Source organism: Drosophila grimshawi, unplaced genomic scaffold, assembly GCF_018153295.1.
Source record: "Drosophila grimshawi isolate 15287-2541.00 unplaced genomic scaffold, ASM1815329v1 contig_1377, whole genome shotgun sequence".
Classification (NCBI taxonomy): Eukaryota; Metazoa; Arthropoda; class Insecta; order Diptera; family Drosophilidae; genus Drosophila; species Drosophila grimshawi.
Genome location: NW_025062900.1, coordinates 10,926,289 through 11,061,109, shown reverse-complemented (window position 1 = coordinate 11,061,109; position 134,821 = coordinate 10,926,289). Strand labels below are relative to the sequence as shown.

Here is a 134,821-nt window from a genome sequence, read left to right as displayed (position 1 = left end):
AGTTTCTTAACTGAACAAATTTTCACACGTTTCGTTTTGTAGCTTAAAATTAAATAACCAAGACTTTAAAATAGCCAGACCAAATTTTATATATATATATATTTATTACATATATATATCTAGGATCTATATATATATCTAGGATACCTTCTCTTCGGGCACTCTCGACTTAGATCCTGCACTTCTTTTAGGGTTTTTGGTGGACATCTAGAAATCGCCCGTATCGAAGCATTTTATCTCAAGCAAAGGATTTCCTAAAAGCGCAAATAAATAATCAGCAACAGTTGCCAAATAGATCAACACTTATTCGCACACACACATACAAGTAGGGGGTGTTGTGGGCGTGTTGGAGGGGTTGTGTGTGTGTTAGTTACAATTTGGTAGTTTGTCAGTGTGGTAAATCCGTTCGGTTTTTGGCATTTAAGACATTGCTGCTGCTTTTTTTCGCAACTAATAAATTGCCATAGATTATTGTCCACAGCTTTCAATGTGTCAAAGTGAGCAACCCTCGCATTTGTTATTGTCCTCGTTATTATTATCCGGGCACATAACTGTAATCTATATTGGCCGGAATGCGCACTCGAACGTTGAACATGAAACATGGAACATTGAAGATTGAAGCAGATGTAAATCGTCACAATTCGGTTAAATCGCGTGTACGCAAAACCCACAAAATGTGCCAACTAATAATGTCCAATAGTCAACAACTTGGCGATATCAGTGGGCGAACACACCCACACACACTCGAACACACACGAATACACCACAATTCGATATGGGTTCTTGCGTGTGTGTTTTTGGTTTCTATGGCTTTGCCGGGTTTGAGTTAATTGCAAATGGCAGAAAACCCACAAAGCTGCCTCAGTTTCAGTTTCAGTTTCGGCTTCGGCTTCAGCTTCAGCTTCAGTTAATTGAATGAATGGCATACAACGATAAGTGGTCCAACAAATAACAAATGAAAAAAATCAATTTTGTTCGATATAATTGGCATGGAGAATAAAAGAAAATTAAATTGCACGTATTTTGTGAGTTTCATGGCTATTAACTTATTTGTTGTTTTTCAATTAAGAATATAAAACAAATAACAATTGGGTGTTTCAACACACTTTGAGTGTATTCAAATTGGCAGTGATAAGCGCTTCAAAAAGTAGCATATTAAAACTAGTAGGAATACGCTTGTTGGACGAGCCCGACTAGGCGATATCCTGTAAACAGCAATAACAAATATTCGTAGGTGGAACTTTTTTTTAGGAATTTGGGAGCTATTAACTAGCCTACGCCTCTTATATATTTAAAGAAAATCACTGAAAAACTTTATCTTGGCTTTTATTTCTATCGGTAATCGATTCGGTCGATATTCAATATTATAAATAAATTAGATCTAGCTCTAATAGTCTCTGAGATCGGTGGGTTCTTACAAACAGACGGACTTGGGACTGTTAAAACCGATCAAAAATACATAAACATTACATACTCTTGCATAACCTTATTACACAATTTATTAAATATTTTGATAATATAAAAAATCAATAATTAAAGTTTTTACCCATTTTTATGTTCGATAGAGCGTGCCAAGAAACAGAAAAAAGCTCAAAATGTATTTCAGTGTGGCAAATTAATGCATAATGTCCCAATTAAAATTAAAAATAATATTATATAATTATTTCTTTTGTCTTTCTCATATTTAACATGCATTTGCATTATTTAATTGCACTTTTTTTTATTTATCAGCCAGAATATTGAAAGTAATTATTGCCGTAAACCTTTTTAGCAATCAACAGATCAGTCAAGCTTCAATTATGTACACATTTTCCATGTTGAACCATTTTCAAACCTATTTTTTTTTTTTTTTGTATATCGAAAAATAGCCACAAGCATTTTCCGCTTGCTGCTCTTAAGTAGATTTCCTTGTGTTTTGTGCACTGTTTGCTATAAGCTTTAACCGACAGACAGTCGGAGAGCGGGCGAGAGTTTGGCAGGGGGAGATTGGTGGATAGGGGGAGATTGATGGAGGGACGCATCGAATACTGCCACTGGCCATTGAATTTTCAATATTGCTGCACATGACACGAACCCTTGCAGCGCAGCAACTTTTAATTGCTGCCACGGATTTGGCTGAGGAAACTACAGCAGCAGCATTAGTCCCTCGTCCTTGTCAGCCAGTTACACTTGGAAAAAACTAGGTACGTCTTTTACATTTCTATTTTTGTTATGTTTAGAAGAAATTAATTTCTAAAAGCAGAAATGCTGAATTTTCAGCATATTTATATTTTCATGAATTTTAAATGCTTTGAAAGTGTTTCTGAAAAGTTGAATAAATATGTTGGTTTTCAGACTTTCTATAAATGCATATCTACTTTTCAGAAATTATCAGTTTATAAAACAAATATTGTTGATGGGAATTTAAAGCTTTTTTAACTTCCGGAGCGATATTCAAAATGCCATGTAATAAACGTTTTTTCTGAGTGTAACCATGTCCAATCCAATGGACAAGCATTGAACTGACGCAGCAGCAGACATAACTGCAGCAACTTTTGGTTTGCAGGACGCATAGACAAAACAACTAAATGTCAAAAGTGTCAAAATTTCCTAGAATTATGTCTTAAGAACATCAAAAGTTGTCCAGCGAAGCTTTTGCAGTTCAGTTCTCTGCGGTTGCCACTTGCCAGTTATTCTCTTGCCAGTATTCAGTTGCCAGTTTTTCAGTTACCAGTTGCCATTTGCCAGTTGCTTCCATCTTTTTGTTGTCTGTTGGCTTCATTTTGCTTTTAGTTTCGTTCCGTTTGGATCGGTTTAGTCTTCTTTTGCAGTTAGCTTGTGGCATAGGGAAACGACTTTGGTGATAAAAATATGTTTAACAATTAGGATTTTTTTCTATGTTTCATGGGAAGGAAATGTCAAAATGGATGAATCAAATAAATATTTTGGTTTTGTGCTTTATGTTTATTCAAAATATATTTAACAAACTCTTACTTGACGATGATTGATTTGTATTTTCAAATAAGAAATTTATTTAAATTCCATCGTATTAATTATATTATATACTCACAACAGAAATCTATAATTTTTTTATATAATAGCGATCCTTCAAGAAGTAAGTTTTTATATTAAAAACAAACTCATCACAAGAATTCTCATGTTTTACAATATTTTGCTTTATTTTATCATAAAGCATCCATTTCAAATTTCAAAAATTAATCTTCTGTTTGTTTACAAACTCAATACCAAATCGTACATTTGATATATGTGTAAAATATGTCTTCCAGAGTATTGAATTTTCTCTACTTCAAACTAAGCAAAATGTTTACTTTTGGGTTTTGTTCGTCTTGTGTTGAATAAATGAACAACCAAGAACTGTAAGCACACCTCAGTCTTGGGCTTGTATCTGTGTGTATGAAGTGTGTGTGTGTGTGTGTTTGTTTGAGATAGTTGGGCATGCGATATGTGAAATTGAGAACAGTAATGACGTTGTCACTGAAACTGACAGAAACGCCAAGAAGTAGCAACAGCAGCAACAGCAACAGCAACAGCAGCAACAGCAGCAGCAGCAGAAGCTCATCTGAGTCACGTACTGCAACGGCAACATTTACTGCAGCAAGCTGCAAATGGCAAAGTCAACGATAAGTTTTTGTCTGCTTTATTATTATTGAATTCTTTTTTTCTTTCCTTTTTAAATGGAATATTGTTTGAAGTTAATACAATAAATTGAATAGCAAGAAGTTGCAGTTGACGACAACAGTTTCAAGTTTGTTGCCAGCAACATGTTGCGCCACACAAATGTTGATATAGTGGGTGCGATGCAACATTGGCAACATTCATCTTGGCCACAGGCAAAAGCCAACTAAATGAGACACCTACAATTACAAGTGGGGAGCCGCGGGCTGTGCGGGTGCTGTGCGTTGCGGACAAGGGATATGTGAGCCTGAATAGAGTGCTAAGCCAAAGCCCACAATATGTGGCCAAGAGCAAAAAAGAAAAGCATAGAAAGAAAACAGGCTAACACAGGCGAAAAAAGTAAAGCAAACAGAAGAAAGAAAAAGAAGCAGGCAAAACACATGAAGCCGAAGCAGAGCAAAGCAGCCATTGAAAGCGAAGACTTGAAACACCAGCATATGCGGGTGCACAGAGAGACAGAGACAGAGAGAGAGAGAGAGAGAGAGAGCTGATTGAGGGGGTAGAGGTGGTGGACAGTGGGGGATGGGGAGGTATGTGCTGCAAGCCAAAACTGGGTGCGTCTTGCAACATGAAGCAAAAACCTGTTTCTCTCTCTCTCTCCCATTCCCCAAAATGCTTGATGATGACCATGGCTCAAAGCAGCAACAGCAACAGCAACAGCAACATGAAGTCGAGTCTTGGCATGACTTTTTTAGTGACGACACAAACCGGCTTTACAGCTTGCCAACTGAGTGAGGCGAAGGGATGGGGTGGGGTCAGAGGCAAGGGGAAGGGTGTATTGGAGGGTGTAGCTTGTCTAGAGGCGGCAAACGAAGACGACTGCAAAAGTAAACTTCACATTTGCCGTCTACTTATTGTTATGTTTTATAATATTTTTAGAGACAAAAGACAGAGACACACACACACACACATACAGGCACACATACAGACACACATACAGACACACACTTGTGGCAGACAGTATTGCCGAGGCGACACTTTAGTTATTTTCCACTTCTTCTCCACTTGCACTTCACGATTTCAAAGGCGCATTAAAATGCATGATGATAAAAACGCCAGGATGCGAATGGGATTGGGAATGAGAATGAGATGAGAGCGATGCCTTGAGGCGCAAATGTTGCAACTGGTTGGCAACTGTGGCATGTGCCGTGTGCCGTGTGGCATACACCCATGCTTGTGCGTCTAAATGGGCTGGCTTCGCTTTCAAATACCTACTCACGTAGCGAGAGAGTCAAATAAAGTTAGCAACATTTAACTGAGAATACAGCTGCAAATATAGGAAAAAATATATAAATCTGAATTTGTATGTGTTTTTTAAAAATAAAATTATAATTAAAATATTAAATAATTTTTTTTAATAGTCTTTTCGCAAACATTATCCAAATTAAAAATATATTAAAATAAATATGTGCAATGGCAACAGGATATCTGTCGGTTGTGCATACTCTTTCAGCTTGGTTTGGATAAAGTTTTTTTTTCTTTTTTGGATGGGAGGATGCTAGCGATTGTAGGCCCAGGAGTATGATACATTTTAAATTTGCACATTTAACATATGAACGAAGCACTCGCCTCAGCACACCTTGTGGGCGTTGACAACTATGGGTGTGGTTGTGGGAGTGGGTGTAGTGGTGTAGTAGTGGGTGGGTAGTGGCATAAGGAAAGGGAAAAGTGGAGGTTACTGGTTGCTCTTGGCGCTTTTAGCGTTGGCGGGGTTAATGTCAGTTGTCTGCGGTTCTCTCTGGGCTCAGCCGCAGATCTACGACGACTATCTCTGGCCATACATCTGGCAGTCTTTCTGTAAGCTATTGACTGCTTGCCTTGTGCCTTGTGCCTTGTGCCTTGTGCAGATGGCAAAAGGTTAAGTAGTTGATGCCAGACTCGGCTCTTAGCCTTGAATCCGCATGGCTACACGGCTCAAGTTGCCCTCGGGCTCGTTGCGGAGACAGACAGAGAGAAAGAGAGCTCAAACTATTTGATTTCGTATAATTATAATGCATTTAATCAAACTGAACTGAACGGACTCGTTGTCGCTTTTTGCCCGCTGGCTGCTCCAATACGAAATTCATTCTTATTGGCATGCGTTACGTCCAATTGGAAATGGTATCACGCAGCACATCAAACAAAGCGAAAAGCAATGAGCACCAACTATACATATATGCAACTTGCCCCTTGGCCATCAGAAATGATTGGGCATTCTCTTTATGCCACACACTTGGCAAAACTAAGCACAGGAATTTCGAATATCAAACTGAAAACCAATTGAGCTTCTACATCTTTTTCAAAAGTACAATCTACAATCAAATATATTTATTCTTCAGAAAAATATTCCTTAAAGTGCTGAAATACTTTTTTGACTTTCCGCAGAAACATTGGAACAATCCAATCCAGTTATTCTAAGTTTATTATCTAAAAATGAGAACAATTTGAAAAATGGATTTTATAACTTTTTATTATTTTAGATTACCACAAACTTTTGCTTTTCGAGAGTTTGCCGCATATATTTTTTCTGAGTGCAGCTAGTTTTATATGCAACTTGAGCGTTGGTCGTCAAAATGATTTGACCTTTTTTTTATTGTAGTAACACAAGCAACAATAACGACGCAACTGTAGCACACATTTGGACAAAAACGTCGCCGTTCAAGCACATAAAAAAAGAAAAACGAAAAGGAAAAGGAAAAGCGCCCGAAAGAAATAAAAGAAAAAGGCAGCCAAAGCCAGTCAAGCCAAGCAAATCAAAAGCAAGAGCAAAGCAAGGCAATTGAATTCGAATTTGTGTATCTGTATCTAATCTAGCGTGGAGCCAGCCAAACAAACGGCCAACAAACGTCGCGTTTCCCAGGAGCCTGTTGAAGCTAGGCGTTAGTGGAGGAGCGGGCAATTGCGGTGGGGATCGGGATGGGATGGAGATGGGGTAAAGGTGGAGACGAGTCGTGAAAGATGCACGTAGTGGCAGAAAAGGAGAGTAAACGCAGAAAACACAGTAAATAAATAAAATGAAAGCAAATTAACAATTGCGATTCAACGACGATTAAATGCCCTAACAAATTTATAGAATTTGAAGACTGATCGTATATACATTTTTGAAAGCATTGTTTGAATGGGAAAATTACAATTTCAGAAATGATTAGTTATAAATAAATAACATGAAAATATATTTACATTTGCAGTAAGAAACTTATGGAAATAATACACAAATTGTAGTTCTACTTTTAAAGAAATATAAGAATAATATAAGTTCAAAAATAATTATTTTTAAATAGAATAAATAAATTATCTGAAATAATTTTAGTTAAATTAGTTAGTTAATTAGTTACATTGTTAAAGTATGGTTTTTATGGGAAAACTACAAATTCGAAAATAATTATAATTAGTTGATAGAGTAGAAGTTTTCATGTTCAAAAATCAAAAATAAAATTTCAACCAAATCAATATTTATTACTGATTACGAATATAAATATGCCTACTCAAAGTTGGTTTCTTTTATTACACATTCAATGACAAAATTACAACAGGCTCCGGCAGGGTAAAAAATAAGAGATGGATGCTGCTTTTGTTGCTTTTGTTGGTGTTTTTGCTTTGGCTGCTTTTGCTGCCACACTTGAAATTCGTTTCAGCTAGCTTTAGTTGCTGTTGCTGTTGCTTTATTCTGATACTATTATTTTTTTTTGTTTCGTTTTTCGTTTTCTGTTTCTTTTTATTTCGCTGCTTTTCGGTTTAAGCATTGACCGTTTTTCAAAAGGAGAAGCTGAAAGAAAAACGTGAGTCGCAGCCAGCAAGCAAACAAGCAAACGAAAATAAAAACAAAAACAAAAGCTACAGATACACGTACAAACACAGATGCAGCCAGCAGATACAAATGTAAACAGTTCAGCACGAACACATGCACACACACACAAGTACACATACAGGCTTGCATGTGTGCACCCGTATGGGTGAGTAAGTCAAAAGCGCGCGCAAAGAGCATTCAGCCAACCTAAAGCCAACCAAAAACGAAAGAAACAACAGGTACAAAAGGTACAGTCCACGATGAGAGCAGCGCTTTAACAGCGAAATGTTAAATGCTACCAATTTGTCAAGTCACAGTGAGAGAGTCAAATAGAGAGAGCGAGAGCGAGCGAGTGCGATCACTTGAGATGAACTGAGATATGAAACAGTGTGTTAGGAGAGCGACTGCTTGAGAGAGCAACTTTATGTTAATACAGCAGCACTGATCTGTATTTGTTGCACAGAGCTTGACTCTGGCATACATGTTGCTAAGCACCTCGCTCTGTTAACATATCAAATGTTATCGTATTGAGTAGGCAATGATCGCTCGACATTTGCTAAGAGCAACATGTTGATATTCACCATGTATCAGCAACATGCTGCCCAACTTGATTACCAGCAGCAACTTGTTGCTTATGCTTAATATGAATCTGCAAAAGTTTTTAAGCATACTGAGGGTTAACAATTTGCATTAGTTACGCACTTGAGCTGCTTGTTAACTGCCAGAAAAGAACTGTGCAAGTGCCATGAAGTAAATCAGTAAGTAAAACCCTTCCCTGCCCCACACCGTCTGCCGACCAGCCAAACTTAATCCCCAACGCCCGTAACCTTTGGCTACAAAAGAAACTTTTACCAAACATACGCTAAAAATAGCTGACATTGTTGTCCTGCAGGACCTACCACAACAAAAAATAAAAATAAAAGTAAAAAAAAAAAACTAATGTTGCAGGCGACAACTTTTTGGGTAGAACTTTCTGCCCAGTTTCAGTTGCTGTTGTTTTAGCTTCTTTTCCGCACAGTGGAAAACCCAATTTTGCCATTTGCCATTTAGTATTCCCCATGCCAAGAACGGTCACCAGGCCAAGCACACACACACACACTCACACACACACACACACAATTGGCTGAGGTTTCACAACTTTTTATACACAAACTCCCTTTCTCGTACATAAATCTCAATTTGTTGCCAAGCTCGGAGTGCGAATAGTTTGGCGAATACTGCGCCATACTCATATCGTATATGTGAATGGTTCACTCACACACTTACACACACTCACACACACTCACACACACACACACACACACATACACACACACACAATCATAAGTATGAGTGCCTTGGCCTGGCGTGCGACGCATTTGAATTTGTGCTCGACTCGAGTCCCAATTGGAGCCACCCAACCGCAACATGTTGCACGCCGCACGTTGCACATTACAGCCACTGCTGCGTCAGCGTCATCAGCACTAACTATGCCCAAAACTCAGATATCACATCTCATAATATGTACTCCATACACCCTGTCCTTCTATCTCAACTAGAATGTAAGCATTGAAGATATTTGAGAGTTAGTTTTATATGGATTCTTTCTTTCCAACCAAAATGAACCAATTCAAATGCGGAAAATGAACCGAAACTCAAATTTGACATTCAAACCGGAACCGGAACCGAAACCGTTAAATAAAGTTAACCAATTGAAAACTCAGAAAGTTCATTCGATTTGATTCTCTGGTTTTTATGTTTCAAAATTTATGTTTTAAAAAAATACTAAAAATCTTTCTTCGATATCTTATCATGCAGTAAATAATATATTTTATTTTTAAATTAGTTTCTTCTAGCTTATAATAGTCCATACATATTTCAGCCATATCAACTTAAAACTAGCCAACTATTTTTTTTTAATAGTATTCCTTTTCATACTTCCAAATTAAAGTATTTTCATTTAAATTAGTTTTTTAAAATATTTTCACTTGATTAGTTTTATACTACAATTAATTATGATGTCAGCTAATAAATAAAAAATAAATAATATTTGCCCAAAGGCAAATCAAAGCAACCCTTTTGCTTCTCCATAAAATTCGATGGTATTTGCTGAGTTGCATTCAATAGTCGATTGACTCACATTTCTTTGCACTTTTTATATATATTTTTTATTCTGCTCATGTGTCGCTTATAAATGACGTTTTGGCCGAGTTAAAGGCGTATGAGAGCCACGCCCACACAGTTCGCTTAGTCGCTTTTAGCCAGAATAAAGCCAGTCTCGACAGCTGGACTTAAGGCAAAAAGAAAAAGAAAAAAAATGTGTTCGATGTGATGCTTTGTTGCTGACGTTGCTAGTTACATTTCTAACAGCAACAAAGCCATGTTAAAAATGCTTTAAAGCAAACTTGCCACAGGCAATTGCTACACCCACCCACAGCAGCAGCAGCAACAACAACAAGGAGCAAATTCTAATTACAAGCGGAGTTTAATCTGCTGCCAACACAGGCCCACGAGCGAAAACTCTGTAGGGAGTCTGAGTCTGAGGGGGGCTTCAGGGGAGGGTGCATTGGGCTGGTAAATAAGTGAGAACGTGCGACCAACGAGTCAAATGTGTGTAAAGCTGCAACACCTAACTCGCCCCAACACCAACCTCCCCACTGCACCCTCCATTGTTGTTTAGAAAATAAATATATATTATAACAAAAAAAAAAAGAATAACGAATGCAGATTCATTGTTTTACACAATATGTGCGTCGTCCCTAACTTTCCCCTCCAAAGCCACGCTCCCACCATACTCCTTCTTGCCCAACAGCATCTAGTCTACACTAAAAAAAATGTTTACCTAGAATGTAAGCCAGCAAACCAGCAGTGAAATATTTTTAATTTTTTAAGAACAAAACCAAAGAAACAAATATTAAAAAATTCAGACTAACTTTCCATGAAATTATTAACTATTAAGTAATTTATACAAACTCTACTTAAAATTAAGTCAAACATAATTAATCTATCTTGGAATTAGTAATGATAATTTTGGTTTTTATAAGTCTATTTTAGAAATTCATTTGCCATAAACTAAAGTTTCTCCTCGTTTGTTTTTTCCTTTTTTTTTGAGTGTAGCAGTGGCAACATAAATCTGAAACTGAACTGTAACTCAATTGCAATGCACAATTGTAACCCCTTCCATGAACTACCCCTCCAACCTACTGCCACGCCCATTCACTTCAGCCTTGGCTGCTGTCAGGGGGTGGGGGAAGGGGGGTAAATTTGCATGTTTTGGTAACTTGTAAAATACTCGCTTCTGGTACTTACTTTGCTAGCTTCTAGGCGATTTTCATTTCATTACATTGCAGGTTATTGTTTTCACTCTGCCACCTACTCACCTCCCTCCACCATCCTAAGCACACACAGATACACACACACACACAGACAGTCTCTGCCTGGCACTCACGCTCCTCGTATTTGTGTATTTGAAAAACGTTATGGAAATGACTTGCAATGAAATTATAATGAGTTTGACTTGGTCTTTTCGGTTGGGCGTTGACATTCCCTGTGGCTTTTGGTGGGTGTTTGAGGGGGCGTGGCATGATTGGATGCCACATTTGGTTTAGCATAAAATGCATATGACACAGCACTTCTTTTATATTGTGCGTTGGTTGTTGCATTCAGCATCCAGCAAGCAGACAGAAAGTAGTTGAGAAAATAACAGCCGAAGATGAAACTGATTTTTACTGCCAGTCGGTTTCAAGTTTATAATATTCTACTCATAACTGAAGATAAAAATAAAATGGCGAAAATGTGTGTACAAAAATATGAAAATATTTTCATCCCAGATGGAGAATTTAATTTCGAAAACAAGCCATTACCATGAATATGTAGACTATAAATTTTCTAAACTTCTAACATCGAGTTGTCTATACAAATATATATTTATGTATATATTATATGTATTACAAATCTATTATGTCTTCGTATTTTTTTAGAATTCACAATAAAATATAAAATGAATGCTTTAAACTAATTAAGTAAAACAATATTTGTACATATAATGCAAAATAAATTTACATGTAGAAATTGTAATAGTTTTTGCGCAGCCAGAAACACATGTCTTATTTAGCAGTTGCTTTAATGCTCAAAAAGCAAGTGCCGCAAATCCAAAGGGACATTATATTGCCAAGTTGAGTGTAGAAATGGAAATGGAAATAGAAATAGAAATAGAAACACTTGCAAATTACAATAAATGTAACAGTTACAGTTACAGCCAGCAGTATGTTCCCTGTGCCAGTTTGCCAGCACTGTTTGCCGCCGGTTTGTGCACACATCAGACATTGTTTTTCTATATTTGTATATATATATATATACTCATATATATATATGCAATTGGCTGCTCTGCCTCATCATAGTCTGGCAACTAGCAGCGGTTTCTCTTCTCATACTCGCCTACAGCTTTTGCTCCTGCTGCTGCTGCTGCTCCTGCTCCTGCTGCTGCTCCTGCTACTACTCCTGCTGCTGCTGCTGCTGTTTATGCTACTATTTTCCTTGCCAAGTGCTCATCCTGTCGCCAGACGACTGGCTGCTGCTGCTACTATTGCTTCTGTTGCAGCTTTAACCACACACACTAAATTGAGTTGCAACATCACACTCAGAAAAATATGTAGACAACAAAAGCTGTCTAGGTTAATATAATTAGTCCGACCTTCAATGTTTTATTATATTTACAACGTTTTTGGCTACTTTAATCCCAAATTTATGTACCGCAGCATAGAATTTTAATTCCAGAATATTTTGTATATTTGATGTATGAGTAAGTCTTAGTCTTAGACATACTAGAAGTAAGTCAACTTAGAGCTGAATTAACATATTGTGGATGACAAAGTTGTTAGGGAGATAGTAAATAGACTGCTTATTGCTGGGCAATCTTCCAGAATGTATTCTCAATAGAGACTCAACACTCTCTAGAGGTAGGCTCCAGAAAAGAAAACTTCGGTGGTAAAAAGCCCCCGTCGATACAATCCACTTTATTACCAACAATTTAAAATGATTTAAATCATTAAATAGAATTGAATTCTATAACATATTTTTTGCTGAGTGTAGCAGGCAGAGGTGCAAGCGAGCAGTGTGTCCAGTAGATGGCAGTGCGTTGCCAACGCTTGTTAGTTTTGCCTGCTTGCTTGCCGCTTTTCCGGCTATTTTTCCGGACGCTTTATACGCTCCTCCTGCCACACTCCCCATCGACCGTTCACATCCCTTTGCACATTACGTATAATCATCATTTTCTGCTGGCAATAAACACATGCTGCCTGTTCTCAACTAGCCAGAGCCGTCTCTCTCCCCACTCTTGCCTAACGTGTTCAACAAGCGGTTGCAAGTGCAACTGGACTGCATTTTGCTGCGACGCCTTCGCCCTAGTAACGAGGCTGTAAGTCACTCAAAACAACACCCGCTGTTGCAAACCGCTCGCACATTTCCATAGCAGCCATATTCTAGCACCTCCCCTCTTCTTCTCTCCCTCTCTCTCTCTCTATTTTTTCTCTCTCTATTTGCCTGACTGGTCATAACATGAATTTACAATTTCCAGTGCAGTGCACAGCACTCTCCTCGTCGCATTCCTTATATGCATATATCTATCTATCTGTGTATGTAGTTGCATGCGATAGTTTTCTTGTATGCAAAATGCACATCCATCCACAACAACAACAACAATAAGTATAAAAAACAGCAAGTTCAACAAATTATTAACCCATAGTCAGCGACTAACTGAATGCTCTGCAATTAATTAGTCTTATCATCTATCTCTTTTTATTAACTATAATATTATTTGTATTTAAATATTTTATAGTTAATATCAATAAATATTTAAATAGTTTAACCAAAGGCAAACAATTTGTAAGCTTACCCTACCCAAAAAATCATATAAAAGCTCTATTCAATTATAAAAGAAAGTACTATTATATATCTGAATGTCAAATCGAATCGTTCCGGTTCCGGGTAAAGTTAAGTATTATAAACTTATAGATTCCTTTCAACCTGTCAGTTCTGATTTCTCTGTCTCTCTCCCTTTTTAGCTATATATCTGGACTAATAGTTTTCGGCATTCGATTCATTTATGATGCTGTATTCATATTAATATCGGTTCCTGTTAGCTTAGTTATGGTTCCAGTTCAGTCTTGACACCCTTACAGACCGAAGCTCATTAAACAAAGTAAATAATACTAAAATATAAGAAAACACTTTGAAAAATCTTTATTCTAAACAGAAGATAAGCAAAAGTTATAAAATAAGGATTGTAAGAAGATAAGGCGAAGAGTAAAGTGATCCAAGGAATCAAAGGAGCTATGAGGCTTATGAGGCAGCTCTCCTATTATATCATATAAAATTTAAAATAAAACAATTTTAGCTTATTTCTTTTAGACAAATATAAATTTGACTTTATTGTAAGATGCTACTTTCTTCAAACTCAAAGTTAGACTTTAGAAACAATCAACACTGATAAAAGTGCCTCCAAATATATGCCACGTTGCACGTAGTCTGCCATATACCCAGCATTCGCTTTGAGTGTGGAGCATTTATATTCGTCAATGGATTCATTTTCGGTTTTAAAATATGCAAAAATATGGCCAAAAGGGCATTCAAAGCGAGCGATTGCTAAAAAAATAGAAGCTTTGATTAAATTTAAAAGCTTGGTAATGTTATTCGTCACGTGCTGCAAGCTGACAGCTGCAAGCTGCAAGCAGCAAGTTGCGAATTGCCAGTTGCAATTTTGTCGCTGTTGGTTAGACAAAAAATGAATCTGCTGTGTGCCACAATAAATATCGGTGGCGCCACCACGTTCGCAATGCCAACGCCACCTACCCACTGAGAGACCTTGCCTCATGCATATATGCATATATTTCGATTGCAGTTCATAATTGATTTAGGTGTATTTGTTTTGGCCGGGTGTGTGTTTGTTTCTGGGTGTGTGTGTACTGGGGGAGGGGTGGGGGATGGGTGTGTGTGTGTGTGTGTGCTCCATTTGTGTAGCGGCTAATCATGTAGGTCAGTCACAGCAGTGAGAACAAATCGCGATTTGCTTTTACCGATGGAGTCACACAGCGGGTGGCGCAACCGTCTGCTGTCAGCTGAGCCACTGTTCAACACACTGAGGCAAGTGGCAAACAAAAGCCAGAGATTATCAAGCGACATATATGTGGACACAAAAGCGGCTGTAAACCAACAAACCAACAAACAAACAAACTAACAAACAACAACAACAACAAGAAAACACGCTGAATGGCAATGCACAAGAGACAAACAAATCCAAATCAAATTGACAATAGATGCCACAGCCTGCCAATGCAGCGCACTGTATCTTAAATCAGAATTAACAAATTTTTCAAATTTATTCTGAAATTCTGAGTTTTCTATTAAGTTGATAATTGTGAAATTGTCGTAAATAATGCATTTCAAATTAAATATTGCAGAAAGACTATTTCGTTATAGCTGTAAAAATTCTATTATTAATATATGGCTATATATTATAAATAATATATTATTTTAACGTATAAAAAGTATCTTTTTAGTCTGTAGTACGAGGCAGATGCCCCTGACTGTTAAAGTGGAACACGGCCTGCCAGCAACAAGCGCCCGCAACATTCGCTTCAAGCTTGGCAACTCACACAAAATGTTGCTAGCTTGGTGCGCATGTTGCTAACGCAAACAAACAAAATGTTGTTAACGACGCTGCTGCTGGCTGTGTGTTTGTTAAATGCGAGTGTGTGTGTGTGTGTATGCGCTGCATATGTGTGCGTTGCGCTGCGCTGCCTGCATATGTGTGCAATCGACGTTCGCTCATCGTCTGTGTGTGTGTGTGTGTGTCGATGTTGCTGCTGCCGCTGCGTGGCTGTTTTGTACGTTTGGCAACTTCATAGGCAGAGATACACGCCTCAGTCTGTTGGTAACTGTTGCATTCAACGCTTCGCTTCGCTCTCCAACCGAAAATATATTAGATTGTAAATTGTACACGACCATCGAGCGCTCGTTGTTTCATTCCCGTTTCATTCGTACGTTCGTGCGTTCGGTTCGTTTGCTCGTTCGTTCGTTCGTTCGCTCGTTCGCTCGTTCGACTTCGGTTCGCTTGTGTTTTTTTCCGTCAATCTTTTGCGCCCACACGCTGCTCGTGTGTGTTTTATTGCCGGTCTAAAGCCGAACGTCATCGTCATCAAATCCATAACGTCATTTCGGTTCTGAGCTGCGTCTGCTCCTGTGCGTGTGTATCTTGTAGCTGTGCCTGCCACACTCTAACTGTAACTGCAACTGTAACTGTAACTGTAGCTGCATCCGTATCAGTGCATCCCCCATACCACCCCACCATAGATAGAACCGCAAGTCAGCCGGACTTGCGTCTTTCGCGTTGCTTTTCGGCGCGCAAAGTTCAAACAGCAGCTATATTAAACCCTAAATAAATATAATAATAATAAAAAATAATAATAATAAAAATATACTGTGCAAATATTTCACTTTTTGGGAGTCGAGGAAACCCGCTTCAAATATTTTTTGTCGTCATCAAGTGTGTTGACAGTGCGCGCTAAAAGTAAACACACACACACACACTCACTCACACACACATATACATAAAATACAAGCACAAGCACAAGCACATTCCTTGCACACACACACACACACACAGTGAAATTTTTCAACGGCCGTAAAGTGTTCAGTGCTGCGCTCCCCCTCCTCAGCCCCCCTTATTTCTCACTTCAACTAAAGCGACACATTTTATGCTTGAAAAGCCAAAGCACAACAGCAACAACAACAACAACAACAGCAGTGAGAAAAATCACTAAGCTCTCTGCCAAGCAAAAATATAAAAAAATAATAATAAAAAAAGCGCCTTTTGCCCTGTGGCAAAAGTAACATAAAATACTTATTAAAGGTGCGCCACATATAAGGATTAAAGGAGCAACAACCGCAAGCCAACAACAACAACAACAATAACAACAACAAGTCTACAAAATGTCACGGATCGTTTTTGTATTTCTAGCAGCCATTTTAGCAGGTGAGCAGACCAAAAATACCTACATTTCTTGAGAGAGATGATATCACGAGTCGATGTTTATTTTAAGCGCTGATTGATACCCGATAACTGCCAACTGCTTTTTATAGAAAAACTTGTTCTCATCATCACTACCGACTAGAGTATGGAAATTTTGTTGTTCCCATATTATATACTGATTATAGGCTATTGTATATGTGGTACAATATATATAGTGGCTTTGATTGATGGACTATCAAAGTAAAGGTGTTTTTGTATAGCATTTTGTTAGCAGTTGGCAGTTTGGCGGCTTTTTCTCAATATTGTTTTTGTTTCTTTCTACTGCGCATGCTTGTAGGCTCCATCGTAGCCGAAGGGTCTTTGTTAAAATCACGAAATGCGACTCGAGTGCTCTGTGACCTTTATTGTGGCAAACAACTTGAGCTCGTCCGGCTCGTCTTCGATTTGAGCCAGAAAGGTCAAATGTGCCCAAGTAACTCGGCTTTCAGTGTGGCGATTGTGCTGCAATTTTATTGGCTATTTAGCTCTTGGGCAATTGTTGCTAAAAGCACTCTGTTGTGTGGAGTTTTATAAACATTTAAGAATATCATTAGTGTATATATTTATATTGAAAATATGTTATTTAATTATAAAAGTATCTCTCTTATAGAAATATAAATATATATTTAAAAAAGTAAGCTTGTATGAGTATATTTGAAGTATATTATTAAGATTATATCTAGCAAATTCTTGTGTTAAAGTCATTATCTTAATTTCTGTTATATTCTTTAAATGTAATTCTTTCTCTGTATTATTGCCAGACTTGAAGTATACTTTAAATAAATCTTCTGGGTAACAAGCTTCAAAAGTAGCTTTTCCACTCATGCCAAATGTCATTCAACACAATCCTCAATATTCGCTGGCTTAATGAAATAGCTCAAGAGTTATGTGACAATAAAGGTGCGCATGATACATCTCAGCAATTAAAGGACTACGTTATATATATATATATAAATATACATTTAAGCATATATACATATATACATACACATATATGGTCCAAAGTGCCGCCCTTTACAGCAGAGAGCCGAGCACTCCTTTCGTTAAATTTACAACTTGCCCCATCGCCTGGCAGCCTATTTAATTAAAATCCTTCAATGTGTTTTCACATTTTCTTCTTTTTTTTTTCTTTTTGTATTTTGGTTTTTTGTTGGGGCGCCCGGCATTCTCATTAGCTGAAAAGAAGCTGGTGATGCTATTTATGCTGCCTGCTGATGCTGCTTTCAGCCTAACAACATTAACAGCCAAGCCATATGAAACAGCAGCTGTCTACTTACAAACAGCACCTAAACCACCATTCCCTCCCCACGAAAATACCCTCCCCTTTTTTCCAAGCAACCATCGCATACGAAACACGAACATGACGTGACTTTAAGACAGGCACTTTTTTGTGGTTGCCGTTGTTGTTGTTGTTGCATGCCCGTCGTGGCTAAGCCTTAGAGCAACAGCCTCAGCAGGCGAAAAACCTTTCAAAACGGCGCCCAGCGTGTGATGCTCCCCTCTCCCCTTCCTCCCACCAGGCCCCAAGCTGTAGCCAAAATATATGCAAAGCAAAAAAGAATCCACAGAAAAGCAGCAACGACTGAAAATAAAATGCAGCTTCAAATCCAACTATAGATTCGGATGCGGATGCAGATGCAGATGCAGATTCACATGCAGATTTCGAATGTATCAGCTGATGCTGATGCTGATGCTGATGCGAATACGGATGACTGATGCATTTGCCCGATGCAACCTGAGGCCCCTGTATGCTGTGTGCTCAGCTCATTGCTCCCAGACACTTTACACTGCATACTTTCAACTTTTTTAATGCACTGCTCTCAAAATGGAAACGAGTATAAGCGAGTGCATATGAATTCACACTCGCATTTCAGTCACAGTTAAGCTTGAGAGTGCTTAACTTTTTCAACTTACCAAGCTTATTTTCCACTTATTTTCAACGGGTTTTTTTTTTACAAGAGAGTATTAAGTCCTCGGTGAGATTCCTACCTGTTAATATTTGTTTATGTGCTGTTTTTTATGGCCAAACAAACTCATGTCTGATGTTCAGTTTGTAATTATAAATGTTTAATGGGCTCCTGGACGCGCAGCACTCCTTTAGAGTCCTTTAGCCACAGATAGACAGAGAGAGAGAAAGACCTAGACAGAGAGAGAGAGGTACATAGCAGGATAGTTGAACCTGCAGCATTTCTTTCATTCTTCGTATCTTTTTGTGGCATATGCTGCTGCACACGCGGCGTATTAGTAAAGTCACACAAAATACCAAATGTCAAATGCAAAACTGCTTACAGCTTATGCATTTTAATGGTCACAAATTGAGGCTACACATGTCTCTGCATGACTATGCAAGACTGCATCTCTGTCTCTCTTTCCCTCTCTCTCTATCTCTCTTAGTGTATCTCTGTCTATAATAAATAAAATGCCAAACAAAAAGCATGCATTGAAATAAATATTTCATGCTTGCCTCCGTCTGCATTTGCTCCGCCACTGATTTTGGCAGCCAGCATTTATATAAAACTCTTTGTATGTAAACAAAATTTAGAAAATAGTTGTTTGCCATTTTTGCGTGTGTGTGTGTGTAATTTGGTAATTGTTATTGATAGCTTGAGAGCAGTGAGTAGTTGTATAAGTTATGCTGTATTTGCAAAGTTAAAAGTTAATAAAAAATGTACAAATATTTCCAGAAATTATCAAATATGCACAAGTTCAGGGAAATATTTATTGCAAGCAAAATAAATATGAATTATACGTTTCAGTTCGCAGTCAAATATATTAAAAATACTTTCCAATTTTAAAATAAAGCCAAATTCAGTAGCCAAATAATCTTGAAATTAATTAGAGATTTATGAAAATATGCTGCCAATTTATTAGGATTCGTTAAATACATTATAAAAATATTTGAAATAAATACTCAAAGCCTTTATATCATTTTTAATATATAAATACATAAAGATCCTACCAAAAATCTATGCTTCATTTTTAATATTTAAATATAAATTTATATATAAAAATTCTTCCTCAAATATATGAATTGTTTAGAAGGTGATTCCGTATTCTTTCAGTGTTTCGTCGTATGGTAATTGCATGTGCTGGCTGCTGCATGCAGCACATAGCAAGAGACACACGAAGAGGACGCTGAAAAACTGGGGGTCTGCAAGAATTCTCATTCTCATTCATATTCATAACATCGTCGTTACAAACGAGTCGTTTTTTTTTCCATAGCTTGGACTTGGAATTGGGTTTGGGTGGCGGGAGGGGCTCTGGGGTTTGACCAGTTTTTCAGTTTAAGTTTGAGGCACGCAAAAATGTTTTGTAAGTGAAACTGAAACTGGGCAGCAGAATTCGCCGGCAGCTGTTCGCAGGTGAATGGGCTTGAGACAAAGGCGTTAACACGCCCCCAGCAACGGAACGCTTCTTAGCTTTATTTTTATTTTTTGTCTCTTTTCTTATTCGGCTGCTGCTGTTACTTTATTCAATTTCCGCTTTTTAATTGCTTGCCTCTGTTTCTTCTTTGCTTTTGGTTTTGACGTCTTCAAATTCGCAGCTCATTTTGTCAGTTGGCCTGTTTTTTTTTTGTTTTATTTTTGTTCTGGCTCGTTATTGATTTTCCGTTCAATTTTCGCATGTAAATTGCGGATTAGGGGGCTAAAATGTTTGTTATGGTATTTGCTGTTGGCTTTCATTTTGGGCGCATTAACGGCTGTTCAAATATTTCAGTGGTTGGGCATATCAAATAAACAACTTCAACTAATTTGCTGAAAAATGACTGAACAATTTCAGCCAAAAACAACAACAGCCAGAACAACAACAAAAGCAACAACAACAATGTCGGCAACAATAACGAAATACAACAAGTTTTTGCATGCATAAAATGCAACTTATTGCTATGTTTTATATGTCACTGTGTCGATGTGTCTTTGTGTCTTTGTGTGTGTGCACATTTGTATATGCACAGGAAGTTGGCAACGCTTCGGGCCATGTTGGAATTTTGGCCAAAAGGCACACACATACACAGATCGTTGACTAACAGATAGGAAGGAAACAAAGAGGGACAATGAGCGTGACAGGGAAAATGGGAACATGGTGCGATATTGACAAAGCGTATGCCAGGCAAATTAAATATACCAGCACTCACAACTCCCCTCCCTCCCCTCCCCCTCACACGCCCCACGCACAGAGAGAAAGAGACAATAAGGAAAAGTTACCAGCTTACTTAGAAGTTTTTCCAGGGCGTCTTTCGTAAGCAATGCGCAACAGAGTTTTCACTTGCCACACACAGTTCTAAACTTTTGATCGATTTGTACGCATTGTCTTCATGCACACAGACAATAAGTACTAGTTCTTCTTCTTCTCCTTCTTCTTCTTCTTCTTCTTCTTATTTTCATTTTCAATAAGGAAAGTTACTTTTAAGTATATCAAATGGGGCTGTAGTTGTTTTCTTTATGTTGACAACACGTGTATCTCTAACATCCAATTAAGAGCAGTTCTAGCAAAACGTGACTCATACTCAGCTTAGTCTTTGGGGTTGAATTTCATTCATGAATAAGTCTAATACGTAGCTGTGAATAATGCGTTGAATGATTATAAAACAGTTTGACGAATCTGATAACCAATGTGCGAAGCCGATGAGAACTTTATTGTATACTGAAAGTGACTCACTCATATTACTCACTTATTTGCTATCAGTATTCAACTTAATTTTAGTTAGAATACATCTGAATACATCAGCCACTGCAATCCATCAACTTATTTGACCTAATTACATTATTTATTATACAATAGCTTTCAAATACTATAAAAACATATGAAAATTGTTCTGCAGTAAAAGCAGTACTCAGAATTATACACTCATATCATTTGTTAATTTGCTGCGAGTATCCATCTGAAGTCGCCTCCTTCAATCTATCAACTCAGTTGACCTCATTATGGCATTGCTTTTCCACCTTTCCTCGATGTTAGACATTTTCTCGTTGCTCTGCCATTTTCATATACATCTTTAAAATACAATAATTGCAATTATCGCTTGTCTATTTGTGTGTATATAGTTGTACTTAATGCTAAAGCATGATTCATTAGCTCATTTTCGATTCTTTGTTCAAGTCTCCACTCGTAATTAGTCACGCAGAGAAAAGCTGTTTGAGTTGAGTTGAGAATGGAAATAGATGTATTAAATCTCATGAAGCATTTCACTTGCCATGTTTGCTTTTCTTGTTATTACTATTATTGTTGTTCTTGTTTTTTGTCCAGTTCAGCGTTAGTCATTGTTTGTATTGTTTGCCTTCACAAATCACACAAATGCCACAATTGATCCGTGCCTCAGTATTTTTTTTATTTTTATGTTATTTGTTTGTGCTATTTTCCGTGTGGCTTTGATTTGGGGTCAACCACGTTTTTACCTGATAACGAAATGTGCACCTGTGCCCCATTGTGCTGCAGTTTATAATTTACATTATGTTGTTGAATGCATCTCTCTCCCTCTCTCTCCCTCTCTCTCCCTCTCTCTCCCTCTCTCTCTCTCTATCGTTTTTGGGGCACACAGATACATATTTAACACATATTTGTATGCGTGCATTGATATTGTGTGTTGGGGCATTGGGCAAATGCGATTAGATAAGCTTTCTGCCAGTGGAAATCTTATCAATATCAACAATTTGTATAACAGACAAGCACACACACACACACTTGCACAATGGCATGAAATGCTGTTGCAGATAAGCATATTGTGTCATATACACTTAAAAAAAAGAACTCAAATATTCATAATTAATATATAATGTATTGTAAATCGTATGTAAATTGATGATATAAATTTCTTAAAAGTAAAACAAATTTATAAATGAATCGACTTATTTGGACTCTATGAAAGCACACATTTTTTTTTGCAAGTGTTCCTGATATTTTCCTTAAAGCAAGCATTATTTGTATGTGGCCAAGGCCCCAAGGCATAAACTAGTTGTCGACTAATCGAACTGTTTTGTGGCATTAGCATTTGCCTTTACAACGAGGGCAGAAATTTGGCTAATTAGTTATGCAAATAATTTGGTAGTTTGCCTGACTAAAATCTCATTTGGGTCAACTGCTCAAAAATGTAATTAAATTTTAATAACCAGCATACCACAAAAACAAAATCAAGGTTTGTTTAGCTACCAATTTCTGTCATTTCCATTTGATTCCATTGTAAAATGTCAAATTGATTATTTAGTGGCTGGCAATTTATACGTACAATATGCAGCATAATTAAATGCGCAATTTTAATTAAACTTACATGACCACATGCAGCAGCTTCTATGCCATGATTATGAATATATACCTATTAGAGGTACTCCCCCCTTCTCCCTCTCTCTCTCTACTTGCAGCGACAACCAAATTGATGGAAATAATAGGAAATATTGCACGTTCAGCGCACGGCAACATAATTAATAATTATTTGAATTCGATATGCATTTTTCCAAAACAATAAATGGCAGTGTTTGCAAAAATATTGCAGTTGTGTAAATAGACGAACATAATTCATAAATATGAATAATTTTTAATAAACACAATCAAATTAAAAAGTGTGTAAGAAATGAAAAGGCGGCAAATGTGTTTTGTACACAATTAAAGTCAACTAAAATGAAAAAGACTAATGAAAATAATTTCGATTCTGACTCTCAAAACATACTGTAAAATAATAATAAATAATAATTATGAATTTATAATTTTGAACTTTTTTCTACAGCTGAGCGATAATTGCATAAAAAGCTATAAATTAACATGCCACATTTTCAATGAGTTTCGGTACAAGTATTAGTTGTAATGTTTTAATTAATAATAATCACCGAAACAATGAATTTCTCCGAACTCCAACTCTTAGTCAAGTAACTCATTCAATTCCCAAGTCTCTTTTACATATATAGCATATATTTATGAACATTTATATATATATATATCATATCTCACACCTTAACTTACAAGTCGCTTCTACTTGCTGCCTGTTGCTAGGTTGCCGGTTAGCAGCAACAACAGCAGCAGCAGCCGTAGCTCAGATCGCCCAGCTCAAAGTTCAAAGACTCTCTGCAACTGTGCCCCACTGCTACCCCCTTCACCCGCACCTCATTATGGAGTTATGGCATTTATCGAGCTTGTTCTTCTGCGTCTCCGTCTTCTTTAACTTGTGCTTTTACATTTTATATTTTTTCAGCCTCACCCAAAGCACATGTTTACAACTTGTACATGGAAAGCAAAGTCCCACAAAGCGCAGCTGCTATCTCTCATATCTAAATGCTAAACTTCTGTGAAGCTTATAGATACACACACACACACACAATCACACACGCACACATACACACACATACAGTAAGAGTTGAGTGCCAGGTTGTTGCTCACGAACCGGTTCCTCAATTCTTCTCGACTAGTTTCCATTTTTGTTCGCTGTAAGTTGGCGCTTGTGTGTTATTTCTTCTTCTTATTATTCTTCTGTTTCTGCCTCTGCTTCTTGTCGTTATTTCTCAACGTTTCTGTGTGGTTTTTTCTACATTTATTTATATAAATTTGTTCTTTTTTTTTCTGCTGTTGCTTTTGTTATTTGCCACAAAATGTTATTAGACCTATATAAGTCGAGTAATTTTTAGTTTGTGTTTCGGCTCCGTTTGTTGCTCTCGTTGAAGCGTAAAAGGCAATGAACAAAAAGCACGCACACATGCGCAATGATTGCCACACTAACTGCGTGCGTGTGTGTGTGTGTGCGTGTGTGTGTTATTATATTTAACAGTTAACAGTTATTACTATGACTGTTTTGTTGTTCTATATTATTTTTCGTATATTTGTTACTCACATTTTTCGTCATGTTTATTCAATGGGTGTTGCCCAAGAGAGTGAGAGAGAGGCAGAGCGAGCGAGAGTGTGAGTGAGCGAGAGAGAGAGAGAGAGAGAGAGTGAGAAAGAGAGCAAGTGGGAATTGTTAAAAGTTAATTATTTGTATTTGTATTTCGTATTTGTATTGCCAGCACGTTGGTATTTGTATAACTTATTGTTGCTGCTGCTGTTTCTGTGTTCTGCTTTGGCTTTTTAGTTGTTGTGTGTGACTTTTGAAAACTAATGAGAAAAAAATAACAACAACAGCAACAAAATACAAGTGGGAAAGAAAGAAGCAGAAAAAGCCATCAGGGAGTCAATTTCAGTGCTTCGACAGCCCGCACTTGCCTTTATTATTATTATTATTTTTGGTGCTTTTATATTTTTTTGTGTGTGTTTCTGACACACATATACATACAAACACACATGCATGCATGTGTAAACATGTATGTGTGTGTGTGTCTGTTTTTCTGACGCTTATCCAGTTTTTGTAGCCTGAAAAACGAACCAAACGCATCCACATAATTAAAACCTTAATAAAGGCTCCCAAACTGACATAATTGCTAATGAAAACAAGGACACAAGAACTCCAATCGTATGTGATCCACGTATACCCTGGACACAACGCTAGATTCCTCGTTACTTATCAATATATTCTCTTGAATATTCCAGGTGCTCTTTATGATTTAATATATATCTCAACGAGCATGTATAAATATATTTGTATGTATTGACTGTGCTATTTACCTTTGTTATTTTAAACATTTTGTAATGGGTATGAATGGACTTGAGCAGCGGTTTTCGCCGACGTGGCACGGCTAATGTCTAAATTGTTGGCCATTGCTGTTTGTCCTGCAATTAAAGCGACAGTGACAATTTTGTATGACATGACGGCAGCTCGTTAAGCCTGAATTGTAAGCGAGCAACACACAGAAAAATTGACAATTTAGCAACAACAGCGGCAGTTAAGTGACAATTGAGGGGGTAAGTGGGGGGTAGCAGGCCAAGGGTTGACCGTTTGTCGGCCGCAAAAACATGACACGTCCTGCCACTGCTTCTGCAATCACGCTGCAATCTCAGCTCTAACTCGGACACTTCGAGACAAAGTGAGAGAGAGAGAGCGAGAGTCACAGAGAGAGAGAGAGAGATATGGTGTGGGGACTGGGCCAATGTTTAATTTGATAAATTGTGTCAGGTTCGTGCGACAACACAGTTGTCAGCTGTGGCTGTTGCTTTTCTTGTCGCTACTGTAACTTTGACAATTGTAGATACACTGCAAAAAACAACTTATGCTCATTTTATATTTTATTAGTCTAGTCTATTAAAGTAATAGTCTATTAAAGTAATATGTTTGTTTTTGGAAGAAAGCAACTAAAAGTTATAATTTTCATCAATTTATAAATTATTTCGAAAAAAAAAGGTTTTTTTTGGGCTTTCTCAATTCAGTTTTGGACTTATGCCGATTTTCTAAAATCATGTGCATATTTTTGCTCAGTGTACCGTCTACTGCTCTCGTTACTTTGCTTTACTGCTGTGTTGCACTTAGTCATTTGTTGGCCACAGACAACAGGGGAGGGAGGGTCGCCTCAGTTGTTCATTAGCCATATGTCTGGCTGAATAAGCCAAAGGACTTCACACCTCCCCCTCGCCAACCGCTTGCCCACTCAATTCTCTCATCAAGCTGCCTTCCCGATTAGGATTGATGTGAACATATTAACGTTCCTGGACACTTTGCACTTTGGCACTTTGCATTTGAATTTGAAGTGTGTGAAAACAAGGAATCGAAACGTTGAGCAAGAGAAGTGGCAAAGTAGAACCGACCAAGTCTAATGACGTCAATTAGAAATTGCTTGACTCATGATTTGACCACGGCAGCAGCGAACAAACTCGAATTGAAATTGATGCAAACAAGAAGCAACATGAAGCACGAAGAACTGTTGCATTCCAAGATCTTTGAAAATCAAAATTTAAGCAGGTTAAATAACAGAAAAAGTTCTTCACTGTACTTGTAAAACTTGTAGACAAAACACTATATTCTGGAAAGGGAAAAGAAATGAGTTCGACAGGGGGAGCGTTCTGTATACCACTGTCACCATTTTAATTTCAATTACTCTTTCCTTCGCATCGATATAAAACAGCCATTAGCAAAGAAGAAAAAAAACCCCTTTTAGCTGCTTGCCCAAACTTAAACCATAACCAATGCTTTTACGCCTACCAACTCCACAAAACCCAATCCAATCAAATTACATTTAACGATAATTCGTTTTTCTTTGCGTGACTAACCGAACACAATCCGAATCCAAATGCCAAAAACTGACCCACTGTTAGCCCATTTGTAACCAGCCAGAGTCTATAAGCTCAGCAAGTGGCTGCATTAAGTAAGAGTGAAAAGGTGGTTGTCGTAAAACAAAAATAAAAGTTCTTTCCTAAACGGGCAAACTTACAACAAAAAAAGTAAAGAAAGAAAGAAAAAGTAAAGTGTACATAGAATTAAAATTAAATTTAAATAAATTTCACGACGCACGCACATCGAGTGTGAGAGAGTTTTCTCTGGAACCATGAAAGTATTATTTTCTTGTATAATTTACCCCACTTGCAGCTGCAGTATTTTTTATGTAATTACTTTCGAAATGGACGAGTGCGTGAGCCAGGCAAGAAAGTTTTTCATTTTCATTTTCGTTTTCGTTATATATATATATATATATATATGTTTGTTTTATGTTTAGTTTTTTTTTTTTTTTGCATTTTTAGTATTGCCAGCTTTTCTAGCCCTGACTTGCGCAACAGCGCTCTTAACTTATCGCTGAGTGAATAATTTTTTTTATTTTTAAGGCCAGACAAGTATTTGCGTTGGCTGATAGCACAAGTTTATCAGTCAGCGACCAGTTTTGCTACTAACTAAAAAAAAACGCTACAACCAAATGTGAGACTGCGAAAACAGATAACTGAAAATGCTACAACTCTTTCTTTAAGTCCCCGTTTGATAGATTAGCATGGCGTCATTAATAAAAAGCGAAAGAAAAATATGTGTATCACATGGAATGTTTGAAACTGATACCATTTTATACGCTGACATTGAAATGAATTTGTTTTACTTAACAAACTTCTTCGTATGTAATTATTTACATTTTTTATTTATTTTTTAATTTATTTTACAAATTACTTTATAAGTCCCCAACGAACCCTAACAACTCTCATTATTCCAAATTTGTCACTTAACTTTCAGGGTTGCCACCTTTAATGGCCTGATAAAAGTTGGAATATCTCATTTCATTTTCATTTGTTACGCACACTTTCACTCCACAGAATCGCAGACACAATTACTTTTTCTATTCTCATATTCAGCTTAGCCGACTCAAGTTAACAGCAGGGGTTATCATCCGTTTAATTTCCGCTTTTAATTAAGCAACTAAATGCATAAAATTAACATGCATATAACAAAAAAAAAAAAGAAGAGCTTAAAAAAATAAAGAGCTCTTTCAACTGCTAACAACAATCAAAATAAAAAACACAGAAAAACTTTCACCTTGGCATAAGAGACAAACAAACGCACACACACACACACACACACATAGATACACACAGTTACAGATACAGCTGCAGATACGGATACAGATACTTTTACAGTGACATCGAGAAGTTTTTGTGGTGAGAGTTTTTTATTTTGGGTGTTTGCTGGCGCTGTTAAAATTACATAAAATTATTAAATAATAAAAGCGTAAACAAAAAGTGACAATGTGTTGAAAACTGACTGCAATAACGAACATTCAGCAAGTACATAAGCCGACAGTTAAGCAACGTAAATATTTACAACAATTTGCACGGGGAGATGTAAATAAAAGTAATTAAAATGTTTACAAATGAAATACATTATATGAAAATTAAGTGCAGCTTAAGCGCTTTTTTCTTTTTTTTTTTTCTTCTGTTTTTATTATTTTATTTGCACATTTTGTACCAATTTGTACGACTGCAAATTGCATATTGTTCGCACAGATAGCAAATATGGCAATTAATTTTTTTAACATCTAAATTATGACATTTAATTGGATTTTGATTTTCATTGTGCTTTCATTATTTAATATTGCTCTTCTCCTTTTTGTGTGCGCAGAAAAAGCGCATACAATAATAATAATAATATGCTAATCAATAGAAATTATCCTGTCAAATGTGCCAAAAATAATTGAAAAATGATTTTAAAATCAAATTATGAAAATTATTTAATGCTATTTGTAATGCACATATTGTTTTAACCTCCAAAATGTATTTTAATTTGCGCAATGCACAAATTATTTCAATAATGCCCCAAAATACGATGTAAATTTGCATTGTTCGCATTTAAACACCATTTAGAATGTGGTTGCACTCAATTGAGGAATAAATGAACTCACGTTGTCGAATATTGAGAAATTAGCATAAATACCAATGATTGAGTTACATAATAATAATAAAGATAAATCTTTGATTGATATGTGCAATACTTTTATTTCCCCTGCGATTTGATCACGTTCTGTTTGATAAGATACAAAATGAGTTATGAACGATACACTTGTATTGTAGCTAAAAGTTTATTTACTTATTTATTTCTTAAGGCAACTCTCCCTTTTGAGTTTGTTCGAATGCCGTACTGCGTTTTATGTGGCAACCTCCCGCGCCAGTGCTGCAAAATGTGCACTCCACAAGTCAAGACAGCAACTCGAATAACAACTGCAACAAGCAAACAAACAAACAAACAAAGCAACATGCAACGATGACTCGCAAATGGCTTACAACTTTGCCGCTTAACTAACTTAAAATCGCATAAAGTGAGAGGCGACTTCTCGCTTGTGGTGTTGGTAAGGGGAGGTCGGGAAGGACGGGGAGTAGATTAGTGTGTTTGTGCTAAGAGTCTCTTGGCAAATGTTGCTAAGTATCTAAATTCGATTTGGTTGCACTTAAGCGCGATCCACTGTAACGCTTACGGTTAAGCAGCAAACACAACAGCAGCAGCAACAACGAACACTGCAACTGCTGACCCACTTTTGGCCTACTTGAGTGGGTCAAGTAAAACCTTCTTTGTCAGCGCAGAGTGGAAAAAAAAATAGTAAAAAAAAAATAACAACAGTCAGCCAGCAAGTCCAATTAAACGGCTGCCATTGCCCATAAAGCGACTTACTTGAGAATGAGACTCTCAACGACTTCTGGCAACGAGTTCTGCAAGTAGTTCTATGTTTTTTTTTTGGCGGTTTTCTTGGTTTTCTTGGTTTTCTTAGCTTCCCTCCCACTTGGCTTTCAATTCTCCAGCTCATGTACTTGAACAACAAAAAAAGTATGCCCGAGAATTTATAGGGTTTTTTTAGTTTAGCCAGAAAAAAAGAGTTTACAAATCTCTGAAGCGATAGTTTCGCATTTTTAGTTGTCAAAATACAAAAATTTAATTTAATTGCCACTCTATGCAAATTGCTCAATAAACTGCCCAAAACAACCGACAAAAACTACAACCCTAAAAGCATTTCAGCAATATATATATATATATTTGAAATAGGATGGATATGCAGATATTTTCAATTGAAAACTCGCTCGGTTTTCGCTGACATTGAATATGCGTGTGTGTGTTTTTAGTGTGTTTCTCTGTCATTCTTATGAATGAAACGAATAGTCGAGCATGTTTTTAGTGTGACTCACACAAAACACTCATCGCTTAATGAGCGGGCCACAATTCGTAATGGATGAATACGTGCATGAATATGTGCTAAGGTTCGGTTGGGGAGACGGGGGGCGTTGGGCGGTGGGGCATCGGTTCAATTGCACTAATTGAACATGATTCAGTGGCATTCCTCTCACACAACACTCTCCTCTCCTCTGTCAAGCGAATGTCTCTAATTAAACTGAATATTCAAATGAGCCAGTTTTGAAGTGTTTGGTTAACGTTGCCAATTCCGTTGTCCGTTTTCCGTTTTTCATTTGCCGTTGCTCGCTTCGCAGTAGTGCATAAAATTTGTGGTACGTTTAAGCCGAGCATTTTGGCCCAAAATGCGCCATAAATAACCCAACAAAGTTATTCGAGCTAGCTGCTGTGCGTGCCTCAGTGTGTGTGAGTGTATCAAGTGTGAAAATGTCCATCTATCTCTCTCTCTCGCTCTCCAGCTACCAGTGTTTTCGGGCCATAAATGAGTTGGTAACACACGACTTTTGTAGTGTGTTAATGACATCCATGAATATGGCTGGCGCATAGTATTGAATAGGTTGTTGAAATGTGAGCATAATTTGCGGCAATATATTACGATATGTGAAAGAAAAGCGGAGAACGACTAGATCTAAGAAAATAGTGTGATGGCTCAGCACAGATTTAAGAAAACAAGAATGCTTGTATCGAGAGGAGAATTTGGACTGAAAATCACATATCTAAATTGAAATGCAGTATTTAATTGATTATCAAACTATGAACTAAAATATATATTTTATGGTGCGATGATAAACACTTAGTCAACTTATAATGGTTATAAAATGCGTCCGACTATAAGTTTCATTTTTGAGGGATTCTTTTCACAACAGGCTACAGAATAACCGCTCTACTCTTATCGAGCCAATACCATTTATTTTCCATTTCAAAAGAAAAGCAATTGCTCAACTAATTAATGTCGTTTCTCGTTTGTGTCTTTTCAGGTAAACAATCCAAAAATATGTCGCACACCGAATGAACTTTCAAGGCTCACGTAAGCAGACGCGGATTCTAGACAATTTATTACTTATTTGAGCCGATGGTCGCCAGCCAAGCGAAAGTTGGCTGGCCCACAAATCTTTGGGAATGTGCTGGGCCCGGGAGGGCATTTCTATGCCAGGCACGCCTCGCTCGGGCAGCCAATAAATGTCACTTGTCTGGTGCGCTACCGGAAAACTATTAAAAAAGAATTATCACCTGTGTATATATATATATGGGGAACAGCAGAGCAGCAGGGGCGAAGTGTGCCGCCTGAGATGCCGACAAAGTTACAGCAATTACGAGGTGCCACGCACTCGAAAAAAGAAAGTCGAGGAGGGCGGCAACAATTTGTCATTGGCCTTTTGTTAAACAAAAACAAAAATACGTAAACAAAATGCAGACAAACAATTTTTTTTGTTGTTTTTTTTTTTTTTTTTTTTTGACACTTGCACACGCTTAAACGGAAGCAAATTTGTAAACAATAGCGAGAACGAAAGAAGGGAAAACCAAAAAATTAAACAAAACAGAAAAAGAAAAGAAAAGTTTACGCTACGAATTTTGAGTTGAAATTTTGATTGTTGTTTAAGTTGATGGCGTTGACAGCTTCAAATGTTTGGCCTGTTGACAGCAGCTGATGCTGCTGCTGCTGCTGCTGCTGTTGCTGCTGCTGCTGCTGTTGCTGCTGCTGCTGCTGCTGTTGCTGCTATTGCTGCTGTGGCTGCTGTTGTTGCTGCTGCTGCCTCTGGGATGGAACGTTTTGGCAATGGAACAGTCTCACGTGCGTGCGCAACATAATGTTTGTTTACATTTGCAGCGAGCGGGGGAAAAAACGCTGACGAACGTGCAACGTAAACAATGTGTAGGTGCCGTGAAAAGGGAAAGAAAATGAGGAGCCGGGGCCGGGGCAGGGGCAGTGGCAGTGGCAGTTGCCGGGGATTGAATGAATAACAAAAACAATTGCACGTCCATAATTGAAGCAAAACAAAGGAGGAAAATGCCAAGAAAATGCTGCGGCTATTAAAAAGGATGTTCAAAGTCAAAGCAGAGCAGAGCAGATCAGAGCAGAGCTCAGCGAACTGATGCCAAATAGTAAACACCTTGAAATTGTTCATTAACAGGAAACCCCGTCGGCAATTAACACCCAACCCGCCGGAGCAATTTTCAAGAACTATCCGGCTAAAAATAGAAAATAGAATGGAATGGAGTTTGATTCTAAAACTGAAATGCCATTTCAGCTGGTTTTACGTTTTACGGCACACCGTTGATTCCAGCACCAGCAACAACTGCAGCTACAACAGCAACAGCAACAGCAACAGCAGCAACGACAAGTGCAAGGCAATCGCAATCCGATTACAATCAACTGCAATCAATGGCAACAAAAGCAATTGCAGCAAACACAGTCACACACAAATGTCATTGGCCTCACTTGAACCTAATGTGTGTGTGCGAGTGTGTGTGTGTGTGTGTTGTGTGTGTGTGTGTGTGTGTCTGTCAGTCTGTCTGTGTTTCACTGCCTGATTCGGTGCCTTGTCGAGCCGTCAAATTGTTTTCCGGCTTTGGTTTTTTGATTGTTTTTGCTTGCGGTTTTGTGAGTTTTGCTTTGAAATGGTAAAGTTCGCTTTAATACCCTTTGCAGTCGAGTTTTCGCATTTTTTACCAACTCGAAAGTCACTCAAAAATCTATCAAATTGGATACACTCCTCTTCTCAAACTGACTACTCTATCACTCAAGAGCAATCAGTCATTTATATATTTCTATATGCGCCCTTTGGCAAGGGTATCTCAATCGTCGTCCAGTTGCAGTTGTCTTTTGATTCTTGCTGGGTTCGGCTTTGATAAGGCCAAACCGTTTTTGGCTTAAGGTATTTTGGGCCAACTGTATGCCATAGATTGCCATGGCAAAGCACAGGTGGGCGTGTCTCGACTGCAGTTTTCGGCAACCTACTTGTTAGGCAAGTGGAGAAATGCAATTAAATGCCAGGCACGGGTACTTTAAAAACGAATCGAGTCTATCAATCGAATGAGCGGACAAAAACCATAATCAAAACTCAACTAATTGAATTTGTGGCGTGATGATAGAGTCGAGGAGGAAGATGAAGGGGGAGCAGTGAAAATCAAAAACCTGCATCGGAAAACAAACGAAAAAGAAGTCAAATAAAATCAAATGTTTTGTGGCTTGAAATCAAATCCGAAAAAGTGTGATTATTTTTTTTTTATATAAAGCCACATGTGACACACAACTAACAACGACAATAACAACAACGCAGATTTAGAATTGCCAATGTTTTCGTATGGTTTAAGTCCTTGTCCAACTGATTGCTTTCAGCCAGAAAGGGAGAGAGAGAGACGGAGAGAGAGAGAGAATGAGAGACGCGGAGAGGGGGAGCGGATGCTGACCGCAATCTGTTGCACACATGATTTCATTTTTATTTCCTATTAAAAACACATAAAAATCTAACACAAATACTCGTGTTGCTGAAATATGTTAGTAAATGGAAATCGAAATGGAAATTGATTCTTGATTCGCAATTTTTGTTATAAATCCCAAAATTCGATATGTTTTTACTGCCCGCCCCACTCCCCCAAAATTCGATTTGTGGCACGTGTTGTTCGTATAATTGGTATATGTGATTTCCAATTAATACAAATGCAAATAGAATTGTTTTGGTTGTTATGGCCTATTTGTGTGGTCTGCATTCTGGTAAATATCGACCACAATTGATTGAGTCGAGTTTGTAATAGAAATGTGTCCTTTTTTGTTTTTGTGACATTTTTGTTTCGTTGTAAATTAAATATTTGGCTTTAAGGAGTTTATAAATATTTTATTGGTAGTAGCGGGTGGCTTAATTGAGTGGATAAAAAAGAAAATTAAATCAATGTATAATAAAAGCGCTTGTAAACTATAAATTTCAGAAAGTTGAATTCTTTATATAATTAAATTTTAAATTTCAATTTGATTGTAAACTTAATTATATTTAACCTATATAACATTTTTTGTGTGCTCCATTGGAAAAAAGAAATCGAAATTATTTCGAAATTAATTGCTATTTATGAGAGCAATATTTTAAGTCAAAGAATCGGTGAAGAGCCCATCTCACTGGCAACACTTTTTATTGATTTTTCTATTGTCTGTTATTTCTGTTCAACACTTTGGCCAGTGATAATCCCTTTAGCTTGACGGCGTATGTTTCCATGCGGTGTGCTCTAAAAATATACATATAAAATGAGCTCCAGCCCCAAGCAACCAATTCAATCGAAAGCATCTTGAAGTGAAGCATTTGCTTTGCTGCTGTGAAGCTTCCAAGTATAAACACTACAGACTCTCGACGCCCGACTCTCGATGCCCGAATAAAGACACCCAACTCCCAAGTTTACAGGCAAAGAGGCAGCTTCCATATGGCTGGCATTCAATTTATTTTTTGCCCCGCCTGCGCTGGAATTATTGGAGCCCTTTGTGTTCATTATTCTTCATTATTTGTATTTTGATTGTGATTCTTTTTTTGTTTTGTGCTTTCCTCATTGGGGCTTGGCTGTTTAATTTCAAGAGAAATGTGTATCGATTGAAAGACGGAGTAAAGCACACCTAACGGCAACAGTAAAGTGCATGTTGAATTACATTTTTGTTGCATGCCACTTGCCTCTAAAGAGGCACAAGAATGGAGTTGGGTGTGGGCTAGGTTGCCAGCCCACTTGAGTGCAGATGCGAACATGCACGTGCCATTCAGCTACTATGTGCAACAATGCAAAGGTATCTACATGCACAAAAAATATGATCTTGAACTTAAAAAATTGGCATGGTTAAATTTCATTTAGTTCCAATTTCATTATCTAGAAATTGGGGTATCACTTGGAAATTAAAAAAAAAAAATGGTATAGCTAAATTGTCAGCACATTTTTTATTGTCCCAATATTAAGACTTGATTTATAATTAACGATTAATAAATGTCTAAAACATTTTCGTTTCAAATTTTCATAGGTTTTTCCAAAACTATTATTTCTGTCGAATTTTAAACTTGAGTTTCTCAATTCTAACGCATTGTTTTATGCAAGTGTAGACTGACATTTAAGATATTGTCGAAATATATATTTATTAAGCCCTAATTAGTCATGATGCTCCAGCTTTGCTCAAAGGAGCTGGGGGAAGTGATAGGGAAAAGGAGGGAGCCATTGCATAAATCTCCCAGCCAGTTTGTATGGAAAGGGGGGCGTTTACGGGTGACAATTGTAGCTGTGACTTGTGTCTCCCATATATAGCTATAAATATATGTGTGTGTGGCATGTACATACACGCCCCGGTGCAGCTTATCAGTGGCAACGTCAGTCTGGGGAGTGCTCGAGCGTCATTCTCAGTTAACAGTTCCGTTCGGGGAGCTGCCGGAATCGTTTGCCTGCTCGACAGACTCCGATTCCGATTGAGGCTCTGGTATGTTTCATTTGTTTCACAAGTGGCTCGCTTCAAGTGGTGCACAGTTGTTGCTCTTGTTGTTATTATTATTGTTGTTATTTTTTGTTGCATTTTGTTTATTCATCTTTGTCGACTGTCGTTGCATAGTTGCGTTCGCTTGCTATTGTTTACCCATCAATGACGACTGACATGAAACATGCAACGACAACGCCCACAACAAAGACAGTTTTTGTTGTAATTATTCTGCTTCGTGTTGTTATTTGACTTGCTTTTGTTTTTAGCTTTGCTGGCTGCTCAATTTAATTTCCTCTAATATGAATTCCTCTCGCAGTTCGCTGCTCGCATTGTGGCTTTTCAATAGTTTTTTGTTCCCCCTTCTTTTTTATGAATATGTTTATAAAATATTTCCGTTTTGATTCGACATGTCGCTGATTGAAATGGGTTAAAGCATTCATTAGTCGATTGTCATTATTCAGAAATCAATTAATTTTTATGCGCTTAATCAACAAAAGTTTTTCGTTTGGCAGCTGCAACAGCTCCCTGAGAATGGAAGGTTTTATGGAAGTGTTGAAAAGTAGAAGAGAGAATAAAGTGAGTGGGTGATTTTTATGCAGCTCTCAAATAAAATTAGATGAGAGAATTAAGTGTGTGGGAGATTTTCAAAATGCTTTCAAATACCAAATTAAAATCAACATTGCCACAAATTAAGCCAAAAGAAAAGAAATCTGTAATTAGAGCCTTTTTTAAATAGCAATAACCCAAACTGGCATACAAAACCTTCTGCGGATAGATGACTAATGAATTTTTGTGGTTAAAAAGAAACAAACTTGCTTTGTCAGGTTTACGGAAAACAGAAATTTACAGTTATTATAGGCCAAAATTTCCGGTATAAATGAGTTCAAGTTCTCAGTTTACGGCTTCCCAAGCTGCGTTCCAAAAATAAAACAACAAAGGCAACGATTGTGTAAGGTTTTAACTTTTCGTATGATTTCAATATTTGCTTTCAATAATTTTGGAACAAGTTACAAGCTAACAAAAAGGTTAAGGGTCCACTCTAGACAAAGCAACAGCAACTTTTGCGGAAAAACAAAGTAAATTGTTTTGGGAAGTAGACAACAACAAAAAGCAGCTCCATCCATAGAGAGTAAAAGCAACAATAAAGCATGGCAAAAAGGTTGAAAACAAAAAAAAAAACCGAAAAAAACAGAAAAAAACGCTGCATAATAATTATGGGAAAACATAAAAAGTAACTAAAAAGTTGAATTAATTATGAGGAAATGGAGAAAAACACGTTGAAGAAACGCACACACAAAACGTGTCAAGAAAATGTTGAACTGCCGACAAGAAAAATAACACACGAACTGAACACATTTGTGTTTTTAGTGAGTCTGAGATCATAATATTATACAGTTATTGGCATTGATCAAGTGTCAGCTGGAGTCCAATTAGCAGCTGCCCAAAAATTGAAATAGCAAATTGAGTCACCCACATAAAAGAGTTGTTGCCTAATCTCTCGCTGTCTCTCCTGCTGTCTCTTTTGAGTGGCTTAAATTGTCGCTGGGGCGCAACTTGACAACTTGATAACCTCATTTGGCCTTAAGGCACTCACTGTTCAGACAGTTTAAACATGCCCCAAAATGTTACCTTTTTGGGGGCCATTTTGTTATTTTAGATTTAAAATAACATGTTTAGTGCTTTGTCCATGTAAAAATATATGTAAATATTGCTTTAGACACAAAGAAAACAATCACAGAGTTTATCTATTTTATGGAAAAGTGTATTACAAATTCGACAATCGTCTGTTGTCAATTGTTTATTTTATTGTGTAGGTTTTTTGCACCGAAGCTCTCATCTATTAAGCACGTATTCAAGGTGGAACCGTCTCAGATAATTTTCTGAATTTGTTTTTTTTTTTTTTTTTGTTTTTCGATCTCTTAACAATTTCCTGTAATTTGCTGTGCTTAGCTCAAACAAGAGTTTCGTCGCACTTGGCAAATCAAGCTGAAGCGTGAAGCTCTTTTTCCAGCTAATTTTTTCGTATTTTCTTTTTCGTGTACAAAAAATTGTTTCAAGCACATTTATTTGTATTGGTCTGTTAGAAATTTGTAAATACGACAAAACAATTAGAATTTAACTAGAGTGTGGAGGCAGCTTATAAGCGTGCAGAGTAGGTGAGGAGGTGAAGAGGAGAGATGTGACTGTGTTTGGGGCACAAGACATGTGCACAATTCTCATGAGCCAGCTAAAAATTTGCTGTTCGTTTGCACAACGATTTTTATTTTTGCTGCTGCTTTTTTTGTATTTTTGTTTTCTGTTCGCATTTGCTTTTCTGAGTGTGTGTGTGTGTGTTGCTTTTGTAATTGCAACATAATTTGCTATTACACGCTATTTGTTGTTGTTGTTGTTATTGTTGCTATTGTTCAGCTTAGTTTTGTAGGTCTCTGGGTCTCGCAGCTGTCAGAGTGAGAGAGCGAGAGGGAGAGACAGATGGAGTGAGCAATGGAGAGAGAGAGACTGAGAGAGAGGTATAAGAGCAGATGAAGACAATTACAAGCAATTAGAAATGAATTGCTTGAAAATGGCAACTTTAGAAACAATGCAAACAAAACTAAAGTTTCGCCAGAGTTGCCCTCTCTCTCTCTCTGTCTTTATCTGTGTGTTTTTATTATTTTTCCAAAACTTTTGTGCAGACAAAGCGAAGAGCTTTACTTTAACTGAGTTTTCGCCTAGTTGAATGCGAGTCAACATTTACTAGAAAGCAGAAGGTCAATATGATTTAGAAATTTATTAGCATTGGGTCGCAAAGGATGGGCAGCAAATAATCAATTTCCTTCTGAAAATGTAATTACTATTTTGTGTTTTATACCCACTAACAACAAAAAGAGATATTTACCATTCTTAACCATTTGTTTTCACATAATTATATTATATTTTTATATTTGAAAACTTTTAATTACCACGAGCAAAAGAAAATTGTATCAATTATTAGTTCATTTAAAATTGAGTGAAAAATTCTTTTAAATATTTGCAAATTATCATGCCAAACAAATTATTTATTTATTATTTATCATTTATCATCATGGTCTACTAACAGCTTTAATTGATTTTATCATAATTAAATACTTATCGCTATATCTGCAGTAGTCAAAGCCCGAACAGCAATTAAAGACACAACGTACAAAGGAAACCACAGCAGAGGGAGAACCACAAGACATACAAGATATAAGAGTGTACTGCTATACTCTTTGGTCTGTTTCATTTCCTTTTTTTATTTGTATTTTTGTGTAAAAAGATAAGCTGCAATTAGTTGCAAATTTTGTGGCACACATTGGACGTGCCCCTCCTGCACGCCACTGCTGGTCAGCTGGTCAGCTGTGCTGCTGTTCCTGCTCCCTGTGGTCATGTTTTGTGCAACTGCATCTGAAGTGAGTATTATGTGGCCGTGTCTGCTGCAACTATTGTGGACCCAACTGGACCGGACTGGACTTAACTGAAGCGAAGCGTTGCGCTGTTGCCTGCAGCAGCAACAGCAACAGCAACAACAACAACAACAACTTCCACAGATTCTGATACATTTACAGATGCAGGCACAGATAGAATTGTGAATGCAAACACCGACAACAAAAGGCAGCACAAAAAATGAGCAACCAGTTAAATGGCGATGCGTGTTACATACGTGTTTGTTGCTTGCTGCTTGCAGATCCTCGTTGCATTTACAATGCACGCCAACATGTTGTTGTTGTTGTTGTTGTTGTTGCTGTTGTTGCTGCAGTGACAGCAGCTACAAAGGCGATGCACATTTTACATTTTTGCCACGCTATTTTTGAGCATTTTCAACAGTTTTTACATTTTAAAAACTTGACAAGCGTGTGCGCACTTTTTGCAGCAACTGTAGTTACCACAATTGTTGCTCTTGTTGTTATTGTAACTATAGCAATTCTTGCTGTTGTTGTTCTTATTGTGGTCGTTGTGTATGAAAATGTAATTAACAACATTTTCCAGAAGTTTATTTTTTTTTTATTTTATTTCAGTTTTTCTCAACTCACGAGGGTGATGTGCTCTAGCATAATGAGGGGGTCAGGGCGAAAGGGAGTGGAGGGCTAGCCGCATGCCAACACAAAATGGCATAACTTATGGCCTCCTTTGTAGATTGTTCTGGTTATTATTGTTGTTGTTGTTGTTGTTGTTGTTCCACTGCCAGCAATTAAGTCACTTAAAATGCTTTGGCTCTCTGGACTTTTTTTTAATGATTAAGTTGTTGTTGCTGCTTCTTATTGTTTTTTTTTTTGCATATATATATAGAGAACTCAATTGGACTGGACTGTGCCTATTTTTGTGAGGGGAAAACTCTGATTGCACATCAAATTAATATAATTAATAAAAACAAAGACGAGACCCCATCAGAACCAATTATTGGCGGTGCCCCAACTTGAGTTCAGCAATAATAATAAAAAGAATATAAAAAAAAACAACATTTACGAATGGCAAAATGAGAAATAAAAATGAACACAATTTCAATGCTCAATTGGTAAAGTTCAAGCCCAGCTACTTAAAGGGAACTCGCCACTTGACTCGCAGCGGCAGCCAACAAATTAATCTGCATACAACTCCAAATTGGACTACGACTCATACATATGTATGTGCCCCTCTACTCAGGGTGGGTCAAGATGTGCACGCTCCACATACCTAGCAAAATGAGTAATCAGCCAGAGATCAGAATAGGTCCCTGCGAGTGCGTATGTAAATTGGATGAGGTTTAGAGAACAGTCTCTTGTTGCCTACAAACCTTAATTTGTACAATGTTTATTATTGTTTTAGAGAATTTTCTTATGAGCTTTGCGATCTGTCTTATAGGCATAGATTTTTTGAGGCAGCAGCATAATTAATTTGGGAATTTCTAGTCATATAAACTCTCACATGAAAACTGAACTTTAATTAGCAGTCAGCAACTTTTCACTCCCGCAAAAATCTTATGAGAGTTCTCCAGTCGCTTTGGAGACTCTCAGTTTTCTTGTGCTGCCTTTAGCTATATGTAGATTTTTACTAATCTCTTCGTTTTGCTATCTTTTGCTCCCCATTTTTTCATCACTTTCATATCTAGTTACTCATTGCTCGTAAATTCCTTAGCTTTATTGCCAGTCTCTACTGAAAACTGAAATTGCTTTGTGCTCGCTCACTATTCACTTCTCTCTCCATTTTTCTTCTTCGCTCTACTCTCTACTTCTGTCTGATCGTTTATCTGCCTCCTGTTGTTTTTGTTTTTTTTTGTCGTCGTTGTTCCGTGGCACGCTTTGCTGGCAGCGCAGTCAGCTTTGCCTCTGCTCACGCTTCACATGGCGTATGCGTAATTGTCTCAATTACTCACCCAAAATGAGCCGCCCAGTGTGTGTGTGTGTCTGAGTGTGTGTGTTTGTGTATGTTTTGTGTGTGTTTGCAACTGATTTCATATGCGCCTTGTCTGCAGCAATTTCACCCGCTCTCTCCCATATGCCCCCTTTGCTTCAACTTGCTGCTGTTTGCATTTGGAGCGCTGAGCACAAATTACATTTGTATGCGTTTTGTGCACCACGCATTGCAATTGCAATCGCTGCATATAAATTGCACCGCAAATGCAAAGCCACAACAATTGGTTGGTCCGCCCCCTCCACCCTCCATCCGTCCCCTGCCACTGCCCCCGCACGTCTACACACCCTCTCCGACTGGGCTGTGAGTCATTAATGCGCTCGCCTTGTTGATGACTATCTTTGCTTATGCATGTTGCTTGACTGCCTCGATGCCAAATAGCCCAGGCACTAGTCACAAACAGACCCAAAGTAATCGGCATTCATAGGTGCCTTGGGCGCCGTAGGAGCTGAGCTACAATCGTTGCTGGTCGGAGTCGAAGACAGTCATTTAGCCTGACAGTCTGACTAACCCATTTGACATGTCTCAGACGTTGTCATCGGTTGAAGTTTGCTCGATTTATTAGCGTCTGTGCTTTACATTATAGTTCACCAATGATTGCAAATCTACACTTGAACAAAAAAATGTGCACCAGAAACAGAAATAATAATAACGAAATACACATTTTAAAAGTAAAAATACCATAATAAATAATATGATTTTTTATAATAATTCACTTTCTAAAAATTGTTTGACAATCGTTCTCCTTTTTCTGAGTGTTTCGATTATACTATTCATGTAGGCACATGCACATATCTATGCATATATGTAAGATACGATTTTGTTGGATTGGCAATTTGTTGCATGCAATGCCAGCTTGTGGCCAACAGCTGTTGGGCCGTAATTAGTGCCACCAATAGGAAGTAGCTTGGTCAAAATCATAACTAAACCGATTTCCAGATCTGGTTCTGATTTGAGCGGCGTTCGAGTTGATTGTTACGGCTTTGATTAGCTGTGGCCTCCATGTGCCCATGCCCCCGAGTCCCTTAGCTTCAATATATTACTTTGTCTGTGTGGCAATTTATGCATTTTGTACAGTTTCCGTTTTTTGATGTTGGTGTAAGCACTAATTGAGATTTTGGGACAATGCAGGAAATGGCCGATAGTGTTATACAAAATTATAGTAGTACAAGAATAAGATAACAGATAAAGATAATTTTCTTCTGTGGGCAGCATATATACAATTATAGCCAATAAATCAATGGTTGCAGGCACTTTGTGGTTTTCATTATTGTTGAGCTGCTGTGTTGGTTTCAAATTTTAGGTAATTTAAACTGAAGAATAAAACCAACGAAATCTTAAATAGTTTTAAATATGCCAGAATAATGTGAGTAATAAAACATTTGATAGAAAATCTACACTCCCCGAAGATAATTAATCCATTGAACCGTGGACAGCAAATTGTCAATTCATTAGTTTGAGTAAATACCTGTTTTAAAATGCCTCATGTGAAAATTAAATTTTCTTCAATTCATTACACTTATCAAAAAGTCAATCAACATCGATACTCAATTGCTCAACACATTTCTAGTGCATTGACTGTTAATTGAATTTGTTGAAGTGAAAAATAAACTTGCTTTAAATCCACATTGTACATTTTCATTGCCAGCGATTTGACCCAAGGACTGCAATAAATAAATAGCAAAACATTGTATAAAAAATGTATGAAAATAAATGTAATTAAAGCCCAATTAAATGCCGCCTATAAAGACAGCCCAGCAAAACCTGTCAGCTGTCTGACTGACAGTGTGAAGTGTTCAAAACTTTCACAAGACAGATTGAAAACGTCGGGGCAATAATTAATTTTAAAAATGAAATTATTACGCGCACTTTTTATGCGTTTTTCTATAATTTGTGCAGTTTGCAGCTGGTGGAAAAGCAAAGCAAGGAAACGCGAGTGTCAACAACAAAGCGAAAATTACTTTCGCCAGGTATTATGCATAAATGGGCGCATCATCAACGCGTTTGCCACGCCCCCAGCAATTTGCATACTGTGCGCGGCATACTGTGCCAGCTGCTAGATGCCATCGGAGCAATCCATCTAATTACTGTCAATTTTGTACAAACGACGCAACAGACGACGTTGATCAAATCTACGACAAGACCGGCAAGACTACACTCGGAAAAACTCTGATCAGGAATTTTACAAAAATTAAAAGTTTGTGTTTTTTATCAGTAAATCAATTAAGATGTTTAGCTTTCTTAAGTCCTTTCACTTTTAATTAATACGATTTTTTTCTTAAAACTAAATACATAAAAAAAAGAAAACGAGACAAACAAGTTATTTTTCTATTCTGAGTGTAGAAGAAAGTAAGGCGCGCGCACTTCAATTAGTCTGCCCATGCAACGGCCACGGCCACGCCCACCGTCGCTGTAAAATAGGCGTTTAGCTTTGGCATTCATGTTATTGGGTCGCCGTCATCGTTTTAGTCGAGTGCAATGACTGCACTTCAATTCACTTCACTTCACTTTCCCTCCCCCCCCAATTCACTTCACTGCGCCACACTGAACTGTCTCGCCAAGTGGCTGCTGTCAACTAAAATGGAAAGCTAGCATCAATTAAGCAGCAAATCGACTTTACAACGTCCACTTTGCCACTTTGCGTTGCCAGCCAGCTGCAAGAGTTGCACTAGAAAAAAAAAACAGCAAGTGGCCTGAACCGTCGTTGACTCTTTTTTTTTTTTTGCTGGCCGCGAGTCACTGAGTTTGTCTTTGCAATTAATTTATGAGCATCGGCGGCAGCTTTCACATCTGCAAATAGATAAGTCGCCATATAGATAGACGGACTTGGATACGAATATGTTTTTTTTTTTTTAATCCTAAGTCAGCTAAGCTCAGCTTCGAGGCTGACGTCTGTGGCTTCTGGCCTGAGCTCGTGCTGCAAAGCGTCATATTTATGGCCTTTAGCTGTTATTGTTACTTTTTCATAATGCCCGCAACGGCAACGAGCCAAGTCAGCCGACGGCAACTGCCACTGCAGCTGCACCATCAACGGCAACGGCCACTGCATTTGTGCAGCTGTAAGCTATGCTAATCCTGTCCAGCAGTTTTGGCAGCAGTGACTGCCGCTCAGTTGGCATATCAAAGTGAAAGGGCTTTTGTGCTCAACACTCAAAAAAAAAAACAAAAACAAAAATTAAATGATTGACAGCTGAGTTTATTGCTCAACATCAAGCCTTATGTTTTACCATTTAATTTTTTTGTAATATTAAAAAATGATTATCATTATAAATTTGTAAAAATGCATTTAATTTTAGTTTTTTAAAGTATAAACATCGAAGATATTTTTTGATTTTCGATTCAGGAAAAGCACTTAAATTTTTGATAAATACATTTCGTAAATTTCAAAATGATTCCCAGAAAATAAGTGCGATCAGAACAGTATGGATGTTTTTTTGAGTGTACGCTTGGCCAATGGCCACAGACAACAACACTTACTATCAAACACACACACACACACCCCTTAACACCTGAACAGAGCGAGGTTGACTGTATTTTGGGGGTCACTTTGCATTTGTTTGTTTATTTGCTTTTACCTATTACACGTTGTAGCAACACAGTCTCCATTCCCACTCTCCCCCTCTCTCTGCCCACTGCCCCTCTCTTTTAGTATGTGTGTCTATGAAATGTTTGGCATGTTTTGGCATTGCTGGCTAATCCTCTGTTATTTAGTCCAGCTGCAAAAGCATAAACAGCAAAATCCCAAACCCTAAGTTGCCAAATCGAATTTTTGATACACTAGACTGCATTAAGGAGGATTTATCTTTTAAATTTTATTTATGAGGGATAATAAATATTGTGTGATTTCAAGCTTTCCTTTTTGGCACTGTCATTCCTCCAAAGTCTGTTAATATTTATAATGTGTAAAAAAAGAAAACAATGACCGCTTATAAAGTTGAACTCGTTTCTGTTGAGATTTAAGACTTGTAGTTAAGCTCTCTATTAAAGACTCTGTTAATTTCTTAAACATACTCTCTCTCTCTCTCTCTCTCTCTCTCTCTCTCAGACTGTTTAGCTCACCTCAAATCTTTTTTCTTAATGTTTTTCTCTACATCCTGCTAAGCACAAACTGAATGACAAACCCATAAAACCCGCTTTCGAATGCTTACAATTTGCAAAGCTAAACACGACAGGTGGCGCTGCTGCTGCTGCTGCTGTTGCTCTTGGGGAAGTGGGCGTGGCACAGGTGGGCTGAAGCGGTTGCTTTTGTTTTGCTGGCACGCTAGCCAAAATGCAGTGTGCCTTTTTCCTGCATCGTTTTTGTTTGTGCCACACTGCGAAACGGCTTGGCAACACTTTTTTGGTGTGGCTTTCAGTTTGGCTGCCTTTGCAGTTGCTTCCGTTTTTGTATGCTTTTGTTGTTGTTGTAAAGTTTGCCATTTCCGGAGCGCTCATGCGTATAATTTTTGCTTGAGGCTGTCGCTGAGTACAAAACAATAAGGCCGAAAAGAAAAAAAAAACAACAACAAAACCAAAGCAAAAGAATGTCAAAAACAAGCAAAAAGTAAAGCTGGGCCGACGTGACGTATGCGCAATGTGAATAAAACGTACTCTGATACAAAGAACTGTACCGGCTTCTCAATACTCTGTTTGCATTTTAGTAATAACTGAAATCTTCTTCTTCACTCTGAGTTAAATGACTGCAGAAATGCGATTTAAGGGAAATCATTTACAATTATTTGTTTCTCACTCTTGAAGATGATTACCAGCAACCAGCAAATGTATATTCGAACTTTCGAGTCAAGAAAGTCCTTTTCACTTTGCAATAACAGAGTATTGTTGACAACAGCAACTTGGTACACAACTGCCAGTCCATTTTTGTCAATTTTCTTTCTTATATACCCCGATTTTGTCTCAGTTTGAAGGGATCCGAAATGTGTGGCATATATTTTTTGGGGCAGATTGAAATGTTATGCAATGCGATTGAGTTCTTGTTTCATTTGTTGTTGAGGATTACTTTTTGTTTTTTTTTTTTAAGGGTAGTGAAGAGTAGGGGGTGGGGAGAACTAGAGTTGAGCATGTGGGTTGCTGCTGATTACGCTTGTGCCGTTGGCCACCGGACATTTGGCTTAAAGTTGAAATTATGGCTTACACAATGACAATCGTCACATGGGCAGTTTTTTAAGTGCTACAGTTGCTGCTGCTGTTGGGAGAGAGAGCGAGAGAGACAGAGTGGGGGGAGCAGAAAGTCGATGGGGTGGTGGTAGGTGAGTGGACACACTTCAGTGCACCATTTCATTGGAGCGCAGTGAATGACAGCCATTCGTGGAAGGACAATGGAGGCGCAGGACATGCCGGACACCAGACATGCACACTCTCAATGGTTTTTATGACCACGACCAAGGCAAATTGTTGCTGTGTTGCTATTGTTATTGCTGTGCGTGTTTCTTTTATAGCAAAGTAGTGTAAAGTAAAAATGCACTTTTCTTTTATCACTTCCATTTTTCGTGTCCACAGCGACAACGTAGCAACAACGTGTTAAAAACTGTACACAAAAATGTGAATTTAATCAAGCAACAACAACAACAACAACAGAATACAACTGTTATATGTGAACTGCCACAGATTCAATATCCTAGCGTCTGTGTGTCTATGGGAGTATTCTGATTTTTCGCAACAATTGATTTATGTTCAACTGACTGCATTTTTGGGCGTTTTCTTGTTGATATTATTAAGCGAGCAAGTGTTTCATACAAGAACTCATCTTTCGAAAGATTTTTCCTCGCCTTTGTGATATAGTTAAGCGATTTAATGAGATCTGATATATTTACTAGCTGCTCAGATATCTTAAATTTTGTCATATATTATTTATTTATTAACTTAACTCAAATATATTCTCATTTTTCTTTTCAATATATCTCTATCAATCCATTGCAAATTTCGTCAGAAAACTAATATAGCCTCCGAAAGAGTATTGAAACAGGAGCAGAATTTTTATATTGCAAGTCAAGCGCTGACCAGAGATTAAGCTCCCACGCTGTGTCAGAGTGGCATTAAATTTCTTTTAGCCCAAGCACTTGAAGTTTATTTATCTAACTTTTGCATCAACACGCAGCACGAAACTTCCCCGTCTCCCCTCCGCAACCCCTTTCCATTTGCAGCGTACAGCACGAGTGAACTGTGCAAACTGTATGAAACCCTCAATGCAATCAAGTCACAGACTGCGTTCATGCCACCTGCTGCTCAATTCACATGCAACGATAACAGCTCCAGCTCCGCTAACAACAACCACAACAACGATAAATCCAACAGCAGCAGCAACAACTACAACAACAACAGGTGGCTTTAGCAACGTCATCGTCATCATCGTTGTGTGTATGAGCAACATGCTCACGTACACCTCGTTACTGGCGCAACTGCGTTTCGTTTCTATTTGCCTATATTTCCATGGTTTGCTTTGGTCTCATATGCCTCGTACTCATCGCTTTTCGTTAGCTTATTTCACAGTGCACTCTTCAGCGGTTGCCCATTTTTCGTATATTCCCCATTGCACCGTTTCCCCATTTCGCATTTCGCATAACCATAACCAACCCCAATCTGAATGCTACCCGAGGAGTCGTCGCATTAGGCAATTTCGTTGCTGGCACATTACACGATTTACTTTTCCATTTCAAATTCAAATCTCAAGCCATGCAAATTGCTGTGCGGCACAGGGAACTCGTTCTCCCTCTCTCTCTCTCTCTCTCTCTTTCCCCCTATTGTAATGCAAGAAAAAAAAAAAATAAAACAGAAGATCCACCAGCGAACCCAACCACCAGAACAAAAAACGAAATGAAACAAATAATATGTTAAGGTGGCTTCCACAATGAGGCCAATGATGAGGCATTAGCAAGTACAATGGTCGTCAGAGTGCTCTCCGTTTAATATAAATTGTCCATTGTTCTTAAATAATAAATCTGATCATTAACATTTGATTACTAAATTATGGCAAAAAAATAGGTAACTTAAAGAAATTGCTCAAGCATTATTATTATCACTAATCAATATTATTAGGGATATTAAAAAAGAATCCTATCAAAATACCATTAATATATTATGGAATATTATAGATATTTTCAATATTCCACTAGCTTATTCTAATGCATTTTTACACCACTGTGCCACACACACACACACACACACACACACACACACATGCATACGCAATCCATTGAGTTGGCTTCCTTCGCTGCGCTTAATGCACACGCTTCAGGGAGTTTATTGAAAACTTTGTCGTGCCAAAGGCAAGTGGCTGCCATTGTGGTTGGGCGGAACAAGAAGAAGAGGAGCTAGCAGATTGGAGAGAGAGAGAGAGGGAGTCAGGGAGGAAGGGGAAAATAGGGACAGTATACACAAAAGACAGGTATTATATACGTTGAGCATATTTGGCTGCGCTCCTGAGCAGGTTCTCAGTATCGGCATCAGCAATGGAGTTGTTGTCGTTGTTGCCGGTTGAATGCTGACACAATGCAGCGTGCGGCATGTCCGTGTGTCTATTGTCTGCCAGAGCAGCAACCCTTCTAGAAACCCAATCACCTCCTTCTCCTCCTCCACTCCCCCCTAGCTCCCACCTCCCGGTTAAGACGTTATGCCTGCCGCGTGTCTTAAGTAGCTGCGCTCAGCTTATGTTGAGATACCAATTCGGTTTTAGAGATCTTATGAATACCAAGCATGTTGATAACGCCTTCGCTGACTGCAAACTCCACAGCCCCTCCAACCCGTCCTTATGTGCGGTACGTGTTCAGAACACGTTATGGTCATGCCAAACGGATGATGATGGCGATTATGAAGATAGCGAGATGGCTACAGATGCCAGAGATGCAGATAAAACGACAGCGTAAAGAATTCCACACACTTTTTTTTTCTTCTCTTTCTTACTTTCTATTGATTTCAACTAAAGTTCTTGTGTGCCGTGCTTCCCAATGGGGGAGCGGAAGTGGTAGTGCAGCCAGTGAACGTTTTTGGCATTGTTAGCCAACTGGTTGCCTTGGCCCAGCTCGCTTTTGTCTGGCAAACAGTCTCCATAGTCTGAGGTCTGAAGTGATTGGCTGCGTATGGGAATTGAGCGCGAAAATAGCTTCATTATTTAAAGTACTTAGAGGCCAGGACGTGTGCGGCCTGAATTGAATTGTGTTCTGCCTTCTGGGCCAAACAGCCAAAACGGAGAGAGTGCAAAACTGAAATGGAAATTGCCTAAATAATTTGTATGCCTCAGAGACATTTTCCACTCCAAATTCCATTGACTGATTTGGATCAGTGAAAAGCAACGCAAAGAAAATCAAATAAAAGTTTCTTGTCGTAGGCGTTAAGTAACTGAAAGTTTGTTGAATATGAATGCCTTGAGCAATAACCATTCACTTAATATATGTTTGGCAACTTAGATGAATATTGAGTGATTTATGTTGATTTTATAGAAACATCTCGCAGTTCATTTAAAACCTGCTAAGTTATTTCAACTGACGACAATCCCATTTTAAATTATTTTCCACTGCTTGTAATCCATAAATTTTCAATAGATTTTTGTTTTTATCTATTGTTGAATATTTTTGTCAAAATACTGTTTCATCATTTCCTCATTTACGTGCACACAGATGGCAAAAAACAGCAAACAATTGCCACGGTGCATTATTAAACTTTACAACATTGCATTTGACTGCAGAGCAAACAAAAAACAAACCACGAATAAAAGCCAGAAAAAATGAATGTAAATCGAATGGATGACAAAATATGGTGACAGACGGAACAGCACCCCGACTCCGAACCAGAACCAGATCCAGAAAAAAACCATAGACTGATGGAAAAAAAGGTTGAACAAAATACTGGCATGCAAAAATTTGTCATCACTGCAGGAAGCCGGAAACTAGCAACAGTTGTTGGTGTTGTTTGCTGTTTTGGTTGTTGTTGTTGTCACGCCTGCTGCCAGAGCTTTATTTGTATACCCCGATATATATATATATATATAGATATATATACAGATACGTATATGTACCATGTACATATGAAGTTTATACCCCACCTTATCAGCCGAGCGCCGTTTTTGGTTGCTATTTTCTCTTTTTTTTTTGCACTCACAATCGTTGCAGGTTCAATGTACCCGAGATCCCAACTCTGCAAAGTAAAACATGCAAAATGTATGTAAATTATGCCATAATGTAAAAAGAGAGAGACAGGGGGCAGGGACAGGGGGAGACAGTGAGAGACATACAGACGCAGGCAGTTGGAGAGGAGGGGAGTTGTGGCAACAAATGCTTATGACGTTAAGTGTAAAAGTTATCATATTAACCACCTGTGGCAGCTTTGTCCCTCTCGCTTCCTCTTTCTGCATATCCATATCCATTTCTAGCTCCATCTCTTTCACTTTGTTCTCCTAGCTCACGCAGAAAAACGCGCGCGTGGTAAACAAAAGCAACGAAAAAATGTGTGTGTTATTATGTGTCTATATTATATATGTTATGTGTGTGTGTTAGTTGTCTAATGGGGCATATGCATGTGCTTTATACTACTACATAATATTAAGTAAATAAATGCTCCCCTGTGTCTTTTTTTCGCAGGGAAAAATAAGTTGCCTTGACAAGCAAAGTTGGTTGGCTGAAAAAAAGAAGGAGATTCTTTTTTCATTTCGAGCTTATGCGGGGTTGAATTTGCATAGAAAGCCAGATAGAACAATGAAATGAATAAGACATGAGGAGGCATAAAGAAAAATGTTGAATGTTTTTCTCGGATGGCGTACAAATGTAGACATTAGACACAAATGACGCAAGAGAATGAAGTGACTGACAATAAAAAAAAAATCATTATATAGGTGGGTGAAGAGAAAACAGCAGGTGAAATGAGCAGACGACTATAAATACTGTAGTAGAAAATAAATAATAAATGCGTGTAAAACGTAAATTATGAAGACCATAAATATGATAAGTAATAGCTTTAAGTAAAATTTTTCAATATATTAATATTTATTTTAAAGCAAATTTTACACTAAAAACTAAAAAAAAACATTTCCTTTTCTCTTCTCGTTACAGGTATGTAATATGAACCCAACTCGATGTCACAAAATAAGTAACACACATTTTGTAGATATATATATATATATATATATATATATAAATCTAATAGATATAGTAAAGTTATGCTTCAGTATGCATGAGTGTAAATATTCCGCTGTTGCAACGGAAGCGGAAATAAAAAATGCAGGCAAATGAAAGCCGCAGGCTGCAGCAAATAAAAATAAAAATACAAACTAACGGGCGCGGATAGAAAACAAAATTGCAATAACAACAACAACAACAACAACAATAAAAACAACATAGCCTAAGGCAACCCGCAGACAAAATGTTCACACTTGCAATTAAACAAAAAAGAAAATCGGAGAGCAAAGGGAAACTCAGTTGGAAAGCTGGGGCCACTTTGTGAGCCTGAAGGGCGCACGTCTGTTGGCAATTGGGTCAACAGGGCCATAACAGCGCCACCTAGCGTCGCTAAACGAATTACCTACAGTGCTTTGCAAGTGGCATAAAAATAGAAACGCACCGCAATCGAGTGGACGAATGGACGAGTCACAGTCTGGGGCATGCATACAAAGTGCAAGCCAAACAGTTTGCAATTAAAATGGGTCAAAGCATAGAGAACAATAACCAAAGCCTAGTAAATGCGGGCAGTAGTAGTAGCGGCAGCAGTTGCCACACTACACTCTGAGCTTGTGCTATAAGTTCAGGTGTCTGTAAATGAAATTAGAAATGCCACGCCTCAATCCACTTGACCGTAAAAAGCAGCTTCAGTCGTGGCCCAGAAACGTGCGACGAACATTCGACAAAATCGCCAGAGACAGAGAGAGAGAGAGTGTAAGTGTAAGAGAGACAGAGTGAGAGAGAGAGAGAGTGTCACGCATTCTAAGCTGGTCGTGTCTGTGTAACTACTACTACTACTACCTACTATGGCTATGTAAATACACTGATCAAAAATATGAGTTTCAATTTGAAATCAATGTGTTATTTACTAACTAGATTTTGTTTTATTTCTTACTCTTGTTATTTTTGGCATGAGATTAACAGTTATTTTGGCAAAACCCTTTTTTTAAATCCAACTTCAAATTGATACTAAATTGGCAATGCCATTTCTTTATTCAACATAATTTTTCATGATATACCACTTTTGTATGATTATCGAATTTATAGCAATATTTTCTTGCCGTGTACTTGCAATACATAGAGTCTATAACGATGGCTTTCACATTCCGTCGCTACACTTGACCAAGTTAACTCGCCGGCCGCCAGTCGCTGTGCTATTTGGTCTCGGTCTCGGTCTCGACTTTGGTGTTTGGGTTCTGTATACTTATATATATATATATATATATATTCCCGCCTGACCACTTAGCGAACCTGGTCGAGGCCACTTTCCCAATGACTGTCGCCTCTTTCCACAAACACTCACACACACACACACAGCAACAGTAGCTTCCAGCTTCAGTTTATTGGATTCCATTCAGCGGCCTCAACTCTTGACTATCAGCCGAGTTGCCAGTTTTTGTATTTGTTAAACATTTTAGCAGCTCTGTGCCTCCAAATGTCCTCCCACCCTCTTTTCCGGAGTTGGGCTTAATGAAAAACACTCAAAACCAAAATGCTTTTGTTCTGACCAAGTTTAGTGAAAACATTCTAAAAGTCCCTCAAAACTATCCGCGGTCAGTCTGGACTTGACACTCTTTGTTTGCAGCATCCATTTGGGTATTTAGCGGGCATCATCGACGGCTGACAGGCCACCAACACCAAATACTCGTTTAGCGTAATTAAACTTTGGCTTTTGTGCCCAGGCCAAAACGCTATTAAGTTTTTATGGCAGCGAGCTGTTGTTTTTTATACCGAATAGTTTTCTGCAAACATTTTTGCGTGGGCGGCTTGTGTTAATAAAAACTAAAATTGTTACTAATTTATGCAGTAAAGAATCAACTACAAATTCTAATTTATATATACACAAATATGCAGAAGAAATAAAGTGGAGAGAAGACAGAGACATTTTCATAATTCAGCTATAATTTATAACTGATAGAGCTGGAGTGAGATAATCCTATACAAGATGTTCAGCTGCGATAACAAGGGTTAGTTGGTAATATCTAAAAACCAAATAACTATGCGAAAATGTTTGTTAATGAAGACAATGAACATAGACTTCAACAATTTACAATACAAAAATTCCAATTATTCACAAAGCTTCAAAATATCAATTATTGAACATATTCTAATAACCATAAATAAATTTAGATTGTAATCCCACTCGTTGACAAATTACAAAATTTTTCACAATCCAAATATGAATTTAACCCCAAACTCAGAATATGCAGCGTCACAGTCATTAATAAAAGTCGCTTACGCTTCAAAATACACGCAAAAAAAAAGGAACTGGAAGAAATTTAATCAAAAAATAGAAACATGTAAAAGCGACTGGCTAATACTCAGTTATCATAAAGTGTGAATTCGAAAGTAAGACAGACTTAAATTTTCAATTCAAAATAAATATAGATATCAAGCCTTGATCAAAATGCTTAAACATCTGACAAACGGACTGCAAAACGAATATACCCGTTTTGCCTCGGAAAATGGATTATGATTAACAAATGGATTATAATGAAGCCAGAAGACAAATGATTAGCTATAAATTTTAGTGTGGCCGTGACTGAAAAACTTAAAAGGGAAACAAGGCAAAGTCTATGGGAAAGACAAAGATAAACTGAAAAACAGAAAAACAGTCGAAAAGGCAAAGCTGAAACAAATTGACTTTCACTTTAATGATGTCTTTAGCAATGAGCACATAAATTAATAAATGTTAAACATCAAACAGCAAACATAAAGCACAAAACATATGCAATAAACAATAAATAAAGAAAAAGGCACGAAGTCAGCCAGCTGACTGACCGACTGACTGACCGAAGTGCATTCACAATTTCCCGTTTGCAGTGTTAAGTGGCCTTTCAAATGACTTTCAAATTTAACAACTACACGTACTATATATGCATACGTTAAAAAGAAAACCAGCAAACCTAATAATAAAAAAAAGTGGTAAATAAATAAAAAACAAATAAAGCTCAAATTCACCCAGGCCATGACTTTCAATGCAGTTGGCTTGCATTTTGTGTTATGGATAGCGAGTGTGTATGAGTGCGTGTCTGTGTGTTGAAGGAAACATGTAAATGTTTCTACTATATATCCCCCCCAATCCTCTGTGTACAGTCTTGTCATGTGTCTGGGTCATAACGATAACCCCCCCGCACAATCGGCAAACCGAAAGTCATAAAAGTCTCGCCTGTCAGCTCATCAGCTGGCGGGCAGACAACCCAACCAAAAATGTGGGTCAAGCCAACTGGTCAGACGCGCCTCTTTTTCTCTTTGTTGTGCAGACTTACAGAACTTCGCGCTTTGATTTCATGTGCTTGGTCTTATATACTGGGAGTTTGGGTTTTTATTTTATGAGCCACTCTTTTTCTGTAACATTTACCCTACTCAGATTTATGACTCTAATTAGTTGAAATAGGTTTTAGTGGCTGCTCAACATGCAACATTCAAGCAATGCATTTGATTTATGTCTATGACAGCTACTATAAAAGGGTTTAATTTCTCTCTAAAACTAAGCGACATTTCAAGAAAGCAGGATGCGATAAGCGATAAGTAAGTCAGTCACAAAATAATACATCAGAGAAGCAAAACGATATTAAAGAAGTATAAAATATCCTTAAATTCTTAAGTGGCTCTGCTTTGATTTTTTCAGTCTGCCGTAAATCCTTAGCTTAATAAATATGTTAATTTCATCACTCTACATTTTGAATACACAATTTCTCTTCAATTTACAAATACTTTAAGCTGCTGTTAAAAAGATTCAAAGGGGCCTTTCATTACTTTAAACTTTCAGTTTGTGGATTGCACAGCGTTTATTCAATTGTTGCTCTTGCCGGGAATGTTTACAGGATAACGAACACGACGACGACCGCAAACAAAAAGTACATGTTTGAGCGAATTTTTTATATATGAAAATTGCAATGAAATTTTATGAAATTTGGCTCCATGACGTTTGCGGTATATCTTTTGGCCATTTTCTGCTTCTTGGCCATTGTTGTTGCATTATCATTTGTTGTCTGAGTGCGCTTTAAATAATCGTTGCTGCAAGTCGCAGAGAGGAAAAATTTACCTTGACTGCTGTGCAATCTCTATCAAAATTGTGTTGTGCCAGCTGCGGCAACGATGTTGATGAGCTTTTTATGGCCGGGTCATTAGGGGGCATGGAACGCAATTGCTGCTGCAGTCGAGGCGGTAGCAACATCCTTTGTCTTGCATGCTGCACAATATTAGCTTCATCATCATCATCATCGCCATTAGAATCGTCTTCATCATCGTTATTGTCGTCGACTGCGTCTCGTGATTGCATGCATCTTGATGTATCTGTGGTATCTGTGGTATTGTCATAGCCACACACTCAGAAAAATATATATCTTCGAATTAAATTTGTTTTTCCCATTTTCAAATGCGTAGAAATATTTACCCCTACTTTTAGAAGTGATTTCCTTGGAAATCTTAATTTTGATATTTCGAAAATAACATTTTAAACAATTTTTTAATATTTTTTTTTTTTGTCTGAGTGCATTCTGCTAGTTCTAAACGGTTTGCGTGTGCCAGCAATTTGCTTTGAACGTTTTACGATCTGCTTATGGGCACACAGTACAATAGTTGCCCGGTTTCCCTTGAAGATGAAGGCACTTCCCCTCCCGCTTCCACTTGAATTCAATGCACAATCAGCTACTCGAAATCTAGCCCAAAACCAACTTCTTTTGACTGAAAACAAAAAAACAACTCAAGTGGTAGGCCCTGAAGACAACATGAGTCTCACAATGCACAGCAAACAACAACAAACAAAAAAAACTACACATTCATAGGTACTCAGTAATACTATTCATAAATTCAAATGAAGCGCTCGACAGCCAAAATAAAGGCAGCAAAAACCCTAACAATATGAGGACTGAGGAACTGAAAGGGCGACTCATAAAACAGTCAGCAGTCGTCTTTCTGCAGTTGTCTACAATACTAGTTTATATTGCCTTTGCTTTATTTACTTATTCGAATTGTCTTTTTTATTTCCCATTTACCTTCTGGCTCTTGTCATTGTCAGCCAGCCAGCAGCATTGTTGTTGCTGTTGTTGCTCAGAGAAGCTTGCACAGACATTATGCGCTTATCTGTTATCAGTTGATCTCTCTATCTCTCACTATGACTTGCAATGAATTCAGTTGCTAAGCCCCTTCATTTCACTCTGCCATAACTTGAACAGCCTTGCAGCAGTCTTCTAAGCCATTCAGTATTTATGCTTTTTCACAATTAGTTTGAAATGTCAAGCGTTTTTTGCTTGCTCACTTACCAAACACTATGCAACAAGCACACATGAAGTTTTCGCTCGAAAATCACTTTAATATTCTATTCCGAAAAGTTGAGTTCTTGGGTGTGGTCCAAACCCTTAATCTAAATTGCTTTTAGAGAGGAGTTCAAACTTTACAAAGCCATAATTTTGTTAAAAAAGACCAGATTTTCAAAAAACCGGAGACTTTTAATCAAAGTTTGACCTGTAGATTATTAGTTACTAACTCGGAAGGAAACAGTAGTCAGACCTTATCAGACTTATTGCAATATCTAAAATATATGAAACGTCTTGTGTGTTGTGCAGTGTACAATCAGGTGCACTTTGTCAGTGTGGCTCAGTGTGCAGCATTGGGCCATAATTCTGGTGCGCTCGATTAAAGCTGTAAAGCCTTTCGCCACGTCACTCCCTCCTTTACCACCGCTGCCGCTCATCTATCATATTTATGCACTTGGCATTTTTGCATTTTTCAATGCCAGGCTGCAACTTCTAGCTTCCTGCCGGCATTCAAATGAAATTAATGCGAGTTTTATTGAAATGAAATTTGCCATAAAAAAAAGGATGGCAAACAGAATGGAAAAACCATTAAAGATTCGAGAGCAGCAAAAAGAAAAAAATAACGCATCATATGGTGCCATATAAATTCGATTAGCCAGAGCAGAGTTGCTACACTGTAACCTTTAAAGCGGAGCGAATTAAATTTTACAGATACACAAGCACATTTTTGAACATTACTCAAAAGTTTGGGCCACAAGTTTGCCATCAATCAATGGACGGGGCTAAAAGTAAAGCCAAAATCGAATTTTTGCGATGGAAACTTGAGCGAATTGTTTTGTGGCCATAATCTGCCTGAGGCTTACAATGCGGCAAGAAATTTTAATTATGGCTAGCTTAACGGACAAAAGCTTCAGCACGGTCAGTTCCCAGCTGTGAGTTCCTAACCCCTCGCACTTAAGAATATCTCGGAATAGATAAAGTTTTACGGCAACAATTTATTTATTTGGAAAAAAAAAAAGTATGACGCACTTAAACCCTTCGTGAAGCATCCTCGTGTCTTGGCAATTATTCGCTGCTGGGACATCTTAGTGCCCAACTGTCAAACATTTTTAATTGACTCACAATCCCCAAGGGGTTTTAATTTGACCCCATCTAGACCACTCCGCTCCTAGCCACCCTACGGCGAAATCAAACACGCATTTCAATCCAGTTTTAATTGGCCTCAGACTCTACCGACGACTCGACTCGACTCGAAAAGTTGCTCAAAATTTATTGCAATTGTCGGGTGTTTTGAAGTTTTTTGTTTTTGCAGTCGGTTTTCATTGGCTTGCTGTTGTTTTTAGCAGCTCGCTCTTCCGTAAAATTAATACCCAAGGAGAAAGAGGCGGGAAAGCAAATGCGGCTGGGTCCGGCTTGAGGTATTTCTGCCTTTCTGTTGCCTGTTGTTATTTCTATATATTCGTGTATTTCCGGCTCAATTGTTGCACTAAATACTTTGCACAAACAATGGCGAACGATAATACACTCGAAAAAAACAAGCGCTCTAAAACCCCTTTTAATTTTAAAGAAGAAAATATCTCAACACTTAAATCTAAGATATTTTTCAGCACTTTTACGTTTCTTCAAAATTCAATGCATGTCTAAAAAGTTGACACAACAAAATATATTTTTCAGCATATGCATTTCTTTTTCTGAGTGTAGATAAGGCCTGCAAACGGAACCAGTTCGCGTGTCAGCTCATTTGAACATATGTTAATGCCCTCGAGCAGGATGCGCCATAAGTTTGGCTGTATCTGTGCCCCGGTTGAGTCAGCCCCTAACTAGATTAATGCCTTGCGCTTGAGTTGATCTTTTACGTACATTTTCCGCTTTAATTACGTGTGTAGAGTCTGTGTCATTATCAACGGTCGAGTGATAAAACCGTGGCGAATGCAAATGACGAATGACATTTGATATGCATCTGCACACTGAAAGATACTTTTGGCTCACGACGTTTTTGGCAGCTGTCTGCTTAACTGATTGTTAATCATTAGACTGGTATTAATTGGATTTTAAATTAATAGCCGTAGAGTAAACAAGGGGTTGATTCGGACAACAGTTAAGCATCTAGTTAGCACAATGATACAATCATTGAAAAGCTACATATTAACTGAAAAAAGGGATTTTTTTATGCGCTTAATGGACTTTCGTTAACTAAACGTGTTTTATTTTGTATTTTATAAATGACACTATAAAACCAAAAAAAAAAATTGTACACTCTTGGAATTGAAAATTTTACAACATATTTGGATTAATTGAATGTTTTGCAAATTACATTTTTAAATATATAATCATAGATCATTTCGAGATTATATTACATTTTCTGTACTTTCTTAATTATCCAATAAAAGTATCAGAACCATAAATTTGATCAATAGTCGCACCGATAAAAAGTCAGAATTAACAGCACAAATCTCATTACAAACTTAAAAATAAAAAAACAACAACGTGCCCAAAAAAAGAAACCTTTAAGCAAATATTCACCAGTCGGACACAAAAAAAGTTAATTAAATTGAAAGCATTGTATGGTCGCCAGAGCAAAAATAAGAAATATTTACAACATGAAATTCAGCATGTTAACTAAAAAAAATCAATTGAAGGGAAGTCCGCCAAGCTGCAACCTCCACAAAAAATAAAATAAATTAAAAAATATGCATTTACATAGTAAGAACGAGTATTACTTTGTATATGCATATACATGTATATAAAGTTTGAACAGTGCATTACACAAATTAACCGTGGGATTTTTAAATACATATATCAGCAGCTTTCCATGTATATATCAATCGTTTTTAAACGTCGTTTCCCTTTATAGCAATCAGTACTACATTTTTTGTAGCTTGCCAAAAAAACAATCACATATCACATGATGATTCTCTAGAGGATAGACAGGTAGATAACACGTAGATACACTGTAGAAATAATGCAAAAATTGTTTAGAAAAAACATAACATAATCAAAGTACTTTAGAGTTTTTAAGATAAAAGTTCAAAAATAATATTCTTAATACATATTTTTTTAGATTTCATGTAGTTAATTTGCTTTAACATATGCAAAATCTTTTAAACTTTCCAATATGTTGTGTAACTAAAGCAAAAATAATCAACATTTATTTATTAATTTACAAGAAAACCATTTTAAAATTGTTTATAAATTCGATTTGATAGACTGATTAAGATTAATAATATTTATAAACTCCCAAGCAACTTTTTTATCCAACGTTGTGCAACTTTTCGTCCACTGCGTTTGGTACAGATTGTAAATAACACAAAAAAATATTGTTTAAGCTTGAAAATATTGCACTGGGGAAACAAAAGCTGATGAAAAATGTAGTCGAATGTTGCTGTAAATGGAAATCACGCTTTTTAAAATGCGATGCAATGCGTCTTGTTAATTTAACGCAATTTGTTTGGGTCTGCAATTGTGGAATGATTGCTGGCTGGAGAACTGACTTCTTGAACCCTTAACCCCAACTGATTGACTGTTGGACTGTGTTTCCTGATTGCTTGACTGTTTGTAGGGATTCGGCCGCTACAATTGCTGGTCATAACTAAGGAATGAATGAACGCACTTTTCGGACAACTGCAACGCAATCAGTTGTTAGCTCCAAGTGTTTTGTGTCACGACTGATTTTCAGAGAGATTGCCTGCCAGGCGTTGTCTATTGTAACTATGCGAATGCCAGGCTGACAACAGACAACCGGCCCTGAGGGGGAGTGACACGGAAGCGATGACAACAGCGACAAGAGCGACAACAGTAGCAACAACAACAACAATAACCGTTCATTACGTTGGCTGCAAAAGTCAGGCAAGGCAAGAAGAAGGCGTTAACCAAAAGACCGCAGCAGCAACTGCAAAAGCAACTGCAACAATAAAGTTCAAAGCAAAACGAAATGCAGTAAAAAAAAAAAAACAACAAAAATCCATAAGCAAAATAACAATAGTAAAAGTCTTCTTGAGATGCGCTCAGATACTCGGTATCTGCCAGATACAATTTTCAAATTGCTGAGATAGTCTCACGGCATTTTGTACACACAAACCAAAGAAAAAAAACGAAAGAAAAAACGAAACTTGCTGCAAATTGTTGTATGAAAAACTTCCGAGGAAAAGCTGTGAAGAGACATGAAAACTGTTAACAGCAAATTAAGTTTGTTGCTGGGAAAATGTGCCAGCAATTGAAATGATGTAAGATGTTTAACGTGCATTTCAAAATCGTTGTGCATTGCAGTAATCATTATGCAATTGTTGGCCCAAGAAAAACCTTGGCACTGTTTAATGGCCAATGAACTATTGCAACCCATATCATCATCCCCTATCTAATGTCCTAGTACACTCCGGTTTCTCAGGGTAACTTTCTAAATTGTATGGTAAGTCTTTTGCTCAGTGTAGATAACACAAAACGATAATCGATGATAATCAAGGCGTGTCCGTCGCCAAGCCACAACGACAGCATCAGGATCAGGATTAGGTCTGGCAAGCAGGGAGACAGTTTTGCGGACAGACAATTGGGTTAGTTACTTCACCCGAAAACTCATTGTTAGTTTTAATCTACTGTTGACAGTTGAAAGGCTCGTTAAAACTCAGAAGAGATACACAGCGAGAAAGGGAAAGAAGGGAATACGAATGGGAATAGGAATGAAAATGAGAATGAAAATGAGAATGAGTCACATCGAGATAAGGCTAGAAAGTCATTCAATTAAGATGGCACAGAAGTCAGCAAAATGTCACTTTTGACATTTATTAACTCACAATTGTTGTTTGTGTCTCGTCCTTTTTTCTGGTTGTGTCCGTATTATGTTTATCCATTAAATGAAGCCTAATGGCAATTGTTTAATTTATGCGGGCCATGTTCAGTGTGAGTCTGCTGGAAAACTAGGAAAGCGACAAGGATTTACTATTACTTAAGGGTGAATTAAAGTGGACCCATTTAAATAGTCTGCGCTATAAAACTGTATATACTTAGAGGTTATGTGAATACGTTATTTTTAATTGCATATAATACAGTATCTTACATTTGATGATTCCTATTTCTAAGAATTGTTATTGTCGCAACAAAACTTTAATTTATTTTATGCTGTAGACCAACTCATAATTCATCAATTTTAAATTGCGAAAATGAATTATTTCTCAAAGCAAGAGTTCTTATGTTCAAGCTCACAATCAATCAGTTTTAATTCACAGACGCATCTAGCATTTATTTCCTTTTGCACATTCATATGTGGGCCAGCAAATGTTTTTCCCAGTTTCCCAGTTTCCCAGCATAATTCGATATGTTATTGTCACAGCTCTCGCTATGAATCGCATTCCACAATTCCATCTTTTCCATTTGTATTTCATCTATCTTTTAAATGCTGCTGTTGACAATTTAGCTTTAGCTTGTCGCCTTCTCTAATTTCTAACTTGACACTTTTTAGCCGCAGCCGCAGCTGCTCGACAGAGATAGCTGAGTAGTGAGCGAGAGAGATGGCAAGCAACAGCTGCCCGCACAATTTTCATTACGTTGCGCTTAGTTTGCCTCACATTCGCGACATGTTGCAAATTTTATAGCAAACAGCTGCATTTCGCATTTATTCGATTTCCACCCACCCACGGTTCCGAGAACTCAGTTCTCTTTCGGACCCAGTTGCATCGTTGCCAATGTCAGCTGTCAATATTCATTTACAATCAATTTGTCTCCCATTGCGTCCAGTTAGCTTCAGATTTGGTCAACCAGCTCACAGTTTGAGGTTTTCATTACGCAAATGAGTTTTGACCAAGCCCTTAGGCAACAACATTTACGAGTATAAAATGAAAAATGATCATGTTGCATTAGTAGTACTTTAATATTTAAAATTATTTAATTCATAAACAGTATTTCAATAAACTTTATATTTGAACAGGTTCATTTAAATTTATAGTTCTTCAATACTTTGCTTTCATAAAATTAGGGCATATTTTTACATGTTTAATATATTTTTTTTTTGGCTTGGTTGTTGAATTATTCTACTCTCTTTTATGTGTGGTGCGTGCCTCTGATTACATGCAAGCTTTCTGAATTAATCAAATTTAGTGCGACGCACCCATCGAGCAGCAGTCCGCAGTTGGCAGTTGGTAGTTGGCAATCGTCAGTAGTCAGATAGTCAGACAGTCGGCAGTCAAAGCCAAGCCCTTGCAGCCGTCCATGACACTTGTCCATCAGCTTTGCAAACAAACTGGCCCAAGTCGAGTCAGTCCGATGGTTAAATAGACCCGCACCCGCACCCGCATCTGCCCCTGCCCACTGCCTGTCAGTCATTTCGATTGAAGCGAACGTCATTTGAAACGTGAACACCAAACCCCAAACTCCAAACTCCCCCTGACCCCGTCAGAGCTTCAACCGCAGCGATTACGATTACCAAGTGAGCCACCCAGTTCTCAGCTGCCAGTTTACCAGTTGCGAGTTCAATGCTCCAATATGCAAATCGAGCCTTGTTTTTGCTTTTGTTGCTCTTGTTGTAGCTGTTGTGGTGTTGTTGTTGCTACTGTTGTCGTTGTTGTTGTTGCTGAGCACGCACTACCAACAGCAACAATGCCTGCGTTCTTTTTGCTTTTGCGCGCGACTTTAAATGCGGCTTAAAGCGACGCTTGAGAGCGCCGTCGGGCCCAAAGTTAAATACAATTTGCGGCAATGTTTTTTAAGAATTACAGCACGAAAATACTGTAAAGTTGGGCTTAACATCTGCATACGTATAGCCCCATCGTAATCGATGAAATGAGCATGCAGGTGCCGACAAACAACAGAGAAAAAAATGAAATGCATTCAATAAATACCCTATACGGAATGTGTTGAAAAAAATTCTTAAACTACATGCGAAAATATCAAAAATTTGTAGTATTTATTGAAAGGTGTCAAAGTATTTTTGTATCAGTATATTAATGTTATGTTGTCGTCATTCAATAATCAATTTTACGTTTTATTTCTACGTTCACTTACATTTTATCTGAAAGGTTTCTTTGGCTTTTTACACTTATATTCATATTGGAGTTTTATATTTCGGAAACAGACATAATGCCCTGGTAATTTACCCATTGTCAGTGTAGGGTATCAAAAGCTTTACAGCGATGCCGTTGACTCAGCATTTCAGTTACATTCACAACACTTAACAATTTACTACCAACTACCACAACGAATTACATGTCGTATATACTTTCATATATATACATATATCCGTAGTATACATTTTCATGCAGCGTACAAAAATAGGGCACGGCAGTTAAAATAATTTTTAAAACATTTTCATTAAAAAAAAAGATGAAAAAATTGTTGCTGAAAAGAGAATTTATATATAAATTTAAAAATGGGGACAAAGAAAATAAGCCGGTTATCTTTTTTTTTTAGTCGACCGCGATTATAATGACTGAATTTGATATGATTTGTTTTGTCATAATAATATGATATCCATATTGCCACAAATTGTTGCGACAATTATCAACTTAAATCGAAAAATAGTAGATTTTTTTAAATTTGATTAAATTTATGTTCTAACATCGAATTGCAGCTGAAATATTAATATTTGAATTTTTACGTAACAAGCAGTGCATATTTCAAGTTTAATTAAAACATTCAAATTGTTGCAACAATTGACCACAAAATATAGAAATATGTGGAATGTGCACAAAGAACAATTAGACAATTGATAAGTAGATACATTGTTTGTGTGTGTGGTCGGGCGTAGTAAATTAAATTACTTTCACAGTTTTATTGGCTTGCATTCAAATGTAAATGTGCGCAAAACTCTCTTCTCCTCACTTAATTTACATATTTGTATGTATGAATACAGTGAATAATCATTTACTCGAGCATTTGACTTATCTCTAAGCCACAAATGTAATCAGCATTTTGTGCCTTTGTCTACATGTGTGTGTGTGTGTGTGTGTGTATGTGTGTGGTTGAGCGTGTGTACAGTTAAATTAAACTCAATTAAATCAAGGCATAAATTTGCTTTCTAAGGCAGCATGCTAAACATGTCCCAACATTAAATGCAAGCGAGGGGAAATTTAATAGCTTTTATGAACAACTTGCTCTTTAATAATAATATTTCTGACTCACACAGACAATACACGACTTACTTATTTGTGAGCACGTGCTCAATTTACAAATGAAGTGTGATTAGTTTTCCACAATGGCCACAAATCTGTGCATTGTTCTATTATTATTGCTACCTAAAGATAGCTAATTATTAGCTTATCAGTCATCTGTGAATAATATTCAACTTCAAATGAAATTTGCAAACACAAATTGGAAAATTTATATGCAGGAAAAGTAAGTTAAGCGATACACAAGTTGGTGCCTGTAATAATCAAAGTTAATTAAACATTTTTTTGCTATATAGAGTGATGGAAAGGTGTTTAAATTTAATGCTTTTGATTATCAAACACATAATGAACACTTACTTCTAAACCCACATGATTTGGTTACTTAATGAATTGATTTACATACCTATCAAAGATTTCGTATATATATATATATTTGCTGGGCATAACCCAGGGATTTTCCAAATGACTGGAGACACTTAAATCTCATAAAATTACATTAAGAAAAACGACAGGTTAATTACATTAAAGTTATCTCTATTTTATCAGCAACAATAACAAAGACAATAAGCCAGACATTAGAATTAAGACTTTCTAAGGGTTTTGAGTTTGGCTTAGAGAATTTTAGCTAACTGATGTGCTAAAGTTAAAACAAATATCAAAGAACATTTGCAGGTGCAAAAGAAGTGCACTTTCAAATTGCCTGAAGGCTTTTCAAAGACAATTTAACTAAACTTTTAGCTTTGGCCAGATGCTCTAATTCACTTAGCCAACTAAAAACTTGTCAAACTATAAAAAAAATAATATTTCGTGCAAATGCCAAGAAAATCTACAAGCAACAACCTGTGTGGCAATGTCAACAATATACTGAAAGCAGCTAAGAGATGCATCAGCTGAGGTAGAAAAGGGATGCAAAACCAGGAGCAATTCAGCACGTGCACTCAATTCAGTGCTGCAGAAGGAAAGGAAGAAATTCACGAAGAAGAAGAAGAAGAACAACAAAAACAAACTTTTCGGCTATTATGCAATTTGGAAAAGACTGCCTGCAACAACAAATACTTTATATACTAAACTGACAGCTGCGGCAACTGCCATGCCCAGTGCCTCCTTTCCGCACCTTTCTCCAGGCGACAAGGCGTTTGAATAATTACTAAAGTTGTCTGCTGTAAGCGAGAGAGCGAGAGATATAGCTGCTTGCTGGCGATTTATGTGTCTCTAGAGCTGTAATTTTTAGTAGTTTACCAAATAGAACACTTTGCAAGCACGAATGTAGTTCTATTTTGAAAGACGTGCGAATTTGTGCACTGAGATGCATTTTAAGCGAATTAAATTCCCCAAACTGTGACTCGCTGCAGAATGCAAAATGTTTCGCAATATGTTGCGGCAACATGTTGCCAATGGCATCGCAACATTTGCACCATTCAATGAATGAGCTACCATTTTTTGTTTGTTTTTTAGGGTTGCTGGCAAACAGCCAATAGCTGCAAAGCCTAATGATAAACTCGAAATAAAAAAAACTTTTATGATCATAATGATGATGTTCTTAATGATGAAGATGACGATGCGTGGAACAACCCTGCAGCCGCAACCCTAAGCCTAAACTAATTTGGCACGCGAAAATTGCATTACAGCTGGCAAAATGTAATAAACCAACACTGCCAAGAAATATGCGTTAGCAATAACGGCTGACTGTGAACAACAACAACAACAAGAACGCGAGAAACCCCGGAACTGTTGTCGGAGTTGTCCGGGTTTGCTTTGAAATCATGGAATGCTGCTATTCCGTCCGCAAAACGAATCGAAAATTTCACAGCCAGAACTTTGTGCTACACCATTTTTTTGGACCGAGGGTTGGCTTCTGTTCTTTATTATATTGGGAAGGGGGTTGCCTTAAAAGAGAAAGTAAAAAAACAAAACGGGAAGAAGAACATATATACATATTCACATTCAGCTAAATGTTTTGGCGTATTTGTGTAATATTTTCATCGCCATTTTTGATTTATGCCACATGCCACACAGAGAAATGGAAATTTATTATTGCAGCCGCACGTTTTGAAATATTTGAACTGCGGTCATTAAAAGCTGCACGAGATTTATATGAAAATGGACAAAAATACACATACGAATTAGAATTATGAATGTATCCAGCTGCACTTAGAAAAACAAACAGCAACTATAGTAAAGAAAATCTACCCATAATTGAACGTAGATTAATTAAACTAAAATTAGTTTATTATGCACCTCGATAAACAAGCATAAAAACTAACCAAAATTTGAACAACTTAGTTTGTTCAAATGATCGTTTTAAGCCCCAGCACATGGTTCAAATATATCAATTCCCCAACCTTCCCCATTCCCCTCTTTTTATATGTGAGCATATATTCGACTCCTGCTTAAAATTCAATACGGTTTGGTGGAAAATCACTGCGTATAACAGCTTTCCGACAAATATTTCTATTGACATCATCAGCAAGCTGTCAGCGACAGGTGCGAAAATCTATTGGAATATCAAATATTTTAATGCCACTCTCCTGGAACACACAGAATCGCATAGCACCACCTACCGACCCACAAAAATGCATGAGGCGGCGACTTCATTAGTTTGATTGTGCTGTCGAGTATGTACTGATAGTTTGGGTCGGGGAGGAGCACCCGCAATCCTCGTAGATAAAGGGACTGTCAACCTCAAACAATGTAGGTAAAACTCGTTCAGAGTTTATTGACAGCCGTAAAAGCAAACAAAAACAACTGCAAGCAAAAAAAAAAAAATAATAATAACAAATATTTAAACGTGAAAATAGATTGTTTTTTTTAAGTATTTTTTTTCGCTGTCAAAATTCTTTGGGCTTAAAATGTAAATAACGTAATTTGTAATGAAAACTGACTTCACACACACAAATACACATCTACAAGCATGTACATTTACACAGATAAAAGTGATAAAAGTTGCTGTAGCACACACACACTCCCACACACACACACAGATGCACTCATATATACACACACACATATACTATTCACGTATGCAAAGGCTTCGGGATTGTTTAAATTCCTTTCGCCTGGAATACCCTGAATAGTAGAGGTGCTAGAAAGGGATATATAATGACGGCAAAGGCGAGCCATAGTCTATAGAAGTTATATTAACTTTCAAGCTCGAATTATAAAGGTGATTTTCACTCTCGTTAAATAATATTTTTAATTTTTATTTGATTTATAATTTTAAAAATACAGTTATTATATCCAAAGTATGTTAAAATCTAAAATGTTGATTTATAAATACAATACAATACAATATTCTATTCACTTCACTTCAATAATGTTACCATTACCAATATATATTCATGTAAAGGGTATTTCATAGTCAAACCTTCGATGCAAGTGTTATTTAATATTTTTGGCGGTGGCTCGCTTATGAAATATTTCACGCTGGCTCTGTAAAGCTTTGATAGTAAGGTGGATTCTCAGTTTCTGCTCTGACAGCGACGATGGGCAATAAAAATTCCACAATGGCGTTAGCTTTGAACACACAAATACTGGGACAAACCAACACACAGCCACACACCCGCTGTGGCACACACTTCATGTTTGTGTGTGTGTGTGTGTGTGTGGATTTGCGGCGCATATTTGCGGCCAAACAATGTCGCACAGGAAACGCGAAGTTGCTTAAAGTGAAACGTAATAAAATAAAATTAAATGCACAGAATTTTGCCCCAACAGGCAAACACAAATAGTAAGTTTATCTGCGTGTATGTGTGCAATTTCTGTTTCTTTTTTTTTTATTATTTATATGTACTATTTATGGTATTATTTACATACAGCGTCGCATTCATTTTTATTTACCAAAACTGCACCTCGGACTCGATGGCTGGCGGCTGTGCTCTCAGTTCGGTGCTAAATTGTATTACTGCACGCTATTCCCTTGAAAGCCATTAACAAAGACAGCAACAGCAACAACAGAAACTGTAACAGAAACCCATACAGTAACTCAGTAACTCACTAACTCAACTAGGCAGAACCATATACCATTTACGACACTCGCAAAAATATGTAGGCCTTACAAAACATGCTTGCCTTAATTTGAAGAAAGTATAAAAGGCGAATTTCTAAATTATACAAATTACAGCTTACATTTCGTGCAAGTTCTGAGATGCAGAAATATTGTATATATTTCTTGAATGAAGTGCATGAAGTTGCTATCTTTAAGAAAATGATTTCTTATAAATATTCAAATTTCAGGTGATATTATTTGTCTAAGTGTATAGGCCAGACACCATTGCATGCATAGTCTCACATATTTGTATGTAGACAACAGTTGGCGGCCATAATAAGCCATGCCAAAAAAGGCGAAACAGTCAATGCCAACCCACTCCCATTCCCAACTCCCCCATTTTCACTTGCTTGTGCTGCACAGCAGGCGCAAAAAAGTTTATGTTTTCAGTGCTGGATATAGAAGAGAGCAGCGAACTCGACTGTTTCTCTCTCTCTCTCTCTCTTTCTGGCTCACTGGCCGACTGGAATGTGACCCACAGTAATTAGTGTAATAAGCCTCAATGTACATAGTACTCACACTGATACTGATATGGCTAAACTCACAGACTCATTGTATACATTCTTATATATGTTCATTTGTATGCTGGACTCTCTGGGCAACTAAATCCTTTGAATCAGTCTCCACGCTGCCATTTTGTGTGGTTTGGCCAAAAAACAACGAAAAAGCCAACGAAATTGTTGCAATGCCTTTTGATTGTTTTTGTTTTTGTTATGGTCTTGCTCGAGCCAAATAATTTTACTAATTCGCAGATATGTGATTTGGGCAGATAACTTGCATAACCACAGCATATATCGTCGTTGTGCAGAGGCTCCTCAGAGGCACTTATCTGATGAGGGGGAAGTTTGCGAAAAGTTGAAGAACTTATTACAGAGTTAAATGCCACAAACGTAATAATAAATTGTCGCAAAAACCAACATTGAAGAACTTTTCATTACAATTGTAATATATAATATTATATTTTATGCATTAGCCACAAGTACTTTAAAGATTACAAACGAATTTTCTTGTGAAAATTGCCACTATTATAAGTATTACATTTCTAACAAACCATTTAATTAACATACATAATAAGTATATAACATAATACCCTTTATTAAATGACTGTCAGCTTTCTATAAACTAATTAAATTTGGTTTTCTTTTACTTACAGGTAATTACACATTCTCTTTTCACACAAATGACGCGACTCAAAAGCGAGACATAAACCACAACACAGAATTATTGTAAGTGTTTATTGTCATAGAATATGCCTTAATGCTCCCGCCCACTTGCACGCCCCCCAATTAGTCGCGCATTACACTTAAATGGCAGTCATCAAATATTATTATCGATGAAAGTTGTCTAGTCACTGTAATTTTGGGTTGACGTGCTTGACAAATATGTCTATCGAGTTATGAGGTTGTCAAAGGCCTTTAAGCTTAGACCGTAGTTGCGGCTGCTGTTGTGAGCATCGTGCTTATCGTGACACGACAATGTCATACTTATTTATATGAGGCTCCTGCTCTACACTACACTACAGGCCAACAGCACTCAAAGGGCTACTTGTGGTCGGATCCTTAGTAAAAGTTAAAATGCAAATACAATTTGCCACTTAAAATCAGCATAAATTGAAGTCAGGCTAAGTGGACGGGGCGATTGCAGGCTGGCAGGCTGGCAGGCAGGCAGGCAGGCATGCAGTCAGGGAGGAGGAAGGGTAGACTTGAGTAGGGGTAGGCAATTGTTTCGTATTCGAGAACCACTTCAAAGAATTTATAACAAAAGCCCCATGTAAAACACGCGCAGCGACCAATAACAACAGTGGAGGAAACACGCACTAAAATAAAATACAATTTCTATGGGCAAAATGTAACATTTAATATATATGTGTGCGAACTTAAACTAACCATGAGAGCAAAGTTTGTGTGTGTGTGTGTTTGGAAAGCGTATGAAATGAAACTGTGTGCAAAATTATATGGAAAAGCTTATCAAAAGGAAAATGTGAAAGCGGTAATAAACCCAAAGCTGTAGCATTTAACCATGGAAACCGATATTATTGTGTAATGCCATTTATGGCTAGAAATATACATTTAAAAGCAGCTCCTGTTAGTTGCCAAGTAACGCTTAAAGGGTAATTATTGTACAACATGAATCTGAATAGTCTGCGAATGAGTTGCGGATTAGTACACAAATATCGTTTAATTCAATGAGTCAAAGCAAATCGAAGACAACTTAATTTTAATTTGATTTTCTTCAATATTAAGAAATTATATTAAATTCAATATAGAAACACTTGAATGTAAGCTTCTTAATTTCTAAGCTGGCATCTACAAACAAATATGAAATAGCTTAGATGTTGTTTTAAAATCTCTGACGATGTATATTGAATTGCTCATGCTCAGCAGCTGTCAATGAAAATACTAATTAGATATCTGTATAAATCTGGCAGCAGCTGTTGCCCGTTTCGAAGCACATAATTATCCAGTCAAATACACATATATGTGTAGGCATATATACACAATTGTAGTCTCTAATAAATTCATAATTGACAACGCAACGCCCCTCGCAGCCACGCCCTCTCCCCTTTGGCCCTGCGACACATATGACAAATGCTGCGAGGCAGCGCATTTTACGCATAAACAGGCCGCACTTCCTTCATCCTTTATCCATCATACTTCAGCCGTCTCCCGGCCAACTTCCTGTCACGTTTACAGTTGCTGCTGCTGTTGGAAAAAAAAGGGTTGTCGTTTTGCGTAAGAGCGGCTGCACAACCCTTCGGGTAATTGCAAAAACTATTAAGCCAAATTATGGGTTTTAATATACGAGACGCATAAAATGCCAACTGCTCGCTGACTTTCCCATTCCCCAGTTACTTTTCCCTGGGCTGCACTTGAGTGTTTCAAGTGCCGTGAAAATCAAGCACACGCGAAATTATTATATAGATTTGAAATGCTTCTCCCCTCTCAGTTTGTTTGATTGCAAAATGTTTGCAATATCAAAATAAAAAAAAGGCGCCGCATCGAATTATATGATATGAAAAGTGCAAGGGCAATATTTGTTTGACCTCTGTCCTTCTCGCCCCCAACCCCTTTGCAGTTCAAATAATATTTCCCTCTTTTTTTTTGTAAAGTTGCCCCCCAATTGGCCTTCGGAGTGCTGTGGCATTATTCCCGTGGCGCTCTTTAAACCATTCAGGCCCGGCAACAAAAAAACATAACGTTCGCCAATTGTTGGCGGAAAAAAAATAAGAACTGCAAATTTGGCATCTATAAAAAAGGAATGAAAAGTCATTTTCACATACACATATGTACATAAATTGAGGGCAACGTATATTTTCATCTTTGTTTTTGGTTAGTTAGTTTTATTGTTATTGCCATTGCTGTTGCTGTTCACGTTTCTGTTGTTGTTGTTCTTGTTGTTGTTGTTGTTGTTGTTGCTGATGGTGTTGCTGGTGTTCTGGTCTTTGGGGTTTTCGGCTGCTGCATAATTTAAGCGGTGTATTTAAGCGGAATTATTGACTGCTAAATGCCTGTGGTGTTCAACGGGTGTTGCAAAAAGGGAGGAAAATTTGTTTGAAATCGTGCAACGTTTACTGTTGATGTGGCCAGTAGTTTACTCTGAACGTTTGCTATTTCAACTCTATTTGTATGTTTGCCAATTGCATACGTTAACTTTTCACCTATTGCTGAGTGCCAGCATTTGTGGTGCCACAAAACTCAGATAACATTTAATGCAATTTCCCTAGATGAAAGAACACAAATTTTAACCAAAAAAGAAACTTGTGTTTAAAATGCACACATTTTTGTGAACATTTTCATTCAGCGATTATTTGGTAATTCATAAGAAACTTTAAATAAAATACAAAACTTATCATAAGCTTCAGAATATTAGAGTATAAGATACGATTATTTATTATGTGTATCATGAGTATTTATCCCTGTTAAACTAACATCGTTTTTAGCTTCACAAATTCACATTTCTCGTCAAACTATAACATCCGTAAACCAGTCTGCATTGCGTAACGAATACACTCAGCACCCGTAAAAGAATTCACATTCGTATTCACATATTCTGTATATTTTCACCCCATTTACACTTGCTCAAGCCAAAGATAAATTGCACTGCACTTGCCCATAAATTAAATATATCCAAAATTTACTTTTTTGCTGTATATTTTGTTTCATTTATTTATTTTTCCCTTTTTTTTTGTATGGTAAGTCTAACACAAATCTATGCATGAGCGCCTTTTAAGAATTGAAATGCTTTGCTTAGCCTCAGCATCGTACTCAGAGCAACCCACTCTCCCCTCCCCAGGCCTTTCTCGCCCTCTTAAGTTATAGAACAGACGGCGGCTGTTCGGCTGCTCACTGAATTTTTAATAACTCAATTACGCACACATTTGAATTCATTAGCGCCACACGAAATAACAAAAACAGCAACAGCAGCCAAATACAATTGAGATAGAGAGGGAAATACAGAGAGAGAGCGAGAGAGAGAGAGAGAGAGAGAGAGAGATAAAGCGGGGTTGCAGTGGGGGGTTTAGTCGGGGGTAGCAAAGCAAATATAATAAAATGAATATAAATCAAATTTAGCGCTGAAATGGCAAAAGGAGTGCCAAACTACCGAGAGACTGAGTGAGATAGAGAGAGAGAGGCAGAGGGCAAGAGAGTGGAAGAGAGGTGAAGGGAAGGTATATCCCGAGCATTCTGAACCTTTTGTTAGCCCTCGGGTTACGTGTTGACGCGAATAGAGTGCCCTGCAGGGGGTTGCACTTGGTTTTGGAAGGGTCTGCATTCGGGAAATTATTGCCTATGCCAAAAAGCATTTGAAAAACTAATAACCATGGTAAGATTTTATAATAAATCAAGTACAACATCATTATCATCCTCACCATTGGCAATGCAAGAAACTTGAACAGGAAGCAAGCCGCTTAAATCCGCATTTCAAATAGACAAATAGACAAAAGACCGTTAAAATTCAACTGTGCTACATTCATAATGACGAACATTGCACAATGTGTGTCAGCGTTACATATGTTTCACTGTGGGACAGCAGCTGGAGATAATGCCCGAAAACTGCAAAGCCATTCATAAGAATGAAACTGGATAGAAAGCGAGCCAGATCATAATCTGAGCAAGTATTTGCCAATCGGCTAATAAGGTCAGGCATCGGGCTCAGGTAGAACCGCTCTCATTTAGCCACTAATCGAAATTGGCGTGTTCTCTCTATAAGGTCGGTCCTTCCATTTCAATTGCCTAATGCGACTTAGTCGAAAGCATTTCCTGCAATTGTGAGAGTGCAGTGAGAGGGATTAGTGAATAGGCTGTTTGACCGACCGACAGTTGAGACGACGCTTCAATGGATCACAGTCAATGGTTTGCCTCCCAGGGATAGCTAATTGACAGCTCAGCTAGACGGGATGAGCTCAGCTGGAAATATTACTCAGCGTAATGCAAAAGTGAGCGGAGCATCCCATCGAGAATTGTTCGAGGCAAAAGCGAAGCTTGAGTTTTGAATTTATGATTAACAGCTTATTTAATTCTTCCAATGTGAAGATAACACTGTGATTCAGAATTATTAAATAGGTTTTCGCAACTGGACTTTATTTTATGATTAATATTTAAAACACAAATAGTTTTGCTTATCTGTTCAGCTTTAGCAAAGTGATTATATTGAAAAATCGTAGCTAGCTTAAAGTCCAGAAACTTTTCTATGCATAACAGCTTTAATTAATTCTGTCTAAAACATACTATTCACTCCCATCCTTTATTTACAAGGATCCTTTTCAAGTTTAATCAGTTTTAAATTACACTTCGCACCCAGACATATAAAAGAAACACCAACACACACAGACACACTTACACACCCATGCTCCTCATTTAATTAATTAAATTTTCGATTTTCCATTCAATTTGGCTGGGAGAGTAAAGTGCACAGCTCGTCTTTCAGTCTCGTTATTGGTTGTTGGAGGCCCTCCAATTTATTTAGGCAATTGCCTAACACACACACACAAATACATACTCACAGTTATATATATCTAAATTATAAGCTACTTAGGGACGGGTCTGTTTGGCAATGTGCAAATTGTTAATGCGGGTGACCAAACTAAACAACTGGTTTCCAGTTACCATTGACAACAAGTGCTTAACTGCTTGGCTGCCAACTATCGTCATTACGATGATGATTTGCCTTGTTGGGTAACTGTAATTGAAGCCATCTTAAATTTACAAATGCATTTTCGTAGACTCGCTCATATTACGAGGGAACAAAAGGATTGGGGTGGGGAGACACCTGTTTGCATTTTCTTATGGCAACTGTGTGTTGTTGCCTCAGGAAAATGCGCTCAGATTGCGGTTCACAAATCTCCCTAAAGTAGCCAAAAATAAACTGAACCATGTCGCCGTCCCTCGCCCTCTTCCTGCCCCGAGGCTCTCTTGACGTCTCAATTTCGAAATGGCCAAACTAATTACATTGGCTGCGAGTTCTGCTTTTGTTGTGCACTTTCCATGGCTGCATAATTCCGCTCGAATTTCAACTGCCTGACTTTTTACACTCTCACAATGATACAATTAGGGTGTGTTGTGCGAAGTAACCCTACTTAATTTCATACCCTCTATGCGCATACATGTACATAAATCCGAGGGCGGAGCCACACCCTTCTCAATTGTCTGCACAGCTGGCTGTCGTTGGAAACCCCAATCAAATGTAAAGCATTACAATTGTTAAATGAAAACTTTTGCTTTTTAATATAAAATTATGTAAATTTGGAGTTGAGCTGGCTGCATTTTCACGCATTAAGCAGCAAGCGCAAACTTCATGAAAATCAAAAATGCAGCAGCAAAAATAAAACAGCTGCTAGAAAATATTATGAAGTTTTGCGCAAGTCAAAATCAACAAGAAACATTGACCATAAAATACCCATTGTTTTTGCTTTATCAAACATATTAAAGAACATTTATTTTCGATTTAATCATTTATTTGCGGATTGTATGAAATATACTTTCGAATATATCAAATAAAAGTGAATAATTATTCTTTTACTAAATGAAATGCTCTCATATCCCTCTACCGGATATAGGGTATATATAGGATATTCTCAAATAAAGAGGGTGCATCCAACATTTATTACGAGTTGCGAAAACTCTCAAGCGAATGAGCAACTGCTTCGTTCAGTTTGGGTTTTCTCCATCTTTTAGCGTACCATAAAACATGCTAGCCAGCAAGTGTAGAAATCCCCAAGGATTTAACAGCGATATTTTTGCAATGGTTTATCTAAAAGCTTTGCAGAACTGAAACGCTCTGCATTGATTTCTCCAGCGTCGTCATCGAGGGAATATTTTTTTTGTGGCACTCAAAGGACTTGGCAACCAAAGCTTGAGGCTAAGATTACAATAGTCGCAATCGCAGTCGCAGTAGGAATCGCAGTCGCAGTTGCTGTTGCTGATGCGGTTGCTGTCGTTTCATAAAATATGCAATATATTTGCTGAGATTTTATTAGCTAATCGAAATCACACACATACGTAGTGACAGATAACAAATTAAGGCATTAATTTTTAAAGCTGTAGTTGAGCTCTTTGCTGATTGTTTTTGATGCTTATAGACTGCATGTTAATGAGCTTGAATGCATGATTTATATGGTACATACCAAAAAGCGTTAAGAGAATTTCAAGTGTGGCCAGGAGCATCGACCCAAAAACCATAATTAAATATTTCAACTGGCCTCCACCCAAAACTGTCTGGTACAATTAGTGAAATTCTGAGCAGCAACGGAATTGGAATTGCTGGACGCAGGCTAAGTTAAGTCAGACCGCAAGACAGACGGGAAGCCACAGACGACAGACGGCAATAGTATCGACAAGGACAGCTCATCATCATTAACACCCAACGAAAATTGTCGTAACTTGGCAACTTGTCAGCCACCCCAAGATTCCGAACTCTAGCTGCACTCAGAAAAAGAAATAAACTTTTAATTTATATATTTATTGTTCGCCTAATTATTCACAAAGAACAACTCACGATTTATAAAGTAAATTTGCTGAACTATTAACTATTTGTGAGTTTATCGATTAGAGGAACTTAGAAACAATTTCCAACGAAATCTAAAAATGTTTTAGGATTTACCAACTTCAAAGACCATATTTTTTCTAAGTGTTCAACTGAGAGCTGTGGTATGTGGGCTGCCGATGGTTGCTGCTGTTGAAATTTGTTGCTGCGCCAGCATAATAATGTAGCCGGGGAATCGTTGACGAAGTAAATCAATGCAATACACATATTTACTATTACATTCCACTGAGTCCTCATGAATATATGTATATAACTGTATGTATGTGAATTGAAACAATCATTAATTAATGTCAATCGAATCGAAATGAAATTTTGCGACAAACGTTTTCCGCTCGAAATCAACGCAAATGAGCAGCCGTTGTAATTATCATGATGATCATCATCATCATCATCATCGTCATTATCAGACGTCATCTAGGGGCAGAAACGAAATGCCGGCATCGTCTGCGGGTCTAGGGCAGGTAGCCCACTGCTGTAAACCCCCCTATCTTCCCTTGGCAACCCATCCACACTTTGGTTAATGACATTGGTGCAAAATGGGAAATAATTCTCAGCGTCAGGCTGCCAGCAGAACTTTTTACTTACAAGAACAAAAATACTCGGTTAGCATTTACTATTTGGACTATAATGTGGGCGGGGATTGACAGCGGAAGCGGAAGCAAAGAAAGCATGACAACAACTTTTGGCACAATTGTCGGATGCAAAAATCCAGCAAAATGTTCTGCAATTAATTACCGAAATGTAACGAAAAAATGTTCTTGTTTTTCCTTTGCTTCTCTACTTTAACTAGTTGTATGTGTATTACATATGAATGTGATGTTTGACTGAACAAAAGATTAGGTAAATAATTGGCAATGCGGAGAAAAAATCGCAGATAAAATGGTATGTAAAAAACTAATGAGAAATTGAACGAATTCGAGAAAAATGTTGGATAAAATAGATGAGTTCTTGAAATCGGAAGCCCGTGTATAAATAATGTTAATTCTGTAACTGCAGATCTATAAAGCACAATAGATAATGTCAGAATCTATCTTCAATATAATTTTTAATATATATAAAATGTATTTATGCTGCTTAAGCAACAAGCAAAACAATCTGCAATATACTCTGTAATTTGATTGCCTGTTTCTCGCTCTATAACCACGCCCAACACGGTAAATCAGAGTTGAAACTATTTTTAATCGTGTTTAGATTGCCTATTCGCTTTGAGAAATTGTATCTATCAAATGAAGCTTGCCTTTCAATTAATTACTAACAATCATTGCTTATGAGGCAATCGAAATTTGTTTCAAGCACATATCGATTAATTTCAGGATTTCGTAGATGGTAATTTTCATGCCTCTTAAAAGCATTTAACAATCATACAATGACCTCAGAAATTGAATAAATGTTGTATATATTTTATTTATGTCTATCGTTGGCCCAATGTTAAGTGATTGGTCTTTTATTTTCTGCTGAAAACCACTTCCATTGTCATTTGAAACAATTGTTGACTCTGCTGATAATTGTTTTCCAACAAGCCGTTGCTTTTTTGGTCGGCTCTTCACTCATCACTCTTTGCTTTTTAAGCTCTCGTTAATTGTCGGTCAAATCCAGTAGAAGAACAGCAGCAACAGAAACAACAATCGCAACAATTATTTTAAATGATAATTCATCTTGTTAGCAGCTGCGTCAATTTAAAAATGTATACACATAACAACTACATTGAGTCAAAGGTATATACAAATTGATATATATTCATAAATGCATAAGAATTATTGATTGAAGTTGTATGGGTGATAATTAAAATTATATAATTTACTATATGCTTTAAACTGAATACACACATATGCTGTGTATTACGTGGTATTAAGAGGCAGAGAACACACACCACAATAATAACAACAACAACAACAACGTCACCGGTATTAAATTACTGAGAAATGTACAAGAGTGTTTTCAGTTGTAAGCCACAACAATAACAGCAATAAAGAAAAAACGTAGCAGACACAAACCAAAATGCATTTTAATGCAGTTTACTGGATGCGTGAAAAGCAGTCGATGCTTTCATTAATTAAAAACACTTTGTTTCATCAGACCATCTGTCTGTCTGTCTCCATGTCCTACTTGCCCGCCTGCCTGCCTGCCTGCCTGCCTGTCTGCCTGCTTGGGCTGTAGTTATTTCTGTTTGTTCGGGAAACATTTTCAATTTTGTAAAGCTGCTTTTACATTGAACGCAAAGAGCAACAGTAACTAAGCGGCCCAAAAAGCCTTGCGGCTGTCAAACAAATCACAACATTTATTAAAACTGCTTCCCAAGCGCAGGAGCTTTTAATTAGAGGTGCACCCACACCTCGCTGACGACCCCCAAAACCCCCTTTTTCAAGATTAACAAAAACTTATTCCATCATAATAAATCTTTGCACGTGGCTGAAAGGTAGACGGGTAGACGAGTAAACGGCTAGATGAGGCGGCCAAGCGCTCGGGCTTACTCATAATTAGCCCCGTCCATAGAGCAAGTGAGGGAAGTGACCTCCCCCACTGCTCACACCCAAGAAATCCTACCAGCCCCTAGCTTGGCACACCATAATTATACAATAGTGTGAAACGCGTTGAAAGCAACAGCAGCTAAAAATATATAAAAAAAACACACGACAGCAAAAAATCACGAGGATGATGTTACTTTTGGTACGACGAATATTGAATACCCTTGCAGAGGCTTATAACTGGATTCGATTTGGTTAATTACGTAAGCGAAAGCAACAAAAGATAGCTTCGATACTCAGAGACTAGATTGTCAATAAACACAAAGCTGTTTGGTTATTGGTGCTGTTCAAGAACACATAAGTTGAGACGTCGTCTTAAATGCGTTTGACTCTACCCGACAAATTTAAAATACCCTGTGCAATGGTATGAACACAAAGTTGACTAAACAAACAGTTTGTGCGCTCAACTTTTGCAACATAATTCGTTATTTATGACTTCAATTATGTTTGCCCGTGGCCAACACACACACACACACACAACCACACAGATTGGTACACAGTCAGGTTAAACGGGCGCAGTGAGGCGCATTTAACCCGCAGGAGGTCGCCAGGCAACGGCGGCAGCAGCCGCTTTATGGTGGCTGAAGCGCCTCGTGGCATGCTACACATTTGTCCTCACCTCGAATCGAGGGAGACACAGACAGAGACAGAAAGAGAGAGAGAAGTATGACCGAGAAAGTTAAGGTGCGGTCACCTTTCGCTTTTAATTATACTTTCAACAAAGGTCTCCCCCAGCCCACATCTGGGAGTACTTTGCACTCTAACATTTATGATAAATTACACAGGCCTTTTTCTAGCTGCCACAAAACTTTCAACTTCAACTTCGAGCTTTGGTCCTCCTAATGATATATAATCTCATGTGTTCCGCAAATCCATTGCTCTTCAATTACGACAGCCAGCAAATAGAGATCGCTGTGTGCCTTGAGAAAATGTATTTTACACAAATCTTTTGCGAGTTCACAAATGTAAGCACAGCTGATTATTATTTTTATTTGTGTCTCTAAATCTGTTTGTGCCTTCAGTTCACACACTATACAAAAATAAGGAAATTGGTCAGCTTAAGATTTAAATCGCTTTCGTGTCTATAGCGCCAACTCATACGACTTGATTGCCAGAGAAACTGAGAAATTGCTCTTTACGCAGAAAGACAAAATGAATAATAATCACTAGCAATATTTGAAAATTGAGTTTAATCAACATCCAGGAACAGCTTTTACTGTAATTATTATTGTCTGCTTTTGGCCAACAACAATCAACAGATTCGCTGCATTTATCTCATTTGACTTGATTATGTCAACACACTATCTCTTCCAAAAAAGTTGTGCATAATAAATTACATTTAACTTTATTCCACAATCGCTTTTCAATGCACATTAATGTCGAAATATTCAAATGAGCTATAAAATAATGTTTAATTGCTACAACATTTGAGCGGAGAGTTAATAAAATATGTTTTTTACGCTTTAATGATGCGATACAAAAAAGAGTTGACACCAAGTTAATTTCAATGTCATTTACAATGCACATAACAATTTATACTATCAGCCAGCGATAAATAAAAAACAATAAGGAAATTATGCAAATGAGTTTTGACAGCAGAAATGATAGATAAAATTATAATATTTTTATTTTTAATGGGAAAGTAAATTACTCTTCGCTACGCGAACTTAAACTAGGTTGGGGCCAGAGTACATGCTGTCAAGTTAAGGTCCCAAGGCTGGCAGCTGTGGTTACACCCACGATAAACCTCAAAAGATTGTGCACCTAATCATTTTTTATATAATTACTAAGAAATATACAAACAGAAGCGGTTCACCTTGGAGCCAGACCAACGTATCTGAAAATGTGGCCCCGTCTAACTGCAAACTGCAGCTTAACACTAGCTGCATAACCTTGAGCCGCAGTTTCCCACAAATCTAGTTTGTGTGAATGGTTAATAAATTCAAAAACATAAAAACACGTTTTCCACTTGACTTTACGCAATTTGCATGTGAGAAAAAATTATAAAAGAAAAACGTATTCAAAACAAAACAAACAAAAAAACACTGCCACGAGCAGCGTCGCGTTAAAATGACTTATAATTATATTAAATTGTGCTTTTGTATATATTATTTATGTACTTTATAAACAAAAAAAAGAACGACGGCTTGTCTCGAAAGCCAATCGCCACAACTATTTGAAAATGCGGATATAATCGACCATCTCAGCACAAAAATTTAAACATAGACCTGGATCAAGCTTAGCATAATATGTAAAATGTAAATGAAAAATATTCAAGTTAGCATTGCCGTCATTCTCAAAGTTTACACATAAAACAGTGAAAACTTGGCCATGTTCATGAGCACTTTGAGCTTGTCAGAAGAATACACAATTTATTTGTATGAATTTCATAAAATTTCCCATTCCCTGTGTGACGTGCATTCAAAATTTTACTATGAATGAATTAAAGAAAAAAAAACTCAATAAAAATAATAGAAATGCGACACGTATGAGCCACTGGAATTCACAACTAATTAAAAGTTTTGGGTCAGCAATTTCCTCTTTAGAATTGGTTGCGAGTAGACTCCATGACTCAGACTTTTTTGGGGCCTCTTTTATCGGTTCAACAGATCAGCGCAAAAAGTAAAAAAGAAAACAACAACAAAATTGACAAACTTTTTTCTTTGCACACAAACTTGAAAGTTCAACGCTGAAACAAAGCGAAAAAATAAAAAAAAACGCTAAGTTCAAAGACACTTGTGGCATGACAACTGTTAGTTATGCTTAAGTAAGCACCGTTATAACAATGTATATTACAAAGCATAAATAATATTGCGCATATTGTTGGTTTATTGCGATGACACATGCAAACAAATTTCTTTTTAAGTCCACATTAAATACTTATATATGGAAATCTATAATATATACAAATGTATTCATCTAAAGGCATATTTAGCATATAAATTAGTTGTGAATAACAATTGTCCAATTAAAATGCTAAAAAATCCACAGAAAAATTGTGTTAAATTCAACACAGATATCCAAACAATTTGTTAATTCAAAACACATTCCTCATATGTCCCCAATCGCATTGATGAAAGTTGTATATAGAGGAAGATAATGAGATGCAATACTTTCAATTATTTGCCCGAATTTTGTAAGAATTTCAAGGTCCCATAGATCGACTTGTCATATTTAAAACAATAGCTTGAAGTCTTCTTTTAAATTGTCTTAAGAATAGACACACCATACCAAGACTCATTTTATATCATATAATTATCTAATTAAATTCTTCGTAACTCTCGCCATTAAAGTAATTGCACATATTGAAGACCCTGTCACAGCTTTCTTTCCCTATGTTCAACTGTGCCAGCAGACAGACCCTTGAGGGCATGTCAACAGCCATGGGGATCAATAACCTGCAGGCTTTGGTGCTCGACCCAATATATGGCAAATGTCAATACAAATTTAACGCAGAAATTTTATTCACTTTTTTATGTTTATATATATATTTTTGTTAATAGCATTGGGATAATTAATTGATTTAGCGTTTGCAACAAAAACACATAATTAATACGGTATTCGCAATGCGACTTCAATATCATTTGACAATACGAAGCCATTTGTCAAATTTGTGTATCGTAGTTAGTTTCACAGAGTCTCAGCATGGATGGAACATAAATTATGAGACCGAAAACCGCAGATCAATTTATTTTGTGGCCAAAATGCTCTCGACACTTCTCTAGCACCTCCAACTCTGCATTTTCGTTTGTTTTTGTTTTGTTCTGTCAACGCTGCAACACCGCAAAAACAATTAAAACCCATGGCCAGACATTTTACGAGCGTCGGCGTCGACGCTGGCGACTTTGTCTGGAATTTATACCCCTCTGCCCACCACCTCCCACCCAAGTCGAGCCATTAACTTTATTTACCTTTCGGCGCTGATTTGGCTAACAATTTTCGTTTTCTGTTTTTTTTTTTTTTGCTTGTTTGTCTGTACGTCTGCGAGTTTGATAAATGTTTGGCAAATAGCAGGAGACACTTGGCGGGCAGCCAGGCGACCTGAAAGTAGGCAACGTTTTCTTTACTTATTTAGATTTTCTTGTTTTCCTTCCATACATTAATAACAGTCATTTTATGTGCTCGTGCTTGTGGAACCATTCCTTGCTGATTTCTTTGATATCGTCTGTTTGACAACAAAAAAAAAAACGAAAAATGAAAAAATAATTCATAAATTCATGCAGGAGAGCTCTTTTGCATACTCTTGTGGCAAGGAGCTGAAGGCGCAACAGTTCATGGCTGAGCCTCACCTACATAGTTGTTTAAGGTGTGGCCAACTGGCGCGTGCATATCAAAATTATGTTAATGAATGCCTCTTTGCGTCCTCGACTCCGCATGTGCTGAATATATATATATATATATATACATATATGTGTAGATCTTTATACTCTACAAAATTTCGCATATATGAATACTTTATAACAGAGAAAGTTTCTTAAGTTAAGACAAATATAAAATCTCTTAAAAGTTTAACTAATAAGCTGCACTTAAATAGCTCGTGGTCTGAAAATTTCTTAACTACTTTGCTCTAAAACTTTCATTAAAATAATATTAATAATTGTTATAAATAATGTTAGGGAGCCTTTGCAATTTATAAAAGATGGTTGACATAATTTAGTCAGCCGACTGTAGCTGAAGTATTTTTTAGGTTCAGAAGAATTTTCCAAATTCAGAAACTTCAAATGTCGACGAAAGCTAAAGTTAAAGTTCATAAAAAAAAATTGTTTAAATTCTAAGCCATAATATTTTTATAGAGTATATCCATACTCAACACTCTCTGTGGTTTTTTGCAGTGTCTACCGTGTCGCATTTTGCTTGTGCGTGAGCTTCATGCATTAAATTATGAAGCGAGGGTGGAGGGGAGAGAGGGGTAGCGTAGCGGGAAGCGGATCGGGATGGAATAAAACAACGTCTGGTGCCATAACAGAGTGAAGCGAGTTTCGTTAAATAATACATGTCTTAAAGGGGTTAAAGATGCGAGTTCTTGGAACTAGATCAAATATTATGAGGTATAAAATTGAAATGTTGCCTTGAAGGCATACACAAATGATTTGCTTAAATATTCGCACGTTTGATGAAATTAAATATTTATATGAAGCATGATGTAGGCAATTATAAAGCCATTATGTTCCGTGTGTGAATCCAGCTTAATACTAATGTATATAAGCCGTAAGAAGATTCTTTAAAGTTCCACTGACCAAACCTGACGCATATTAATGAAGGGGTTGCAAAACTTGAGCAATTAATTTGGAATATTTGTTATTGCAGAGAATTGCATTGAAATGCATTTACAACAGCCGGCACACACACATTCGTACACATTAAATATAAATCGCTTTTCCAGCTGTAAAATTTATGAGGCAAATGCACCACAAAATTTATCACATGTCCGGCAAAACAGCATTCACAGTTTTGAAGGGTTATGCTCTCTCTCTGTCTCCGTTTTTCTCTCCATCTCTCTCGTTTTATATACACAAATATATATATATGTATGTATATATATATATATACTTTTGGTATAATGAGCAATATTTGCATACATTTCTCAATAAGTCAGAGTCCACTCAACAATGCTTGACAAAACATTGCGGTCTGTCGCTGCTGCCCTCTCGTTGCAAATGCATTAATTATGATAATAATTCTTGAGGCTTTAACAAGCATTTGGACTTCTGTGGGCACTTTGCTTCATTTGACTTGCTGACTTGCTGCCATGCCGCCTTGCTGCCTTGCTGCCTTGCTGCCTTATGCAGCTATTCAAATATGCAAACAGCTTAGCACTTGCAGTCATCTGTAGCTATAGTTATTCTTGTACAGCCACTTGACTATATTGTCAGGTAATTACAATAAGACGCTTATAAGCTCATTGAAAACTGAAGTGCCAAGTGCAAGATGTTGACTGCGCTCAGCGTGAAATAACAGTGGCAGTGGCAAGTAACGTCTTCTACGTGTTCTTAGTCTCTGATTTTCTGGTTCTCTTCGAGCTCCACAAACCTCTCACTTTCAGGGGTTTTTGGCATATTTTACGATAATAAACTATAAGCAGCTCAAGTGTCTGTTATTGTCTGTTATTGTCTGTTATTGGAGTTGTGTTTTTGCTCTTGGCCCCATGGCTGAAAGGGCACAGACAGGTCAGACAGGTCGCAAAGTGAAATGATTGGCAAAACAGCGTTTGCCAATCGAGTTGAGATCGATGATATTGAATCACTTCAATTAAAATAAATTGCGAGACATGCAAAACTTTAATTTACTTATCAATTCCAATTTGCTATTATAAATGGTATCTTTAAAACATATCTGTTATATTCGGACTAGCTTCGCAAATGGGCAGCTTTCTATTTTCTCTTGAATACATTTGCATTTTCTCATATTAACACTTGCCCTGCCAACACATTAAATATAATATAATATTATATATTTTACTTGATATAATTAAGATTTTGTCACGCTGGAATTTTGTATGGAAGTGCTCAATCATAGCTCTATTTTATCTTGCTTCTTGTCCAGTTTTTTGGCAGGGTAAAAGTGCTGTCAATTTTTTGAGCTGCAGTCAGTTCTATTTGAGATTGGATACACTTGAGCAGTGACTGAGAGAGCTGCTGCGACTCAACAGGAAGCAGTTCACGGGTTGATTACACACCGATTTGGAGCCGTTGCTGGGCAACTTTCACCTTGGTCAAAATGAAAATTACACCCAACGGAAAATTGGCAGAGTTTATATTCATTCACCTTTCAAAGCGTCGAGGACTGCGATTTATGCCGACGATTAGTGAAATTAAGTGGCCAATCATAGATGGCGATGCGGTGCAACGAATACCCTTACTAAATTCAAAAGAGTTTCGAAAGCAAACCAAAAGCTGACGATTATTTTCAGGCCTTGTGACTCATATGAACAGGCTGCACCGAAGTTTTTACCGCTTGTGTGTGTGGCACGTGTGGCAAATGGCAACTCCAAGTTTTTTTGCAGCCATTATTGACCTCACCGAAAGACTTTCCTTAAGATTTCCGCAACTCTGATAATTTGTCGTCTAACACTTTTCATTATGCTGCGCATAAATCAAACGTAATATTTAATAAATTTGGACGCCTTGTACATAAAACGTGATTCATTTGGCCCATAAATAATACTAATAATACAATAAATAAATACAAAAAGCATTGGAGAAAACCGCCAGAGACCGCGACCCGGCAATTTGATGTAACAACCAATCATTATTAATAGCCAAAAAAAGAAATTGCACACACACGCCATAATACAACAACAATAATAACAACAACCACAACAACAACAGCAAAAACGTATAATAAAAACATTAAAAAAAGACATCCAAATGCAACATAGTACAACAATAACGGGTTTTTATGCTCAAGTCGGGGCCAAAGTCAAGCTCAAGTCGCTGTCAAGATACGAACATATAGATATCAAATATCCTATACACCGATATTATATCGGTGGAGGTGGGTAAAACTGTGACTAGCAAGCGCTTTCCGTTGCCATAAATCAACAAATAATTATCTTTTTTCTCGCTGACTATTTTGTTGCGCTGCAGGTGAGGCAAGCAACAACATGAACAGCAACAAAAGTTGATAAATCGACGCTGATAAATTGAAAATTACTAAGGCATCCGCAGCAACAATACCGCAGAACTTCTTGTACTCGAGTCAATGGCTAATGCTTTATGTGTAGACATATAGACATGAGCACATAGCCATACAATGTCTTCCTGATTGCACTTTTTCTTTCCTTATGCTGAAATTGCATTCCAACTTCTTGTGGCCAGGCCAGGCCAGACCAGGCCAAGCCAGGCAGGGAAAGGCCAGTTCAGTCAGTCCAACCCGCTAGCCAGCTAGCCAGCTAGCCAGACATTGCATTGGATTTGGCTTATTCATTCGGCCCGTGCAATAAACAGACAGCTTACAGTGGAGCCAATGCGATGAATAGTGAAAGATTTAATATTGTGTGCTTAACTTATTTTAAACATCGAAATGAAGTTTGCAACTATTAACAATTTAGTGTGCCACTGTTCGTGAAGAGTCCCAGCGAACGTGAAGGCGCCCAAAAAAATTGTTGTTGCCATTTCCCGCGGGGCGGAAAATCAAATACTTGAACGTAATATTTAAGGAAAAATCACGTTTCAAATAAAAGACGTTAACGTGGCCAGAGTCAAATGGAAACAATGGCCGTTAGGGGCGTGCCACGAGTGCTAGCTGGCAGCGGGGCATGTAGTTTGGGGCATGGAGCAACGGGCGCGCCACTTGCCCCAGCGATTGCCCGGCAATGGGCAAGCAAGTTGATTTTATTGCGCTTTAAATTAAATATATTGCACAATTTGTATATAGTAGAAGGAAAGTGAAGTGAAATGATTTTGTGGCTCTTGCCACATACCAAGCTCACAAACAAACACACACACACACACACAGCACAACATAAAAAAGAAACAGAAGGCGCAACCGAAGCCAACTTTACAAACTGTGGCAAGACCACTGAACTGGACAACACGTCCATGCATCCAACCGTCCAGCAGCCTCTCCGTCGCCTGTGGCTATGCTATCTGGGTTCCGGGAGCAAGGCGACTGGACGCGAATCGACTAAAGTTGAAAACTGCAGACATGGCATCAAATAAAACACAGAACCCAAGCGTCCAACGACAGAACGACAAAACGACAGAACGATGGACGACGCGACGTTCCACTAAAAATTCCGCTTGCAAAAGGCTAAATAAATAAATATTACGATGCGTGCAATACGGACAATGTAAAATGCACCAGACTAGAACTAGACTAGGATATACCCAAAAAAAAAAAAGATAACTTAATAAGTTTTGTGTTTATTGAAAAATCATCTTCCAATTTTCACATATAGCATCGATTTTAGGGGCTATTTGTGGTGATCAACTATCCATATAATATAAGTGATGAAATCGTCTTTTGCCTGCTGCAAAAATGTACACAACTCCATCATACCCTGCGTGCCCATTTCAAATGAATACGGGGTATGTCTATAGATGTTCTAGGGGCATTTGCGGAGAGTTGGGCGTATTGTGGCATAAGCTAGCATCGCAATCCCTTTCATTGTTGCTGTCGTCATCATCATCTTTGTTTTCATGCCAGTAGCTGTGAATGTAACATTCCACAGTGCTGTTGCACAGTGTCACCAACAGCATATGAGCATGTGGGTGTGTGTGTGTTCTTTTTTGCTTTTGCGAAAATGCTGACGCTCGAAATTCAAGCTTAAAAAGTACACATATATATATATATATATATATAGGAAAAGAATATAAATTCAGCGATTTAGTTTATGTGCAGAGAACTTCAAGTGGTTTCATTGCACCACAAAACTCAAGTGTGGAGAGAAAAAAAACAATAACAAAGAAATATTGAGAGAGAGATATATAGAAAAAATCATTCACAGCTCAATTGTCAACAGTTAGGCGAGAATTGCCACAGGGGGAAAAGTCTGGTTTTAAATTACGAGGCAATGCAGCTGGCCAGCTGCACTAACTGGGCTAACTGAGCTGACCTGCTTTAAAGCCAAACAAATGCAAATATAAAAAGACGAGACCAATGAATTGGCAGGCAGCATGCAAAAATGTGTTTTTGTTGCCATTTCCTGTCGTGCTGCGACTGTGTGTGTGTGTGCTTGAGTATGTATGTGTGTGTGTGTGTGTGCGGCTGACCAAACAAATGTCTTGACAGCACACCCCTCAACCCGCCCTCGTCGAGCAGTCAGTCAAAAAGCCAAAAAGCGCAACGAAATTCAAATCAATGCATGCCCAGCTGCACTTGGCTAGCCTTCATTGATACCTCCTTCCGCTCTCGCTGCCGCTCTCTCTCCCCCTCGCGCTTCCCCAACGTCCCCACAGTTGACTGCCAATATCAGCCAGCAACAGCTGCAACAGCAGCAGCAGCAGCAGCTGCCTCATGTTTATGGCACATTTTGCAATTTTGCGGCTTTCATTTACAAAATTAGTTAGATTGCTATTGTGCAGTGGTTGTGGAGGTTGAGGGGAGCGCGCAGCTGGAGGGGGAGCACTTATTGGCAGTTGCCAAAGTGTTTTGGAGACGATGAAAAACGAAACCAATTGCGGAAAAGCGAAACAACAACAAATCAATCGATCAACACACACAAAATTTTTTGTGGCTAAGTTAGGGCTAAAAGGAAAATCAAAAATAAAAGCTTGACACCAAATTTGCCGCCAACAGTTTCGCATAGAAATGGAAAGGCAACAACCAGATTGGATGAGGTGTTTGAAATAGCAAGAGGAATGGTTGAAGATTTATGCATAAAATTGGAAAGCAATTAGCAAATAACAATTTAAAACATTGAAAATATATCGGCGCTTGGCAAAAAATGATCTGTAGCTTATATAATTGTTTTTGAATAATAGCAATGATAATACATTCTAAATAAAAGTAGTTTCCAAAATTAAATTCACAAAAAAACTAAAATGAATATGCTGCAAAATTTAGTTTACAGCTTCAAAAAAAAGACTTAAAGTGAACATTGCAATTTACGATGCAGACAAGTTTTCCGCAGTCAGGGAGAGATACAAAATAGCTTGCAAATTGTTTGCCACTGGTAAGAAAAAAGCGTAATTGAAACTTAATGAGAAAACACAGCAGCCGCAGCCCACATGCATATTTGAGGCTGGACAAGTTGTTAGAGAAGTCACGGCAAGTTATGGCCAACTTGGGTGTTTGTGGTCGTAACTGCAGATGCTGTGCAGGCAGATGCGTATCTGCGGGATGCATAAAACTGCACAAGTGCTTCGCAACCAATATAAAAAGTTACTCATACTCATTTGGCTGATTGCCATCCAACAACTGCAGCTAAACAGATATGTACATTTTTAGTTACCAGATACTGGTTAACAGTTACAAGACACTTTAACGCAACACGGCTAAATGATGGAAACTGATTTCGTCTCTCTCTCTTTCTCCCTTTCTGCTTGCAGATGCGCTCAGCTTTGGCCAGGTGAATGTGGAACCGAACACAGCGCTCCTCAACGAGGGCGATCGCACCGAGCTGCTCTGTCGCTATGGTCGCGCCATCAACTACTGCCGCATCGAGATACCCGGCGAACAGAAGGTCCTCAATCTGTCGCCCGTGTGGAGCAAGACGCCAGGATTCACCTATTTTGGAGCGGGCTTAACTGCCGGCCAGTGCGGCGTCATCATTGAGCGCGTCAAGGCCAGCAATAATGGCCAGGTCAAGTGCAGCCTGGGCGTCGAGGGTGAGGAGCTTTCCGGCACCATTGACCTCGTCGTGGCATGTAAGTAACAAACTATCAGTTCTTGCTACTTGACGAAATAGTTTAGTCAATTAAGATAGAAATTTCAATCAACCTAAAATTAAATGTGTAAATTTAATAACTTTTAATACTTTTAAAAATTGATCAATGAACGAAAATGAATTACCATTGAAAGTCGATCAATTTATTACTCACTTGTGGCTGTGAAAAGTTTTCAATTGATAAAAAGCATATTTTTTGTAAATATTTTTTTAACTAGGATATTATTGTACTTGAATTAGAACTCTAATCGTCAAAATCGCTAATAAATTGAATTTGTTTTTTTGGTTTTGTCTTATAGTGCGTCCACAGCAGCCGATTATTGAGCTGATATCGAAACCGAATCGTGATGGTTTCTTTGCGGAGGGAACGGAATTCAATGCCCGTTGCATTGTGCGCAATGGTCGCCCGCCAGCAAACATCTCGTGGTACATTGACAATATGCCCGCCAACAAGCGCACGAGTCCTTTGCAGATCATTGGCACGCCCACCACCGACAACGTCAAATTGTCCACCTCAGTGCAGGAGATCCAATGGCATCTGGTGCCCGAGGACAGCAATCGCAAATTAGTTTGCCGCTCGCATCATCAAACCGATCGCGAAAGTGTGCCGCCCCAGGAAGCTGCTTACGTTATCAATGTGCGATGTAAGTACTACAAAATAAATTGATATCCATATAGTTATAGGCTTGAAATATATACTTAATCTAAATCCATTCTATTTACTTCACAGATGCACCCGTACATCTGCCTGAGGCATCGGTCTATGGTCTCTATTTGGAGCACACTGCCATTGTGAATATTTCAATCCGTGCCAGCCCACAGCCGAAAATTGAGTGGACCATTGATGGATTGGTTATACCGGAAGGCAGAACCGATGGACGCTACTCGGCCTATGAGGCACAATACGTGGGCAACGATGAGTACAATGTGACCCTAGCGATTGCCGGACTCACACTAGAGGACACAACCAAAACGTACAATCTGCGGGCGACCAATGAGCTGGGCACCACCGATTATCAAGTGCGCATCAGTTCGTCTAGCAAGCCGCCGAGCAGCAACTTGGATGTGGCCGCCATTGTGGGTATCGTTGTGGCTGTTGCCGTTATCGTCCTGATTGTGCTGCTCGTTCTGTTTGCGCGCGCCACCGGCAGATGGTGCTTTGGTGGTAAGTAACGCAGAGTTTGCACTCTTTCTTTATAATATGTTTTAGACATTTTTGGGATATTCCATCTTTTTTTTTTTTGCTTTTCCGAGGGTGCCCATCATAATGTCATCATCATGTCATGCCATCATCATCAGCTATGCTAACAATAATTTCCATTTGGCCCAAACCACCCATTTAGCCACTCAGACATCAGACATCAGCTATCACAGCCCTAACCAAGCTCATCTCATTTGCCAAGCTCCATATTCGCCACATGCTGCACAGACAATGTCTGCCCCACAAACACATGCTACATTCAGAAAAATATCTGTGCCATGGAATTTTAAAAATCACCAAAAGCAAAAATATTTACTTTTAAGAAACATATGGAACGTTTTTATGAATTTCCTATTCGTGCAATTTTCAGAAATAGATTTCTTAATTATCGAAAATCTGTCTGAGAAGTAAAATGAAGTTAGACGTTCTGGTATTTTTATTTATTTAACAATAAATTGATTTCGTTCATTATTTTTCTGAGTGCAGCTATGAGCGCCCGCCAGTTGAGTGTGGGCGTGGCAACCGCAGCTCGGTATCGCTAACTTTGAACTCATTGTGCGGCTTTTAAATTTTAATTAGCGCCAAGTTGCAATCTGGGTGCGGCAGCAACTCATCGTTGCCCTAAAATCCCATCTAATTAAACATTTTTTATCTTAACTTTGCGCCGGGAATTTCGTTTTGACTTGTCTGCTGTTAGGGATATGCGGATATTAAGGGTTAAGCGCAGACCCTTTAAATGTCTACCGCTGATTTTTGTGGATGCGGTCGCGCCAATTTGCCAAACATAATTAACAATCGCATTGACGCCAAGGAAACCATTCTGTGTCCCAAATTTCATGAAAAATGTGTTACAAAATCTGTCATCATCAATATTTGCTGCCAAATAAATTTATGTAAATAAAACAACAAGCGGCGTCTATCATATTGTAAAAAGAAAGATATTTAAAAGAAAAAAGAAAAAAAAACAATATTTACGTATATAAATCGGTACACATTTTACAACAAGCCTTTGCATGTTAATAAGCAAATATATCACATACAATTTAAATAACAATTTTCTAAGAACTTAAATGTATTTAGCATATATAAAACAAAAAACAAACCAAACAAGTGTCAAAAACTTCTATTCAGCAGACACGAAACTCTGGCTTCAAAAAGTGTCTACAAATGACAACAACAAGAAGAGCTAACATTAAAGACGCTGTATAATATATATACATATATATATATATTTTTATGTGTGTTTTAAAATTGTAAAAATAAAAAAAAATGTTAATTTTGGTTTTTGCTTTCTTACTTTTCACTTTAAATTTAGTTTCTATAAAAAAAATCTGTATCTCCTTCATATCTTTCGTATCTATTACTTTGCTTTCACTTGGTAAAAGGACTAACCCCAGTTAAATAAGTTTTGGCCCAAGCAACTAAATGGTTAAGTGTGTTTTTGGCTCCAAATGGTTGTATTAAGCAGCCAGGAACTCACTCGTCGCTAAATGTTAGTTCTTGTTGTTGTTGTTCATTACAGGAGCCACTCTAAACACAGACCTTGGTCCCGACTCCGAGGCCCAGATCCATCCTGACCAGCACGACGATGAATTAGATGGCCAAGATAATGCCGATGAGCATATTGATACCACACAGCAATCCGAGGAGGTCACGCCCCCCGTCACGGATAAATTGGAGGCCCAAAAGAAGGCCGATCTAAAGAAGAGCGCCGCAGCGACTGCTGCAGCGGTTATTGCGGCCGGAAATGGCCAACAGAATAATGCCGATGCACCCAAGCCACCAAACACATCCGTTTAAATACGGCGAGAGAAAGAATGAGAGAGTTTCTTGCTACAAGCAATTGGATCCTTAACAACAACAAAAAAACGCTCGCTCTCTCATTTTGCTCCGCTCAGATATATCTCAATAGCGCACAAAATATATAAAAAACAAAAACAAAAATAAAAAACAATATATACAAAATACTAAGCAGAAAAACCTATTGTAGGCCAAGTATTTTTGTAAGCTCTCTCTCTTAAGTTAAAACCGCAACTGAAAATCTCCTGGAATCTCCTGTTTACAATTTTAAAATCCGCCCGCGGGTAGAACAGTTCTCACAAAAATTTCCCCCAACATTAAATCATAATTTTGTTTTTTTGTATCATAATTTTCTCATATGGTTTTTTTCTGCCAGCATTAAATTAATTTATATTAAGCTTCAACCTGCCAGCGTTTTTTTGCATTTTTCAAATTAATTTTTTCTTGCTCAAATAAACTGTTAAATTAGCTAATAAACACAAAAATAAAATATATATAGCATATAATGTATACCAATTATAAATAAATCTTGGCTCGAATAATTAGCAAACTTAATGCCGCACATATAAATTATATAGTTATAAATATAAAAACAAATTGGCTAAATACATTTAACATAATTTGCACACCTTATTTTCCGTACTTTTGTAATTTTAGTAATTTGTATAAACAAATGAAAAACGAAACAAAACAAAACAAAAACATTTTTATTTTAAAGTTACAAATAAATTGTGTTTTTATTTAAATAATCAACAAATTGGTTTGGAATACATTTATTTATATTGAATATAGCCTACCGTATATTGATGTAGTTCATGATGATGGTATAGAATATGATCTCTATTAACTGATTTACCCAATTCATGTTCCATTAACTCATTAGCAATATTTAATATAAATTTCGAATCAATTTTAAACAATATTTGTTAATATTTGTTTGTTTATATTCACAGGTAAATCAATCAAGACGCCCACAAATGAAACGTAAGTAATTCCAACAAATCCATCATCAAATTCTCGCCTCAAAATGTTTATGTCAAAATAAGTTAAAAGTGCAACGGGGCCAGGCCATTTATTTACATAAGTCATGCTCAATCTCGCTCAGTCTCCACTGTCTCAATCTCTCTGTCTCCATCTGGATGTCAACCAACCCATAAAACTAACCCAAAAACGGTATCTGTCTGCCTACTACTATTATATAATACAATACTGCATCCTATATATGGTCTTAGCTGATCATTGTGCTTCACAATTTCTTTGCAATTAATTGCGTAGTTGAGTTGTGTGCCTTGTCTTGTTGCATGCTTCTGTTTATGGCTTTATCGGCAATCATTTAATTTGTTAATTGTCATTTTTAATTTCTTTCAATTTTTATTATTTTCATTAACAAGCAGCTATTGAACTTATTCATCATCATTACCATTAGCTATAGATTATACATATATCATTGCTAGGCTCTAGTCATAGTCATTTACATTCAATAAGCGTTTAACTTAAGCACACATACGCATAAACATAAGTACATACATATTTAAACACACACAAACATTGACATATTTCCACTGGCAAGTCATTTAATAAATCTGCATATGGATATAAGTTTCTTGACTTTTACTCTGTCAAACAAAATGGAAAAATATTATTTGAGCAGTGAAAACGGAACACTTCAAATTATTGTATAATTTGTTAAAACAAATAACTTTTAAAGGAAAATTAAGTAGTTCTGCAAACTGAAAAATTTTGAATATTTCTGTAGTTTTCCAGTCATTGCAAACCAACGAAATTGCTTTATATGTCAGTGGAAATACACAAAAAAAAAACTCTAAAACTAAACAAAAATACAAAACTACTAAAACAAAAACTTTTCGCATTTGTTCGGCAAAAAAAAAAATACTCGTCTCATTTCTCTCGCTGTCTTGTCGCTCAAAATTGAAATCAAATCAAATTCACTGTGCAATTCGAAAAACAAATTTCACGCTGCCACACTCACACACCCTCACACTCACACACATACTTGCTCACACTCTCACACACACTGCTCGTTCGCTCGTCCGCCCGCCTCGCCTCGCCCAGTCGTTCTATCTCTTATTCTGTCTCTGTCAGTCTCTTTATCTTGCTCTCTCTCTCTCTCTCTCACTCACTATTCACTGTGTTGTACCGCAAAAAACAACAACTTAATCTGCATATACTAAAACGTCAAGTCGCTGTCTAAGCCATATTCCAAACGAGAGTTAGCCATTTCGCAAATGCATCACAACAACAAAAAAAAAACAAAAACAACAGCATCAAATACCCTCTCTACTTCTTTTGTGTACTTTCATATATGGACAAACATACCAAACCACAAAAAAAAAAAAAAACAAAACAAAACAAAAAAAACCCCAAAAATATAAACTGTCGAAATAAAAACGAAACTGTCAAAAAATTGTTGTTTCTGCCCCTCTCGCTTCTGGTCGAAAACCAACTTTTGCAGCAGCGACAAGCAGCTCGAGTCCGGCGAGGCAGCGCATCATGGCCAAAATGTGGCGTTACTCGAGACTCCCAATGGCATAACGCTTCTAGGCGCCAGCAAAGTGCGCGAGCCAAATGGCAATGGTAATGGCCATAACCACGAGCGATTCTCTGTGGAGCGACGTGTGCAGGATGAGGATGATTCATTTGATTATGGCACGGATCGTGAGAGTAGTGTTTATAATCCGACAACAATGCCGCTGCGCAATGCGCTAATGGCCCAGGCGGGCGGACGCAATTCACAGATGCGTAACGAGGCACCGGAACAAGAAGAAACTGTTACTGAGAATTCGGATTTGCTGCAGCGTGGCAATCAGTTGGGCATACCCGAGTCGCGATTCTCGCGTTGGCTGCCCAAGGATCAGCGTGAGCTGCTCGAAAAACAGGCCAATCTGCTATCGGGACGCACTCAGACAGTCACACCAACTCCAGCAGCAGCAACAGCAACAGCAGCAGTAAAAGCAACTCCGCCAGCAGCGCCACCAAAACCGAACAAAAATCGACAAATATCAACAACGCCCACAACACCAAGGATTCCACAGGAAACGGAAATCTAAATGTGTGTCTATGTGTGTCTGTCTGTCTGTCTGTGTGTGTGTGTGTCTGTGTGTGCGCAAGATTACATATTCTTACACTGCGAAATATAGAATAGACTTGCGACTAAATCTAAAAACTTAGACACACTTCTCAATGTCTAGTTAGGCATTCGACTCACTATTATCAAGTAGAATTTGACTAAATGTATTATTCTCAGTCTCGATTGAGATTTAAATGCCAATCTAACAATCCAATGCAATAATATACAATTTAGTTAAGCGTTGAGAAAAGACGAACCTAATTCATTAAAATTTAAAATTCAGTTGCATAGCAACAAGCTATGAAACTCAACTGAAACTCAACAACAAGCGAAACTCATGACAGCTTCACCAAAACACCAATACACACATACATCACAAAATAAACGAAATTGTGGAAGGCTCAACAAAGTTGAGGTCAATTCACGAAAACAGCATGAAATTTAAGCATGAAATTAAGAATTTGTTCGAATATGTATTTAAATAGACAGTTGCATGGCGAGCCTTGTGGAGCTACCTGCCATAAAGCTAATTGTTATGTTTACTCAAAACGAGCAGCGAAATGCTAATGCAACGTATTCTTCAATGTAGTCAGTTGGAACAAAAAGTCAACAAGGAGATGCGCAACCAGTGTTCAACTTAAGCTGTGCCCACTGTACTTTTTTTTAAACTTCCTTAAGAGCCTTACAAATTTCCTTTTTTTTCTTCTTAACTTTTTTATCATTTAGTTTAAGTTTGCAAATTGAACAATGATTTAATGTATTTCGCTAGTTAGTAGATCCTAAAACACATTTAAAAAAAAAAAACAAAACAAAACGCGGTATTTATTAAGTTGTAGTTAGTGTGACTTGTTTGATAGAGTTGTACATTATTTTATACTTTATATATATTTATAAAAAATTAACAAAACCAAATAAAAAAAAAATGCGAATTGCTTGCGTGTTTGTGTGTGTGTGTGTATTTAAGGGCTTGAGGGTTCTTTAATTTTTTATTATTGTAATATTTTTGGTTATATTATTTCAATTTCTCAAAACTACATTTAATCCTCTTTTAGACTTAAGAGAATAATATTTCCCCAACAAAAACCAAATGGACAAATAACAAAATACACAAAATACCATATGCCAGACTATTAAAACTAAATGCGATTGAATTTGTTCAAGCTGCGTGCTTTGCATTTTCAATATTGATAGCCAGATAAACACGTGCTGCAGATAAACTGAGACACACACAAAGTTTCTAACAGTCTAACTATCGAAATTATAACGAACACGCAACCAGACTGCTGCCAGACATTTAAATGAGCCACAATATTTATAGAATACATATAGATACTCCAAATACGAGTTGCATGTGTGCTCTGTGCCAAACAAATTATGTTAACGACTATCAGCTAACAGCGATCTGGGCCAAACCATGCCACGGAATAAATGCCAATTGTGGAAAAGTTGAGCACAGCACAGCTGAGGTCAAAGCCAAAGCTCAAGGTTAACACACAAAAAAAAACTTTTCCAATAAATTTAAGCGATTTTGCGAGAAGTGACAGACGTTTTATAAGACTTTTCCATGTCTAGAATAACTAATCTTTGCAGTGCTTTGAAAACTATTTGCCATTAGTTACATAAATCAGTTGTTGTCCTTAAAATGAGCTTTAATATTTTCTTTCAATTTTCCAGTACTTGAAGTATACACAAGAAAAAAGTCAAAAGATATAGTAAAGGACTTAACAATTTCATAAACTCCATAGCTTTTACCCTTTGGGATAATCTTAGGTAAACAGCAGATAAAATACAGTCTCTTTTCTACTGGAAAACCTGCAATTTCCTACAGCTTTCAAAAGCTATTTTAAGTGATCTATTTGCATCTTTTCCGTTATGCAACTGCTTAAAGAGTTGCAATCCAAAGCGACAATTTTAGAGTAGTTGAAACATTGGTTTTATATGGTGCCACAAAGCAATCACAATTACGCAATTACGCTGCACAAGTTGAAGCCACTAATCAAAAACCGGCCGCATTTGGTGAAAGCAAGTGGAAATTGTGGCAAGCATAACTCAAAAAGATACTCTTTCTCTAATCCAAAGCACACACCTTTCATCTAACCATCGACTAACCCCGCTTTAATGTGAATTTTTGGGGCCCTGTATCTATTTGTCTGCCCCTACTATCTATTGTCCCGGCTGCACGACAAACAATTATTTTGACACATTTAATAAGTAGCCCACTCCCACACACCCCTCCAAAAAATCACACAACAACAATAACTACAACAACAAACAACCAAACCAAACAACAACAAAAACGGCAACCCTTAACCACAATTGAAACCAAAAACAGCAGCGACACCGAAAGTGCCGACATAAAAGCCACCTCCACCTCAACCGCGACGGCAACAACAACAACAACAACGGCAACGACAACACTGACAGGCGCTGGAACGGGAGCAGGTCCTGCTTTGGGAGCTGGCGAGGATGCTAACGGTGAGCAGCAGGAGCAAATGTTGCCCGGTAAGAAGGCCAAACGTTTGCCAGCCTTTGCCGTTGCCATTTTAAAGCGTTTCAATGAGCGAGATGGCAGAAAGAAGGACGCCAAGGATAACAATGGGCAGGAGCAGGAGACAACGGCGACTGGCTCAAATGAGCAGACGCAGGACAACAATAGGACAGCAGCAACAATCGATGGCAATGACAATGAACCAAAGGTATACAAACAACTAAGCCCACTCCTCAACAGTCCTATCTCTTTCTTTATCTCTCTCTCTCTGTCTTCCTCACTCTTTAAATTACTGAGTGTCTCTCTATGTATACGTGTGTGTGTGTGTGTGTGTGTGTGTGTGCGAGTGTATGTGTATTCAAAAGTGTGTGTGTGTGTGTGTGGGCGATAAGTTTTCTACACCATTTAGCTTAGCGTAATTTTGTAGGCGGTGTAAAAGCTTAAACAATTCTTTATAATTTTTCTATAATCACCAAATATTTTTGCCATTCTCTTTCTCTCTCTCTCTCTCTCTTTCTCTCTTTGTCTCTTTTTACCACACAACGTTTGGCTTACATAACAAAAACAATCAACAAATTGCCTTTTATTTAAATATTTTTTCATTTCGTCGTATTGGTAACGCATGCAAAAATAATTTTTGTGTAACTTGTGTAAATACTACAAATTCTATATATGTACTTATCGATATAAAGGCTATAGTTTGGCAGAGCACTTCACCCGTGTGGACTTTTAAGTAAAGAAAACTTATAGAACAGCAGCAAAAAAAATGCAAATAAAAGGTATCACAATTTGCCCTCTAAAATCACCCAAAAAAATATCTAGATAAAATGTATGCAAATAAATTTGTAAATTGATATTACCATGAAAAAAAATCATTACTCAATTTATTTTATATTTTCGACAGCAAGACAAACAACTCGTCTATGCTGAACTTGTATTGAAGCCCGCTCATGAGAAAACAGCAGCTGCTGCGACAACAACAACAACAGCAACAGCAACAGCACCAGCAAATACAACAACAGCAACAACAACAACACCAGTGGATGCAGCTGCCAAAAATGCAACGGAATATGCCGAAATAGTCTATGTGCAAAAGGGCGATGGCAAGAAATAAAAAATACTCTAAACCAAGCCCAATGAGGCTGTATACAGCAACAACAGCAAAAACAAAAAAAAAAAGCAACAACATTAAACAAACAAAAAACACATAATATTGTGAACTACAACAAAAATACAACCACAACACAAAACAAACCCAATGCATTAACCTTTAAATATTATTGAAATATAAGTCTTAAGTGTGGTTTTTCAAAAACTTCATTGAATGTGTGTATCTAAAAAATCTAAAAGCTAATCTAAATCTACAAATGGCAGCAGCAAAAACAAAAAAAAAAAAGAAAAGCAAAAAAAAATCGTAATGAGTGTGTTATAAAAATAAAACAAAAAGCATTTTTCACATAAAAATATATAATTCATAAAAAAAAAGAGCGCACAGAAAAATCTTCACACAAAACACAAACCCAAACACCTAAATAAAATTTACAAATGAAATAAAATAAAACTAACAGGCAAACTTATTATAAACACAAATTATAAATTAAATTTACATAGGCAAAAACAAAACATACAAAAAATATTTGAAAAATCTCAATTATTTACATAAATGTCTCGCAACTAAGCTAAATGTAATTTAAGCCAAGAAAATATGCAAAAAAAAAAAAACCCACAAAAAAATATTATTTAGATGAACCTTGAATTATTCCTAAACGATTTTGTATACAAAAAGAAAAAACGTTTTTTTAAACCATTTTGATAAAAAACAATTTTAAACAACTAATCGCAGCCAGAGCAAAGCATTTAAAAAAAGGATATATTACGAATCTATACAAGACGAATACAAATATAGAATCTCTAGCAAAGGCGCAACAGATAACCGAAAATACTTTATGCTAATTTTTTTGTATTATGCAACTCAAACATTTTCCATCCAATTTCAATCTCGGAAGTATTTCTTTGTCTTCTTTTTAACTGGCAAATTCATATATACGATTATGTTATTAATTTAAATAAATTTAATAAATATTATAATAATTATGTCTAATTTAAGTGCATCACTAATTATGTATTTTCATTATTAATTTTACATATGTAAATTATAATTTGTATAAAGTTAAGCTGAGCAACATTTTTGAATAAAATTCTTTACCATAAAAATCACGGAAGGTTTTTAATTGAAATGTAACATAATGACGAGGTATTGGAAATATTGGATATATTGGAAATAGCCGCAGAACATATTTCAAATAAATTAAATAGATTCTGTTGCTAGCTTCTGGGCTTTCCATATTTGACGGCCACCAAAGGTAAATCAAAAAACTAAAGCATACTTTTATGCTGACCATTTAATAAAAATCCTTTGCATACTTTTTTGCTCATAAAAGAAATACTCCGCCATTAAGGTTCTCTTAACGCACCAGAAATACTTGCTGAATTTGAATTGACATAGTGCTTTAGAATCACAAGGACCTATTATATCGAACTGCATGGAATTATTATGGCATCGTCTAAGAACCCTAACGTAAAATACTTGTTTTGGCCAGTTGGTAGCCCTGGTCAAAAAGCTATTTCCAAAATACTGTACGGAAAGCCTGTTATCTCTAGTTAACAAGGATGCGATGGACGGTGTCAAGTCGGGGGACTTGAATAGGTTCTGTTTGCGGTAACGAGTATGACACGACTGGGCGTGTCCCTGGGATGGCTCTGAACTAATACCGCTGACACAGATATTGTGAATTGCACACCTCATTGCGTCGAATGGCCTTCTTGGAAGAGCTGTCAGCACAGTTGGTGATGCGCAACGAATCACATTAGGGCTGTAAATAACAAAGGATATGGCAGCGTTATAACTCAAAAATCAGCTGTAACTCACTCAAATACTTACAGATTTCCAGCAGGCATGCTTCGTTAGAACCGCAAGAGCCAATTGCTTCGAACTGTTTTCAAGGATTATGGGATCATCTAACAGCCCAAATACTTGATATGCATACTTACATCGCATGACTAGAGCGCATAGACGCATGCTTTCAAATTTGTGGCAAAGTTCTTATTCGTGAACCACAAAGTTGACTAAAAACTCAGCCGATAGTTGCTGTCCCATTGCCTGAGTGCTGGTTATTAATATGAAAGGACATGTTTCTACTTCATAACATGTGAGGGCAATATTGAGCATAATCCGAGCACTGTTATCATGCCAGCCGCACAGTAGACAACAATAGCTCAACTCAAACACACAAGCATTTACTTCATATCTCTAACAAAAGGGGCTCAGACAGTCAAATTATCTTAAGCACACACACGCACACACACACGCACACAACACACCAACATGACAGCCGCCGCGGGCGTATACGTAATTTCTATTATCATGCAGACCTAGTTAAATGTCTGCCTGTTTGTCTAAATGTGTGTGTGTGTGCTTGAGTGCCTTAATACAGACACAAAGTAGCAAGCACATTTTACAAGTCACTCAACGAGCACTTGATTTGTTTAATTAAAACTACAACAGTTGCAGCAGGTACTGCTACAACAACCAGCTGAGAAATGCACGCCTGCATTTACTTCAAATACTATTTGACAAGCCTAATGAATGCTGAAATCTTGCCAGTGGCAAATTGAAATGGAAATCGAGCTTATGCCACAACATATGTCGTGTCTTCGCCTTCTGCGGCAGTCACGTAACTGAAAAATTACAATTTACAATTTTCAAGAATTTCTATTTGGATTAAAGGCAAATCCCCCAGTAACAATGTCAATTATATATAGAGAAAAAATTGTGAAACACTTATGAGCATTGTGTGCCATTATTCATGGCCGCAATCTCTGACTTGTCTTAATACAATTTATATTATTTTGTTGTTGTTGTTGTTGCTGATGTTTTACTCAAAGGAAACGTCAACTTTTGCACTTGGCCCGGCCAAAAGAAAATGAGCTGTTGAATCTGACTGACTGTGGTTATGGCTGCTGATGATGCTGACTCTGCGGCTTTGGCTTCAGCTTTGCTTCTTAGCTGCTTTTGCCAGCCTTGTCAGTCGAGTGCAGGGCGCGCTCAACTTTTTCTGACATTTCAATTTATAATGCTCAAAATCTGCGCATTACCCCAAGCAACGCATTTTATATTAGACGAAAAACAAGAGTAGGCAACTTTCTTCTTCTATTTTTTATTTCTCCCTTTCTTTTTTGGCAGTAACTACGGCAATAGCATAAAATGAAAAACACAAGTCTGCATTTTTATGCCTCAGGCTGTACATTGAATTTGAAACTGCTCTGCTGCTGCTGCTGCACTCTACGACAGTTTTCACGTTTTCCAACGCAAGCCGAGTTGAGATGCACTCGAGGCAAATGGTATCGTTGCGGGGCTGACATGACATCCCCGTGCATTTCAAATGAGACAGCCTGTGTTGTACCTTAATTTGTTTTTCTTTTTATTGTTGCGACAGCATTGATTCAGAACCGTTGCATTTCAATCAGTCCTATTACCTAAGCAGGCCCAAAACTTACGGGCACTAAATGTAAATTGCCTTTCGAAAGGTAATCTAATTCAACTAACCTAAAAAAAACTCAACTTCTTGGTAAGTTCTTTAGCTTAGTCCTTTGACATGTTCAAGTGTCCCATTTCATACTCTTTTTGATAGATAACATAATTAAACCGTTTTAAAACTTGTTGTCTTTCTAGCTATCAAGAAGAAGAAAGTTTGGCCACTTTTTCAGTAGAATTGTACAATATACAATAATATATAATAATATAATAATTGATAAGAAACTATGCCTTTTCGACCAACTTATGACAACTCAAAAGAAGCAAATTTCTTGACTAGATTTGCTCGATGAACTTCGATCAAAAATTCTCCATCGTAGTCTTAATCTGTACTTACAATAAGTGGATTGTGTTGTATCTGTAGAAGGATATTTTTTGTTGTTTTGCTTTTAAGACACTTAAATCAGTCATATGCGAAACTTTTGCGTATTTTTCAACTGTACAAACAGTAGTTCGATTAATTCTACGATCTCTGGCGAATCCTTTTCAACTTTTTTTCGCTTATGTCTCAATTTGCCGGTTTGCTGGAGTAATTCTGGTCCCATTTCTAGCTGTAAGCCTACATAAGCAATGTGCGACAAGTTTTAGCAATTGCTTTGCAGCGACCCTTGGGAAAAACTCTTGAAACACCTGCACAGCAACAACAACAACAACACCAAGAGAAACAGCAACAACAACAACAGAAACAGCAACAACAATATGAAGATGAAGATGAAGAAAAAGAATGAAACTACATCACAAAAACTTTGTTCCCTGTTAGTTGTTTCTTGTTTCGGGCACTTTGTTTATTCCTCACTCGTTTGGCTGTTGTTGTTGCTGTTGTTGCTGTTGTTGGTTATGTTGTTGTTGTGAGTTTACCTGCAGTTGTTTCAGTTAGCATGGCTCTTAATTTTTGATTTTTGTTTGATTGTATTTGAGTTTTGCTGCCTTCGAGCTGTTTGCCTTATGACTGCTGTTGTTTTTGTTGTTTTTTCTTGTTGTTGTTTGTTGTTGTTGTTTGTTGTTGTTGTTGTTTGTTGTTGTTGTTGTTGTGCTCGTGGCAAGTTCATGTAGATTTGATGAGCGTGCAATTTGGCAAAGTAAACGAGGCCAGGACTTAAGGACCACTTAGTTAGTTGGTGGACATTAAAGTTGCACTCGCCTCGGTAATTTAATGAATTCGCCAACCCGAAACCCACCCACTTCCCACTTCTCACCCTACAACAACACCGACAACATATTTCGCATAGAGAACACTAATTAGTCCTAATTAATGTCTCATGCATCCCAAGCTGATTATATAATCAACAAATGCCAAATGGCGAACGAGGCACAGATATCAGTTACACAGTGTGCAGTAATGGATACGTGATCCAGGAATTTAATTTAATACGCATCGACAATTTTCTAATGCACCAAAGGGGCTTAATAAAATTATAATGTTGGACAAATATAATGATGCAACTTAAAAAGGTATACAATAATGAAATATAGATAGTTGAAAGGTTAAAAGAACCATTTAATATCAATGTACCTTGACTGCAAAAACAAACTTTCAAACTTCCAAGCTTCTACATTTATTTCCATCTAAAAAATAGTCAAATTATTTTACTTCACAGTGCAGTTAAAAGAAGAAATAACAGATTTCTCAAAATGTAGTATTCTATATTGAAGTATTTCTGTAAAGATTCTGTTCGAACATTCCAATAACCCTTTATAAGCAGCTAGTTTAAAGCTTCCATTCAATTTCTCGAGAATAAAAAACCCATAACCTACGACAAGGAAAGAATTCTTAATCCCAATAATGCGCACAGCTTTCAGCTGGCAAGCTTAACAATGTTCGCTCATGTTGTAAGCAGAACGGATTACTTAAACTTAAATCCGCCTCATCATTATCAACATATGCCAATCAAAACTTTGTCGTCTTTCTGGCAATTCGATAAGCGCGCCTTCAAATTGTTCAAAATTGAACGCAAAAAAGCTTTCGCGGGAACAGCTGTTGCAGTAATTCCCATCAACATCCACACGATTCGCTCTTTGCTGAATGCGAAAGCACAAAAGAGGGAGAGACAGAGAGAGAGATAGCACTTGCAAAAGAGCACAGGTTGTGGAATGTAAGCTTTAACCACATTGCATTGCTCTTAAGAACACTCTCTTTAGAAGTGAGCTTTTAAGAGAGCGAGCGTGTGTAAGTCGACGACGATTTGAGCTGTTGTTTTAAATTCTAGTAAAAAATTTGAATTTTGTTTTTCTTATAACTACTTGATTGTGACCGAGGCAGACTAGTTAACTGATAAGCTCTTAAGAGGCGTCATTTTTTTAAGAGTAAGCCACTGAGACGCTTTCACACAGACACATACATAGAATGCTTTGGGGTATGCTTGGCAATTCATAAAGGAACTGTGCCACTTGAGCAGTCAACAAGCTTTTGCTTGTGTCCTTCATAATTTCAGCTCTCTGCGTGTGTGTATGCATGTGTGTGTGTGTGTGTGTGTGTGTGTGTGTGTGTGTGTGTGCTACTTATTCACTAGCATTTTAAGTAGCAACAGGTCTGAATTGAAAAGTTCTAGCTGATATGCTATTTCGAAAAGTCAAATGACAGCTCGAACTTCACTTAACTTTTAAATACTATGAAACATAATACAATTGACTTTTATTTATTTATAATTATTATTTTTATTCTTTCGTTAGCACTCTGCTGCAGAAACAGCAGCTGAAAAGTGCGCAAAGTATTTTCAAGTGGACTGCGTTGCAATTACGCTTGATTGCCGCGAAAAGGCGTAAATTAAAACATGAAATGAAATACGAAAACAAAATAAACAAGAAATTAAAGAGGAGCAGGAAATAAAAGTAACCAGCAACTTTGTGCGTTGCGGATTGGGAAGCACTGTAAAGGGCAACAGTGCGCATACTTAATTATATTTGAGTTGTTTATATTTCTCGCTCTCCCTCTCTCCCTCTCTCTCTCTCTCTCTCTCTCTCGTATCTGCCTGCAAATGTTGATGTTCTTCTTGTTGTTGTTGTTGCTGATGCTGCCACTTTGGCAGGCATCCTCAACGAATATTTTTTTTATGTTTTTGTTTTTAAAAAATTTGTGGTTTTAATAAGCGAACAGCAAGCCAAAATATGCCAAAGCCAAACGTGTAAAAGGGACACAATTAATTACTCGTCGCTAGCAAAATAAAAAAAAAAAAAAGCAAAAAGTCCATAAGGAAAAACTGTGCAACAAGTTGAACTTTTGTTTGCCGTTTGCTTGGTGCAAATTGATGCGTAAATAAGAAATGAACGAAAACTGAACAATTCTCAAAAGTTTCTTAGGCACGTGCAACATCTTGATTAAATACCCTGCACTCTTTAAAGAGCAGTGAAGCGATGTAACTTCAGTAATCCGTTCATTTTTTCAAAATACTGCCCTTTAAAGAGTGCCAAAATAAATCAATTATTAATTCATTATTTAGTAGGCAAAATAGTTGACTAGATTTAAGCACAACACGCAACAAATTTTACGCGGCATTAAATATTGAAAATTAAATGCATCAACATTTTCAGCGTGAAGCCACAAAATGTGAGGCATTTTAGTTATTTGTGGCATTTCAGTTTGTTGTTCACTTTTATAGTTTACAGTTTTTGGTTATGGCAACTCGACTAAATTACATGTTGGCAAATATTTTATGTAAATAGATTTCAAATAATTGGCGAGCATTTTATTCAAGTGCACGCACTACAAATATTACTGTAATGAAACGCCCAGATATTTTATAATGAAGTACTGCTGCAGGTGCAACACCTGCTGCGGCTTCTGCTGCTACTGCTGCTGGTGCTACTGCTGCTGTCGGTACTTTTGGTGCTCCCAATTCCCCATCGGGTACTCTAGTAATATGTAAGAGCTGTCCTCCATGTAGAGCAAAGTGTAGCTAAAAATATTATGCGACCCACAAAAACCGCAAATCTAGAACAGCGCATTTAATGTCGAGTGGACAAGCTGCTGAGCGGTGTATGGGATGCGATGCGGAGTGGGGTCAGCAGTTTGCAATGTCACTTTTCAAAACTGTGACATTCAATTTTCAACAGAAATGTTTTGTGGCTGTGAAACGGAAATTGAAAATGTCGTAACACACAACAACAACAACAACCAAAAACAGAAGCAACTTTGGCGTCCCTTTGGAAGAAGGTTTAAATGCTCGAGCGGGACTCTGATGCATTTACCGTTATTATAATGGGGAGCAAACCGCTATAGTTGCGTTTTGTCTTTTAATTACTCACAAGCGAAAGGCTGCAACATGTGGTAAGGGGGCAGCGTGCCAAAAAATCAGCGAATGCCCAGCAGCAATGGTATGAAAAGTGAAATGTTGCACGGTTTAACAGCAGCAGCAGCAACAGCAACAACAACAACAACAGCAAGCAGCAGCATAATCATCGCTTAACAAGTTGTTGCCTGGCTCACTGCTGCACGCTGTCAGTTTGTGTCCTTGTCCGGACGGGCAGGAAGATGGCCGACGGCTGTAGCATATCAGGCAAAGTATTTAATTTCCACAGCATACAAACTGGCGCACCTGCAAACAATAGCCCAGGCACAGGCTCAGGCACAGGCCCAGGCCCAGGCACAGACACTGGGCCCAGTACCAGGCACGAGATCTGGCCCAGGCTCATGCTCAGGCATGAAATGTGTGCCAAGGCGAAGGCTGCATCACAGCGAACCCGTTGCCACCCCTTACCCTAAGCCAAGAGAGAGAGAGAGGTAAACCAGCAACGCACAAAACTATGCTACACCTTTTTTTCGCTCATTCTCTTGCAACAGCAGCGTATTATCTATCAAGTGCAGCTTGTAACAGTGTAATGCAGTCTTCAAAACTTGAGATGCAAAATAAATACGAAATACTTTGACTAAAAAACATATTAAAACTGAAGAAAGCACAACACAAATTATATCAATAAATATTGAAAACCTTTCAACTGATGATGCTCATAGTTTTTGGATTTGGAGGCGTCTCTTTCAATGCGTTACACACAGCACGAAGATATTATAATGCCCTCTTTAAAACCCTTTTGAGGGCATAATAAATATATTTACAAATCATAATGATAATAATAATGACTTATGTGTCCAGTTTTCAAACAATTATGTCGAACGATTAGAAGAATATTTCCTACAAATACTTTCGCCTCTTCAGTTTTTTATGTTTGTTATATAAATAAATACATGAAAATAATTGAAGCCTCCCCGTTTAAAAATAAATAATCACAATAAATTAAATGACTATCAGTTTTCGGTTTCGTACTATTATAATAAATGTCTGAAAGAGTATACGATTCAAGCCAAACATGAAAAACTGCTTGCTTGTTTCGTGTGTTTTGTCTGCTTTTACTTATTGCTTTAATTTTGTCACGTTTCTGCTAAAAGAATAAAAGAAAGGTGGAAAGGGTGGGCAGCAGCAGTGAGAGGGTAAAATGAGTGCAAATCATTTGTATGGTGCTTTATGTGAAAGGGTCCGTGGTGCGGGGTGAGGGAGGAAGAGCATTGCTATAGCATTCCCATAAATAAAAATAAATAGCAAAATTTGCCATTTCGTGCAGCGACTTTCACTTTTTTGGAAGGTTGCAAATGAAAGATTTTTCTCTGCTTTTTTTTTTTGGGCAACGTCGAGTTTAGTTTTATGACTTAAATCAATTCAAGGCAATGCAAACAGTTAAAGCCGATCTGCCAATATAGAATATGGAATATGCTTTGCGGTTCGTATTGGGTTGGCAGACCAAGCCAAACCAAAACCAAAACCAAAACCGGATGTTGAGGTTGACCCCGGTGTCAAGTCAATAAATTCTCATTGCGTAAGCCATAAATCAGCATCATGGTGCGCTAAGTGTCATTTTTTGCGACATCGGGATGGTCACCCGGGTGGAGAGGGGGCGTGGAATGGGGACGCAGTCAAACAACAGCTAACAAGCCAACTAGCCACCCAACCGGCAACTGGCAGCTACACAATGCGCGTTATAATTTACACCTTGTAGAGGCGTCTACAGCAACTACAACTACTACAACTGTCATTTGACCTTAGCGGGGCGGAGGCTGAACTGTGTGGGAGCTCTGCTTAGTTGCCTCTGAGTACGGTGAGAGAGGAGGGAGCGAGAGTGAGGTGTGTGTGAACTGACTGACGGTTACATAGTGCCAGGTTATATATTTTACTGAAAAGTGCAATTGCTTGATTTTAGAATTGGCTGTGATGGCTTTTCATTTTGAGTGACTGAAGCCAGAACGAGATAGAGATAGAGAAAGGGAAAGAGATAGCGATGGGAGGAGCAAGTGAAATAAGAGCTTTGTGTGTATGTTTGGTTGGTCGCTTTGGTGCCCACGAAAGTTATAAGATAACATTGTATCTTTGTGATTGATGCTCTCTGCTCGCTCTCTCTGCACAAATAGATTGCATTAAGTTTGCTGAGTGCACGTGAAATATAACACTTGAGATTTGGCGACAAGAAACAAGACACCAATAACCTTAACTTAAAAACCATTGACCCGTTTTCTCATGTGGATAAGAATTCAACATTTATTATTTTACCAAACATCGAGAGCTGCAAAGCGCAGCTTATCGCATTCAAATGCTAATCTTATTCCAGCTTAAAGTTTAGATATAATCTTGCCAAGCACTTATACTTTAGATACACAAATAGTTGTGGTATCTATCTATTTTAAAACTGTTTTGTATAACCATTTGAGGCTAATTCCAAATTGATTAGACGTTGTCACTGACCCAGATATGTAATCATCAGCTGCGAGTTAAATTGACTTAATTATTGGTAGCATATCGCAGCCGTATACAATGAAGGCGCAACAGGCTTTCAGCCATATATGTCGCTGGATCCTCACATTATTTTCAGCTTGCTGATGGTGCTGCAAAGCGCAGCTGCACTGATTGCCGCAACAACTTTTGCAATGAAGTCGCTGCTAGTCGGGACAGGGGGATTATAACGCGGCGGGGGAGATGGGCAGACGGCAGATGGGCACACAATTGACGCAATTGCAGCGATACTTTGATTTTATTTCATTTGAAGGCGACGGATGATGAGAACAGAAAAACCAGTCGGCAACAAGGATATCGAAGAGCCAGCATCGACAATCCTCTGAGAGGAGCCGGGGCTGGGGAGACTGTGGCTGGCTGGTTGACTGCATTCAGCCAAACAGTTGGCAATAAAAATTGCATTGAAACGCTTAACCAAGCAGCGTGCATCAAATTGATTTCATGCGCTATGCGTTGCCTTCAATTTGCCATTGTGCCCCGGAAAATATGCTTCGCTTTTTGAGCTGCACAAAAATATTGTCTTGCAATACAGCACATCCAACCAGCCGCTCCCCCACACCCAATTGCAACGGTAGCGAAATGTAATTTTCGTAAAGAAAAACGAATGAAAAACCGAGTTAAAATTGTGAAAGTTTCAGAGGAAACGAATTTGATATACCTGCACCAAGTAATAATTAATTAAAGATTTTATAAAATAAAGATTTTATTGTTATAAAATGCAAGTCTTTGCACATTTTCTAATATTCGGGTGATTTTCCAATATGTTTAAGTTTGAATGTCAAATAAAAAGATACATTTCAACGGCAGTGCAAATATACCTGCTGCACCAATTAGTGGGGGTAAAAACATCAAATGGCAATGTGAAAAGCAAAAGTGGCATGCGTGAAAAACACGTGAAAATTGTTGGCTGCCACTGTTGCTGTATTTGTTGTTGTTGTATTCGATTCTCACGCTCAATCCCTCAATCAATACCAGCGAATCGAACCAATGAGATTTTCGCATGCTTTTAAACTTGTTATTTCGAGTATATCCGCGGCACAATTCGCGCTGACGCCAAAGTTGGAAAGACCCCAAATGGCGGGGGGGGGGATGTTGAGAGGGGGATACAAGTAGGGGACAGGAAGAACACAATCACACGCAGTCGCGGCTTTGGCAACAATTTGGCATGTTGCTGCCAGATTTCTTTATTTCCCATAAGCAGAGAGACACAGAAAGCAGACACATATATCTATATATATCTATATATATCTATATGTGTATATGTTATATGTATAAATAAGCCGGCGATAGATCTATTCAATTTGCAAGTTCGTATTGCTTGGCATGCTTAGCGACTCACTGAACAATTTTTGCAAAAGGCGGGGAAGGCGACGTGGACTCATTTAATAGCTTTCTCATGCCTGTGACTTTTTCTTAACTATAAACAGCTTTTAAGTTGGTGTATTTAATTAATTATGCTGTCGCGGACGTGTCGTTTACACAACACTTAAAACGCAGCAAAAGCCTTTGGGTCATAAAATTTAATGAATATGACACACACTTGAGAACACAATAAGATGCTCCTTAAGACACCAGAGAAAATGGCATGCCGCTTTTATATGTGGAATTAAATACTTTTGTTTCCAACGAGATTGCCAGTAGTACAATCGTAAATACTACCGACCAGCGTAAAAATATATTTCATATTATTTCTGTAAGTAATGAGTGCACATAAAAAAAAATTATATTAAAATGGAATTCAAGCTAATAAATGAGAACAAATCGTAATTGTTCTTTAAGTTAGACTAAGTCCCTATTAAGAAAAATGTTAGCAACATAAAATTTAAAATATATAAAATGAAAAATTAAACTAATTCACATATTGCCAAAATTGTATTTTGAGTTAAAATTCTTTTTGTTTTAATTTCAAGTGACTACTGCAAATACAGAAGGTTTTCTGCTTAAGCTAAACATCCTTTGACTCAATCATTTTTAAGATATTACGAAGCAGTTGTCAAATATAATTTAAAGCCTGGCTAATTCTTTTATCGATTTCAAAAGGCTGAACTCAATTTAATGGCAGTTTGCATTGACAGGTATCCACTGGAAATCGCTTAATAACAGCAACCCAAATCGAGACATCAATCAAAAAGCCACACTACGGTTGTCTGTGTGTCTGTGTGTGTGTGTGTGTGTGTGTGTGTATATAAGCCACTTCCTTTGCGCCCTCCAGGAGTGGTGTAACCTTCAAAGGGACTGCCACAAATTGACGTTGGAAATCGATGGCTAATAGGCAAGTGTATCTATGTGTGTGGGTGTCAGTTATTGTGATGTGTCAATGGCAAAAGGCAGCGCAGCATTGCATGAAACAGAAACCACACCCGACTCCTCACTGTGTATCTGGCTGTGTATGCCAGTGTGTGTGTGTGTGTGTGTGTGTGTGTGTGTGAGTGTGCATCTGAATTTGATTTAAGGCCAAGTTGCTGAGCTATTCCTTGGCTTAGTTGCCTGCAGCTAGCGACACATTAGAAAAACGCGACGAGCGTGAAAAAATTGAGCGAACATACACACAACACACACACACACACACACACAACACACACACACACATGTGGAGCGTGTGGCAATATTACACTATGGGATAAAATAAGCTTTTTGTGGCATATAATAACAACTTGGTAGATGATTTGATTGGGATTTTCTTTCTTTTGTTGTAATTAAATATTTTGCAATTGTAATTATTATACTCCGCACAACTCATAATCAAATGCAAATTTAAAAACATATAACTTAACAGCATATTAACTTAACTTAACTCTTATTTTTGTTAAACAAAACTCATCAAATATTGAGTATCTGATTTTGATAAAAGTTTTAAGCTTACCGCAAATGTCAAGCACAAGTTTTCCATTCACTTTTTTTTTTATTTAAAAAATATTGAAATTTTACATAAAAAAATGTATATTTTTGCCTAGAGTACGCTGGCCGTTAACGGCAGTCAAAGCAAAGGCAAAACCGTTAGTCAAGTTGAAAGATTGATTAGTTTTTAACAAGTTGTGACTCGCACAGGAGCAAAACCAGTAAAAGGAGAGGAGAGGTGTGGAAGGGAGCTTTCTAGTGCCAACACGTGCAGAGAATTAACACCGAACGAGAGGTTGATGACAAGACCGTTGAATGGCAGCAATTAGCAAAGTCAGCCAGCAGCAGCAGCAAAGGCAGCAGCCACATCAGCAAAGTTGTCAAGCAACAGCAAGCTCAACGCAATCCCAATCCGACCCACAACTGACCCACCACAGGTGCCGTAACCCACCGACAGCTAGTAAATATGTTAGTTTTAAAGGTAGTCTCTCGCTAGCTTACGGAAGAACTTAAATATTCTAAAATATATATATACATATTTGTTATTGACCCAACGCACTACCCAACCACCTGACGCCTATCCATGCATGCCTGGTATGTGGTTGGATAGATAGAGTGGGAGAGGGAGAGGGAGTGGCAGTGGCAGAGGGATAGGGGTGGTGTGCACACAACTGCATACAGAATCACATTTCACATATTTGCATACGAAATGTATTTGCGCTCTGTGAAGCACAACAATAAACATTGTAAATATTTCTTGCAATTTTTTATTTTTATTTTTTTTATACAACTTGCATGTATTTTTATGATGTCCCATGTTGTTTCTTTATTTTACAAGCCGCACACAATCATTTTTCTTGGTTGTTTCGTTTGCTTTTACCTTGCTCGCTGGTGTTAGTTTTTATTACTGAACAATATATTATTCAATTGTGTTTTGTTTTCACATGCAATACATTTTTTATGGTTTGTTTTCATTTGTTTGGCTTTGAGCTTTTTTTTGTTTGGATATATATCTGATCTGTACGTAAATCAATGTTTTGTATGTATGAATGAATGGTTTTGAATAGGGTTTGGAAAATAGCAAGCAAATGTTTGGAAAATTGACAGTCAACTGAAATTCAAATTGTGTGTGTAATTTTAGACATTTTATTTTCACTATTAATCATTAATATTAGTTTTAATTTGAGAATATTTAATGTAATTAATTATTTGATTCGGGAAGCTTGAAAATTATTATTTTATATAATGAGGAATTTGGTAAATATTTCATTTTATGTACATTAAAAGTATTAATTAATTTAAATGGAGTGAGCTTAACAGCTAAATTATGAAACTTCAATCAATTTAGTAATTATTGTTTGCAACTTCTTTCAATTTAATATTGCAGAAATGGCTTCAAGCAATCAAGGCTGATAAGCAAGTAATCAAGGAATTATTTGCCTGGCAATTTCAAATATAGTTGAAAGCCAAATTGTAAACATCTTAAGAAATTAGAAACTTGACAGCCAGTTGATTCAACTAACTTGCTTGAGAGTCTGACATTTTAAGTAGCCCAAGCAACAACAACAACAACAACGACAACTAGCTCCACGTGTTGCACTACAAAATGTCGTCGGGTAAGTGGAAAAAAAATCACAATGTCTGGGAAGAGGAGACCAGATCCTGTTCAGCAGATAGCTGGCAATTCTAATTAAATTCATGCTCGCACTTTCCTTTAAGCAAATTTACAGCGGTGAGTGGCACCGGCACCGGCACCGACACTGGCACAGGCACAGGAAGTGTTACTGTAGTGGAGGCTAAGGGACAAAAGTTGAAGGCAACATTAATTGCAAATCTGCAGCGCTCACAGAGAACGAGAGAGAGAGAGAAAGATACATAAAATCTCTCTCTCGAGAGAGAAAGAGAAAGATAGAGAAGCAAAAGGCAGCAGGAGGATGGCACCTCAGCCTTGTGAGCCTGCCGTATTGCTGGTTGTCCTCGTTGGGCGCCATATCCTTGACCCGTTTTGTTGCCGCAAAATTAAAACGGCTTTTTCTTAGTTCGTTTCATTGCATTTCATGAACAATTTAAGCCAATTGCCAACTAGGCCATCTCTGTCCTTGCGCCCGTTTTATAAATTCATTTTGCAAAACAGTTTACTGCCTTTAAAAAAAAAAAATCTAAACTGAAAACAAATGTGAAAAAGCAGCTATGCTTCTAACTTTACTTGGGCGTCGGGACTTTTCCATAACATATTTTTCCTTTTTGCTGCTTAATTACTAAACAAAGTCTTGACAAAATATACTTAAAACTTGATTCGCATAAGAACTTTTATAGGATTTAAATGAGAGAAAACCTTAAGCTTTATATTCTTTAAATCTTTTTCTTCATTTTTAAGTAAAGCTTTAATTCGTCAAGCAATTCAGGTGAGAAACTGTTAACATAAATTCAAATATCACGTATGAAACATTTTTAATTAAAATTCCGCAGCTGCTCTCAAAAAACTAACCGCAAAAATCTTATTTACACCGCCTAACCGCAATTTAATGTGGCAAGCATTTGGGCGCCCAGACGGCTTCGCCATTTTGTTTACGACTTCAATAACGCGACTACGCCAACATCATCTGAACGCTGAAGTAGGTTGCTCGATGTGAGCAAGGAAGGATGTCTGTGGCATGCCCCCGCTTTTGGTTGGGGGCCAGCACAAAGTTATTAAAATGCGCCAGCTTTGTGTTTGACTCTCACAGTTATTTAATGTTTGTCGCGCAACTCAAGTCGCGACAGGTGGTTGCGCCACACGAATGTGCCGCACATGTGGCCATTTCTATGCCTGTAACTATGTGTGTGCGGGGTAATCCCATTAATAGGCAACGCCATAAGGCAACTTGCAGGAAATCTTACAAGATTGGAGAAAAAGATCAAATTACTATGTTTATATAAGAAAAATATAAGAATCGGAGCATTCTAAATTTCTCCTATCTTTAAGACAACATCTGAACAAACAATTATTACAGAATTTTCTTGAAGCTTAAGCATGCTAAATAAACAAAAATAAAATAAAAAAAAATGTTTTTAAAGAAGTATGTCAGCTTTAAAGCTCTTTAGCTTACAACGATTACTAAGCTGGCTAGCTTACATTATGCAATAAATACGAAAATAAATCACACTGCTGAAATATGTCACGCAATACATTTTGTAAGCCGGTTGCTTTTCGCTCACGTACACAAAACACCAACACTAACAGCCAAGCATAAGCGAGTAAATCGTAAAGAAAACGTGCACAAATACATGTAAACCATAACTGAAAAAACACAGACACAACCATTTTTTAGAATGAAATGCTTTAATGCATTGCCATTCAACTGCTGCACTTAGTTAGCAGTGCTTGTCCAACTTGGCGGGAGCAGTGACTGTGAAACTGCAAGAGGTAAGTGGCTTTTATTTGCGCTTGAATTGTGCTGGCAACTTAAACAACAATAATAACAACAAACATTTGATGACCAGCATTACGTAAAGTAATGTTTAATAGACTTGCTGCGCTCGGACGCATAAAGTAAAACAACTTTTGGCCAACAACAACAGGAGTAACTAAAATAAAAATAAACGGAATGCTTTTTAATACAGACTTCAATGTTATATTTGCTTGACTTTGGCAAAAGTTCTGTTATTGCTAAGCAACCGATTTTCGGCGCTCTCACCACTATCCCCTCTATGTGGACCATACTCAAGTCAGCCTCTGTGGACTCATGGCACTTGGCCACAACTTGGCCAAATAAACAAATTTTCAATGAAAAAGCTCTTTGCAATTGCTGTTCCTGCTGCTGCTGCTGCTGCTGCTTCTACTTCTGCTTCTGCAGTTGCAGCTGCCAAAAATGCAAAAATGTTTATAAATATTCAAATTCTTCTTGCAGCAGTTGCTTTCCCTCTATTTGAACTTTAGTTGACTTGCAATGTTTGTTAATTCTCGCCTGGGTCCAACGGAAACTAAAATACACAAAAAAAAAAGAACAAGAAAAGCCAAAAAGTATTTTTTGGCCAGAATAGTCAACAAAAGAGAAACTTGGAGCAAAACTTTTCTTGGCAATTGAAAATCTCAACTGCATATGTGCGTGGCTGTGTGTGTGTGTGTGTGTGTGTGTGTGTGTGTGTGTGTGTGTGTGTGTGTGAGTGTGTGTATGAATGAGTTTTATTCTGTGGTTAGAATTCAAGTGCAAGCAAAATATTTGCTATGCAACTTGTTTGGAGGTTAACTCTCAAAAGGTTGCCGCAGGTGAAAAAAAGGTTAACTGACTAATGAAATTGACAACAGAAATAATTTGTGCTCTTTTGACAAACTAAACGTTACAAAATTGTAATCCAAAACTGTTAATAAACTATCTGCTTAATTAAAAAAAATGGTTTTAGATTTGAAATTCGATTTCATCTCTGAGAGATAATACATAATGTCAACGCTCTATTTATAATCTGCCTTATCGAAAAATATAAAAGTAAGTAAACGATTCAAATATTTAAAATCGTTTGAGAGGGAAATTTACTATTTTTTTGATCCATGTTAGCTTGAAACGGCTATATACTTTTGGGGTAAACACACAATAAAAAGCATTTGTGCAGCTTTTAAGCCAGAACAGAAAATAAGATGAGAACAAAAAATAGTGTGCCTGTGTGTAAACTAATCCGGTAGGAAATAGAGCGTATTCCAGGCGGTACTTTCAATTAAATGGGCCTCAATAGAAACTCAGTGACTAAGCTGCAAAATAGTCGCTCCATCAAACAAACAAACAAACTGACAAACAGGCGCATCAGAAAGCAACAAATGCGTTTAATCAAACATGCAGACAAGCAAAGGCATGCAGAGGGCGGGGACGGCCGACAGGTTGCATGCCACGCCATCAAAGGCAAGGTGCAATACTAGAAGGGGGTGTGGCGTGTCAACCCAGTTGCCAAGAGCATGTACACAAAACTGGGCACAAAATGCAAAAAATAAAAAGAAGAAATAGAAAAAAACATAGCTTGTGCAAATATTTGTCAACTGTAATGAACATTTCATATTTTGTTCTTCTGCTTGCTGGGAATTCGCTCTGCTGTTGTTGTTGTTGTTGTATTGCTTTTCAGAGCCCATTTTCCTTTCACATGCAAAAAGAGTGCGTCCGGGAAAGCAGATGAAAGATCCCCCTATGCGCGTCATAAATAGAAATGTAACACATAACACATGTTGATGCCCTGCAGCCAACTTGACTCGCATCGAGTCGACTCAAATCTGCTGCTGCCTCCATCCCGCCCCATCCCCACGCTCATCAGTTCGTCATGCGCATCCTGCGTGTGTCGTCAGTCAGGCATCACAACACACAGAAAAAATGTGGTATAGATTCTTAGAAATACCTATAAACACAGCTTTTAAAAAACTAAATGAGGAAATATATTTAATTTATTGAAGACCAGATTAACAATAAAAACAATTTGTACGCGTTCAAAGGGACTATTTCTAAATAACGAAGTTTATTTTATTTATTTAACAAGTTAATTGTTAACAAAAAAGCCGGGACTTTTGCGCATATTTTTTTATAATTTACTGAATCTTATTTGTATCTTTCAAAATTTCAAATATGTCTTTGCAAATAGAATTATCGTATTTACTTATCTATCATTTCTTCTGACTTTATTGCTATTTTTCAAGAGTATATGTAATATTTCGAGTGTATACACACACACACACACACCAACGATTGCTGTTATCACTTAACAACACAAATCGGTGCAAAATACGTAGCCAGATTCTAATTTATTTTCAATTTAAAAAGGTAAATGTGCCAAGTAGGGTATATGGCCGCCAGGCGCTAGATGGGTGGGCGATGGGTGGCGGGCGTGGCAGACGACAAGCAATTGCCCTGAAGCCAACTATTTGAACACACACAAATTGTTGGCAGCAACATTTTTATGTTTTTTTTTCTATTTTTTTTTGTTGTTGTGCTCCTTGCTTGCAGTAGAACAGGAAAAAATTACACAAAGCAAATGCTTGTGTGCAAAAGTTAAGGCTCACAGCAAAATGCGCCGCCTCGTGTGTATCAGGTTGGCTAAGTGGGCGTGGTCTAAGCAAATTATTACCGCCCGTGCACCTGAGTGAGCAACAAAAATTAAAATTCCAGAACAATTTAAACTTGCAAGAGAGAGAGTTTAACCATTTGCAGTTAGATGTAAATGCCTTAAGTGCAGTTAGAAGATACCACAAATGCTTTTGTTTCTCAAATATGTGAACTCATTTTAGGATACACAGTTACATTCTGCATTTGTGTATGGTTTGTGTGTGTGTGCTGAGATATCTTCACAAAGAAGTTGCTAAAGTTAAGATACAAAATGGACCAACAATTAATTTTGGTCTACTAAAATAGGCAGCAAAAACTAAAAGAGTAAAAAGTTCAAATGATGAGAATCTTATTTTTATGTGATAATTTTATTCAAGTTCGAAAACAGATCTTACATAAAGAATGGAAATACACACTTGGCTACTTCTGAAATGCATATGTCGAAAAGAATTTCTTAAATCCGAAAAAGCTAAGCTACAAATTGCAAACAGAAGTGAGCTCATTCACGAATAATATTAAAGAACTGCCACTTCGAGATACGTTCGAAAACATAGTCAATGTAAGCACCTGAAAGTTATGTTCTTAACGTATTAGCCACATGCCAGTTGCATACATATCATAAACCGTTACTGAGTTTTCAACTCACGTTCGCGTTGTTTATTCACCGTCTACCGCGTGTGCTGTCCACAAAACGCTGTTACCAAAAAAAATTTAAGCAGACAAAAATCGTATTTTAAGCTCGGCGTTGACAGAGGACAACAACAACAACAACAACAGCAAGAGACAGGAACAAACCTAAACACGCGACTCGCTTATCAGGACAACAACAGCTGCGGCCGCACACCTTCACACACACACACACACACACACACACACACACACACACACACACAACCAAGACGCTCTACTCAAATATTCCCGTAGCCATTTTATTATTATGTGGAAAGTTTTTTTTAGCGCGAGCAAAATACGCGCAAGTTGAAAAATAAAAATAAACAGAAAAATAAAAATAAAACAAATTCAGCGAAAAGTGACAAATGCTAAAGGAGAAGCAGCTCGAGCGCAAGGTGTGTATTGAAGGAGAGAGAAGGAATGAGGGAGAGCGGGAGATGACTGACAACGACACTTGATGCATGATGGCAGCCGGGTAATAATGACAACGACCACGTCGACGACTGCAATGAAGAGCAGACAATAGACACCAGGAGCAGGCAGCAGGGAGCAGGCAGCACGCAGCAGACAGAAGCAGCCCAAGGAGTCGAGGCCAGCTGAATGCCAGCTTTTGGCAGGAGTTGCTGCTGCTGCTGCAAGAGTAGCTGCTGCAGCTGTCTCATTTGCCGCATTTGGCATGCAAATGCTTGCAGCGTGCGATAAAATGACGCAAGAATGCAATAAGCAGAAGGTAGCCACAACCAGATGCAGCACAATATGATGAAGCAGCAGCTACATCATTTCCTTTACATTTGCAATCTCAATTAGAGTGGAGCCCGGAGTTGTACACGACTACTTCACATTACATATATCTTATCTCTAAGCACGATCGAACATCGCAATTTAGCAAAGAAATTTAAATCACACTTTGAAGTAAATTCTATATTTAAATTTTAAGTAGATCTTAAAATATTAAGAACACTTGTGCTATAAAAAATGTTGAAGATTTCTATGTATTTAAGAATAAGAGGCGCATTCTCCAGGTGAGTTTGGTTCAGATAGCTTGGTAAGCAACAAAGTTGTCCATAAGAGAACTTATCTTTCATTTCAGTTGCTCCCATCTCGAGTCCTAATGCATACCATACATGACATATACACATACATATGTATATGTATATATGAAACCACAATTAAATTGTACACATGACAAAAGACTCAGTGGACAATCGGCTGTGGCTGAAACTTGGCTAACAATGTTTGCAGCAGACGGTGGATTGATGGATTGTCTGCCAGAGCATGCAAAATCATTTAGCTGTTGAAATGAATGCAGCGGAATTCCAACGCAACTATTTGACACGAAAACTTCTAAGGACAACTTGTGCAATTGTAGAAGTTTCAGCGAAATTTAGATTGATCTGACAGAGCAGACAGAGCCAGCTGCCTTATTAATTTCCAAAGCCAGTTCGCGAGAATACGCGCGACACGAATTCACGCAGAGAGACCAGAGTCTCTATGAAAGTTTAACGGCTATGAGCAAGTTTTGCGTTAGCTAAATCGTTCGGCACCGGAGACACACTCGCACACAGAGTCACACACACCGAGGCACTTCAATCACTTTAATTGAAACACGAAGTCTACTCATTTATCTACATCAGCTGCAAATATTGCTTTTCACCCCACCTGCCCAAAAAAAAAAAAACAACAACTGTACCAGGTATGTGTGCCTCAGAGCTGATAATGATGAAAGCTGTCTTCCACCTTTCATTGACTCTGTGTATATATATATATACCTATGTATATGTGTGTGTGTGTGCGTCTCTGTGCTACTGGGGAAATGCGTGAAAAGACTTCAATTAGGCGAATTGTGAGCAGCACAAGCAAGAAGTTCCAAATATTCATACCCAGTGGTAAAACATGCCAATGAGGTGTACAAATCAGATATTTACAGTAATTTTCAAATGGATTTTTATCTTGAATCAAAAGCAACACAAAATATCAATGAGTCAGAAAATATTTACTGGCCCGAAGCTCATCAAACTATTACAAACATTTTGAAAGGTGAAACAACATATAATTTATATTTAAAGATAAGTGAAAAACTATCCCAAAATAACGCAAATATCACAAACTAGTTAACAAAAATAAATAATTAATTTTTTGTAGGATATTAAATAGCTCATGCACAGCTTGAAGGAATCTATTTAATCGTTTGGTTTCGACCTGAAACACAGGAAATTGCAAAAATCAGATGAGGACGTTCACAAAAGCAGACAAGGTGAAACTTGGGTTAGAAGACAAAGGAAAGGAATATGCGAAGAGTCAACAAGTATTCACATAGAAGCTGAGGGTCTCAAGGCGAGTTAAATGATAGGCAAATTGGAATGAATAAAGTTCATGGATGCTCAAGAGGAGGGAAAAAGAATAACAAACTTAAAGTTTGCAGCGCCTAAATTCAAAATATATATATATATATTTATATAAAACAAATATGTATTTAATAAATGCAATTTAAATCGATCTTTCGAGTAAAGTCACATTGTATATGTAAATATTTGTGAATGAAATAAACCGAAAAAAAAGTTAAATGTAAATTTACAGCAAAGTTGACAAACCATTTTTTGTTCAATTTAACTCGAATGCAGAATTAAATTCATAATTATTATTAACAGGTAGTAATGTAAATAATTATTAACAGAAAAACTAAATATCTGCCACAATAGTAATTAAAATTATTAATTTGACATATTATAAAGCAGAAAAAAATAATCAGCCAATAAAAATGAGTCAGTTTTTATCGCTGACCATAAGCCTAGAGCTAATCGAGCTTGATCAAAGCTCGTTTTATTTTATTAATTATTACTTATTTATGTTTATGTAATAAGTACATAATAAAAACTCAAATCAAATTACAGTATTTAAATGTGAACCAAATTAGTATGCAAATTAGATACAAAGTACTTATTTTGGTTCATATATATGACCAACTTTTTACTATACTACACTAAGTATATTTATCGTCATTTTAAAAACTTTAAAAGTAACAATGTGCAACTCGGTTAATACTTTTATTCACATTGGCTTATCAGCGCTTTATGGCCACAACTGCAATAGCATTAACAATCCAAAAGCAGCTAAAGGCATTACAATGCCAAATCCTTTAGCAGCTATAATTTGCTGTTAACAAACAGTTGCCATTTATGGCCGCCAAATGACTTCAGTCATAATTTAATGTTGTCTTCCCGCAACGGAAGTGGGGTCATAACTTAATAATGCTTCCCCCGCACACAGAGGAAAACATCAGCATTCTCCCGGTCAATGACCAATGATAACCTGCCCCTTAAGTAGTAGATTGCCGCTTGAGGAACACAACATTGAATGGTTGAACAACTAACAGATAGACTGTGAGAGAGACAGAGTGAGGAACAGTACTCAAACCTATGCCCATCTAATGGGCAATCAAATTAAATTTGTTCCCAAACTCTGATTTAAAATATGCCAATAATTTTTCAACAGGAAATCATATTTTGTAAGGGGACCAAGGCTGTCTTGGCCCATTAGAGTGGGGCCAAGACAACAGATGCTGAGTCATCAGACAGCTGCTGGCTCATTTGTTCCCCAGCTGTTGCTGCCATTGCTGCCGGGGACTATTTTTATCACTAATAGATTCCACTTTGTTGCTGGAAGAAATCACAAGTTTTGTGGGCCAAATTGTTGACAAATTTCACGGGGCACCTGGAAGACAAATTATCAAAAAAAAAAAAAAACAAATCCAAAGAAAATGCAAAGAAACGACTGACGAGGGGGCAACTTTCTGCAACGTAATGAAATGATGACAAAGCGTCCAAGGCGCTGATAGCCAAATAGCAAGAAGCAGCAAGGTCGCAGTCTAGTCTAGAGACGGGATGGGGGGAATTAGGGGTGCGGACCAAAACTTTTGTTTGTTTTGTCGACTTTGGTTTGCGATGTAAATTTTTTGCCACCATCATTAATTAGACGCCCGGAGTGTGAGTGCGTAAAGCTATCGGGACGTGTAGCTGGGGCAGCGGAAGGAGCGTAAGAAGCGGAAGGACAAACACGTGAAACTTGCCCCGCAGACGGGTCAGGTTAAGTGAGGTTATGTACACACCGAGGAGAGTAAGCTAATTCGATACACACATTCAGTATTAGTGTTTGTGTTTGGGCTCGATGACTCTTGGCCATTAAGGGGAATCTGCAACTCGTCTCGTTAAAGGCAAATGTCGGCCATTTAGTTGATTACAAACACAATTAGCTACGGGTTTATTTGATTTTCAAAACCAAGCCAAACATACAATGACTTCGAATGCGTCTGGGGAATATATAATTTATTGTTTCCTAACCAGACACAAGGAACTTAATCACATCACGACTGTAAATGCTTAGTTCGCATACAGCCTAATAGAGAATATATAGATGTCTTCCATATATTTCAATATTTATTTCTTTCTCGTTTAATAAGAAAACGATGCTGCCGCTGAAACCTTTAATGAAGCATCCGCAGTACAGATCCCCGTCAATTTAAAGCTGCTTAAACCTGCTAGACCAAGAATATTTTCGCATAAATCAATCAAATGCTTTTGGCAATGCAATTGTCAATCAATAAACGAAACCAAAAATAGAATAAAAGAAAATAAACAAACTTTACTTTGAGAAAGTGCAATTTATCACTGCAAATCTGTGGTTATGGGTTGGGGGTGCTGTGTGGTAAGTGGCAAGTGGCAGGCATCATATCAATTTCAGACACATTTATAATGCGCGACGACAGCCCGCGCCTGCATAATTATGCATGATACAGCCCCAGGTTTTAGTGCCACCAACTTACCGGTCGAAAGTTCGCAAAGCGCCGTCATTTAAGCCACCAATCAGCGTCAGAATCAGAGGCGGGTGTTTCTGACTGGAGGAAAGGTGCTTCTGGCTAATGCCAACACAACGGTGCCTGTTTTGAATTTTGAAAAGTACGTGAAGCGAGCTAAAGTTTACTCTTGTTGTTGTTCCTGCTAGTGCAACACGACTACCATATCCGTATCCGTATCCGGCGTTGCGTAGCCACGGACATAACTGCAGCAAAGTATGGCAATCATTTTTGCCTTAAGGCAAAAAGGCGTCGCGACTGCTGCCCGGCTCGGAATGACCAACATTTTCAATTACAACAAAGGAATGCCGGTCATTATTTATTATGCCGACCGCATGGCCTCAAGCAGCAGCCCAAGTCACCCACCTCCCCTTCACTCCCCTACCTCCCCCTCATCCCTTCCCGTTGCTCCACCCTCTCTCTTGGTTCAACCCAGCTCATTTCGCCCGTTGAGCAACTTAAGCCTTCCACACAAACGACTGTCCTTCGGCTCGCGAGCGCTGCGCTGCGCTCTCATTCATCTAATATTCATGAAGAAAATGTTGCCTCGTACGTATACATTTTGCAGTCACTGTCTGAACGCCGTCATTTTTCACAAACAGCTTGCGCCTCAACTAACCGTTCCATCTCCACCCGTAACCCCTCTCACACCGTCCGCCCAACCAAATGCTGGCTTTTCATAATTTTCTGCTTATAAGACAGTGCAGGCTGCACTTTTTTTTATTGTTTTTTTTTTCTGTTTTTTGGAGGCCCCCTTTCAACTTCAGCTCCTCGGAACCCCTTTAAGCATGTCAGTTTTATGTGTTTTATGAAATTTTTCGCAGAATATTTTGTAAATATTGTATTACGCTTTTGCTTAATTTTGTACGCCGCTTGTTATAAAATGTTCTTGGACGAAAAATGCTCTCATAAATCAAGCACAGGCATTTTTCTTTCTGTTCCCCCCTTTCATGATTTTGCCAAGAGTGGAGCGACGAGTTCATTGGCTTTGCTTTGGATTTTTGGTCGAAAATTTTAATTGCATTCTGAATAGCAAGTTGTAGTTATCTATGCCAACTTTCCAATTGTGTAGAACGGCTTGTCTGCTGCTTAAGGACAAAAGGTCAAACATATTATTTAATATTCATGAGGCAGGGGGAGCAAAACAGACAGCTCCAAAATGGGCCCACAGGAAATCCAGCTTCAAGCTGAAAGCCAATAAATTACGATTTAATATGATTAAATGCGACTGATGATAAGCCATAAACCATATTTATGCAACAATTAAAGCACTTGAATGGATTCAATTTGGACACTAAATTGTTTGCATATTGGAGTGTTTCAAATCCGTCTTGCTTTCATAAATTGTAATCAATTTCAATTTATGCATAGTAATGAATAAATAGTTGTCAGTTTCCTTTACTAATAAATTTATTCACCCTTCAATATCATCCACACAAATCGCTTCAAATAGGTCAATTAAAGCTCAATGTACCAAATTATGATTGACAAAAGGCAAAACAAAGACAAAAGCTTCACAATATTTGTGTGGCCCGGTTTTCTTCTCGCAACACAGATACAGAAACACACACACAACCAATGAAAAGAGAAAAAATAGAAATTAAGTTGCCAAAGGACACGTGCTGCCCAAAAGGCAAATGGAAACAATATGATGATGAAAATGATGACAAGCAGAATAAAAAACAAAGAAATGTGAGCGTCCTGGTTACAGAGGATTAAATACTCTTACAGATTACAGTTTATTAATCATAATGTCAAAGAAAATTAATATAATTATATATGCAGCAACTTGTCATTTACATAAATGTGTATATAAAAAACTAAATATTCACTGAAAACTGATCACATCAAATATGATAATCTTTCAAAACTATAGAAAATTGACAAATTAATTAAGTATTCAAAGCAACAGCATCTAAAATAATATTTTAAACAAAATATTTAAAAAATTGGCATCTATCAGAACTTTTCATTTCCTTTACAATAAGATTTGTTCAGATAAATTAATAGTAGATAAATACTACATGTTGTTAAGAGGACAGAATATATACATGTTTTTTGTTCCTGACTACCAAACAAATTGGCTGGAAAGTCTTATAGTACACCCTGTTAGGGTATACAAATACAAGAAAATGCTACTAATTTGCTAGGCTCGTATTCATAATGTTGTCATTGGTTGCAGTTTTTGTTATTGTTTTTGTTGTTGCGCTTGCTGCTGCTTGAATTTCACTTTGCTTAGACACTGCCTAATTGTTGTCCAGCCCTGACACAGTGCCACAGATACGAGCATAAATCCAAACAATGGCAAACAAAACCAAATGCAAAACCCGTTTCTATTCTTGTAGTATGGGTTGGGTTGCCTTTATTAAGGACGAACAACAAATGAGTTCAGCTGATAGCTAGTGCGGCGTATGCGTAATATTATTTGTGTTGCGCGGTCTCTCGATGGTCTCTCGATTTGATTATGTAACGCATAAGCCGCACAAGTGGCTAACCAAAAAGAAAAAAGAAAATAATAACAACCAATGGCAATACCAAGAACTTGAGCGACATGAACAAATAAGCAAGTTGCATTGCAAACAATAGAAATATATAAATTTTTGATTTATTTGAGCGTGCAACACACACACACACACACAAACATAAGCATACACAGGAAATCAAAACAGGAAAAACAGAAGCGGCAAAAAGTTTTCGTTACAATTGTAGGCCAAGCTGAGGCACAGGCCAGGCCAGGCCGGTGGGGGGGGGCAGGACACGCCCACACAGTTCGTGGAACACCTACGATAATCCTGTTAAAATTTGTTTGTTTCCATTGTGCACAAAGTTTGCTGCCTTGTTTTTATTTCTTTTTTTTTTTTTTGTTGGTTTTTATGGCTGCAACTTTGGCAGGTTAACCAAACTCAAATCGATTTAGCGAAAGCAGCCAACAGGAAATTGATTTCGTATGCCATCTGTAGTGTTCCCTTGACTCCACACCTCACCTCCCGCACCCCTCCCCCCATTGGCTACCCCTTGGCTGCTCTCGCATTCAACGAAATGACCCAATAAAACACAAAGCTCACAACGCGCAAAATGTTCCTTTGATTTGCCAGCAACGCGCAAATTAGCTGTTCTATAGTTTTTCACCTCCCTCCCTGCCCCATCCATCTCTCTCTCTCTCTCTCTCTCTCTCTCTCTCTCTTTCTTCTTTTTATATCTGGCTATAAAATGTTTTCCGCGCGAATTTTAATTTGCCCTTTCCCCTTTCAGCTATTTTACCCTCCAGCAGATCGTTCACTATTTGCTTTTGTATTTGCTTGCAATTCATTTTAGCGTGAAACTTCATTTGCCAGTTGCCCGCTTCGGATTTTTTTCTATTTTGATTATTTCCCTACCTTACTTACCCTCCCCTGGCCAGTAAGTCAATTCTCCATCTGTTAGCTTCAAATTGCAGTCGATGTATTTCAATTTGCTTCAACATTAGATTCGATTTATTAATTATTTTTTGTGTGCCAAAACTTTTGGGAGTTGAAAAACCAAATGGTGTAAATTCAATTTAAATTATGGCTACGAATACAAAGTAAACCAACAACAAAAACTGCAAGGGCGGCTAATGTTCAACAAATTAAAACAAAAAATGCATACATATATATATATATATATATATATAAATTGAGATTGCAAAATTTTAGGAAAATTTAGAGCTTTAAATGTTTAATGAACCTTTAAATGTTTAATGAAAAATCGCATTTTGTTTTAACAAATATTTGATTTTTGACTTATAATAAATTTTCGTTTTGTCAATAAATTCTTGAACCTTTTTTAAAACCAGGCTGCAGTTAAACTAAAGCCAAATAGTAGAATAAACTAAGACGATAAGCTGGCCAGCAAATTGATTACTGTGCTAATAATTCAGTTATTCGTTATTTAACATTACTTTTTTTCTCGTATATTGTCTTAATCAATCTCCAGCTTGCCTCGATTTTTCTCTTCACGCGGTTCATTGAACTCAAAGTGGTGCCAATTGTTACATTAGGCAGTGTGTGCGAGGCGAGGTGTGCTTGGATCGGAGAGTGTAATTGTACGCCAGTGTAGCTGAAACTACTTGAAATCAAAACATGCTCAGACATTCGCATTACCCCTTGTCGTGTTTATGGCTACTTGAGCTGATTCTCCACGGAATACAATTTAATAACTTTGGCACAAATGGCTGGCAAAAACAGTCAATGTAGGCGGGCAGTAGTGTCTCAACTGTTTGCTGCTGTTTATTAAATACTTCCATACGCATAATGAGCAACTCTGGCAACATGTTTAATGGACAGCAGAAGCAACAAATGTGCTTCATGTGGCAACTGCCACTCGACTTAATGACGTTTCACTCAGCACGGCGAGTTATTATTGTGCTTTTTGTGATGAAACGCTTTTCTCTCATTTAACAACCATTTACGCTTATTAAAAGCAAATTATTCGCATAAACACTTACATTATATATAAGTATATTTTAGATATAGCTATATATATATATATATATATAGAGGAATATATGTGACTACTTATTTGGGTTTTTGCATACTTGCATAAATTTCTGTAAACGATAAACAACAAATTATTTGCAGCTTAGAAATGTGTGCAAGAAAATGCTGCTGTGAGCAGTATTGAAATTTAAATACTCTTAAATGAAATAATGATATAATAGTTGGATTCTTAATAAGCTATGTTAAACTGTGAAATGGTAAGATTGCATTAAAATCAATATTTATATTGCGAGTCATATTGTGTTTTTTATCAACCTTAACTTTTGGCTTTCAATTACTTCAACGCTAGTACGATTTTAATATAATCCAATTGGTTCCGATGGTATATGTATTTAAATATCAATGACACCGATGGCAAATATTCACAATATAAAAATATATTTTTTTTATGACAAATATTAAAACGTCTTAACAGAAAAATCAAACTTTGTATAATAAATACAATGTTCTTATATTGATATAAATCGGGAAAAATCAAACTTTAATAAATTTGAAAAATATATCAAATATAATATTCTCATATTCTAAATTGAACACAGAAATCGAATAAAAATATATAGTATATAATATTCTCATATTGATATAAATCTAAAGGATTCTTAAATATATAAAATGTCAACAGAATACGTTAATTCTAAATTGAACACAGAAGTCGAATAATGCATGACTTGTGCAGTTAGGGTATGAAAATAGGAACACAATTACTTTACGTTGTAAAAGCTTCTCCATCATCAAGCAGAAGCGCATAAATTTGCCAAAAGTTCGTTTCGGGAAATGACAGGGCAAGAGAACGAGGGGCGAGTGGAGAGTGGGGTACAGCAAATGAAAGAGAGAAACTAATCAATCTTTATGTCACAACGAGCAACAAATTTTTAGCTGTTGTTATGCCAAGTTGTTGACGTTGTGTTCTTGTTGTTGTTGTTGCTGTTGTTGTTGTTGCTGCTGCTGTGTTTGATGTCATTAGAAAATGTTGCAGGTGAATGGAATGCGAACGATCCATTTTCAGCACAAGAGCAAAAACTTTTGTCGTTGCTCTTTGGGGAGATGTTAAAAATAAAAAAAAATAAATAAATAAAAAATAAAAAAAAAATATGCAAAGAAAAATCGAAACGTTTAAAGTTTAACGTAACGATTTCTTTAGCATTTGGAGGCGTGGTCCATGAACATATAGGTGGGCGTATCTGGGTACACAGCATTCAATGAATTTGACAGTGCGTCCGTTAGACGCATGACAAACGTGCCGTCGAGTGATTGATGTCTCATCATTTGGCTTACAACACACAGCAGAATTCGCCTCGGCTCGTTCCTATTTTTTTTTTCTTTTTTTAAAAGCCGTTTTACAAATGTTTACAATGTTGCGTGATTTGCAATTGAATAAGAGTGCAGCAGCAACAGCAACAGCAACAGCAGCAGCAGCTTGAAGCAACAGTCCCTGCCAAAGTGACAGGATAATCGGATGAAGGAAGAGGAGAACGGACAGGCAAAGCAGCTAGATGGGTTAACTGAAAAGTTTTCGTGAATAATGATAACAGCTTGGCTATTTATGCTAAAGGGGCAGTGGATCAGAAATGAGATTTAAATAGCATAACAAGGTATTTTGTATGCCGCTATTAACATACCCTTGAAAAGGAGCAATCAAATCAATTATTTAGATGTTAACATAACTTTGAAATTACTTTGATTAAAATGATGATTGATTGACGAATTGTAGAGATATTTAATAAATAATTAAATAATTGAAGAATTAGATAGCATTAGACAAACCTAATCATAAAAGACACAAGACTGAAAGTAAAGTTTACAGCGAATTCAAGCTAATATATCGTTGTATCTGTCTTTGAAGTAAGAAGTTTTAATTTCTCAAAACGAACCCTCTTTTAAGCTACCACTAGAATAACAGCTCAAACATGAAAAATACCATAAGAAAAAAGTACACTAGTCGAAGAATTACAGAACAAAGAACAGCCCACTTGGCTAAAAGCGAAATCTTCTAGCAACTAAGGAATGCAATAAGAATTTCATTTGAAGCAAGCAATAACCTAGAAACCCTAAGCAAAATTTATAAATAAACCCCAAAGGGAACATCTTCAAATTGCCTCACAGCTCGCATTTACCTCAAAACTCAAGCACATACGAAAAACATTAGATACGCAATAACAACGACAACAACAACTCGTCTGCAGCGATTACGTGCCACTGAAGAATGTTGCCGTGGAAACAAAGTTAGAGCTCAAATTGCGAAAAACATTTAACCTTGAAAGGTGTACAAAATTGTTGAGACTGACTCGAATTTAAACCGTGCATTTACAAATTGTACTGTTCGTGTAGGCGTCTCTCGACTTTTGTCGAGTGTTTTTCCCATTTAAATTTTTGGACCGCGGCGGAGAAGCGAAAAGTTCGCATACAAATCCCCATAAATAGAAACAGTAGCCGCCGACGCCGAAATAAATTATCTGAAATGCACAGCCAACAGCCGACAGGCAGCAACAACGAAAGCCGCATGCAAAAATTGGCATGCAACATCCGGTGGCAGCACAGGCGCATAGCATTGCAACAACGCCGCAGACTCGAAAACAAATGTCGAATTGAATGTCGGAATATTATTTGGAGCCTGAAGCCACCTCAATGGAGGATGGATTTGACGTTGCGAATGAAGAGGGGAGGGATGGGAGGGGAGACAACTTGTGTCTACGCAGCTTACAGCCATGGTTTTTCTGTGTGTAAGCCAACAGTTATGTCAATGAAAATATCTATAGTGAGATATGCAAACATGTAGCAAAAATGAATTTTGAATGTGGAAATAGACACTGCAACACAGTGAAAAACGGCAACAGTGTCACAAAACACAACACAAAAGTTGCCAAACGTCGAAAATGATTACTAATTTCAGTGAAAGGTGCATATTATTGCAATCTCAATGCATTTGTCGCTTATTTTTGACTAATGAGAACTCACGTGCCACAGAAATTATGACAAATGAATGAATGGATAATGCAGTCGATAATGTCTACACAACATAACTGAAAACAAAAACAAATTTCACATTTGCAAAGTTATCGATTATAGAACGAATAACATTTTGAACAGTTTGAATACAAAAAGCAAATATATTTTTATTTATTTTTTTTGCTTGTTATTCAAATGAATTCTGTTTTCATACAGTTATGGAAGTGGCTCCCGGCACAGTTTACAGTTCACATTCAATATCTAACTTAAGTTGCAGCCTGCCAGGGCAAAATGTCCACAAATCGAAATCAAAGGAAATTCAGTCAAGAGTAAAAATCTTTGCTATTGGCAACGAAAACCCATACAATTGTGTCCAGCTAAGTCGCACTGACAAAAAAGAGAAGTAAGCATTGAGTTTTATATGCTGACGTTTGATTATCGACACGCTTTTCTACGCTTTCCGCACTCAATCCCGCACCCAATGGGCCAATCTCCCGAAAGTGCTGCCATGTGGCAGCAGGGAAAACAACTTCCGAGCGGCAGAACAAAGCAAAAGCAAATGGAAAAAGAAAAAGAAAAAGAAAACCAAAGCGAATGTCTGCAACATAAAAACAGCCTGAAGATGCCAAACATTTTGTGCTGCTAAAATATGTGGCAGTCTAAGGCTGAAACGTCTCCGTGGCTTTGTCGTAGACCGAGCTGTGGCTGCCTCGCCCTCACTCTCTCTCTCTCTCTCTCTCTCACTGCAGTCAGTTTCCAATAACTTCATTTTTCTGTTGTTAGAGCAGAGATTGTGTTGCAGATTGCATGCAACAGCAGCAGCAATAGAAAGCAGCAACTACGACGCCAACTGGCAGTCGATAAACCCCATACCAAACTTAAACAGGCTTTAACACACAACAATTCCACGATTTCGAGGCCTTGATATGTGGCTGCCTCAGCAAACAGCAAAAATTGCATTGCATTGATAAGCAAAATCAGGTCAATGTGTTCATGTATGGGTGCGGAGGCGTATACGTAATGTAAAGAGTATTTTTCGCTTATATACTTATTCTTTTGTGTGATTCTATCTGCTTCCTTTTCAATATGGTCTGAGCTCAAGTATTTCCAAACTGCCAAAAATTGTGCTGTGAGTTTTGAAAGTTTTTTACTGATACAATTGTGAACATTTTTAGAAAATTACATATGTTTGTAAAGTATGCCAATTGTGCTCTTATTAAAGCACATCACATTTTAAACATTAGGTGAAAGTCATTAAGCTAAATAATGTAGAAATGTTTTTATGATTGTTTTTTAAGAGTGATTAGCACATTATTTTAGGATAACTTTTCATAAATAAAACAAGTGATTTATTTTTACCTGACAAGTTGCAATTGTCAACAATTGTCAATAACAAAAGAGAGGTTAACGGCCAGAATTATTAAGAATCACGATCTCATTATGCAGCACTTATCGCCAGCAGATGGGTTAACTTTAATAATGATTAATAGAATTTTGAGAAGATAAATTTAAACCTCAATTGACGCGAGAGCAAAAAAAAAAAAACTGCTCGCTTAACAATAATGTTTAATTAATGGATAACATATTGGACCCGAGGGCGAACAATTAACACAATTTGCATTACACAATGGGAGTCTTTGTTCAACTATAGCCACTATATAGAGTATGAAATATCGACTAATTGAAGCGTAACACTCGCTGCAATTTGTTAATAAACAATGCACAGAACTCATTCAATAATTATGCAACAGCAACAGCAACAAACAAAATAAATTACATTATATGCGTTAATCAAATGTCAGTGGACAATAAAAAAAAAAAGTAAACAGAATGGAATTTCTGGTATGGCATTTTAAATGCCATCAATATGCATTCAGTTATTTGAATTAATAATAAGCATGATGCAAGTAATGAATGAAATATATATGTACACAATTAAACCGTTACTTGCCGCAGCAACCATTTTATTTTTGCCGCGACGCTGATTACGCTTCCGCTTTTGGGAATCCCCGTTTACCCACCCCATGCTCCTTAATGAATTAATTTGTTCAACCGGATATTTCAAACATTTTAGATTTGTGGTTTTTAATTTCCTGCAAAATTATCGACAAGGGTTGCATCTCGCTTTCAGTGCAACACTGTTTTCCAGTGTGGATATTTTCAATACTAATGAGGTTTATAACTAATAAATAAATAGTCAATGCTTTTTATTTGGTGTTAAAAATTCAACAAAAACTTGCTCATATGCATAGACTTATATAAGAAAGTACAATGATTATCATTGTTGCTATATATTTTGGTATTCATATTAGTTGTATATGGTTATAATTGAAGCAATTTAGTATGTGCGCAAGCGTATTTCATATTCGGCAACACAATGTTGTTTACCTATACTTTCTTGCTATCAAATAAAATAATATTCAAATTCATGATAAATATTTTGTGGTTTTGGTTTCACTGTCAGCCTGACTTAAAGCGACAGTCACATATAGCAGCAAAAACAAATTCACTGTGACAATGGTCAAACAGCCAATTGACTGACATGTTTTTGTATGTCAGTCATAATGTTTTTCCGTGTCTGTGTGCGTGAACTGGTTTAGTGGTTAAATTAGCCTAAGTGCAGTCAACGCCACCAAAACGGCTGCATTTTATGATCTGCGCAAAAACTTTTCGCTAATAGAAAATATAAATTGTGTGAGTAAAATATATATTGAAGTAAGCTCAGTTTGTGGGAGACATCAAGCTGACTTT

The 134,821-nt window shown here is 37.5% G+C and overlaps 1 protein-coding gene across 5 annotated transcripts; it reads left to right on the top strand.

The window, feature by feature from the left end:
• Positions 1–15,345: 15,345 nt before the first annotated feature.
• On the top strand, positions 15,346–100,200 carry LOC6561802 (fasciclin-3). 5 transcript variants are annotated; one of them, XM_032735733.2, is made up of 7 exons: positions 15,346–16,451; positions 89,908–90,225; positions 90,545–90,889; positions 90,976–91,410; positions 94,200–94,230; positions 98,667–99,030; positions 99,727–100,021. In XM_032735733.2, exons 1-7 carry the CDS (start codon positions 16,409–16,411, stop codon positions 99,934–99,936), a joined length of 1,746 nt encoding a protein of 581 aa, XP_032591624.1. In that variant the 5' UTR covers positions 15,346–16,408; the 3' UTR covers positions 99,937–100,021. The 5 variants fall into 5 exon arrangements, with proteins under 5 accessions (XP_032591624.1, XP_001988514.1, XP_032591626.1 ...); XM_001988478.3 differs by lacking the exon at positions 99,727–100,021 and adding an exon at positions 99,515–99,574; XM_032735735.2 differs by lacking the exon at positions 98,667–99,030 and having other exon boundaries at positions 99,727–100,200.
• Positions 100,201–134,821: the final 34,621 nt, after the last annotated feature.

Bases quoted from the DNA above. Each gene is read 5' to 3' on its own strand.
- LOC6561802 (XM_032735732.2), top strand. From the start codon at position 16,409: ATGTCACGGATCGTTTTTGTATTTCTAGCAGCCATTTTAGCAG. The intron at 16,452-89,907 runs GTGAGCAGACCA...TTCTGCTTGCAG, and splicing joins TCTAGCAGCCATTTTAGCAG to ATGCGCTCAGCTTTGGCCAG. The intron at 94,231-95,719 runs GTAAGTAATTCC...CAACTTTTGCAG, and splicing joins AAGACGCCCACAAATGAAAC to CAGCGACAAGCAGCTCGAGT.